The 111519-nt window shown below is 35.8% G+C and overlaps 2 protein-coding genes across 4 annotated transcripts; one reads left to right on the top strand and one right to left on the bottom strand.

The window, feature by feature from the left end:
- The first annotated feature begins 6706 nt into the window (after window positions 1–6706).
- LOC120629868 lies at window positions 6707–106966 on the top strand. 3 transcript variants are annotated; one of them, XM_039898945.1, is made up of 6 exons: window positions 6707–6877; window positions 40776–40835; window positions 73818–73877; window positions 91867–91960; window positions 104055–104785; window positions 106351–106966. In XM_039898945.1, exons 4-6 carry the CDS (start codon window positions 91903–91905, stop codon window positions 106459–106461), a joined length of 900 nt encoding a protein of 299 aa, XP_039754879.1. In that variant the 5' UTR covers window positions 6707–6877; window positions 40776–40835; window positions 73818–73877; window positions 91867–91902; the 3' UTR covers window positions 106462–106966. The 3 variants fall into 3 exon arrangements, with proteins under 3 accessions (XP_039754879.1, XP_039754894.1, XP_039754886.1); XM_039898960.1 differs by lacking the exon at window positions 40776–40835; XM_039898952.1 differs by lacking the exons at window positions 6707–6877; window positions 40776–40835 and adding an exon at window positions 47114–47284.
- LOC120630832 (uncharacterized protein C05D11.13-like) lies at window positions 37888–38238 on the bottom strand. The gene has a single exon (XM_039900130.1). The coding sequence runs from the start codon at window positions 38236–38238 to the stop codon at window positions 37888–37890; it is 351 nt and encodes a 116-aa protein (XP_039756064.1).
- Window positions 106967–111519: the final 4553 nt, after the last annotated feature.

Genomic DNA, 111519 nt, shown 5'->3' with positions numbered 1-111519 from the left:
AGGGCCGTGGGTTCGATTCCCACTACTGGAAAATGTTTGTGTGATGAGCATGAATGTTTTTCAGTGTCTGGGTGTTTATATGTACATTTTAAGTATGTATGTATATTATTCATAAAAATATTAATCAGTTGTCTTAGTACCCATAACACAAGCTACGCTTACTTTAGGGCTAGATGGCGATGTATGTATTGTTGTAGTATATTAAAAAAAAATTAAACCATTCTCAGCCCACTACAGGGCATGGGTCTCCTCCCACAATGAGAAGGGGTTAAGACCTTAGTCCACGAAAAAAACGATCATGCTTTCAAACATTATGGAGGTATTCAGGTTTCCTCGCGATGTTTTCCTTAACCGTTGAAACACTGTACATAATTTATGAATCAAGTAGACAGATAAATAGTATAAATTATACTAATCTAAGAACTCATTTCATAAACAGCTGAATTGCGAAATCCTATAAATATATTTATCAGATTTCGTTTTTAGGTTTCGCTGGGAAATGGAGGCTACGTTCACAGAGTCGCTATAGTCATATTGGTTATCTATCGTCATCTTTCGTATTACTGTATTTATGATTACGTACCCCAGTCAGGGAGCCCACGCGATGTGGTTTAGGTACGTTTGTTTACATTTGCCATCCATAATTAGTTCTTATGGTTCTGTAGCCACAGAGTAAAACCCTGTGAGTTATAGAAAAGCTTCTTGTGACAGAGTTCGTCAACGTCATGGTTTTTTTCTGACGATTGCTGTATTGCTGAAGCCTGAAGAGCGTGTTTGCCAGTGCGGTTACAGGCACGTGTGACAAGCATACGCTTCAGGTTGACGGACTGAGCTGTATGAGGGCAAATAAAACGATCGTCAGTTACAAAGACCAGTGTATTACTGAGTATACTAGTATAGTATGACTTATGAGTAATGAGATACACATCATTCCTCCACACTTAATTTTTGAAACCTGGTAACAAAAACAACATCTTTAATTAACTTACAATAATTATAAAAAGGTAAGTAACTAAGTAAATTACATAATAACGAGCATCAAAAATTTATTTCTAGATCGTTTTTGACGTTAGAGTGTGGGCGACGGGGCCTGTGGCGCGATGGCCACATTTTCAACTTGAGAAAAGTGGTCACATTTTGAGGCTGACGTCATTGGCGGTAACGTTACTGTCACACTGTAATGAGATACACATCACGGACACAGTGTGGCACTTTGTGGGACGTGTTACTTGCAAGCTCCCCAAAGTGATGCTGTGTTTTTAGACGATGGTTTTACACATATGTACCATCAGGTCATTTAACTGCTTTGTCCGACAATTATTACTACAAACACTGTCACGCTGTATCTGATTTCTTACAGTTAAAAGTATGGCGGTGTTTTACTCAAAAACTCTTGTTTCATTAAAGGTTGTCTGGAGGAGATCGCTTAAAGCGATAAGACCGCCTTTGCGCATTTTTATTGTTCTTATATTTATGTTTTCAATTTATTTTATAAATTGTGTGCAATAAAGAATTTATCTATCTATCTAACTATTAGGGGTTCGGTTTCACACATATGTCTCAGAGACGGTAAATAATGTACCTAAAGCTTGTGAAGTCATATTTGGGTTTTATTTACACATACGAATCACAGAAAATAGTGGTCGTTACCTACTAATTCTATGCAGATGCGATAGCGACGCTACGCCTGGAATTGAGCCCCAGGGCTTCACTACATTGTCATCTAAAAAGAGGACTGTGAGGCTCGGACGAGGTCTAGAGTGGATATCGTAAATGACATGTATAGACCGTCTCCTGGGACGAGCGATGTTTGAGTCGGGAGTAAGTTTTTAAACTAAATGTACGGTACTTTAAGTAGTCCCATACTTTTCTCCATATTGATTGTGGAAAAGGATAGTGCTATTTTCGGAACAGAATCAACACCAGAAAATAAATAATAAAGCGCCGTAAATACTTCGTTATTTGTAATGACTAAGTTTTTGCAGCGCTTGCGTTTGAGACTCTGGAGCCATGGTCTTCCGACACGCAAAATTTTATTAACATAGTGTCCCAAAAATTAGTCCTTACGTCTGGTGACCTAAGAGCTGGCGCTTATTTAGCCCAACGGCTAAGTCTAGCTATACAAAGGGGCAACAGCGCCAGCATTTTGGGTATAAGTGAACAGTTAGACGGCCTATATTTATTGTAAATATTAATTTTAGTTTGTAATTATTAATGCCCTACAAAAATATATTTTTCGTTGCTTTGAGATATAATAAACCCCAGAATATATTTTCAATATTAAATTAATTCATTTATTTAAAAATAATGCTTTAACTGAAATATCTACTTAGTCTACAATAGTATCCTATAAATAAAAATACATCATAAACAAATCAAATCAAATCAAATATTTTATTTCAGGTATAACCCGCGCCATTAAAGAATAGATTAAGAAGATGGTCGATGTCATATTATCTCTTTCGCACAATTTAAGCCCGCCTATATATAATGCGAATGAAATAGCAACATCGGCCGTCTTTTCCTATTTTCTTTTTATTGGCGAGGGAAAAACCTACTCGTACCTTTAAGACAGCACTGTTACCACCATAACGGTATAAAAAGCTTTCAGTTTCTCGTTGAGAGCATAAAATTACTTATCAAATGCTTCTTATCAATAGAACCAATGCACGCACGGTCTGCACGAAATACCTGTGTGGGTGAGCAACCTCTAGACTCACACGCGATGAATGACAGAGCATAAATTATTTGTGGGTAGATTCCAAAACGTGTCATGATCACATTATGAGATTCGCAATTACTGTTAGTCATCATGGGCGTGTACAGGGGGGCAGCAGTCCCTATAAACCTAGAAGCTCTCTTAAAAAAATGTATGGCAGCCAAGATAAAGACAAGTCGACAAACACAAAATAGAAAAAAACACCGTTTTGACTTCAGTGTCGATTATAGAAAAAAATCTCCAGTACGTGTTATAAAAATCTTAAGCATACTGATAAGTTTTTATATCTCGCACTGTATCTTTTCTTAATTTTATAACGTCTGCATACCCTCTATGCACGCCATTGGGTATAGGTTTAATATATATACATACAGCCTAACAGGTTAGCCCGCTACCATCTTACTGCATCATCACTTACCACTAGGTGAGAAGGCAATCAAGGGCTAACTAGTAACAAGCAGGAAGTAAACTCTAACTTAAAACGCCTGTTAAGTCAGTTCTCCTAGCTTTACAATTAGCGTTTGTAGCTTTTACAGGTGCTTAAGTTTATAAGGAGTTTTATTTTTTGCTTCATCTTTTTCATGATGCGTTCTTATTTCAAATTGTTTTTCATATTCTGTATTCAAAGTCTATGGAAAATGAATTCTAAAGTTTCCTTACTTATCGTTGTCCCATGTGCCTTGTCTCATTTATCTCCGACAATATTTATCAGATCCTTATTAAAATAACCCAATACATACTTGAAAGTATACACTTTCAAATAAAAAAGAGAATGATTAAAATCGGTTTAAATTTAACGGAGCTATGAAGTAAATTGATAAAAAATTTCATCACATTTCCAAGTGGAAACTTACTGTTTATCGGGATAGAAAGTATTCCATATGTTGTGCCGGAATATCAGCTACTACTATACTCAATTTTATTTAAATCCATTCAGTTGATTTCACGTGATACCCAGACAGACAAAAATTAAATAAAAATCTGTTTTAGACTCAGTTCAGTTTCGATTATAAAGCATCCCACGGTCAACATTTTTAAAATATATTAAATGTACAGAAATCTAAAGTTAAAGTTTAAGTTCCAGTTAAAGTTTTATTATAAGTATAGATAAATACGACATTCGGGTGAATGTTTGTTACTCAATCATGCCATAACGGCTAAACGGATCTAGATAAAATTAAGTACAGTGATAAATTGTAGTCTTGATTAGGATAAAGATCTAACCCGGCAAAACGTACGGTTGGCAAGAGGTTTTTTTTTCCCAAAGAGCAAGAGATCGGCATGTTTTTTTGCCTAGCGGTAGTTCAGGGGTTAGCGATAAACCACGCGAACGACGTCGTTGGCAACAACTAGTTAGCCATAATTGTGGCTCGCTTAACCTCAGTTTGAAGGCATTCTAGTAAATGATGTCTACTAGTAAAAAAACGGTGAGTTCGAAGATTTAAAATGTATTATAATTTATTGTAATTTAAATATTGGATAGAAGCAGACGTTATTTTGCGGAATTCCATGATAGATTATGAAAATTAAGCTTAATTTGGTATACTCCGCAAAAAGCAGGAGGATCTGTATTGTGTTATCTAAAATTTCTTCAATCGTTATACTCCACACTAAACAGATCTTCGTACGAGGAGGAGGTACATTGCCGAAGATCTGTTTGGTGTGGAGTATAGCTGAATTTTCAAAATATTATAATTTATACAACAAATAACTACTTAAGATATAATAATTGTGGCTCGCATAACCTCAGTCTGAAAGCATTCCATTTCAAGATGTATTTAAATGAGGCACTAATGAATTCGAAATTTAAAATTTAAAATAATTTAAAAGTCATAGGCATGTTTTCTTTTGCCCATGTTTCCAGCACGCAAGCTAGCTTGGTACGTATAGTTTATGGCACAACGTTACCCTACAAAAGGCTGTCTATTAATGGATTGATAGCAACAAAACTAAACTTACATAGTTATGCCCGTAGCTCCCCTATTTACACCATATACTATACATACAAGCAAACACAGCTTGTATCGCACCCCACGACGAAAACATACGTATGTAGGTAACGTAAAGTAAATTGTTGCTTGGTTACCGTTTTTGGGAGTATTGATATTTTCTACGTTCCAAACCTTAGGTCACCTTTGAGAGTTTTTCATCGATGTACCCATTACGAAGGGTTGTAAATCTACCTACGGCATTCATCGACGTCCATTTTGAATGGGTAGAAGCTATAACAATTGGATTTATCTTAAGCCAACTTATACTTATTAATATCTCTATAAATTATTTTAAAAGCTAGGTACCTAGGTTTATAAAAATAACACAGATTTTTATGGAAAGTGTATTCGTTCCAAACAGAAGAATAAATAAAAAAAATAAAAAATAATAGACAAACACATAACTGCATCCTCACCAGGCGATATTTAAATCTCTTGCCAGCACGTCTTCGTCTACTAGTGTAGTTACCACCCCACAGACAATGAACTATCGAAGTCCGAAGCATCCCACCAGACCACAGGAGGTAAAATTCGGAAATTATAAAATATCAAATTTCTTCTGCCGAGGATTGAACCCGGGAACCCGCCCTTCGAAGACCACAGCAATCACCACTGCGCCACGGAGCTGTTCATCTCTACGGTCGGTCTAACTTGCAAAATCTATTTTCTATTAATAGCATACTACGACCTGTAGAAATCAGGTAAATATATGACAAGAGCGGGCGATGGGATGCGAAAGAAAGGCGAGATGAAATAAATAAATAAAATATAAATAAATAATAATACACACATCTAGCCCCAAAGTAAGCGTAGCTTGTTATATGGGTATTAAGATGACTGAAGAATATTTTTATGAATAATATACATAAATACTTATAATATACAGATAAACATCCAGACACTGAAAAACATTCATGTTTATCACACACCCATTTTATTTTCCAGTTGTGGGTTCGAACCCACGGCCTTGGATTCAGAAAGTTCGCTGTCCACTGCGGCCGTCGATATGGTATGTATAGCAGCTTCTTAAACCTTCATGAATAATAACTTAACTGAAATTTAACTGGGACGTATAATCTGAATTTTGATTGTTGAGTTAGGAACATAATATACGCTTTCTTTCATTTAATAGCAGGGAGTGGAAAAGTCGAATGTTAAATTCTCCAAACCGCTGATGGTGTTCAATCTGGTGGTGGTGGCAATCTGGTTGTATGGTGGATCTCTCTCGGAGCTGAAGTAATACTGAGTTCGAGCCTTGGGACTTTTCTTACAAGGCTAGCCTGCCATCTGGGCTAAAGTTCGAAGTAAAACCTCGCTTTATTGTTGCTACTGTTACATAGATGTCGTTACTAGTACCCTTTATATCAACTTCTGTGATATAAGTTAAGGATATAAATATGCAAATGCTTTAAAGCACAAAAAAAAGTAAGTAACTAAGTATTAATATAACAATACGTATTTATGTGAAATCAGGTATGAATAATTCTGTACGTATTCATATTTACTAACTATTCAAAGTTTTTCTACAAAGTGAAATTTTCCATGATTTTTTTTAAATTTCCATCCACATGATCTTTCTAATATGTACTGCCATCTATGAACTTCATTGTGCACTTTAAAATAAAAGTGTTACTATTTCAAAAATTAAACTATTAGCAAAGTATCTATTTGTATTTTCTATGCCGTGAATTCGTATGAGATAATTTGAATATTATATTAATTTGCTTTAAAAGACCAAGACACAAACTTAGAATAAAGCTTGTATACAAAGATGGCTATACGGTGATTTACCATTAGGCCTTTTCCCTACGCGGATAAAGGAAAAAAAATCGTACCTAAAAAAGAATAATCATTAGGTAGTCAAGGTTAATTAAGTCTAGAAAATAAATAAATGGATTTAACAAACAGTAAATAGCAACATCTGATTTAAACATGGATGTCAATAAATTTTCTGTCAGTGTCAATGTCAATTGTCAACTAACTGTCAAATCCAAAAGCAACAATGGAGTTTTGTCGGTTTCGTTGTGAAATATGGATAAAAATATTTATTTTGGACCAATAAAATAACTCTTTGATCGATATTAAACGCAATTAAAACAGTGCTTTGTGTCGTGCAGCGGTTCATGTTAAATGTGTGAATATTGACTCTACCAGATTGATTTTTTGGGTACGTATTTTTTTTATTACAATAAGACCAAGAAACATTTCCTAAGTAGCACAACAGGACGTAACGTCGTTAGAATTTAAAATCAAACATTTGTATTTCTTTACTAGTATCTTGAGGCATTTATACTTACCTTCTTGATATTGTAGACTTATTATGAATGGCTGAAGGTTTAAGTTTGTAAACATTGCATAGGGTACATACCTAAAGATATAGCATTAATAATGTTAAATAAGCTGTGACAACTGAGATTCATTTAATAAGTAAAGTTACATGTTGGTAAGTAAAGTTCATTTTAGACTTTTCAAAACTTGTTGCACTAGCAAACTACAATCAATTGCAAATTTTCTTATAAGAATAGCAATATAGAATCTAAATTTCACTGAACAAAATATATAAAATAAAACATTGTCAATTTTTTATTTGATTTATCTCTCCAATCTCTCTAAGGCAACCTTAGGGTTAGGACTTATTGGGTGAATTATTTATTTATACTCATAAGTCATTCAATCATTCAGATTTTGTGTAGCCCTATTTTATGAGTAATAACTGTCAATTTTACTTGAAATACAAGATGTTTGGTTATAAGTTGAGTTTAATATACAAAATGTTAAAACTAGTTTCTTAGCTTATCAAACATGCTTTGTATGAAGTGTGCAGTTAGGTGATGACCAATCAGAATACAGTTGTCACCACACCTCCGCTTCTCCAGGCACTGGCAATAACCAACCAATCTGTCCAGTATGGTAATTATTGACAAACCCTCTCTTTGGCAAAGGCCTTATGTACAGCTATGGACTGTTATTAATAATTATGAACTATAACTGAATTAACATTGCGCGAGATTGGAATCTTCTGCAATAAATATTTATGTAAATGTTGCTATTATAATACATACTAACAACCAATGAAAGTCCACACAGATGTTTTTTTTATTTATTTATTCAACTAAAACTAATTATTTCCTACAGCAAGGCTAGCATGGGCAGGAGACAATTATACCTCCGGGGAAAGGATATATTACCTTCTCCCACAGCTTTATCAACTCTCAGACCAATGGCGCCCAAGTGGAAAAAGTATCCAAATAATATGTGTATTAATAAACGGGGGTAAACTTCTCCTTTTCTATGTTCCAGTGATTTAGCAGGTGGACAAGTTAATTATATCCCTTGTCAGGGGATATTATTTTTATCTCTAGGCTAGGCTCAGTTCTTTTTCTATTTTTGTATCCCACTACTATCTATCTATCTTGTAATGAGCCCCGCTTCAGCGGATGCACTTCGACCCTCCAGGATCTTTTTTGCTCCACCCACTACTAGTTCATTTTTTAATTTTTTATAATTATTCATTGATGGACCAAGTAGAAAGCCAGCATGATGGTAAGAAGTCATCGCCTCTTAACAGAGCGCCATTTCTCAGGTTATGCGAGGAACACATCCTGCAAAGTTTCTGACTGCAGACTGACTGTTTCCATCAAGCTCAGGTATAGATGTTAAGCCTCATGCGCCTGTTATTACACTTACAACGGCAACCACATCATTCCAGAACGGAACCCAAATAATTATACATCGCTACTAATATCGGCCGATTGGCGCAGCGGGCAGCGACCCTGCTTTCTGAGTGGGTTCGTGGGTTCGATTCCCACTACTGGAAAATGTTTGTGTGATGAGCATGAATGTTTTTCAGTGTGTTTATATGTATATTATACAAAAAAAATCAGTCATCTTAGTACCCATAACACAAGCTACGCTTGGGGCTAGATGGCAATGTGTGTATTGTCGTAGTATATTTATTTATTACGCTTTCACGCAAAAACTACTAAACCGATCATCACGAAACTTTGTACACATATTCCTGAAGGTATTAGAAGTAATATAGGATGCTTTTTATCCCGAAATTAAGCTCAGTTCTTTTGGGAGAGGGGACGAAAGTGTTTGACGATTTTATACCATAGCACCTAAAGAATTACACCTAAATGGAATGCCACTTGTCTTTCGAAAAACAAAAACAAACGCAGACGAAGTCGCGGGCAACAGCTAGTAGAGAATATATTATTAATGTAACCTTGAAGTTAAGTTAAAATTCATGACTAGTCAGAATTTCGTATGATCTTAGAACCTATGAGACTCTCAAAGCCCCGGGGGTGGTCTTTAATCTAAAAATATATATAATAAAATATTCCTTAGGAATCAGTGTAATAACAATAAACCATTTTGTAATCGAATTTTTCAAAGAAACCCTAATAAAAAACAATTGTTTTAATATAATATTACTACCGAGAAACCTCTCATGTACATAGCATATACCGCCATCGTTCCGTCGCGAGAAAATCTATTCAAAACGAATAAGTGAAGAATTTAAAAATCGAACGAACCGCGCGATTTTTTTGGGCATTGTACGCTTAGACACGACATAGATCTAAAGATCTATGTCGTGTCTAAGCTAGGTACTAAAAAAGCCCTAGAGCTTGTATCTACTTGAAATTGAAAACCGGCCGAACTGGTAAGCGAACCTAACGGGTTTACGGGCCTTGATCCCGAACTCGATTCTCCCGGAAGATTGTGACCACATAGTCGTCAGTATCGAATTCCCTTTCTAACCGACTTCTAACAGGAGAAAGATATAATAATAATAAATAATAAATCTTTATTTGGAACATACCCTCTATGCACGCCACTGCCAGCGGGCCTAGCATATGCAGCAGACAAAAGTTATATTCCCCCGGGGAAAGGATAAAAATTTACCTCCTCCCACGGCTTTATCAACTCTCAGAGCACTGGCGCACAAGTGGAAATAATATTCAAATAATATATATGAGTATTAATAAACGGGCGTAAACTTCTCCTATTCCATGTTCCAGTAATTTAGCAGGTGGACACGTTAATTATATCCGGTCAGCAGGGCTAGCACGGGCAGGAGATAAAAATTATATTCCCCGATATTATGAACGTGTACACCTGCTAAGGCACGGGACAACATGGTATAGAAGATGTTAGCCCCCGATTATTATTACACATATATATTATTTGGATATTATTTCCACTTTTGCGCCAGTGCTCTGAGAGTTGATTAAGCTGTGGGAGAAGATGCAATTTTATCCTTTCCCCGGGGATATAATTATCTCCTGCGCATGCTGGCCGTGCAGGGCAATATAATATAATCGGGGGATATAATTTTTATCTCCCGCCCGTGCTAGCCCTGCTGAACGGAGAACATGGAAAAGCATAGGAACATGAAATTGAAGAAGTTTACCTATCGTTTATTATTACACATTATATTATTTGTGTATTATTTCCACTTGTGCGACAATGCTCTGAGAGTTGATAAAGCTGTCCTTTCCCCGGGGAAATAATTGACTCATTCCCATGCTAGCCGTGCTGTGTGGACTTTATAAACATATGAAAATTGTTGCGAAAGCTTGCTAGTGGGCCCGGGTCTAGGGCGGTCTAGGGCGGTGAAATACTAGGGGGGCAAAAAACAAAAAATAGCTTAAAGTACCTAAATTTTTAAAGGCTGGGTCTAGGTCGTCTAAGACTGAAAATCCGCCATGTTGGGCATCAAAGTGTAATCTGGAACAAGTGATAATAAAACTCCAACTATAGTTCAGTGAATTTTTGATTTACAACTTCAATAGATTCATCATGCCATGCTATCTTTATTCCCAAACAAAACCCCCCTATTAAAACGAAGAGGGTTGATATAGCCATCAAATGCCCTTTCACAGCCTGGCCTAGTGTCATCATATACCTAATCAGTGCAGCCTTTGTTCTGAAAATAACAAGCCAACATGCCGTCTATGCTAAAACTTTGCAACAATGCCACTAATTCTGCTCTACACAATACTTTAGATATGGTGAAGCCATTCTAACATGCTACTTTTGACTGCATCATAAATAATTATAGGATTCTTTGTAGGAACGGCATCTGACTTAAGTTCTTTTCGTATGCTTACTCTGAGCATGCCATTCCACAAGACGAAGTTTTGTAAGCTTTCCTTCGCAGTGCAGGCTATCGAATTGTGGAATGCTCTCCCTTCGAACATACGACAGGCAAAATCGCTTGATATGTATAATAAAGCAGTTAAAGCTTATTATCTTGCGCAATAAGACGACTGGTTTTTATTTTTATTCCATCTATTTATTATTATAGCTTATCATAATATATATTAGTTTATTATTTTTATATTTATTTGATATATATATCTATATATATTTGATTTTATGTTTTTATTTGTGTATACTTTGTTTATGTATTTGTATGTAGTTATTTGAATGTAGGTTTATAATAATTTTACACCACCTATTTGTTCTCGCTCTTATTGGCCTAATCCTAAGGTTGCCTGGCAGAGATCGCTTTTAAGAAATAAGGCCGCCTTTTGTATTCTACTCCAGCTTTTGTGCTTCTCTCTATTCGTCCTTTATTGTCTTAACTGTGTAGTGGTGTACAAATAAAGAGTTTAAATAAATAAATAAAAATAAATTATTTTAACACTTTTATACAGGAAGACAACATATTACATTACATAACATAACATATTAAATCAATGCTTTTATACGTTTATATGTAAAATATTACATTTGTCATTTTGTTTCGTTATCTAGACACAAAAATTATAAATAAAATAAAAGCTTTTTGAAATGTAACTTGTTTAGTATCGTTGTGGTTTGAAACTCGATAAAACAAAAATGCGCTACGATAAGGAAATAAACACATAAATATATGGAATAAAATGAGATAGAATACATTATAAATTTTGTTTCCTATTTTAGTTACCATGGAAACTGAATAATATATAATAACCAGCTGAACTGCGCAATTTTGGTCTGGATTAAATCGGTTGTTACCTGTTTTAATATCTTAAAAAAATCTAGAACCAATGCAGCGCCACTATGTTATACTAACTACTAACTAGATGCTATACTACTAGTACTAATTGAACACGGCCTGGCTGGCGCGGCGGCACGCGCCATTTTTCTTGCTTTTAGCATATCTGTACCAGTCGTAACATCTAAACGGACCTATGTCCAATTTGAATAATTTAAAGAGGAATTTGCAGGTACATTTAATCTTAATTAAAAAACTATTCGTTAGGATAATAACAAAAAGCGGTTAGTGTGAAGCGGTTTTTTGTAGATAATAATGATTACAGTATATAATTTTTATGTATCATCAATGTTTTTCGCGGCGTAAAGCTCCAAGTCGGTATGACATCTTTAACAAACATCGTTATATTTAAGCCAATTCACAAAAAAAAAACTTAGAATATACACTAAGACCTTGCGCATGAGTCACGTTCATTAGTGAAAACCGTATGAAAATCCGTTCAGACAGACAGACGCGGCGAGGGACTTAGTTTTATATAATATGTAAAGAAAATATATCATATTTAAAATACTCCCTACTACACATATATCCATCTCAAAGAATATCATTAAAAAAATAATAATATTGTCTGTTAGTATGTATGCTTATTGGTGCGTGCCAGGGATAGAACTCGGTCCCCCCGCAAGTTCTAACCACAGCTTCAATTAAATACTTTGTAATTATTCTCAGTGTCACAGGAATATAATAAAAATCGAGTGTGGGAAAAGGGAAACGGCAATATTTGCCAGCGTACTTAGCCATGCAATCGACTGCATGTGGTTGTAGCAGTGTCCCTGACCGCTTTGCGATGCTCGCAACTAACTACGATGTAGGTCGTACGCGGTGACGCAGTTAAAAACTAAGCTAAACGTTGTGGCGGAAAAATGGAGTTGAATTGTTGTGATTTTCGTCAACATGGCGAACAATCCCGAACTAAATAAATAAATAAATATATATACTACGACAATACACACATCGCCATCTAGCCCCAAAGTAAGCTTAGCTTGTGTTATGGGTACTAAGATAGCTGTTGAATATTTTATGAATATAATACAAATAAATACTTATAATATACAGATAAACTACTATAAATTTAACCGATTGAAGTCCACTGCTGGACACAGGTCTTTTGTAGGGTGTTCCAAAATCCACGGTCCGGGGCCGCTTGTTTCCAGCGATTCGTTTGATGTCGTCTGTCCACCTCGATAGGGGCCGACCAACGCTGAGTTTACCTGTGCGGGGTCGCGATTCCAGCACCTATTTGCCTCGCCCATTTCCACTTCAGCTTTGCGACTCGCTGAGCTATGTCAATAACTCCGACCATCTCAACCATTAGTCTTACAACCATTGACCATCCTTATTTCTGCCGTTAAGCAGCATTGTTACAATGCTGTGTTCCGGTCTGAAGGGCGTGGGTCCCGTTGTGATAACAGGCACATAAGCTTAATCACCTCAGGTTGGCGGACGTGTTTCTTTCATGCCCTGCGAAGTGTTGTTTTGCTTATAGGCAATTGCTTTCCGCTTAAAAGGTGAGCCTTCTAACTACTTAAAATTACACCCCGTCGTTTTTGCGTTGCGTGTAAAAAAATAATCCACCATAAAAAAATTGCTGTATGTGTTATGTTATACAAAGTTTTCCAACTAGATCTGGAATAACACAGTCTCACACGACTCCTTTAGGAGTTTAACCAAGCAAAATTGAAAATCAATTGCTACGGCACGCCATCTACATGATCGGGTTATTTATTAAACACGCGAATTGGAACGTGTAGTGTGAAAACTGACGCTCAACATGGCAGCAAATGCAGCAATGCGTCTGTCTACTCTGTGCTTATATTTATTTCAAATCCAGAACTAGTCTTATTCTACCTAATAAATGATAGATCTATCATAAATTATAATACTATTTAAAGACTAGTAGTCTATGCATCAAGTTTGGTAACATTGCATTTTACAATCGAGGTGGTAAATAGGCGCATAAGCTAAAAGCGAATGCGCTTAGAAAGCCGAGAGTGTAACATGTAATGTAACATACGCGTTCCATACGACGACTTTCATTACACTTGCGAGAGTTAAAAACAGGATAAACTTTTTAATAAGCGCTTTTTTCGCGCGCCACGGTAAACTGATATGCAGCCAGCATCGTTCGCTATATACAGCTTATATTAAAAATATAAAAAAGGGAATATTTTAATTTTTAAAACATGTTTTAAATATTACTAGTTATGAATTATGAATAATTTGATAAAATTAAACGTTCATTTATCGTAATTGTGAAAGTAAAAATGTTGGTCCTTTTAACATCTTGTTAGATGTTTTCAAAGCTCCCAAACTGATAAAAACGTTAACATAACAATCGTCATTCTTATAACATTTCATAACTGTCAATTTGGACCTACTTTGAGGCGACAAAAATGTATATTGTATATAGCTTAAAAAACCATCTTTGATTCTTGGCGCAGTAATAGGGCATATTCCATCACGGCAGGGACAATTTGGAACGCTTCGGCCGGGGCTAGTTATCACCTTACCGAAAAGACGTGCCGCCAAGCGATTTAAGGCTCCGGTACGATGGCCTAGGAACCGATTAGGGGGTTAATTGTAATGTAAAACAGAGCCCGTTACCTTATTAGACTGCCTCATTACCAGTGGCGTGCATAAAGAGTATGCACAGGGTATGCATTTTATTTTAAATGAAGAAAATCACCAGTATGAGTTATAAATACTTAAGAATAGGCTATTTATAACTCTTACAATGCCTATCCTTAAGTTTTTTATAACTCTTACTCGAGATTTTCTTTATTTTATACCGTCTGCACACTCTGTGCACACCCTATATGCACGCCACTGCTCATTACGTACCACCAAGTGAGTTTATAATCAAGGGCTAACTTGTGATGGAATAAAAAAAACGGACTGATAGATGCTTAGTAACAGGGCATCCTCCGGGTACGAAACCTATATGACACAAATCGGCTAAGAAGTATTTCTGCTAAGTGTGCTTTACGTAATAGGTACTAAACAGTCAGTCTATTGAGATATTCATTAAGGAGAACTATTTTATGCTAATGGTACTTAATTAAACTTAAAAGTCATTAAGAAAGGCAAAAAAGTCTTTTGAAATAAAGTTTTAAAGCAAAAACGTTTTCACCAGCTCCTTTATAGTAAGTAAAAGCTTAACGATCGAATTTGTAAAGAAATTCCAACTTTATTTGCTCCGGTCACAGATTTTCAATAGGGCGATTCACTTCAGGTGTTAAAATTTAGGTTAACCTCAAGAAATATACCGGCATTTATATGCGGCATTTGATGAATCCAAAGAGTCGGTAAATAAGTGACCCATTTAAGTTAAAAGGGGTATTCAGACCGCTCTGTGTTTTCGTTATAATATAGGATTAAAGTCACCCGTTTGGTCACTATGGTTCTCATAAGAAGGCTCAAGGTCACTCAGCAGGCGATGGGTTTCCAGTAAGCTAATATAGCGGCATATAGCAATTAATCAGAAATAAGGAGACCCGCAGAAGTAGTACACCTTTTTGAGACAGCTCGTCCGGGAAAGTATTTTACTCATGTTTATTTCTGTCGCCAATCAGCATTGCTGTGTTGGTTGCCGGTTTAATTAAGGGCACACCATCAGCTTGATGGAAACAGGGCAGCATCATCCCTATCCCTATCCCTACTTCCCTACTAATATTATAAATGTGAATGTAAGTTTGTTTGTTACACTTTCACGCAAAAACTACTTAACCGATCATCATGAAACTAAGTACACATATTTCTGAAGGTATTAGAATTAATATAGGAATCTTTTTATCCCGAAATTAAGCTCAGTTCTTTTGGGAGAGGGGACGAAAGTTGTGACGATTTTACCTTTTTACATAACGCCGTCAAATGATAACCGATTTAAATAATTACTTTTGTACTTTAGAGGTTATAATGTCTGTTTAATTTTGCCCAAATTTCGGTTAGATCTGATGAATGTGATTGGAGATATAGGACACAACTCCTCAGCGGACGGCAGCCAACCCGTCATTTAAGGCTTAGCTATTCTAAATACATAAAGTGCGTAGAATTACACCTAAATCGAATGCCACATTTCGAAAAACAAAAACAAACGCAGACGAAGTCGCGGGCAACAGCTAGTAGTAAATATATTAAAGCAGTATGGAAACTACGAACATAAGTTCGAAACAGCACTATCGCAAAGCTAGTACCTCCGACTTAAATCCTGCGATAATAGCTTTGCGACCTCGTCGGTGCGTGTGTATCTGTGTGTGTGAGCGGTGTGTGTGCGGTCTGTGTGAGTGTGTTTCGTAGTATCCGTGTTGCTCTAATATATTAACTGTAGCAGCACTTTGTAGAATTCCTTGCATGCCCTGTAAAGTTTACCCCCGTTTATTATTACACATATATTATTTGGATATTATTTCCACTTGTGCGCCAGTGCTCTGAGAGAAGATACATTTTTATCCTTTCCCCGGTTAGATAATTGTCGGAACTCCGAAACTCCGGAACTGTAGAGTATCTTACGAAAGTGTGTTTGCCCTTCTTTTACACCTTAACCAAGCCATCAATCAACGTGATTTTTGGCGAAGAGTTGGTTAAAAGGACGGTGAAAGACAGACTTTTTATCCCAAGAAACCAAGCGGCCCCCACCGGATTTTATAGAAAAACTGAAATACGCGCAGACAAAGAATGCGGACGTGCAAGCTATAGTTTACTTGTTTTAGATAATCAAAGCCATTTGCTAGAAAAGGACGTTGACAATGGATTTAAAATTAATCTTTAAGAGAGCATATAATAAGAGTCTTAATCTACGTTAAATTGCCAGATTACAATAGAAGTTTTCATAGTCCACCATTCCCCAATCCAATTTCCAAAGCTCACAGCCTTTTCATCCCGATTGTAAATTCAATAGCTGTTTACTGCGTTCAGCGACCTGGCATAAATTATGCGCTATGAAACCTAGAGCTTCAATTTTAGATTTCCACTAAGCTGTCTGAAACCGGTTTTTATATTCAATGCTATTTTGCTCGTAGGTACATTATGAATGGCGAGGATATTTTTCACTTTCCAATTTCCACGGTCTATTGAAATTTTAATAGTTTTCTATTTGTTGTGATTTATTATTTAACTAGCGACCTGCCCCGGCTTCGAACGGGTGCAATTTACGGACATTAATAATGTTTTTCAGTGTCTCGGTGTTTATGAATGAATGAATGAATAAATGAATACACTTTTATTGTACACCACATAAACATAACAAATTATAAGTAAAAATTTAACAAAAAGAATACAATTTGGCGGCCTTATCACTACATAGCGATCTCTTCCAGGCAACCTAGGCGTTAAAAACAGCTCAAGAAGAGAGGTGTTTATCTGTTTATTATAAGTATATTTACTCGTATGTATAATATTCGTAGAAATATTCATTAGTATAGTTAGTACCTATAACATAACTACGCTTAGGTACTTTTGTGAGTATTTTTGTAATCTATGCTAATATTATAAAGAGGAACAATTTGTTTTTTTGAATTCGATAGGCTCCGAAACTAAAGATAAACAGGCTATAGATTATTTTCGATCACGTTAGGAATCTGTATGAAAATATCGATAGTGTAGCCCAAATTGTGAAAAAAATACAAAAAATAACAGCTGCGGAAACTATTGCCAAAATAGCAAAGTGATGTTGGTACCCACTACAGTTTAATAAAAGACATCACTGTCGTAGGTTGATATGATGATGATGATTATGCATCATCATATCAACCTACGACAGTGGCGTGCACAGACTTTTTTGACCAGGGTATGCATAAATAAGGAAGATGGCATAAAATGGGCAGAGCTTTTGCGCATGTATGAAGTGCACGCCACTGACCTACGAGTATCATGCAACGCACGCAATTGTCAAATTAGACGTCAATATCTACAAAAAAGTCTGCGGTAACATATGTCTAACTATTACATATATTATACCTATATATATTATTTAATAATATATATGGGTACTTTGACCATCAATTTGTTTTTAATATAAATGACATACGGAGTAGGACTCTTGAACTAATATAACAGTGGTTTAAGTAATTCGAATTTTAGTTCCTTGAAGACTTGAACGCTTCACAACTTAGCCTCAATCAATTGTAAACAAACACAATAATATTATTGTGACAAACAGCCTGTCCTGTAAAAATAGAGGTCAGTGGTAGGGACTCATAGAAAGGCTTTTGAATTGGTTCTATTTTATCGAAAACTGCCCTAGTTGTTTAAGCACGTTTTAAAAGCTTAAGCGGTCAGTATAAAAGATAAAAAAAAACATCAACTGGTGCCGTTTAAAGACTCTTGGCTATTTTATATTCGAGAATTGTGTTGAACTTTCCCAGCTTCACTTCCAGTGAAATTCAGTTATTTCGCTGTCCCCATTTTGTTCTCTTAGTAATCGGTTTTCCATTCCAAGCGTTCACGTGTCTCTGTTTGTTTATTTTGCATGACTAGTTGTGGTTAAGTCGAATCCTTCTAATATTATAGATGTGAAAGTGTGAATGTTTGTTACTCAATCACGCAAAAATGACTGACCGGATTTGGATGAAATTTTGGCATGCATGTAGCCTTTGACATGGAAAAGAAAATAGGCTACCTTTAATTCCGATTCCTTAAGTGGTTCCCGAGGGAAAATTGAAAATGGTTTACGAGTACCGCGGGTACACAGCTTTGAAATTTGGTATGTATCTCAGACATGTAGGTACTTTCCGATCTCTCAAATAGTTCCCGTGGTAAGATTAAAAATTGTTAACGAGCGAAGCTTTAGACCCAATTCTGAAGTCCACCCAGTCGCGGGCAGAAGCTAGAATATTATAAAGGTGAAAGTTTGTATGTATAGCATATAGGCTACTTTTGATCCCGGGCAATAAGAGAGTTCCCTCGGGAATAAAAAACCATAATCTCTGCGAACGAAGTCGCGGGTATCAGCTAGTATGGTTAAAAAACAACAGACACACTTTTTAAACTGAAAACTTCTTTTGGTGCATCGCACACAGATTGTGATTGTGATTGGGAGATAAGGGAGTGCACTTTCATCTAAATATTCCAAATGTCAACCTCACCTGCTCGTGGTACCACCTGCTAACTAACGAACTCTGACGAGCGACTAATGGCGGGATAACCATTAAACTAAACTAGCTAGACTTGCACAAATGACATTTGCCGATGTCGGGTAGCAGCGATATCAGCGCAATCAAGTCTAGTGCTGCGATCACCAACCCGTCTGCCCAGCGTGGTGATTAGGGCATTATCCTTACGAGCACAACAAAAAAATTGGCCCCGGCCCCACTTCTTCCGATTTTGGTAGCGGTCGAGGGGATGGCGGGTGCTAAGAATCCCCGGGGGCATCGACTGGATGAGGAAAGCCCAAAATAGGAAAAGATGGCGCTGCTTGAAAGAGGCCTATGACCAGCAGTGGACGCACAATGGCTGTTGATGATGATGATGATGACACAGATTGTTCCGTGGGTTAGGCTGAACCGTCACCGTATAAGCCATACATTCTTAAATATAAGTAATATATTCATTCATGCAACTTAGTTGGGAAGTAGGTATCTAATTTCGTGGCAAGGCTGTCCCGTTAGTGATATCCAATGCCACGACGTATTCAATGTAATGTTATCTCTAAGGGTCATTGCGATTGTCTTTGTTACGAAAGATCAATATATAAAAAAAACAAAAGCCTCTATTCCCAGGCGCTATCGTTCAATCAGCTGATATAACCGCTTGATTAGACGCTATGAAGTAGTTTACACGGAATAAAGATGTGATAGGTGAATTCCTATCTATGTTTTTTAAGATGAGTGTCAAAGTCAAAGTCAAATATCCCTTTATTCAAATAGGCACATAGATGGCACTTTTGATGCGAACATTACATGTAAAATATGACATAGAAGTGAGTTGATGGTGATAACTAAATTCGTCAACTTAAAAATAAAACTACGAGGGTTCCAAACGCGCCCTGGTCTAATAAGAAGCCCACAACAAACTTACTTACTTTGTTTTTTTTTTGTTATCACCATCTCACATTGTTATTTAAAACTATTAAAGAAGCAACCTGGTTAGAGCAATAATTTACACCCAAGCACTCTTATCGTTGACGTAGTCCTTAATACTATAATAGGACTTCTCTATAAGCTTACGTTTAATACAAAGAACAATACTGTCTAAAAAAACAATACTTCCTTTTACAATCCCATCGTTCAAATGTGCCGCCTTTATAATAATTTAGTATTAAGTATTCGTAATATTGACAATTTTAATCAAAAGATTTATATTTTTTTAAATCAACCACTATTACCACTGTTCCGCTTAGTTTTATAGTATTTTTGACGTGACAACGTCTTATAATTCGATGGAGCCGGCTACACGCATGACGACATGACGTATGCGGCGTTACCTCGCTCTGAGGCGTTCCATTCAAGGTTTGAAGTGCAAGCTAGAGCGCGGAACAAGCGACAAAGAGGCACAGTCGGCCTCCGCGTTCGACATCTGTCTCTCTCCTACTTGAGTGAGCGATGCGTCCGCGTGGACAGCTTCTATACAATAATACATTTACATGTTTTCGGCAAGGATGAAGTGCAGTGAAAAGTGAATGTGGTGTCAACTGTTTATAGCAACGAATATCTATCAAACAAATAAAATTAAAATTTTCTTTTGAAAAATGCAACTATTACATCAGTAGTTTCTTACGACGTTGTCACGTTCAACTATGGTCAGTAAGCCGACTTTACAGACAGCCGATTTTTTTAAGTGTTTATTTATTGTTTCTACTTTAATACTTACTTACTTAAGGTACTTTTTCATTAACGAGATGCCTCTTTTGCCCCTTTTGTAAAGCGTAGAGCGTACATATAGGGGTAGCGACGCGTGAAGGATGAATCTGGAGACAAAGGGATATTCCAATTTTCCAGTAGGTACCTACCTTTTGCCTGTTGTGTTTATCCAACTACAGAAGGATCATTAATTAATACATGCTCAACTTTTTGTTCAACCGTATTGGCCAGATTTTGGTAAATGGAAAGTCACTCAATTCGATTTATCACAATCTGTACTTCTATTTTAGAAGGTTTTTTTGTAGCCAATAAGCAATAGGCTCCGAAAGTACTGGACGGATTTTAACCATTTCTTCGCCAAAAGAAAGCTAAACTATCACGAATTAAAATAGGCTATAATTTATTTTCAAAAAATTTGGAGTTCTTTAAGAAAATTGCAATAAGGTAATCCAAAGTAGCAAAAATTGTCTTTAAAATTCATTACTTGGCGTGCACTGTGTAAACTTTTAATGATACATTAAAATTATGTATTACATGATTAAAGAAGATATTTCACTATCAAAGTCTAGTCGTAGTAGCAGCTTTTGTGTTTTAAAATTTTATTAGAGCGCCTGTAGAAATTTTAAATTAATAAAATTGATAAATAAGTAGAGGTACAAACACTATTAAATACATTATTATTATAAGTAGGTATTAATGTGTATTATATTCATAAAAAATTGGTTGCCTGTAAAGTCGGTATACGGGCGAAAGTTTTACGTGACAACGACTTTGAGTGGTAAAATAATTTTAATGTGAATATTCATTCGTATAGTAGGAAGAAGGATGAAATAATAGTAACAATTTAAAACATTTATTTATACAAAGAATTATATTTAAAACATTAATTTATACAAAGAATCTCGCACTGAATTTCATATTAACAATATTTTATTTTTACCTTTACACATACATACGTATTTATATACAAATATACATACAATAACTTGCAATACATTTGCGTACAATGAAACAGCGTTTACTACAAAGGGACGCGTGCCTTTCACTTTTTATGTCTGTCTCTCTCGCTCTTAGGCGGGCTAACCATGCCCGAGTGGAAGGGACGCGTGCCTCTCACTCGCTCTCATTGTGAGCGCATAACGTGAGCGGAGCGTAACGCAGTTTCTTGAAGTGTCACCCGGCAAACCAATTTATAAGACGTTGTCACGTCAAAATATTCATCAGCTATCTATCATACTTGTAGTAGCCATAACACAAGCTACGCTTACTTTGGGGCTATGCTATATGGCGATTGTCGTTGTATATTTATTTATAAAATTTATCAATTTAAAAATTTCATATATTTAATATTACTAAATTCTGATACACGACTAAGACACCGGGAGGTATCTTTGTATCGTTCCAGTCCATGTAGGACTGCGGTGAATCGATAATGCAGTCGTATTTATATCAAAATACGTACCAACTCAATGTCATGAACATAAATATCTGGCAAATATGAAATTATAGTTATCAAAAGTTTAATTATTTACCCACTGTATAAATTTACTGTAACAATTAAGTTGTTTGAACCTCGTTTTGAAATTTTGCATTTTAAATGGAAAAATGTTGAAGCGATAACAAGTTTACGTGCGTCCGTTGTCACCTCAGATAAATAATCAACTTTACTTTAATCGTTAACATTTACCATTACTTCAATTGTTAGACGCAACGTTTTTCCCACATTAGTATGAAAATGTACTAAGCATTGTGTGTCAATAACTATTGCATTGCATTCGCACTAGATATCTAGTTACTCTAAGTTATCTGTTTGACGAGCTTGCTGATGTAGGTCCTACTGCAATAGCATATAAACTATTATTATTATTCATTTAATTAATTAATTACATATTGTACACATAGCAACTACAAAATACAAATTTGTTAAAACTTCACAAGTTATTTAGATGTATAATATTTATAGGTTACTAGCGTACCTAGCCCGCTTCGCCGGGCTAGATTTTGCTTTATTTTATTTAAACAATAAACTTACATCATTAAATTTTTAATTTAAGTCTCATAATATATTAAATCATTTATTTCTCTCCGTATTCATTCTCTTCTCGAGCGGGTGAAGATCATTATCTACACCCATGTACACCCAACAATAGAATATCATCAATAGTAAATAAAAGCTATATTTGACAGTTTGACACTTCTAAAATAGGAGTGCTCCGATCGTCACAAAACTTTACAGGATTACTCGCCAGGTCAATCCAGAGATTCATTGAAGGTTTCATTTAAATCGGTCAAGCCGTTTCGGAGCCTATACGGAACATACCCACCCACTTTCTCTTTTATATACATAGATAGGTATTAGGTATAAATGTACCTCATTTACATCGCAAAATACCAATGTGTAATTGTAAAACAATCCAATTGTTCATTGACTAGGTACTGAACTAGTATAAACTGTACCGAAAGACACGTCTGATCTAGTGGTTAAAAAGCGGTGATAGCCCAGTAGTTAAGACTTAGAATTAACTTAGAATTGACTTAAAGACACCGAGTTCAAATCCCAGCACGTACCTCTTAAATTGTCTAAGTTATCTTATAAAATTTTCTTCAACGGCAAAGGAAATCATCATGAGAGTTCTCCATAATGTTCTCAAAGGTGTGTGGAGTCCACCAATAAGCACTGGGCCAGCACAGTGGACTACCCCTTCTCATTGTCGGAGGAGACCCGGGCCGTTACCTAATGGTTTGATGATGAGGACAAACCTTTTATGGGTATGTCAGATGTACATACTCCTAATCGGTTTCAACGCGCAACGTCCATGTCAGTACTCTGTAGGAGGGTGACTTATCTCGGCCGATGCCTTGTACCAGAAAAAAAATGTATTAAATGTTAGGTTGGCGTTGCGTTTATATCATGCTGTATAACAACATAATTATTATGTGGTTTATGATATAATATGTTGTATATTAGATGTGAAAATGAACTCATTACAGCAATATTATATGTTGGTAACAATATTGTTTTTTTTTAACAGCGGCTATCCAGTTAGTTTGTTATAAGTATATATTAACTGCAATTTAATGGTGCAAAATGAAAAAAAATTATATCAAATAGATATAAATTTATAGCGGAGCATAAGAAATACCCTATAGCTATTGCGAGCGCCTAATTAAAATTTTTCTATTGGAATTTATATTTCTAATAGGCACTTTTCAGATTTAACATAATAGCATTAGTTATAATACACTCGTTTTATACTATCGATCATTGATATTTATATGTTAAATATTATCTGCTTTTAATAAAGATGAAATTAAATCGATAAAAAGTCGTTGTGTATTATTTTTTGTTTTTTTTTAGTTCGATTGTTCAATACAAGTAGAACCTAGGCATTACATACAATACACAGACTTAAGAACATTTAGGACCCTCATTCAGGCATTATTGCAAGCAGTGCATTGTGTCTAAAAACAGTGAGGACGTCACGCACACGTTTTACTTCACAACCGCGGAATATTGCTAGCTCACAAACTTTCCCATTTCCCCCATTTCATGGTAAAGTTTTAGAACATTAGAGGTAAAATAATCACTGTCAACTGCTGAATAGAAAGAAGTGACTAACCACCTGTTCGAGAAACAATACTAAAGTGGAGTGGTTTTTGATGCTTCAATATTAGTCGTGTACACAGTTTCTGTTTGGTCTTGATTCTATAACAATACATATTACGTGTTCGAAAATCTAGCCTCGTGAAAGAGCTTTCAGCGCCCTCAACAAATATAAAGGCTTACAATCTTATTATTATTATTTAACTCTTTATTTGTACACAACTATGAAGTTAGGAAATAAAAAAAAACAATAGAAATACAAAGACAGAAGTAGAATACAAAAGGCGGCCTTATCGCTTATTAGCGATCTCTGCCAGGCAACCTTTGGATTAGGACAAGATGAGCGAGAGCGGACAGGTAGTGTAAAATTTGCTAAACACAAATACATAAACAAAATTGCACAAATAAGAAAAATATAATGAAACAATTTAAAATAATAAAGTAATATATACTCAATTACACATAAATATTTAAGATAATAAAAATAAACATAAACAAGATACTAAAAGTCGTCATTAATATTAGTGGTCGAATTGAAAGGCTCTGGTATGATTATGCGTTCAGGCAGAAATAAACATGCCTTTGACTTTGAGACGACACCGATATATATAAACATAATACAATATTCCCAAGACGTGATCCAATTACGTTAAAGCGATTATGTTCGTCGTTAGCATGGGGTATCAATTACCGCGGCTTAACCTTCGAGCTTCGTCTATTATTATGGCGAAAAACCTTTGAATATTCAAGATCATGCTCCTCGTAACGGCTTCCGGGGATTCTTATCTATATTGTGCATACAAAAAAATCGTCGTTATAAATGAATGCGAGCAAATTTCTTACACTAATTCGACCCACAAATAAATCAGCGCCATCTCTCTTAATACTCATGAACTACTATGGAACTAAATAAAGTATTTGTCATGAAGTAAATACGGAATTAACTTGTCTAGAACGGCTTTACGAAAATACCAACTGACAGGTCATTTAGTTAGCCGCTTGTGAAATAGCCTTCTACTTCTAAGTTCGATCCCTGGTAGGGAAATTTATGATTTAGGCTTTTAGGCAGGCCTATTTGTTTTCTGAATATTTATTAATTTCTGTTTTAAATATTTTATGACAGTTTTATTTTTACAATATAATAACACTTCAATATTATAAAGGAATGGTACGTTACTCGCTTTTTGATACGAGTACGTTGAGCATCCCGTCCTCCCATTTTCAAAATTAATGTGAACATTAATTTAGTGTAAAGAACGTAAAAAGAAATGTATTTCCACACCGAAATTAGTACATACCGAAATTACAATATAATACCAACAAGTAGCTGTTTACCACCCTACGGACAAGACTTTACGTTAAACGATTAAGCGTTCCTACTCCCGTTATTACTGCCATATTCCTAACAGGTCAGCCAATGGCGTGCATAGAGGGTATGCACAGGGTATGCAGATGATATAAAATTAAGAAAATCCCTAGTACGAACTATAAATACTTAAGGGTAGGCTTTCTATAACTCTTACAATGCCTATCCTTACGTGTTTTATAACTCTTATCGGAGATTTTCTTCATTTTATATCATCTGCATACCCTGTGCATACCCTCTATGCACGCCACTGAGGTCAGCCTGCTACAGTCTTAGACAAAAACAGTCAAGTCAAAAATAAAAGGTACACCGAATCAGTGGTGGTAAAAGTTAAAATAGCACTATATTAGTTTGTTTAATTATAGGTACCTAATTGATCATTCTTACTCAGTAATATAATAAGTCAACATAATTTATGAACACAATCGACCAATTTATGAATCAATTTCTCGGTAACTTGTCAGGTTCTGCTTAAACCCAATATTTGTCAGAATTAATAAGTACTACTACCTACTATAATGGTGTTTTTAGTAATGAAAACTTTTCCCGGTAACCTGGGAAAGTTCTGCTCAAATCGGTTGGCCATACCAAAAGATTAGCCTATACAAACAGACAGACATACGAACCAAAACTCTTACCACCTGTGTTTGGGAAAACAGGATATGTAGATATTTGTTCAATTGCTTTTAATGAAACTCATTGTTCAATTAATCTATCGGGCAATTTTATTTTTGCCAGAACGTGGTATACGGAACATGTTTACATAGGTGTTCGTTCATCGAGACGATTATTTGAACGAAAGATAGGAACTTTTCCAATACGATATGTGTCGAGAAAAAACTGATATATCATCAAATGGAAGAAAACTTTCCTTAATAGGGTATACAAACACGTAAGGGTAGGCAGTGCTTTTCTGCATGTATGACATGCATGCCACTGGGTTTGCATGAATATAGTACAAATGACCTATTCTGAGGACATGGCCATTGGAACTTTGCAGAACTATATACCTACTTAGCTGTTCTCATACATCATCATATTAACCGGCCCAGAGCACAGGTCTCCTCCCATAATGAGGAGGCGTTAAGGCCGTAGTCCACCGCGCTGGCCCAGTGCGGATTTGTGGACTCCACAGACCTTTATATACTTATGTACTACGACAACGCACACATCGCCATCTAGCCCCAAAGTAAGCGTAGTTTGTGTAATGGGTACTGAGATGACTGATGAATATTTTTATGAATAATATACATAAATACTTATAATATACATATAAACACCCAGACACTGAAAAGGATTCATGCTCATCACACAAACATTTTCCAGTTGTGGGAATCGAACCCACGGCCTTGGACTCAGAAAGCAGGGTCGCTGCAAACTGCGCCAATCGTCCGTCTAGACCTTTGATAACAGTATGGAGAACTTTCAGGCATGCAGGTTTCCTCAAGATGTTTTCCTTCACCGTTGAAGCAAGTGATCTGATGTTAGATTTCCTCATTAGTTCTGACAAACTTGTTCAGTTTTAAGTTTTAATTGAAGTACTTAGATTCTGTTGACCTTTCCATTTCACATGATGACGAGGATCCGATGAAAGTATAGTTTGAAAAGCAAAAAACACATAATATGAAGGAATCATATCATGAATTTGGCAATAAGTCCATTTTATTTGAGCAATAGATGATACCGTAGAGCCTTCCATTAAGGAAGGTTTATTTACCTTCCCGTAAAGTGTAGGTGTTAAAAGCATTCCTAAGTGATGAATTGCCCATATTTTACATCCTAAGCATTTTTTTATATCTACGTTATTTATTATAGTTAGTATCGGATGTAGATTTGTGTGGAAAGGAAAAAAACGCGTGGAAAATCTCAATATTTCTGAAATCCCTACTATCCCTATCCCTATCCTTACTAATATTATAAATGTCAATGTAAGTTTGTTTGTTTCGCTTTCACGCAAAAACTACTTAACTGATTCTCATGAAACTTTGTACCAAGGCCGTGGGTTCGATTCCCACTACTGGAAAATGTTTGTGTGATGAGCATTAATGTTTTTCAGCGTCTGGATGTTTATATTTATATTCAAAGTATTTATGTATTTTATTAATAAGAATCTTCATCAGTCATCTTAGTACCCATAACACAAGCTAAGCTTACTTTGAGGCTCGATGGCGATGTATGTATTGTCGTAGTATATTTATTTATTTATACATGCCACTTGTTTTAATACTTAAGTACTAGCCACCATCTTGCCCTTGCTACAATGTCACGCCAACCGTAGGCGGAAGGCTTGCGATTGCTAATTAACGAGTGTTTGCTACGGTTCACCCTACTGGGATCAACCCTTAATTGTATTAGCAGTTCTAACTGGGAAAACGATTTTGAAATGAAAAGTACTCTAATTTCTATTTATGAACCCTAAACTCTTGTTCTTTCTGCTTTTACTTGTAGTTATTTGTCTTATATGAGTCTAGACGTGTTGTAAAATAGCCTAAAACCTTCCTCAGAAGTAAGGCTATGGACGATTTTAAAAAATCTGAAGATTGACGCGTTCAAACTTCTTCTTTATTTTTTTATCATCGTCAGCCTTCTCCCTCCGCACTGCTCCAATGCGGATTTGTGTGCTTTATCGTTATCACACTAATTAAATTACCCGGGACCGACGATGGTTTTGCTTGTTCTCCAAGGCACGGGGGTGGACACCGCCTAGTTTTTAACTCCGGGTTGTTCCTGATAACTTTAACCCAATACCACAATACTTACCCATGGACATCCTAGGTCCGTGTTGGCACCGATATAACGAAGACGGCCGACGCAACGATATAAAAAGTCTCATAAATAGAAATTATATTGTGTTTAAAACATTTTAAATTAATCCATCGATTGCTTTTCCAGTTTCGCGAACATACGGAAGCTGAATTTTTATATAACTTATATTGGGGAAGGTGTATTTCAAAACTGAATTGCCTAATACATAGCCTGACCGTATACTCTGTATAATATTCCAATCCGCCACAAATGCGTAAATGTCAACGATCTTTTCAAGATTTGAACATGGCTTAGTGATAGCTAGGATTCTAGAGACACTGGAACTGGAGAACTTTTCATTCTAAAAAGCATGTAAAAACCTTATTCGTTGTATCAAAGAAATAAAATCTTTTACCAAATTACCGCTTAAAATCTTGGAAGAAACGAAAAGTTAACTTGAAGTGACAGATAACATTATCTTACGCTCTTAAGACCATACGTTCGTGGGTGTTGATTTTTAAAGTCAATGATTTATTTTCACCTATAATCAGTAAATTCACGTGCTAAAGAAAAAGACAATACATTGCGTAACTGTACAACCGTTTTACAACGTTTATTCAAAAGGTCTAAATCCTACGTAAACTTCGTTCTTGATATAACGCCAAAGTTTTAATCCTGTTTTTGGATCGCTGTGATTGAAATAAACTAACGGCGACGGAGTTGCGACAAAGTTTTGTATATCTAAAGGATATCTACATTTCAGAGGATGATCTGTTTTATCCCCAACCCATCTTATTATAAGAGGATTGGAGCTCAAAGTTTTCATTGAACACACTTAGGGCTGCTTTAGCTTTATGTCTCTAAAGTTTGTGGAGACAAAAATAATTGGAATGGAAAAGGACATAAATTCGTACCAAAAGTTGGTTACAGTCACAGTTTGGCAAACCCATCAAATATAACTGCCCCGTTGAATAGTCGAATGCGAGTGGCGAACTCTTTAACTGTTTTGCTTGCTGGATCATAAGACGCTCGTGATAATTATATAACTAGCGACATCGTTAAAATTCAAACCCTCAGTGGAGCAGACAGAGTGTCTTAGCTCTTAATCCCTTTTTCTTAGTAAGAGAGAGGCCTTAACTAGTGATCCTGTCCAACAATGACTTCCAGAAGATGCAGTATTCGACTTTTGCGACACGTAAAGCTTCTTGCTGGAATGGCAGCCCCGAACTGGTAAGCGCAGCGTTGGTCGGCCCCCAACGAGGTGGACAGACGACATTAAGCGCGTCGCAGGTAGCCGCTGGATCCAAGCGGCTCAGAACCGTGGAACTTGGAACTCCCTACAAAAGACCTATGTCCAGCAGTGGACGTCTATCGGTTGATGTGATGATGATGATGATAATGAAAGCTTCTTGCACTTTTGTGTCCAAAGTAGTAATGGATCCGACCAATCATCGAGCTACATCTTCGAGGTTTCACTTGCTATTGTGATTTTTGAAGGGCTATAACTCATTACGTCTTCAAGCTAAAGATCCGGGACAAAGTTAAAGTCAAATATTTCTTAATTCAAATAGGCTTGATGAGATAATGATTTTGATACATACATTACATAAAAATGTGAACATGGTATTGATATAATCGTAATTTTTAACCACGAATAGACTGAGAAACTGAGAGCACATTTACGTTAATAGTGTTCTTTCTTAGGAATGAAACCCTTGAAGACGCACGTCAGAAGTGAGATCTTCCAGTTTTGTTTAATAGTCGGTCAAAAAAGTGAATAATCCAAAGCGGAAAAATAAAATTGTAAATTGTACACGTATCAATGATAATTAAACAACACCCGCAACGTTATTTGGTAATAGCTACCTGGTTCATTTTCGACGCTCCAATGAGTATTAATTAGCATTTAATCGTTATAATACGTTTGTTTTTTAAGTCTGTACTTACCGATGATTATAGTAAATACTACTGGTGCGGGATTTTAATTTTTTTATTTATTTGCATCATTATTGAATGCACTCCATGCAATAATGGCTGACTGATGGTTTATAGTTCTATGGTATCCAGAAAACGTCAAATTATCAGGTTCAAGTCATGAAAACTAGTTTAATGTCACACGACTTTAGTCGATTCGTGAGAATGATTCGGCGTTCAGCAAAAAGTGCTGCAGGAATGTTTTTAGATTAACTGTTACGTATTTCCTTTACTTTTTATCGTTTTAAGTAATAAATACTCTGATGTAATGGAAAACATCCCTGGTATTTTGTTGGACTGAGAAATGGAAACAATTTGTTTCCAACTCTGATTGAAGTGTGTTTGTGAATACTTCACACCACGAAAAGTTATAAGAGAACTGTTATGACTGCATTATCACATCATGTCAGATTGAAACCAAGAGCTATCTTGAAGTGGAGTAAAAGCAACTCTCGACCAGGGCTTCATTGTAATTTTTTTTGCGTAGCGTGTTATAAGTGTGCCGGGACTTTAACCTTGTCGCATTTTAGGTCATATTACGGCAGCAATGTCCATTGAAATCATGCGTGTTGAAACCCTAACTAAATTTGACGTAACGCCTGAACACAATGGTTCCCACAGCACGCTTTCTATGTAGTACTGTAGGTGTATTATAAAGATGGATTGGGGAATACACAATCAAGAATACATTAACTAAACGGTTGCTTAAACTTGAAAACACTATAGGGAGTTACGTAAAGGACTATTGTACATAGGTAGATAGATAGATACTTTAATGCACACAAATAAATTAAAAGCAACACACATACCGCGAAATAAAACTTACAGAAACATTGGTATGCAAAGGCGATCTTATTGCTAAACATCGATCAAATTATTAGTGATCGATGTTGCTAAAGTAATCTCTTCCAGTGAAAGTAAATCTCATAATAATAAATAAAGCCGAAGAGTTTGTTTACTTGAAAGCGAAGGTCTCAGAAACTACTGGTCCGATTGAAAAAAATATTTCAGTGTTGGATAGCCCATTTATCGAGGATGGCTATAAGCCTAAGGCTAAAACCAAAAGGAGCATAGCCCCAATGGTAAATTTTCATATTTTTTTCCCTTTTAAGAGCTTCCGTTCACAAAGTTGTTCCCTTTAAAAGTTAACAGTTTCTTCTTCTTCTTTTTGGTGGCCGGTCTCCATTCTTAGTTAGCCGGAACCATCAGTTGAACGTAGTGCCGCCGGTACGGCTCGTCCCAGGGACGAGCCGTACCGGGTCACTCCAGAAACTTAGCAGGGCGCCCAGGTCGCCAAGTGTTTTAGGCAGTGATGCTAAGGAAGGTATGCGCGCGTTGTTCTGCTATAACTCTGTTGCATCGGAGCATTACGTGTCTCGATGTTTCACCTGCCTCCACGCATACCTCGGTTACCGTCCTACCCACAGAGGCGTACGATTTAGCGATTAAGCGTTACATTATGACGTCGCGTAGATAACGATTAGAGGTATGAGTTAAATATAACTGTCATACTCCGTAACAAATTAGCCCGCTACTATCTTAGACTGAGATTGTGAGATTGCAGTTAAGGACAATTAAAAAAAAACGTGTGTATACTTATGTACACGCGTTAGAAGTTGTACTTCTTTGGAGTAACAAGATAAAACTCTTTTCAAAAATTTTATCTTTCGCCTTATTCTACGTTTGTAGAAGAAAGACGCTAACTATAGAAAAAAGTTATTTAATACATTGAAATTATTATTATAAAGCATTATCTAGTTGAATAAAGTTTATTTAATATCACAAAAAATATCTACATAATTAAAAGCAATGGACATAATAAACATAATGAAATTTGGAATACTAATAGACTCATTATCGGACAACCAAGTTACACTCAACATTAAAAAATTGGGATTTTTGTACCATGAATGAAATCACCGGAATGGGCCCGCAGACTTTGACAATTGGAAGTGTACACTGTCAAACCTTATAGCTAACTTCACGGTGTCGGTGGTTTTTTTTGACGGTGTTCGCGCGCGAATTTTAAAATTTACTCTCATCATTTTTCCCTAACGCGCCAAAAGAAGTATAACTTCAAAAAAATAGGCTCTGCACAGATAACTGTTGGTTATACCTAGAAAGAAAAGGTGTTTGTTTAGTGGGCAGTGCCTCGTTATGGTTCCTACAACTGTCCTTAGTTTGACCCGGTCTAGTTGTAGTAGTCTGGTTGTTAGACGTGGGTTGAGGTTTAGAATTGCCTCCTTTGTGTGTTTTCACTCGCTGGCACGTGTCCATAGCTTTGAGTGTGTGGATTTCTTAGAGTTATAGATCGGATAGATTTCAGGGGATGTCGATGCTCGATGATAAATAATCACTTGTATAGTTTCCTCTTCTTAATTACTGCAATAATATGGACTAGGTTAGAACGCGCTTGCCTAGAGAATTAGAAAATGCATGTTAACTCTTTCTTCGATTTAATCAGGTACCGAAATAACCACAAGTAGCTTTAGTAAAAAATATTTTTTCGCCCGCAATCGAAGTCCTTTTTTGCATATCAAACTTATTATCGTCAAAGTAAAATGGAACTTATGTAACACGTGTTAAAGTCGCAAATCCTATACATCTGATTTCCATGTTACAAACGCTCTAGTTACCAAATTTGAGCTTTAAAATTGTGTACATAAGATCCATTTTACTACGATGTTCAAATATTTGTAAACACGAAAACGACTCGTCAATTGCGAGCGAGCGAATCATGTTCTGGGTTTCTAGCTATTAATTGATACATAATTACAATCAAACGAATGTCGAAACACTAATGTTGTGTAAATAGGAAACAGAACAGTGTGCTACCGACTAACACAGAAATATATAAACAGTTATGACGACATTATGCAAGCGTGTCAGTGATACTAATTCCGTTTCCAATCAAAATCTGTCGGACTTCGTATTTATAGATAAGATCTTGTTCTATAAAATTCCCAATTCACAATTAATTATTTCAAGTAAGCTTATTCTATAAGCACTTCTGTAATGGCAATGCTTATGAGCAACCTCGGACTTTCGAAGTTATACTTCTTTTAGCGCGTTAGGAAAAATGGTGAGAGTATTTTTTTTCGATGCGCGCGCAGACCGTCACAAAAAACCGACACCATGAAGTTACGACACATTTTGTTTACAATACCTTTTTTCTATTGTTAGTGTAGTTTTTTCTACAAACTTAGTAGAATAAGGCGAAAGATAAAAATTTTTGAAAATATTTTTATCTTGTTACGCCAAAGAAGTATAACTTCTATCGTGTGTACATAAGTACACACACGTTTTTTTATTTTCATTTGAAACATTGGCCAAACGTCAAATTATTTGTTTAAAACAGAATATAGTAATACAGTGGACCCCCGGTAGTCCGGCCCCTGTCTAATCCGGCGCCCCCTGTAATCCGACATGGTCTATTTTTTATTATTGAATACGTATTCGCTAAGCATGATTGAACAAGTTACAACTTGTACGCACCATCACTATTGTGGTCGGATTACAAGGTACTCTTTTGTAAAAAAATCCGGACTATAGGGGGTCTTTGTTTTTGCTTTTGGCTTTGATAGCTTTGGGAGTTGCGTCTGCCCTGTTACTAAAGAGATCGTCGACCTAAAAGCGCCTCCCAGGCAAAGGAATGAGACCATGTCCGTAAGGGATAAGGCAAGTTTTGATCGTGGAATTTTTTTTAGTATCACGGCTATACAGTAAACCACGCATGTACGTCAGAGGCTATAATAGGTTTAAATTTTTTTTTTCTTTTATTTCACTAAAGTTGGACCTTGACTGCAATCTCACCTGGTGGTTTATACACATATGGCAGTTATATTTAATTTAGGGTGGTCACTAGCCAGGGCCAAAGCCCCATACCAGACCAGACCAGATAAGACTAAATTATAATTTCCGAAGTTTCCCCGCCTGGCACTGAACCAGGGACCTCTCAGTTATAAAACCACAGCGCTCACCAAACGACAGCGGTCGTCAAACTTCCTAAATAAACGTTATAAATAATAAATAAATATACTACGACAATGCAAACATCGCCACCTAGCCCCAAAGTAAGCGTAGCTTGTGTTATGGATACTAAGATGACTGATAATTATGTTTATGAATAATATACATAAATACTTATAATAATATACAGATAAACACTTAGACACTGAAAAACATTCACGTTCATCACACAAACATTTTCAACTTGTGGGAATCGAACCCACGGCCTTGGACTCAGAAAGCAGGGTCGCTACGCACTGCGCCAATTGACGGTCAAACGTTGTTTTTTTACGACAGTTATGTCTAACAAAATGTGCATTAGTTAAAAATGTTAAAATATAGGTAAATCGCTATTCATTTATGCAAATAGATTTGTTATGCGGCGATGCTCAGGAAGTTGATTATAGTCGAGTACTTATATGGACGTACACAACGTCCGTTTTAATATTTTTTATTTGACAGATTGGTTGTAGTGACGTCCTAAGTGCATCACACCGATTAACGATTCGATTGCTATCAATGCAAATCGAACTTAATTTGCATACACTTTTCGATGTGTTCAATGCGTGCGTGGGATCATCCTGACTGATATTATAAGTTGGTTGGATTTCTTAAACCAATCAACTTGGTTTCTAGCATACAGTCAGTTGAAAAACCGGAGAGTAAAATTGGCGGTTTTTTATCCTCGGTAAATGAACTGTTTCCACGGGCTTTCTAAAAAATCTTTGTAAACGCAGACGAAGAAAACGACAGGGGCAATTTGGAAATTTATAATTTTGAAATTTTTACTGGTCTGGTCTGGTGGGAGGCTGTGGCCGTGGCTAGTTACCACCCAACCGAAAGGATGTACCGCTCAGTGATTTAGTGTTCCGGTGCGATTTCGCGTAGAAACCGATTTTGGGTATAACTACCATACTTCCTAAAAGGTTTGCCCGCTACCATCTTAGACTGCATCATCACTAACAACCAGATGAGATTGCAGACAAGGGCTTATTTGTAGTGGAATAAAAAAAACAATATCTATCTAATAGTAATTCAGCTTTCATATTTACCAACTAAAGCCATTGTACTAAAACTATTTAGGTACTTTTTTACGTACTAAATGCATTAGCTTAAGCGTGCTTCAGCTGAAAAAGCTGCTACTGAGATGATGCTGCAGTATTTACCTACTGCAGTGATTTTCAGGTTTGCGTCAGGGAGCCACTGGGAAATAGTTTATCAGATAAAATGTGAGTAAACTTGACAAGCGCATTTGGTAGGAGCTCGACTTCACTTTCGGGGGCCGGGGAGTTCCAATCCCAGCACGCACCTCTAACTTTTCTAAGTTATGCGCGTTTTTAGTAACTACAATATCACTTGCTTCATCGGTGAAGGAATACATAGTGAGGAAACCTGCATGCTTGAGAAGTCTACATTCTCAAAGGTGTGTAGTATGTCTAGCGTGGTGGACTGAGAACAGTTATGGTGGTGGCGTCAGAACAGCTATGCTGTGTTTTTTCACACTCCGCCATTACAAAGACGCAACAGTTGAATTGTGACAACACATTGCTTAACCATTAGGTACTATAGTAAACTATGTTTTTTACCTATTATATATATATATCTTAATATATATAAATCTCCTGTCACGATGTTTGTGCGCGATGGACTCCTAAACTACTGAACCGATTTTAAATTAAATTGGCACACCGTGAGCAGTCTGGACAACTTAAGAGATAGGAAAGCTTAGATCTTTAAGTAAAGTCACAATTTTATTTTATTGCAAATTATTTGTCTATAATTAATTGACAGTCACATGTTATATGTATATACAACTATACTCATTTAAGGCTTAGCGATACTGAATACTTTAAAAAAAAAATCAAACGCAGACGAAGTCGCGGGCAACAGCTAGTATATATATATATATATATATATATATATATATATATATATAATACGGAATCTTACAAGAACGTGTTCTAGCAAACTGTCAAATTTAGGAAATATATTAAATGAACGCTGACCTCTTCACTTTATAGATATACGGTACTTGGTTATCGGTAGACACGAAATAAATAAATATATATATTACGAAAATACACACATCGCCATCTAGCCACAAAGTAAGCGTAGCTTTTGTAATGGGCTTTAAGATAACTAATGAAACATGTATGAATTATTCATACATATTTCATACATAATAATACATACATAAATTCTTAAAATATATAAACGTCCGGAACTGAAAAACATGAATGTTCATCACTCAAACATTTTTTAGTTAAGGGGATTGAACTCACGCCCTTGGACCCAGAAAGCAGTTTCACTATCCACTGCGCCAATCGGCAGTCAAAAAAAAGCGCACGCATTGTGAACGGAGTATACCTAATACGTATGCTCTGGATGTTTAAGTACCGCACACAACAAGTCTTTCACTTTTGTGAATTAATTTCCTATATAACGGAGAAAGTCATTGTATCGGCTAATAAACACTATCGGACCCATTGGACTTATTGTATTGAGAACCATTATCTAGACAGAATTCCAACGGCAACTGACTTGAAAAAAATAGGTAAAAAAACTTTTTAAGTTAAACGGTTTTATGTTAAACATACATTGCAATCAATGTTTAAGATAAATGTACTAAAAACCGAAAATAATAAAATAGATACAGTCGTGGGAATTATAAACATATGCATAGACTAGACTAAAATAAAACCGTGGGGCACGTCAATTGTCTACAAATTATCGACTTAATGTGCGATAGAAGAATCGTTTAATTCGTCGTTAAAATAGGCAGTTGGCCCGCAGACGGTGAGGAAATTACTTACTATTTTCTTGCTCATGGAAATTCCAATAGTTATACACTCCATGTAAATAAAAGAGATGTTTCAACTAGTTTATCGTTGGACATTCACACTGCTGGCTGGCGAGGAATCGTTTCACTGCTCGTAGTTTGTCTTTAATCGACAAAACATATGATAAAAGTACTACTCGCTCACCACTATGAAACCCTAAAACTCGCTTATAATCGAGCCTGCTAGCTTGTTTCCACATTCTAGCCCTACTTATCACACGTCCATCGTTGTCGGTTGAACAACTGCCTAATTATAGTGTAACATTACAAAACAAACATTTTAATCAACGATTGTAGACAATTGATGTGCCACGGTTTTATTTTAGTCTAGTCTATGCATATGTTTATAATTCCCACGACTGTATCTATTTTATTATTTTTGGTTTTTAGTACATTTATCTTAAACATTGCAATGTATGTTTAACATAAAACCGTTTAACTTAAAAAGTTTTTTTACCTATTTTTATTTTCTAGTTTTTAGTTTTTATTTCGCATTCTGTTTAATTCATTTAGTGCTTCATTATTGCAAGGTTTCTTGCCCGTTAGTTTATTGCAGTCCAACTCCTCTATACGTAGTCCCTGCAAAGATCTTACTCTACTAAGAGCCACGTAGGCTTGACCTTCTTCAAACAGTTTCGCACCTAAGTATACGACTGCGTGATCCACAGTGCTGGGTACGCTCTCGTTGTTTATTTAACCTCGTATCGCGATGTTCAGGCGTTTCTGAACCCAACTGCTGTCTTTGTCTTTCACGGCTTTGTATTAATCTAACTTCATATTCTTCAGGCGTTTCTGACGCTACCATCTGTGTATATCGCTCCCGTTGTTTGTTAACCTGGCTTCATATTCTTCAGGCGTTTCTGACGCTATCATCTGTGTGTATCGCTCCCGTTGTTTTGTTGACCTGGCTTCATATTCTTCAGGCGTGTCTGACGCTATCATCGGTGTGTATCGCTCACGTTGCTTTGTTAACCTGGCTTCATATTCTTCAGGCGTTTCTGACGCTATCATCTGTGTGTATCGCTCCCGTTGTTTTGTTGACCTGGCTTCATATTCTTCAGGCGTGTCTGACGCTATCATCGGTGTGTATCGCTCACGTTGCTTTGTTAACCTGGCTTCATATTCTTCAGGCGTTTCTGACGGCGTCATTTGTGTATATCGCTAACGTTGCTTTTTTAACCTGGCCTCATATTGCTTAGGTGTTTTTGACGCTAATTGTTCCCGTCGTTTCTGTAATCGACTATTTCTATCACCTTCACTTTCTTTAGCTCGTTTTGCTTTATACTTTTCTTTCGCTTTTTGAAGCCTTCGTTTACGTTGTGTTGCAGTTTCTGTTTTATTTGTTTGTATTTTTTATATTTTTTTTTACCATTTTGTTCCCACGAGTAATGGACATTTAAACGGTCGACCCCCCCAGAGGTCCAATAAAGGGGCAAGGCTATGTACAACAAGATGTGCCTGAGTCTTGAGGGGAAAACCCTAACGACATATCATTTTTAAACGGTTTTATTTAGCTCACCCCGTTTGTAAATTTAAATCTTATTATTATACGCCATTTGGTGGCTGCGCCCATCTTAAATATTGAGGTTGTATAGTGCACTGTATTCTTCTTGTTAAGCCCTTTTATTTGATACCCATATTGGTGGGATTGATAAAAAATTGTTATCAGCCATTTGGTAGCGGCGGCCATCTTAGATTTCAATTTTGCATAATAAATTGTATTCTACTTGTTGAGACCTTTCATTTGATACCCATGTTGATGGTATTGATAAAACCTAAGTTATCCGCCATTTTGTAGAGGCCGCCATCTTGGATTTTAATTTTATATAGTACATTGTATTATACTGGTTGAGCACTTTCATTTGATACCCATATTGATGGGATCGATAAAACCTACGTTATCCGCCATTTTGTAGCGGCCGCCATCTTGTATTTCAATTTTTTATAGTATATTGTATTCTGCTTGTTGAGCCCTTTCATTTGATACCCATATTGATGGGATTGATAAAACCTACGTTATCCGCCATTTTGTAGCGGCCGCCATCTTGTATTTCAATTTTTTATAGTATATTGTATTCTGCTTGTTGAGCCCTTTCATTTGATACCCATATTGGTGGGATTGATAAAAAATTGTTATCAGCCATTTGGTAGCGGCGGCCATCTTAGATTTCAATTTTGCATAGTAAATTGTATTCTACTTGTTGAGACCTTTCATTTGATACCCATGTTGATGGGATTGATAAAACCTAAGTTATCCGCCATTTTGTAGAGGCCGCCATCTTGGATTTTAATTTTATATAGTACATTGTATTATACTGGTTGAGCACTTTCATTTGATACCCATATTGATGGGATCGATAAAACCTACGTTATCCGCCATTTTGTAGCGGCCGCCATCTTGTATTTCAATTTTTTATAGTATATTGTATTCTGCTTGTTGAGCCCTTTCATTTGATACCCATATTGGTGGTATTGATAAAAAATTGTTATCAGCCATTTGGTAGCGGCGGCCATCTTAGATTTCAATTTTGCATAGTAAATTGTATTCTACTTGTTGAGACCTTTCATTTGATACCCATGTTGATAAAACCTAAGTTATCCGCCATTTTGTAGAGGCCGCCATCTTGGATTTTAATTTTATATAGTACATTGTATTATACTGGTTGAGCACTTTCATTTGATACCCATATTGATGGGATCGATAAACCCTACGTTATCCGCCATTTTGTAGCGGCCGCCATCTTGTATTTCAATTTTTTATAGTATATTGTATTCTGCTTGTTGAGCCCTTTCATTTGATACCCATATTGATGGGATTGATAAAACCTACGTTATCCGCCATTTTGTAGCGGCCGCCATCTTGGATTTATAATGATATTGAATAAACATAATTGTATTGTCACCAAAATCCAAAGTGTATACAAAATTTCAGATTAATCGGTTGACAGGAAGAGGGTGAAATTTGAGTTACTAAATTTGACCCAAGAATAATAAATAAAACAAACGGGGTGAGCTAAATAAAACCGTTTAAAAATAAAATATACATAGTAAATGTATGTCATCATCAACGGCCTGTGACAGCCCAAAGCTGGAATAACACGTTGGATTTTGAATTCTTGTCGGACGAAATCGAATTCTCCTGTCAGATGGATGAACAAACATTTATTTACAAAGTTTTACGATTTACGAATATTACGACTAAAATTAAAACTTAGATTATAATTGAAATACGAGCAGCTGATTTTACGACATGTCAGCTTGACAGCGACCACAGACTGCAACTATTTAGTGTACTTACAATGGTTTATCCATAGTCACAATGCTGGGCAGAAGGGTCGGTGATCTCCCGTTCTCTGCACACTATAATGGCTGAATGACCATTCTGTATATTCTTAATTCTGTGGTTTTTACATTTAAGGTTAAATTATTATTTTGTATTGTATTAATTGTACATATTATTTAGTATTTGTATCAATCGATGTTGATATTAATTTCCCTCATTTGAAATTGATCAATTGACTTGTATGATGCTACATTCACAACATTCGATTGACTATCCAACTTCCACAACAACTTACAACAACAATAACTTTCATTGTCGTTGGGTTCTTTTTCATTGAGTGTATTTTTTGCAAGACTGAAGGCCGCTGCAGTAACTTTTTTTTAATTTTGTTTTGTTTTGACAGATGCGTGCGCCGTGAAAGCATCTCGGGTTACCTGTACTTCTAACTGAGCTTTGAAACGAGGTATGCTATAATTTTCATTTAAAAATCGTCCTTTTGTATCATCATCATCATATCAAAACATTACCTACCGGCCCACTACAGGGTGCGGGTCTCCTCCCACAATGAGAAGGATTCAAGGCCGTAGTCCACCAAGCTGGCCCAGTGGGGAGTGGTGGACTTCACACACCTTAAGGCGAACTGCAAGTTTCCTCACGCTGTTTTCCTTCACCGTTGAAGCAAGTGATATTTTAATTGCTTAAAACGCACATAGCTAAGAAAGTTAGTAATATTATAAAAAGGACCACTAGAGAGCGCTGCGTAAAAAGGTTGCTTGGAAGCATCCGGCTCCGCTTTCATCTCTCACAAGATAGAAAAATGAATGTTAAAATATAAAATGTTAATTTTTGATGTTGGAAAAGAGCAACTGCTGAGTTTCTTGCCGGCTTCTTCTCGGTAGAATCTGCCTTCCGAACCGGTGGTAGAGTCACTACACACGGACAGACTTGACGTTTCAAAAGTGCTTGTATTAGGCCTACTTGAAATAAATGAATTTTGAATTTTTTGAATTTTGAATAATGTCATCAACATCATAACAACAGGTCTCCTCACACAATGAGAAGGGTTAAAGCCGTAGTCCACCATGCTGGCCCAGTGCGGTTTGGTCGGTTGCGGCATGTAGGTAAAATAAACAAAATGAAACTTTTCGATTCAGTAATAGTGTCATTTATAAAATGGCCTAGAAATTTCCAAACTGACAACCACTCACGATTATTATCACCCGCCAAACTAATTAATTGCGCCGATATAGCCACCATGCACCTACCACTTTATATGAAGGTATGTATTTCGTAATTTCCTGTTAGCGAAATCAAATGAGTCCACTATCTATACAACGTGTAAATAAAAACCGTAATAATACGTCAGAGGCTTTTGAGGTATATTATTTACTGTATATGAGACTTATCTGTGAAACCGAAACGGTAATAGTTTTTGAGTAAACCACTGGCATCGTTAATACTGAAAGAAATCACATGTACACAGCAAGACACTATAAATAAATAAATGTCGTAAATGAAAAAGAGCCTTATTACGTTTTTTTTATTGCGTCACTTGTCCAAAGCTCTTTTACTTTTAAAGCACTACCTTACATTAGAAAATATCCAAGGGCATGCGGTCAAGGTCGCAGCATAATACGCCAAAAACTCAGCACACCCTGCCAGTACGCCCGCATAATAAATAATGAACTGAACAATGGTGTTCAATTTATGACTTCCTTAGAACTTTGCCTCACGAACTTTATTAGTTTTAAGAACTAGGAAATGATTGTTATAAATTTTCGTTTATGGAATTGTATTATTGCCGTTGGCAGGTGTAAAGATGATAGTATAATAATAAACGTAGGATGACTTGGGATCACGACTTTAATGAATTAAGACAAGATCAGTTATCAGTGAGACAAGTTATGAAATAAGTAATGATATTCACATTTCACTTATAAAATGACATTTGACATATGACATTGTCATTGACTACAGACTGTACACTCGTAATAGGAATAACGATGGGGTTGCCATACTTACTGTAATGTAAATGTCCAAATTAAATTTAGCAATAGACATAGATATTTTGTAGTTTCTATATACCGCGGCATTTGTGCCACTGCCGTCCATGTCCAGCGGCTCTCACCGCCATGATTTTAAGCCTATTAAAGCTTCAATGCACAGACCTCTTTGATAGCAGAGAGGGATTTAAAGATTATACTCCGGTTAAAATGGTTCATTTATTTTAAAGTAGGCGGCTTAACTTGTTTGTATAAAGCGCCAGATTTCCTACCTCCAGTGTGGTAATAACAATTTTATGAGAGGAAAACAAAATGGTACTCATTCTGTTGTTCTATATATCTCTAAACTAAACTAAATGAACATATTATTGTCTAAAAATAGTGCATTTTCTACGGGATACGTGAAAAGCACAGCACTATTTGAAAATAGTGCTGTGCTTTTCACGTACTTTTCACGTTTTTTTAACTAGTTTAATAAGTTTAGTGTAAAAAAGAATTAGCACCCACTCTCTTGATTCGGATTTCGTAAAAGAGATTTGCACACGAAAAAGTTAATGAAAATAATGTCATGGAACTGACATTACGCCGCGCCATTCTGTAATTTATATCCCAAATAATAATTTAGGCTCGAGCTCGACCTCTTAATCGAATCCGCGACTCGGGGTCTGTAGTCCAACGTCGTAAGGACTGAACCTATGAGACAGTAGGTAGGTAATACTCGGATAATAAATAATTAAATGAACCATTGTTCAATTTATTGCTGCTTCGGAACTATTTCTTATGTACTTTAGTCTTATCATGCAAAGTCCATTGTCCTGTACACTGCTGTACATCAATGCGTAATTTTGGTGCAGTTATGGAGGTCGCCAAACAATCTCAGTGGCCTTATTCTATCGACTCAGTTTACAGTTTGAGACTAAACAAACACTTATTCTTTCTTTTTTTCCTTATTCCACATTATGTTGGTTAACACAAAATGTATTCTTCAAACTGGAAGAGTTGTTGTTATCGTTTTGGCTTTTTTTTTTTCGAACGACCTGTGCGTCGTCCAACCTTCTTGGTAATGTTATATTTTGCGGTATAACCGCCACTTTTTGGTTTGCAGGAGAACGCAGTCGTAGGCTTAATTGTGTAGTACAAATCAAGCGGAGCTATCCGTCCGTATATCATTCATACACCGTAATTTTTTTTATCGTTGAACATCGACAGCCTCTTAAATCTATTCTATTTAAATACACTCTAAGCTATACCTACTTATTTAAAAAAAATTGAGTTAACTGAATTAATGTTTAATTATTTTGTAACGTAAAATAATTAAACCTTAATTTCCGCATTTAGTAATTGGGAAGCAGCTCAACGTGTTTATATTTTTACCTATTTGCCTATTTTATGTATTTTTACCTATTTAACTACGATTTTTATGGAATTGGAAAAAAAACTCCATCTAGTTTCTTCCATTATTGTCACTAGATCGCGTCTCTTCTCTTTCCGTTCCACGCATGACGCAGTTAACTTGCAAGCGATCGTATATCATTGGCACTCTCTACGTATATTAACGTACTAACGTGGAAATACTAACTATACAGTTGAAGCTAATAAAAACGTGCTAAGTAAATAGGTACAGCATGCAGCGAAGGTTTAACGTAAAACTAGAAAGATAAACAACTCGCTGTTAAAATAAGCTTTTGTCCAACAAAATGAAGCCCAACATTATATGCAAGCGTAATGAGCTGCGTACGATAATCCATTATGGCTCAGTAAATTAAATAAGTTTCCAGCGTAAAGTGCTTTTAACCTGCGAGATTTCATATATACATTTTTGTCTACTTCCCTGTCACAGCGGTTAGCGCTGTAAATTTAAGTAGGAGGTCCTGCAGGGGCAATTCAGGAATTTATCATTTCTGTATTTTCTCTGGTCTTGCCTGCTGCGGGCTTTCGCCGTGGCTAGTTACAACCCTACAAAGACGTGCCGCTTAGCGATTTAATGTTCCGGTGCGATATCGCGTACACTACCGTACTCCCGAACAGGTTAGCCCGCTACCATCTTAGACTGCATCATCACTTACCACCAGGTGAAATTGCAGTCAAGGGCTAACTTGTAGGGAAAAGTGGAAAAAAAACTTAGTAGGTAATATAACGACCCCGAACCGCAGTCTAAGCGTAACAAAACACAAAGAACAACGGTGAAATCTTTTAAGAATTAAATTTAAGAAATTAAATGTTAAATTTAATGTTATTAAATGTGATGTTTGGGAGGCTCGCAATTTTTTTCTTACATATAAATATGCTATTAAATTTAAATTAAAAATATTATCGTAAAATAGCGATTTAATATCACATTCTGGTTGGGAAAAAACAAAAAAAAAATTTTACGTAGCAAGTTTTAACGTAGCTTGTTTTTAAGCAAGAATTTATTTGTGGTTCAAAACCAAAATGAAAGAAAAAAAATTGTCACTTGCTTTAACGGCGAAGAAAAACATGGCGAGAAAATCATCCTTCATGCCTTCGAGTACTCCATAATGTTTTCAAAGGTGTGTGAAGTCCAACAATCCGCACTTGTTCAGCGTGGTGGATTAACACCGAAACCCAGAAACTCTGAGAGGATACCATGTAGTGGGTACATCGATATAACCATGATGATGATTGTTAAGAGATTATATGTAATTAAGGTTATCTATAATAATTTATATGTAATTTATTATCTATCTTTATATATATAATTCTTGTGTGCGTGTGTATGTCACTGAACTCCTCCTAAACGGCTGGACAGATTTGAATGAATTTTTTGGTATTTGGGTGGCACCCTGGATGGTTTAGATTAACAAATCAGCCCGACAGATGGCGCTGGGGTCCACTTGTATTATGTACAGATCTGGCATAATCTCCAAGAGATTCACGAACAAGCACAGGCACAAGTTTCAGTTTTCCAAAACTTAATTATCTTATGTATCTGGGCGAAGTTATAATTAAGCGTAGGTTGACCGTAATTGTTTATTTGTTACTTCGCCGAAATGCGAACCCCCGACTTTGCAAGTATTCTCGTTAGTCCGTCTTCGTTGTTCATTAAGTCTAGAATGTACGAAATTAAACTTTAAGTACACCCTTAAAAGTGTAATCGTACGTCGACCCTTCTCGGCTTCTGACCGAAACGATTTGTGCGGCTTCCACTCGTACTTCATGTAGCTACGTACCTTGTCGCTTCCGGCTTATTTAATTCCGTATCTTCCCAGAATTTTAATTATGTTTAATGCATGTTTAAATTTCACTATGCATGAATAATTTGTGCTACTGTGTGGGGTGGGGTGGCATATCAGAATACAGGTTGTCACCACCCCTCCACTTTCATCGTCACGTTACTACTAGCAACTACTGCACATCAGTTGGATATAGTAGTAGTAGCACAGAGACCACTGTCCGGTCTACATTATACCGGTCTCAGTCGCCTTATGGTCGCGAGAAGAGTATACAGTTCAGAATAGGAGATCGGTGGCAACTGTATTCTATTGATCTGTCGTCACCACACGTCAAAATTAGGAAGTATAATGGTATTATTTAAGAGACACGTATTTAAACGCAGTACAATGGCCTGGCCTTATCTTTTATTCGATTGAGAAGATAACTAGATACTGTACTTCACTTGACTCACTTGTCACTTTATCAATGTCATTTTTATCTCATTAATCCTCGCTACTATTAAAAGCTAAAGCTTTTGTCATAATCATTATCAGATGTCGATAAAATTGGCGATATTATAACTATATAAAACTTTAAAACAAAATTACCATTAGCAGCATTATAGAAACTCAAAAATACGCTATATTGATCCAAATTTTTCAGTTTTTCCATTTTCGCAGGATCACGTTTCAAATCGTTATTCTATGATCGAATGAATCGTTCTATAAAGGATCCGTTCTTACGTCGCTGCGTAAAAGGACACACTTTAGCATTTAGAAACATTATGTATTTCATGTGTTTATTAAAAATCTGCTTTTTATCCTAGGTCTATATCAATGCCCAATGACTGGCTTCTTATAATTTTATATGCATTAAGAGGCAATGCTTTGGACGATTCAATAGCACACAACACAAACCGAGAACTAACAGTGGACTGGTAATAATCTTTGGCATTTAAATCTTCAACTGCGCACAAAATTCTAATAAGAAGACCGTAGTTTAAATGTAGTGAGAACCTTTTCTGAATGCTATCTTTTGAAAAGTGTGCCCTAATCAATCAATAATCTTTATGAGTTTGTTGGACTAAAGGCCTTACCGAATGGGAGAGTGTGCTCATAATCAACACTTCCGGGAGAAGGTCTGGTGATCGCAGTAGATGTTACTAGTAGCACATGGCCACATGCACATTCACATGCACATGCTTCTAGTAGTAGTGCTCCGTTTCCCTTAGGTACCTCGCGACACCCGCGAGGAGAAGAGAGAGACTGACAAATGTATTCTGATCAGCTGTCACACCGCAATACCCTCGAACAGGCCAGATATTATACTGATGTACCGAGTCCGAGATGTTTGGTTATACCAAAAGACATGTATAACATAAAAGATATAATACTGACTCCTTCTGATAAGCTACTGAGCAATGAAAGTGTAAATTATAACGTGTTCAGATCCTCACTCATTGATGAAAGCAAACCTGCCGAGTGCTCTGACGCGCCGCGCCGGCCGCCGGCCATTCCGAAATCTAACCACGACCTGCAGCCAGTCGCCGTTTGGCGCGCCGAGGGGACATACGCGCCCTTGTTATTGCGCTGTAAATTTTCTCGGGTTGTTATGAATTGAGTTTAAAAACCGTGAAATAAACATTTGTGTGTGGATTATTACGCGTTCGATTGAACTGTGATTTGGACGTTGCTCCGTTTGCCACTTACTTGGTTGGTTGTTGATATTTCTCAAGGTACGTTCGTTTTGTTTGATTTACCTGTAGGAACTGACGTTTTAACTGCAAAAGTCGGTTCCATCTACAAACAATCGAAGCCTTCTCGACGTATTTTATGGAAACTTGTATGTTCAAGTCCATCTTTGAGTTTATTTTTCTCTTTTGATGTTTATTCTGTTCTTATTGTTTTTACTGAGTGAGTTTCTACTCGTGTGTTTGTTGTCCATAAGAAAATTCCGTCGTTGAGTTGTGTCTGGTCTCCAAATTGACTCGAGAATCCCAGAAGACAGCCCAAATTGTAAAAGACTTCCAGTAATGAGAGTATGCAGAGTATACCATTTTCAATGTGTAATTGTGATGAAGCTTAGATTTTGTAACGAATCGTAATTTTAGTAAATTCGCATTTATGTTATCGGCATTCAATTATTTTTAATAGCCCGCCCTCATACCATGTCTGGAAGTAGGAAGGTACTACGTAGGCGGAATTTCTTCGGTATCGTATTTCGCACATTTATCTTTATTTTTATGTGAAACGAATGTATAACTGCGCGTATGGGAAAAGTTTCTTTTCGCTTTATTGTTTTGTAGCAGATCTAATTTGGCGGAACATTTCGAACCATCAATCTTCAAAATTGGCAAAGCAGGTAGTAGTGCTTATTGTTTTTAAAATCGTCTGTTCATATTCACACTAAGAACAATTACCTAGGTACCTTCTATTTCCTAGACAATAAATTCTCACTAATCATCAAGCATCGCAGTTCGCTAAGCTTTTCTATTACTGAAATTATTTTAAGGTTTTGGATAAACTTCATGGCTATCGCCGTAGCGTCTTGGATGGTTCTAATTTCTTATGAGAAACATAGGAATCGAACACTTTTAAGAAATGCGTTGGGAGAAACTCCACGATGGTTGCGATTTATTATTACAGTCATAGGGATTTCTATGTTCAACAGATGCGTGAGTGCCAATACACTCGTAATTATCGTATGACACGCGATTTGCAAAACGCCACAAAATAGTGAAATTTCATCCAATAGACGCTGGTACCTACTATGTCCGACATTCGAAGTATCTTATATCTTTAAACGAGCAATTCTTGTATATATATATATATATATATATATATATATATAATTGGAATCTCGGAATCGGCTCCCAACGATTTTCATGAAATTTAGTATACAGGGGGGTTTCGGGGGCGATAAATCGATCTAGCTAGGATTCATTTTTAGAAAATGTCATTTTATTCGTGTTTTATCGATAAATATATATATATAATTGGAATCACGTATTCGGCTCCAACGATTTCTTGAAATTTAGTATACAGGGTTTCGGGGGCGATAAATCGATCTAGCTAGGATTCATTTTTAGAAAATGTCATTTTATTCGTGTTTTATCGATAAATATATATATATAATTGGAATCACGTATTCGGCTCCAACGATTTCTTGAAATTTAGTATACAGGGAGTTTCGGGGGCATAAAATATCCTTTTTGAGAGATTCTGATGCGTGCGATGCGTGAACTGTAAACGTTACGCCAAACAACGGAAGTATGTAGTAAGTATATCAGAATTGCCGGAGTTGTTTTTTCTTTAAAGTTTTATAACATACGACACAACATACGAATATTTATAACAGTCCGCGACAACATACGAATATGTTTTTAAGTCGGCTCGTTCGCGGACGAAGTCGCGCAGGTCCGTTAGTGACTTCATTATTACTAACGTTTTACTACTATTGTTTTGTCATAAAACATCATCTGATGATCATCATTGTAGTATCATAAACCTGATGATCTAATTGATCATCTTTAAAAACGTTAAAAATTTAAATTAGTCCAACCAAAAGTTTGGAACGTAGCTTTCGTGAGATTCACACTTTTACTAGCGTCCGTTGCACAAAGCATATAAAAACGTATTGGAATAATCCTAACCCTTCTTAGTCAGGTATGCTCGATTACCGGTAGACCCTATCCGATTTAGCATAACAGAAAAAAGAAAGGAACGAAATAGACCTTGACTTCGTTCACAAAGCAAACTTACAAAAAATCTAACCCTTCGCCTTACTTTAAAAGACTTTGTCAACGCGGTGTGTTTTGTAATCGCAGCTACCTACGTAAAATTGAAGGTTTTTATAATGCCTTTTTTGTCAGTGCACAAAAAGATCATGACTGTTCGAGTATTACTCAGGCACGAAACTAATAACTTCCATCTTTTCTCAAAGTGTTCAGGATACAGTATGCAGCACAAGAAAATAATTGCTCGCAGAAACAAAATTGTAGGTATCCCGGTCTTTAGGAAAAGAAAAACTTAAGCTTATTTAAAATTAAAAATACTTTATATTCGACTTGTGCAGGACTTTCGATTAAATGCAGTAGGACTATGAGCATTTAGCAATTTCACGGGTTCTTTGATTTTAGTGTGATGTACCTACTACCAAACAAATAAACTGACACGGTCAAAAAATCTCGTCCCACAATGAGAAGTGGTTAAGGCCGTAAGGTCCACCACGCTGTCCCTATTTGGATTAGTAATTTGCGTACATAGTATGCACCCAAAATAACAAACTCCACATCGTAATGGCAACAGTGATAGGACGAACAGAACTCATTCAAACTTGCTTTGTTCTTTCCGGAATAATGAATTCCATCTTGCACTACCTAAAACGTGTTTTATCATCTAGCGAGATCGCAATCAAGACGCAGACCTATCGAAGATAAAAAACTGTAATGTCACTATAAATGCCAATTGTTTATCTTGATGCATTTTTAATACACGTAAACGACTTCTGCCGAGTGAACCGACGCGATAACTAGTAACTAGTGGGTTTTTTATATAATTTTTCAGGAATTATTGACTTGTTATAGTGATCTTTATATTTGGGGTCCTGTAATAAAAGGGTAGAACAGACCCTATTTATTACTTGTAACGTTGTAGGGCCTAAAGTTATATTGCTATATATCCTATTATTTCACTAACGCGAATAAAAGACGTTGGTCATGTTGAGGGCGTCGACAAGAAGGGTTTAATAAACTCAAGTGCAAATTTCTAAAGCTTAGTTTAGACTGCAAGTTAAGTATAGACAATCCAACATTATTAAGACTCCGCTGTCAATCTGTCACCAGGCTTTATCTCTTGAACCGTGATAGTTAGTTGAAATTTTCACAGATACTGTATTTCTGTTGCCGCTATAACGACAAATACTAGAAAACAAAACAAAATAAAATTATTATAAAGGCGCTTCCATACAAAAGTCATGATTTGAGATAATAAATAAATAAATAAACATAAATATACTACGACAATACACACATCGCTATCTAGCCCCAAAGTAAGCGTAGCTTGTGTTATAATATACATAAATAACATACATAAATACTTATAATATACATATAAACACCCAGACACTGAAAAACATTCATGTTCATCACGCATACATTTTCCAGTTGTGGGAATCGAACCAACGGCCTTGGACTCAGAAAGCAGGGTCGCTGCCCACTGCGCCAATCGGCCGTCAAATAAATAACGTAATAATGGTACGGAACACTTCGCACGCGAGTCCGACTTGCACTCGGCAGGTTTTTTACTATTGCAGTAGTCCTCGGGTGTACCGCATTAATGGAAACTACTTCAACAACTCCACATTTGAGGGCTTAATATATGGTAAATTGCGTTCTATAATGTTTGACCTTGGCAGTTATTTATAAGAGCGACCAGTTGCTGTTCTCAACTTTTTTGCTACTTCCACTGTTAACTAAAGAAACATGATAATGGCTAGCTAATAGGCTAATTTGATTTTTTTCTAACGACGTACGTTTATGGTTTTTTGAGTTCCATCACCTATTTATTAGAATTATTCGGCAGCACATATAAATCGCGGTCCCAACAAATTTGAATAGAGTACTCGTTCGGGCAATCATCAAATAATTAGCGCAGGGCATGGGTCTCCTCTTAAAATAAGAAGTGAGGGTGGGATGTGTTTTGACGGCGTGAGGTTCGGTCAGCGAAAAGGGAAGGTGGTTAATGCAAACAGCTCCTGAGAACATACTTACATTATGAAGTCCATAGAACATACAAAGGCAGCTAATATCGATTTCATTACATTATGTACAAGAATGGAGAAGTTGTGGCTCATGTTGCTTTCAGAATTATTGTCATTCGCATCAACCCATTTCCGACCCTCTACAAGGCTCGGGTCTCCTCTGACAATGAGGAAAGGTCGTAGTCCACCACGCTGGCCATGTAAGGATTGTTAGTCTTTGCAGGCTTTTGAGAATGTTATGGAGAACTCTTTGGCATACCGATTTTCTCACGATGTTTTCTTTCCCCGTTAAAGCAAGTTATATTTTAATTGCTTCCGGGTATCCACAGTGTGTCCCATTATGTATATATTACAATACTCTTGGCTCTATACCGTTCTCTTGCTGTAAGGCCTGTCTGCAAAAGTTGCCTGTAAGGGATGGCTTGCAGCAATAAGGCCGCCTTTGCATGTCTACATTGTCTTCTGTATACTACTTACTGTTTCCTTTCCTGTATGTTGTACGTGCAATAAAGTGTGCTTCTTCTTCTTACTTCACAGGGGTGCAAACAGGTGATTTGTTAACTAATTGTTTTGCGTAGATGTCAACGAACTCAAAATTGAGTTTTTGAGTTCGTTGGTGGATGTGGTAACGAGTTCACATAGTGAGTCAGATAGAGTTACGAATAGTTTGGTCACTTGTGTGGGCGCATTCACTTAAGGTACTTCCTCCCACATTTTTTGTTCAAAATTATTTAAATATTATATTATCACTTAGCACCGCGATTTTTGTTCGAATCTTCAAAGGAGGTTAGGCAATTCGATTTTATAATGGTACACTAACGAAAATATTTATCTGAATAAAGGTAATAATACCATAGCTAAAACTGAAACTTTGCGATCAACCGTAAAGCTAATTGTATTGACCAACTATCAGAACCCATTAAGAAAACTTATGACTGCATACGAAATAAAACAACAGGTGTTATAACAGAAAATACTTACTTTCTGTACACATATTAACTTAGGAATACGAATGGTGATTGGATTTTTAGCGGATCAACCTTACGTCACGTAAAATCGCACTATTATCAAAACAAGAGCAAGAAACTAACTTGATCAATAAAGGTTTTTTGGTACAGCCTACGATATGTAATATATTTTTAAAAGTAAGTACTTTTATTGAATCATTGAAAACCATACATTATCTTAAAGCAATTCTAAAGTAAGAAGAGTGATCCAATCCTCTTTTTTTCGGGTTTCCTATTAATTGTAAATTAAATAACCATAACAGTTTTTTTTGTAACAGATTTCTCGCAAAATATGTTATTTGACTATTCTAGGTAATAATTTAATGCCAAACTATTTGAAGTAGGTACTTCAGTACGCAGGTTTTAAAGTGCAAAGTATAGGTACCTATTGATGAAAAGTACATTTTATATTTATATCAACAAAATTTAACTGAATTAATTTACAAACTCTCATAACCGGTTATGTCGCTATATTCTACTGTTTTATTATTGATATCCGTCTTTACGTCGTAGCTTTAAATGTCGATTATTTTTTGCCACATATAAATAGTTATCCCGTTTTTTGTTTGAAGTTTTAATAGTATTGTGTCAAGGACAAGTCTTTTTATTAATATCCACTAGTAGTATACTTACTCTACATTCATTTAGACGGCCGAGTGGCGCAGTGGGCAGCGACCCTGCTTTCTGAGTCCAAGGCCGTGGGTTCGATTCCCACAACTGGAAAATGTTTGTATGATGAACATGAATGTTTTTCAGTGTGCGGGTGTTTATCTGTATATTATAAGTATTTATGTATATTATTCATAAAAGTATTCATCAGTCATCTTAGTACCCACAACACAAGCTACGCTTACTTTGGGGCTAGATGGCGATGTGTGTATTGTCGTAGTATATTTATTTATTTATTGTTATCAACCAATTACTTCAAGTCAGGGCACGGATCTCCTCTTGAAGTGAGAAGGGTTTTGGCCTTGGTGTACCACGCTGGCCAATGTTATAAAGAACTCTAAGACACGCAGGACCTTTCATGATGTTTCCCCTTAACGTTATAACAAGTGATATTTTCATTGCTTTAATAAATTAAGACTTAACTTAACTTAAATAATATTAAAAACGCAACTATACAACGTGTTACAGAATTACGAAATAATATTGAAGGATGCATATGTATATTTCATAAGGAATCGCCCAGTTAAAATATTAAATCAAAAGGACCATACCTATTTATTTTTCGATACAAACTAATTCAAAACATTAGAAGTGATTACTTTTGACAACCCTATCGAAGGTAAAAGACCGAAACGCTCATAGAACCTACGCTACGCGGCACGTACCTAATAAAGTGACAGAAGTCATATGATTATAATTTTTCATTTGATGTTAGGGCTGTATTTGATTTATTTTAGTAAAAATTATGGCAGTGGTTTACTCAAAAACTATAAGGTTTTCGGTTTCACAAAGAAGTCTCAGAGACAGTACATAGTGCACCTCTAAAGCCTGTAAAGTATTATTTTGGTTTTCATTTACACGTTGTATACGATAATAAAAAGTGCGTATCTACCGGGATCGAACTCAGTCCCCCGAAAGGGATGCCGAATCTCTATCCACTAACCTATAACCGCTACTACGTTATTATATAAATATTCCTATTTCGCTTATGACTTAGATATGTTTTGATTTACGATCGCAAATGCCATATGAATAATTTGTTATATTCCACCGAAAACACAGTAGCGTTCGAGTATATTATTACCCAGGGCGGGAAGGACGTGAGATATGGTTTTTGCAATGAAGGTTGTATATGTGTCTGTCTAGTAAGCGCTTTATTTATTACCATTATCATGAAATAGTATATCTTGTTTCATCTTGTTTCACGGAGAAGGGAAACAGCACGTTTACGCAACATAATGTTCTCAATGTCGCGTCGTGTGAAGTCTACCAATCCGCACTTGGCCAGCATGGTAGACTACGGCCTGAACCCTTCTCATTCTGAGAGAAGACCCGTGCCCTGTAGTAGGCCGGTAACGGGTTGACGAAGATGATGTTGCATACCAGTAACTGGTTAGCCAATTTCAAATAATAAATAAATAAACATACTACGACATACTAGGAAATACCAAGAGTATGTAAAGTTTGCACTTAGTTATATAAATAGTCCGTTGTCTTTTAATATCTTAAATGTCAGGATCACGGAAGTACCTTAACTCGTAAATGGCATTGCCCTCTGGAATAACTGGTATCTGCAGTGTGAGAGGCCTACTAGGAATAATAATAATGTTATACTACGAAAACACACACATCGCCATCTAGCCCCAAAGTTATGGGTACCTACTAAGATGACTGATGAATATTTTTATGTATAATGTATAGCTAGCTGACCCGTGCAACTTCGTCTGCACGAAATCGGTTATTACCGGAGATCACAAATAAAATGACATTTTCTAAAAATGAATCCTAGCTAGATCGATTTATCGCCCCCGAAACCCCCTGTATACTAATTTTCATGAAAATCGTTGGAGCCGATTCCGAGATTCCAATTATATATATACAAGAATTGCTCGTTTAAAGATATAAGATATACATAAATAAGTACTTATAATATTCATATAAACACCCAGACACATTTTCCAGCTGTGGGAATCGAACCCGCGGCCTTGTACTCACAAAGCAGGGTTTCTGTCGGCGAATTGTTATTATCGCCTTTCAGCTTCTTGAATAGTCCATACCTCGGAACCATATAGGAAGATTAAAAAGACTAATGTTCCGACCAGTCTCTTCTTGATGGTTTCGGAGACTTTACTATAGTATGAGTAACTTCAAAACACTTATTATTAATTTTGCGTGAAAAACGTTACGGTTCAATACTTGCGAAAAACAGTAAAGATTCTAAGCTTGCGAGCGTTAAAATCTTACTCTAAGGGCACTGAAAACAAGTTACTAGGAAAGGCATTCACCTAGAGCGAAATAGACAGGTTTGCAGGTACTTAGGTACCAAGCCGACCCCGCTACAAATCTCTGCCATTGAAAACTAAGTTCTAATATCTATCGAGCGTACATGTTGTCATCATCATCATCAGATAAACCCATTACCGGCCCACTATGGGGCACTAGTCCACCACGCTGGCCCAGTGCGGAATGGTGGACTCCACACGCCTTTGAGAACGTTATAGGCAACTCTCAGGCATGCAGGTTTCATGTTTTCATTCACCGTTAAAGCAAGTGATATTTTTATAACTAAGAAAAGTAAGTGTTGGCATTTCTCATTCTGGGAGCTGGAAGCTGGTTTTTTTTTTCTATATAGCGGGCAAACGAGCAAGTGGGTCACCTGATGATAAGTGATCACCGCCGCCCATAAACATCTGCAGCACCGGAGGAGCCACCGATGCGTTGCCGGCTTTTAAGGAATTTCTCCTGCTTTTCGCGGAGTATAGCAAATTAAGCTTACTTTTTGCTAATATATCATGGAATTCCACAAAGTAACGCCGGCTTCTATCCATTATGTAAAGTATTATTTCTTAGCTTAGTTTTATTATTGCTTGTGTTTTATGAAGCAAATAAGCAAGAAATTTCAACGAAAGCAACTTAATTAAGGTCCTCTGCTTATTTTGGAAGCATGTTAAATAGAGGGGAAGTAGAAACGTTTCACATGCATGCACTTGTAACAAATGTCACGAATCAATTTGCATTCGTCGGGGATAGAGGATGGCGCGAAGTAGGCGGCCTTCCGCAAGGGTCGAGGTGGAAGGAAGTTTCAATAACGTATAGTTGTTTCAACTGCTCATTTTAACCGATATACAAATACAAGAAACCGATTGTCGGTTTTTAGGATGGAAGGAATTCGCCCAGCTGTGAGATTAATGCCCGTTTGTCCGTGACATCACGAGTGAGGTGTTTTTTTCTTAAATATAATTAGCAATTTACATCAAGAAGTTTTGTGTACCGCGTTCGGGTAGTCGCCTGCAAAATCGGAAACCGTTTCATTTACCTTTTTGTCGGACCAAGGCAGGACAACATGCGCCTGTCTTTCGAATTTGCTCACTTTTAAATGCTTACAGAAATAACTGTGACATTTTTAGTACTTCTTTGACCTCATTCAAAAAACATGTCAAACATTCACTTACATAACTTAAATTAATTTATTTTCCGTTTTAATTTTATATCATCACTATTCATTGTATAGTATTGCAGGTATTCAGTTTAAATTTTGTTTTATTTGATTAGCTTTTAGATTATCTAAATTAAGCATGCTGTGGTCATTTCTAGAAGGTTTCAATCTATATATCTATTTATGTTATTCTCATGATAACGTCATTGGTTGTTACCAGTTTAATGATCCAATAATAAAAAAAAAAAACAAACCTTTAATTTATGCAAAACTGTATTATATACTTATACTGTACATACTGTATATACTGTATTTACTGTATTTGACGGCCGATCGCAGTGGGCAGCGACCCTGCTTTCTGAGTCCAAGGCCGTGGGTTCGATTCCCACAACTGGAAAATGTTTGTGTGATGAACATGATTGTTTTTCAGTGTCTGGGTATTTATCTGTATATTATAAGTATTTATATGTATACTATTCATAAAGATATTCAACAGCTATCTACACAACCCATAACACAAGCTACGCTTACTTTGGGGCTAGATGGTGATGTGTTGTCGTAGTATATTTATTTATTTATTTATTTATTATATATAAGTATATAATACAGTTTATATTCTTTGGATATGGTAGATCCTTCCGAGCATTATACGCTGGTGCGTGCTATACCAGTGAAAAAGGTTTCGAAATCGTTTTTTTTTTTTTACATTTTGAGAGCTTCCGCTGCATGCGCTGAGTAAACGGTTAAAGTTTCGATAAAATCATGTTTTACAAGGTTTTCCCCCTTTAAATGTTCTGGCCGCGACAGCATATGTATTTCTTTTAAGGTTGACTTATATGCGGACTAAGTCGCAAGGAACCGCTTAAAGACGAATCACTTTATTAATCTTCAAATCAAATCAAATCCTTTTATTTGCATAAAACATGTTTAGTCATAATATATGACATGCAAATCTTAATTTAAACAAATTCATTTATGTAATAATTAAAAAAACATCAAAATAAACATAATCAAAATAATCGGCTGAATATAATAAAATTTGATTAATTTTACTGTATGGAATAATAAACATGGAATGTCAATTAAAAAATAACTAACCTAATAATTATATATCTTAAACTACTAGTTCAATGATCAATCCCGCTGGAATTATTGTAATGTTAAAACTCTGTCCAGTGGGTAGGACTTCGTCTTCACTTTCAGAGGAACGAGTTCGAAGCGTTAAGTTATGCGCGTTTTTAGCATATAAAATATCACTTGCTTCTGAGCAATGCTGTATGCCTGAGACTCCTCCATAATTTTCTGTAAGGCGTGTGAAGTCCACCAGTCCGCACTGGGCCAGCCTCGTGGACTGCGGCCGCTTCACCCCATCTCATTGAAGGAGGAGACCCGCGCCCTGTAGTGGACCGGTTATAGATTGATTATTGGTGACGATGATGATGAACGTAAAAACTCAGAAAGCGAAGTTTAATTTTTATCTAACCGAGCTCATTCTAATCTTAGCTCGCACCGCATCTCAGATTTTCTCTCTTTATACATATTTGTTATACGTCTCATATACATACTACGACCCACTGACATCATTACTTGTAGCGTCTATATTGAAAAGTTTTTTTTTCAGAAAATAGGTCAAGAATTTTCGACATATTGGCATTTCATGCCGGCGGGATTTGTTATCGTCCTTGAAAATCTACATATTGAAAGTCATTCTATTTTTTCATTTATTATTTTATTCGACTTTAAGCTAACCCTTTGTCACGAAAAGCTTTGATATTACCAAATAAGCATGGCGATGGTACTAAAGTATCTGTAATGATTGCTGTGCCACTCTTCTTTGAAAATACAGTGCCCTGCCGTGGGATGTTGTTAGGCGTTTGTCGCCCCCTCTGACGCAGTGGTGAGCGTCGTGTTATTAGTGGTGGTCCTGGGTTCGATTCCAGGCAGGGGCAATTTTTTTTTAATTTACTATTTTAGTCTAGTCGACAAGTTGAAAATGGTACAAAATAGAGATACTGCTCTTAAAATTATGTGCAATAGCTCATTGGGTCCGGAATGACGTCTAGAAAAATGTGCCAAAAGCGTGTATAATAAGCACATAAAAAATGCAAAAGTTATAAACAATTAAAGATGAAAAGAAAATGGCATTTAGTTTTTTGCCAATATTTAATAAACTATTAATATTTAAGAAATTTCAAAAAAAGATTCTGTAAGAGGAGGAAATTTCCAATAAAAAACTTCTGACTCCCGGAACTCTATCTCCATTATTTATAATTATAATTTAACGCTGAAAATAGGTCTGCGAGTTATTTAAACATTTTTTTTCACTTACAATTAAGACGGTAGTTCGAGAAAATTTCGTTAGTTAACAATTGTTTAACTTAAAGTAAATTAATTATAGTGTTCAGAACACACCATAATTTTTTCAAATTAAAAAAAATATATTCAATACCTTAAATAAATTAATTAATGTGCCGTACCAGCTTTTGACGCCACGCGCGCATCCTAAAAATGTCACGCGCAGACCTATTTTCAGCGTTAAATTAAAATTATAAATAATGGAGATAGAGTTGCGGAAGTCAGGAGTTTTTTATTGGAAATTTCCTCCTCTTTCAGAATCTTTTTTTGAAATTTCTTAAATATTAATAGTTTATTAAATATTGGCAAAAAACTAAATGCCATTTTCTTTTCATCTTTAATTGTTTATAACTTTTGCTTTTTTTTATGTGCTAATACACGCTTTTGGCACATTTTTCTAGACGTCATTCCGGATCCAATGAGCTATCGCACATAATTTTAAGAGCAGTATCTCTATTTTGTACCATTTTCAACTTGTCGACTAGACTATTTGGTTTGTTTTAGTTGAAGGGTTTCGGGTGTGGCTACCAACCAGACGGCCGACTGGCGCAGTGGGCGGCGACCCTGCTTTCTGAGTCGTGGCCGTGGGTTTGTGCGATGTCTGGGTGTTTATCTGTATATTGGCAGTATTTATGTGTATTATTGTTATTATATGTAAAACCACCCTAATTTTTTTCTCATACGGATGTTAAGTTAGATCTATTAATCCGTTACAGCTAAGCTGTTAGTAATGGGATTAGCTCACCGGTTACACTATTGTTGAGCGAGTGTGTGCAGTTGTGTCTTAATCACATTTACATAATTCAGTAAACGCAATGTCTTAGATGAATTGCTCGAGTAGTGACTGCCTAAGTGCCTATAACAGGCTACACTGTAATTGATACACCGCGGTATAGAGAATATATTCAGTTGGTGACGCCTATCATCTCGTGGTAAAATGCCGACTGTCCAGGGGTTACCAACTTTTTTAAACCACCGCACTTACAAGTTAAGACATTTGTTACGTCGCCCGCGCCCTAATCTACTTAAAATAGGTACTTGTCAGTTGGCGAGATAGGCGCAAAAAATTAAAAAATCTTCTTTTTGAAAAGCATAAAACCATAGTAATTTTAAATTGTAACAAAGAATCTAGAAAAATAATACTACCCCAATGGGATTCCTGATCTTTGTGATCTCCACACAATTTTTCAAAGTGTGCAACAGGCCGTGACACCGCTGCACATGTTGTTTCTGAAGAAGCGACTCGCGGTGCACCTATGTACTTTCAAAAATAGCTAGGGTTGCCTCCTATCGGATGTGGGACCGCTGGAGAGCGAGCCTAGCGGATTTCCTCTATGGCAAACGCACCATAGAGGCCATCCGCTCGGTCATGGACCAGTAGTCCGGGCGAAGGCGTGAAAAAAAAGGCTTGCCTCCTGTCTGGAGGAATTCGATTTCTACTAAGTTACATTCGTACGAACTAAACCTTGACTAACAAACCAAAACTTCCCCCACTAACTTGAATAAGACTTACATACGGATGCCGTCGACGATTTACATTTAAAAAAAAAGTCGAAAGCAATCAAAGTTTGCTTTTGAAAACACGTTTGAAGAGAAAGAACGTATGAACTGCGTTACCTCGTAGTCTTTCGAATTGAACGCTTTTTCGATTATAGCGAATGTCACGGCCTATTACATGTGCGTAACAATGGAACTCTTGTATTTGACCCACAACTAAACAATGGCAGCTTTTCTTTTTACCTTGTTTCTGTGTTGTTTTATAAAAAAAAGAAAAAAATCAAATCTTCTTACCGGTTTTGTTTTGATAAATCTATCAAAATGTTACAATGTACCTCAACCCTATTTTTCCGTTCAAAATTGTGCCGTTAACAAAGGCTTCTTCGTCCCCGTCACATAGTCTAAAGTTTGTGAACCCGTCTGTATGAATCGCATGTTAGTTGGTTCAGTTTTAGTGCTCTAATATGAATTGTGCGCCGTTATTTAGTGTCATTGACTTGACGTCTTGTCATTGAATCTCCTCGTAATCAAACTAAATGAGTTACAAAAAATTACGAAAAGACTACCAAGATCAACAGCGCTTCCCCAGCGTCTCCTGAGGGCTCAAGACATATTTAAGAACTTTAATTAAATACCTGTGTAATCTGATCAAAAAACGCCTTTGTAGTTTTTAGAAAAAGGAAATTATAAATTAAGTACCTTTAATGTTCTCTTTGTGTATTTCCCTTCAGTGTTGCAATAAAGTTTTTTCTATTCTTTTCTACGAGTATTTATATTCTGTTCTTAAAAACACGATTATATCTCCCCTGTTCAATTGCCATTTCGCATATATCAAAATTTCTCCAAATAAGGAAATTACGTAATTTTACAAGCCAAAAAATATTGTAAGGTACACTTTTTAAGTTGAGTTGAGTTTGTTTCAAGCCTTATTTCACATTTTTGTTCAATCAGAACATACCTGTTAGTTTGCCCGATTTAAGTATAGTTTTAGTGCACTAGAATTAATTGCACGCGTTTTCAAGTGTCGTTGACTTCGCGAATAACGAGTGCTTTGAACTGAAGCCAAACATAGACGACGTCGAACGTCGACGAAGTCTCTCAAATGTTTTTTTTTTGTTTTTACATCAAAATGCCTATTTCATCGTTCGACACGCTAGCTGTGTTTAAAACTATTATCAATAAATCATTTATTTCAATAATTACAAGACATAAAATTAATATTTTTTTGGTTACTTACGTGTATAGATGAGATTTCTTCAGAACATAAAAAAAACTCATCGATGATCACATAATTTCAGATTAACAGATTAATATTATGAAATTGTTTGTTTTTAAATCGCCTCATCGGTGGGTATACTTATTAAATTTTTCAATTTAGATAACTTTAGTGAGAGGCTAAAACTGTATGCCATAGTAGTTATATGATTCAATAAGACTGTATTATGATTTGATATATTTTTAATTGTACAACATTGGGGTTTTCGGAAGGAACACAGTTAAGATTATGCCTATACCAGGGAAAGGGGGACACGGGGCCTAAACGATATACATATTTGACATATTTCGCTGACAAGACCTGTCAAACAGTGAAATTTATTTCACACATAAAAACCGGCCTTGAAAGTAATAAACTTACGTCCATTGCTATTAAAATTAATTAGCTGTTCATTATTTAGGTTTTTGTTTATTTTATCAAAGCAGCATCCCGAAAAGTCGTCAAGGCTTAAGGGTGCCAAGGAATCCGTGAATTATCTCTTGTTTGTAAATGAATAAAGTGAAATTTCTTTCGCAAGACCTATACATTATTGTGTATTTGTCGACCATTTTTATTTATTTATTTATTAATTAAGTTAAAATGTTTGCAGTTTGAAAGCAATAAGTTTAATAAAAATACGGCTTCAGTCATCATCATCTCAATAGATGGACGTCCACTTCTGGACGTGGGTATTTTGTAGGTTCAAAATTCCATGTCCTTGTGCAACTAGCGTCCAGCCACTCCCTGTGACTAGTGTACTTCCAACGCTGCGTTTACCAGAGCCGGTGTTGCAATACTAGTTCTTGGGGACTCCACCGTCTATCGGTTCTTCGAGCTATGGGTCTTGAACATCCATACTTGACGTTTCAAAAGTGCTTATATTAGGAACTACTTAAAATAAATGCATTTTGAATGTGAAAATATGCCGTCTCCGTAAACAAAGTAGACTCTTCCAAGTTTGCTCCGAATAAGTCAACCAAAACACAACGAACAAAAGCTAATAGAATAAGAGCATTAGAATTAAAATGGAACTTCTATTATCCATCGTGACCATAAAGCAATAGGAACTAATTGGTTTTCGGGTACGCAACCAGTGCTCGGTATATCCAAAGTCACAAGTTCGTTCACTAACGACACCGTTGGTTCACACAACAAATATTTATTCCGGTGTAATGGACGCTTGTCAGTTATGCCCATTGCGTGCTGTTGATTGTACTAATTTGCACTTGTTCCATTCATTTTCATGTATTACTTCTAACCATTTCCATATATTAACAGCTACGAATTCTTTAGCACTTTTTTCTAGTTTCAAATGTGATTCATACTTTCTTTGCACAATTCTTATGGATGGATTACCAAGCAAAGCACCAGATTAATGACCTTGTTATTTCTTCTAACTAGAATTATTAAGTAGATTAGGTACCTATTTTCAGGTTTTATATACGACAAGCTGACCCGCGCAACTTCGTCTGCACCAAATCGGTTATTAGAGGTTTTAATATCTTAAAAAAACCTACCAGGTCCAGTTTTATTTCCAAACTATGTTATTCGCGGCCGGGCGGCCCGCTGCATTTAGCTTTTTGCGTTTCTATACCCGTCGCAACTTCTAAGCGATAGGTGCAATTTGAATAATTTAAAAAGGAATTTGCAGGCATATAATCAATATTAATAGTTATAAAACTATTTATAAGTGTTTTGAAAGAAAAATTATAAAAAATTAGTTATTGTGACTTAACCATAACAGTTAGACATATAGCCTCGCGGATTTTTTTGTAGATAATCACGTTTACTTTAAACATGTAGTACATTATATTTATGTATCATCAATCATTTTTGCAGCGTACGCTAGTAAAACTCTAAGTCAGTATTTCAGCCAATTTACAGAAAACCATAGTAAAATATACACTAAAACCATCCATCCATACTTAGATCCATCCATCCATACATCAATCCTCACAAACTTTCACATTTATAATATCAGTAGGATGGTACAAATGCATTCGATCGTTGTACCATATGCCTTGCGACTTGCTAGTGTCTGTGAAGAGTTATGTCCTTTATCTCCGACAATATTTATCAGATCTTCGTTAAAATTAGACAATACTTGCTTGTTAGTATACCCTTTCAAATAAGAAAAGAATTAATAAAATCGGTTAAAATTAAATTTAACGGAGCTATGAAGTAAAATTGATAAAAACTTTTATCCCATTTCCCGGAGGAAACTTTTTATTGATCGGGATAAAAAGTAGCCTATATGTTGACCCGGATTATCAGCTAACACTATACCAAATTGTGTTTAAATCCGTTCAGTAGTTTTCACGTGATGCCCGGACAGACAGACAGACAGACAGACAAAAATTAAACAAAAATCTCTTATGGAGTCGGTATCGATTATAAAGCATCCCCCGATCAAAATTTTCAAAATATATTAAATATCTTCCAGTTACAGTTTTATTATAAGTAAAGATAACTAGTATAACTTTATGAGAACAAGAAACATAACTCAAAACTATTTTTACGACATAATTTTAAAAATTTTCTACTAAATTGCAACTTTCTCTTTTAGTTATACATAATGTTTATTATTGATATCGTATATTTGATAGCAAACGCACGAAGTTGATCATATGAATCGCCTTTTCGTTTTAACTAATTATCCAGGTAGCACCTTGTATAATTTTTACAGAGTGTTTTAAATAAAAAAGCTGGGTATATATTTGATAAAAATAAGTTTCGTTCACGAATTTATACTAACAAGGATATTATACTTTTCCTTCCTTCTTTTGATTAATGAATATGTTAGTTTATTCTTCGCGGTTATCACTGCTATCCCATATCAAGGTTAGGATAATTATTTAAGCCTTCCAAATTAAACACCGGAAATTCTTAAGGCAAGGCTGTTTAGGATCATGAATTTTTATTTCCTTAATATTGGGATTTTTCTTGTCTTTTCATTCGCCTTCTGTTATTTTTATCTTTATAGTATCACTAAACTATAAAGCAAGAATATTTAAAGATCAGAATTAAGTCTAGCATCTTTCAATCTTACATCAATTCATTTTAAGCGCTTTTGTTTCAATTTTTTACGTGAACAAATGTAACTTGTATAAAAAGTGAGAAATAACTACCTTTAGTGCTACGTTTCAGCCTCGTTAGTTCCAAAAATAAAATAAATACATGACTATTTTTTTTTAACTGGACTGTTAGTTTCAAATGTCAGCGAGTTCAAACCTACAAACTCTTCAGCTTTATAATATAGACTCATTGAAATTGTACTGATGTAGATGGCATGATAAATATAAACAAATACGTAAATAAATTAATGTAACTATTTGCTGAAGCGGTGATAGCCTAGTTGTGAGATCCTGAGGCCGAGCTCGAAGCCCAGCACGCACCTCGAGCTTTTCTAAGTTCTGCTTCAGCGGTGAAGTAAAACATCGTGAGGAAACCTGTATTGCTGAGAGTTCTCCATAATTTTCTTAAAGGCGTGTGGAGTCCACCAATCTGCACTGGGTCAGCGTGGTGAACTACGGCCTAAGCCCTTCTCAATGTGGGGCGTGCCCTGTAGTGGGCCGGTAGTTGGTTGATACGAACTATTTGCTAATTTTATCAACTCATTTACCTCACTTCGTTAACCGTAGTAAAATGTATAATTCTGTTAATTGTTGTAAAATAACTTTGACTGGAACGCGATAAAGCTTATTTTTCCCAATTCTTTATTGTAAGTCAAATTACAATGTTTTTATTTCAAGGTTATCTGATGTCTGCAGTCACTTTGGTCAATGTCAGCAATTGTACTACTCTCGTAAAAGTTCTTATTTACCTTGACTTGTTTTGAACGCCGCTTTACTTACGATCTTGGAAGAGTATATCAGCCTATCACGTTTAAGTATTCAAATGCTACCACTGAGTTATTAAAGTTATTAAATAAAAAACAACTGCTATTTCTTAAATAATGTAGGGCTTTAAAGAGATATAATCATCACTTCAAACGATTCACGTCCACTGCTCGAAAAATAGGCTTTTTTGTGGGGAGTTTTAAAATCCAGGGTCCTTGGCCGCTTGTTTCCAGCAGTGCGGTTCACAGCGACTCGTTTGATGTCATATCTCCACCTTGTTGGGGGCCGTTCAAAGCTGCGTTTTCCGGTGCGGGGTCGCCATTCCAACGTCCAACTGAGCTATGTGCTAAGTTTAATAGGTTAGTTGAAATTTTTTTCTGGACCAATGATGCAGTTATCTAACTTCCTATAAATACAAAAGTTATTGAAGTATCGACGTTTGTTACTCTTTCATGCAAGCAGTAGGTACTAAACAAGGTCAGGTTTGACTGAAATTGGGAACGGAGATAGATTTAGCCCTGAATAATCACATAGGCTACACTTTTTCTCTTTTCTCGTGGGATTTACGAAAACCAAAAACACTAAAAAATAACCGCGGGCAAAATCATCATCATCATCATTTTAAACGATTAACGTGCTGGACATAGGTTTTTTGTACGGAGTTAAACAACATCATTAATAACATACTTTGTGTATACGCCAAGATGCTGTTACGAAAATTAATTGTTGTTGTGAAGTTCCAAACGGCTCTTATATATCGAGGGAAATTTTATGTCGCCATTCCCAAAATGTCTTGCCTGATTAAAGCAATAGCATATATAAATCGTAAAAATTATATTCTGTTACAAATAGTGGATAGAAAAAGTATTTCTAGATATAATAGTTATTTGTTAATTATGTTTATTTCACATAATTTTAGTCAATACATACATGAATTTAATGCAATTGGGTTAAAGAAAAACATATACTATAACTCAAATGACAATGCATTTTAAAATCTAAATGTTTTTAATACAGTCTCCGTTATAATATGATTAATTAATAATAAGGGATTATGAAGTATCCTAAAGAAATTTCACATTAATCAAGATTCTTCAAATTTAATCTATTTCAAGCCCTAAAATGTAAGCACTTTTAAAACGTCAAGTTTGTAATCATATTTATTAAATTTCTTTGTATTTTCAAATAATAACAAAAAGAGATGACTCGAAGCACATTTCGTATTTTTTTTTTCATTCTTTCAGATAACGCGACATCCCAATGGGACTTGTCATCAGAAGTGGAATAAAAATAACTCGAATTCCCTTTTGTTATGTTCGGAAAACGGTTTTCAATTTTCTAGCGAAGAAACCCTGAGTGCCTCTTGTTTTTAAAGATTCAGATCTTAGTTTAGAAAATGACGTCTATAAAGTTTTAGTTTTCAATTCCTATGACAGCAAATTCTATTTTTAAATTTGGTTTTTTGCTATACTTTTTTGCTTTGCCAGTTCTTCCTCTGAAGAAGAGAATTTTTTGTGTCACGTCGACCAAGATGAAATGAAATTTTTGATGAATTGTTTTTTTTTTAACAAAACGGTACTTCTTCAAATTTATTCTTTAAAGCAGTGTCATTTTCATTATCATCATCATCCAACTCCTTCAGCAGCACAATAATATATAACAAGTATTCTTTAATAACTTAACGCTCTCTGATACACGCGGACACACAACGCCAAATACATCTCCTGGTTTCTGGTACTGACTTTTTGAAAGAAAAGAATTACTTTTGAACTGCTCTAGGAATCAAACTCGGGATTTTATGATCCGTTGTCAAAAGTCTGGGCTACTAGAGTTAACGTAATGACATCAAATTTTGACATTTTAGAGCAAATTAACTTGCTTTAAGGTCGCACTTGTCTAGTCGCACTATTAAAGCTACCGGAAGCGGATTGCATAAAAAAAGACTGAAACCATCTAATTTCATGTCACTCTATACGACACACAATACACGGCCTTAATCTGTCATGCACACCGCTCGCTGATGACAGCTTATGGGACGCCACAGACTATAGACGTTTGATCGATTAATCTTCCGTTTGTCTGAGTTACGATTGGTTTTTAACCTATTTATTGCTCATCATAAAGAAACTTGACTAAAATTAAAGGTTCACCTTTAGTACCTGCTCTATTGTCTATGAGCTTTAGCTACGCCTGAAAGTGATAATCTATATTAGATCCAAAATCTTAAGATAGCTGAGTCGAATATAGTAATGCTATCCTTTTCTACTCTTCCATTTAAATAGGGAAAGGAATACTAAAATCAATCTGTCGTCTAAAGATCTAGCCTAATAGTAGATCTTCAGATTTTTTAGGCGTTGTAGAACATGATTACCGGTTTGCTTTGATTGATGTGATATTCATGTTTTCAAACCACAATTCACTTTTAGGTCTTAATTGAATGGATGGAGGATACACAGATGTAGACCCTTCTCATTGTGGAAGGAGACCCTTACCCTGTAGTGGGCCAGTAATGAGTGGATATGATGCTGATGATGGTATTCATTATGGATGCAAACAAAAAATTCTTCTTCTTCAAAATTCTTTATTCATTAACTCCTATCAGGCACCTATAAAACATTCATACAGATATATTCCCATTATTGTGAGGTAACCACATTCATTCTTTAAATCTAAAGCTAGATGGGCTTAAAACGCGCCTATAACGCTTATGACGCCTATTTATTTATTTATATTTAAATATATCACCTGTAACGTATCTATGACAAGCATATAAAAGTCGTCACGATATCTACCGAACGGATATATTTGAGACATCTCCACTAAACTGTCTTCTATTAAATTAAAGTCTGTTGTCTGCGATGCTCTTATCATAAAATCATACATCCTGATCTCTGTTATAACGTCATAAAGTTCATTTTCGAATAATATAAAAAAATCATACGCGGAATAATAACTTTGCGCTCATTAGTATTGTTATACCGGTGATACTGGCGTGCAATAGTGTAGCAATATCGCTGGCATACGACATTGTACTACATATCGGTTACACTCCTATTAAACGGCCCCACAAGACCTCAATAGGTGGTGTATAGAGTTACTAAACCAACGCCGCGTCTCCCGTCTAGACTAGTCTACTGTCTAGGCTTTAAAGAGTGTTGAAGAAAGCGGAGATGGTCTTGAAATATACTTATATTTAACTGCCCTAAAAAAAGAGGAGGATATCGATTTGGATTTTTTAGTATTTTCGTGAATAATTCTGTCAACATTTGCAAATTTTTATTTTGTTCGCGTAGTCCTATTTAAATCTCATATAGATCTGATGATGAATTTCGGAGATAGACAACGAAACTCTTCAAAGAATGACAGCAAATCAACCGCGACTGCAGCTATGGCATAAATATCTTTAGGCAATCACATCACGCCTGTTCACTCGAAAGGGTAACGCAGATTTTATAACGAATGATATAACGCAAAACATCGCTATTTAAGCACAACTTGAAGTAAGAACAGCCTACCGTAAAGCTTTTGTGTAATCTAATTTCTAAATTCTAAACCTAATCTTTTTACCCGGCACCTATATAAGACCTACTATAAGACCCATGTTCATAAATTACTGTGATGATGTGAATTTTAAGATTGAGTGTTAATCGAAATAGTTCCGTAGTATATCCATTCCTAATTTTAAGTTGCTATTAGTTTATTCAAAATTATAACTAATACCTATCCACATAAACGTTCCCATTGACTGAACGGACCCTTGGTGATGATGGGAGTATAATAAATAGAACGCAATTTGTTTTTATATAGTTAGGTACCACTGATGATACAAACTTTACCTAGTGCCCTCTGTTGACCGAAATAATATCTAAGGATATGTCATCGAGAGTTAAGTTATATCTGCCTAAAGAATTAAATGAAAATCGGCCCTGCATGAACTGCCCTGTAAAAACTGAAACATATCTGCCAAACTGCCATTGCCATTCCAAACCCACGAACACATCACACTTAAAAGCCAAAATAACGTGAAAAGCGATAAAGATATCAATGCGTCAATCACATGTTTAGTAACGCATTAAATTTCGCAGGGCAGGAAAATCAGTTAATTTTTCGTAACGGTTCAAATGTAACCTATATTTCGTAAACAAAATTATTAATAGTGTTTTTAGTCGTAAATGAGTCTGCTTTAACTGGTTTATTTGTTTTGAAAACGGTATCAGAACGAAATCTTTTACTACTTACTTAACGAGTCATTGTGGGAACGTTAACTGGGTTCATCGGCCGCTCGTGTTGATTTCTCACTGAACAAAGAGACGTTGATTTTTAGTAGGACTTTATGTGTTAGAGTTTTCCCAGGAAAGAACTATCGCTAAGCTGCATTATTACGATCCTGTATGCCGGTCTGAAGAGCGTGCTGCGTGTTGACGGCCGATCAGAATACATTTGTCACCACCCCTCCTTTTTCCGCGGATGTCGTACGAGGCGGCTAAGGGAATATAACGGAAAACCGACAGCTACGTCCACTATGTTACTACTAACATCTTCTTCGATCACTAACCCCCCCTGCCTTGGGATAGGCATTTAGTCCAGCAGTGAACTATTATAAGCTAATGATGGTGATGGTACGAAAACATGCCACAAACCGTGGTACTCAATGCACGTATGTCGCTTGCTATTACCTGTCAGTGAGCCAGTTTTATAGATATTTATAGCTAGGGTCGATGTAGCGATTACCGAAAATATCGCATCATCATAATATCGTGACTCAACATTAAATAAATATCTATAAATCATGTATCTCTAACGCACAAGTACAAAGAGAACCGTCGAGCTGAGATTAATCGGGTAGTAAACTGGTGACTCAGGTAATTAATAAAGTGGGGGCCTGTTGTTTTTGTATAAATACATAAGTTTTTAAGTTTGTATTTTGCCCATGCTCGGCTCTGCCATTGCGAGGTTCAAGGAGTCTAGGGATTCAAAAAATTGGAAAACACACTGACAAAATCGTTGACAAGAGCTCTTGTCCATGTCTTGATTCAAAATATTATACCTATCTATAGATACCAAATATAAAACAACGATCCATCGATGTATTTTACACCAAGTCTTCTTGAATTTCAATACAATATAATATAAGTGCAACCATTATTGCGTAAAGTTATCGACGTCGAGCGTAGTGGAAAGGGGGCCTGATAACGAAGTCATGAACTAAATAAACGAAGGCTGTTAGATGTGTATTGAAGCAGGTGTCAGGTTGCGGAATCGACCTCCTTTGAAGGATACTTAGTCTATACCTACTACTTTAATACTAGAAGCGGTTAGATCAGGAGCGGTGATAGCCCAGTGGGTAGGACTTCAACTTCACTTTCGGGAAGGCCGAGTTCGGATCCCGGCACGCACTCTTAACTTTTCTTAAGTTACGTGGGTTTTAAGGAATTAAATAAATATATATATATATATATATATATATATATATATATATCGTGGGTCTATGTTCTAAAACCTGAGGCCTCTGTAACCAGCAGTAGGACTTTAACAGACTATTGATGAGATTCGTCACAGCTGCATGAAAACTTACAACCAGACGTCATTACAGAGAATTGCGTTTCTTAAAGTAGCTCGATAGTTCCTAAGTCTGCTGAAAGATAAAAAAAAATCGCACACAAAGTAGACCTGCTTTCAAAAGTTGGTGAAAGGGAAAATTAGTATTATTTTTTAAACAATGAAATAAAAATACTTCTTCATGTAGAATGCAGGTTTTAATCTTTGAATAATAAACTCAGAAGTATAAAGTATGTGTAAAAAAACATTGTTCTGAAATTGCTAAAATTTACATGCCTGCAATTATAGAATGTCAACCCTTTCCTTAAAGGGCCGACTCATGGAGCAATCATCTATTTCATTTAGTTTTCAATACAGTCTACTATTCTACAACTTCTGAATTATTCACAGGACTAACGTATTCTTTTAAAGCTCTTGTTTACACCTATGGTGATCTGCTTCACATCCTTAGTCTACCGAATAAGAAAACAAAATGTCACATTTAACAATTCTTGCGTAAGCAATAAAATACGTGTGTGTACTCTTGTACACGCGTTAGAAGTTATACTTATTTGGGGTAACAAGATAAAAATCTTTCGCCTTATTCTACGTTTGTAGAAAAAACGACACTAACAATAGAAAAAAGGTATTGTTTGAATTATTGAAAGTCAACTGTCAAACCTTTTCTAGAAAAACTAAAATGTGGACTAAAGCTTACTTCATGTGTCGGTTTTTTGTGACGGTGTGCGTGCGCATCGTAAAAATTTACTCTCACCATTTTTCCGTAACGCGTCAAAAGAAGTATAACTTCAACAATACAATGGGTATTATATTACGAGTTTTTATTTGTAATAAGTAATACCTTTCTAAACACAAGGCCGTCCTGGATAGCTAATGAAGGGTATAATGACGCAGGCAAGCTGAAAAAACATTAAAAATTTGTCTCGCTATATCAGTAATTGAGTGCGATAGTAACTTAAACAGTGGTTGTGTAAAATTGGTTTACCCAACAGTTTCACCGTGTCCGCCAGATCTTAACTATACTTACTCCATTTTATTATAACTTGTCTTTTAATGAATCCCTCCGTGAAAAATTTAAAGAAATAGGTATTCTTACGGTAGCCTCACAATATTTTTATAACAATACTAGCTGACCCCAGCGCCATCTGTCGGGCTGATTTATGAATCTAAACCATCCAGGGTGGCACCCAAACGCATATCGAAAAATTCATTCAAATCGGTCCAGCCGTCTAGGAGGAGTTTAGTGACATACACACGCACACAAAAAAAATATATATAAAGATAGTATTTCTAAAACATTTCTCTTTATAGACGAAAAGTGGATATAAACAGTCGCTTTACTCGAAATGGACATAAGTTAGTGACATCTGCATATCGTTTGCGAAAGGCGCAGAAGTAATTTGTGGGCTTGAGTATATACTTTTATAATAAGATTCCCGAGGTAATTTGGACCTGCCGATGCATAGCTTTAAATAATGTGTTAAAACACATTAAATAATTAGTTTACTATACGATTGATGAATTTCTTAACCACAAGGCTGCTTGAAAGCAAGCTCCACTCTCATCTCTCAGAAGATAGAATTTTTTTTATATACTAGCTGTTGCCCGCGACTTCGTCTGCGTTTGATTTTGTTTTTTGATGTGGCATTCAATTTAGTTGTAGTTCTAATAAAAATTATAGTATTCAGTAAAGCTAAGCCACTTTGCTGCTGTCCCCTGAAGAGTTCTGTCCTCTATCTCCAACCACATTCATCAGATCTACACAAAGTTTGAGCAAAATTAAACACATATTATAACCAATATAGTACAAAAATAATTATTTAAATCGGTTACAATTTGTCGGAGTTATGGTATAAAATCGTCAAACACTTTCATCCCCTCTCCCAAAGGAACCGAGCTTAATGTCGGGATAAAAAGTATTCTATATTACTTCTAACACTTCCAAGAATATGTGTACAAAGTTTCATGAGGATCGGTTAAGTAGTTTTTGCGGGAAAGCGTAACAAACAAACTTACATTGACATTTATAATATTAGTAGGGGTAGTAGGATTATGGTTTTACAAGTTTCATAATAAGGATGCTTTATATTTACGCCTATTTCCCTAACTTCCAAGTAACAAGAACCTATCTATTTTAAGGGATATATATATTTTTTCATTGTAAAATGAAAAAAAGAGCAATCTGCTGAGATATAGAATCGCCTGAATCCACTTGTGTTATGAAAGTAGACCTATCTGTATCTTGTACTCCATAGTTGTTCTCGTTGTTCCATTATATCTTTTTCTCTAGCATCATCATTGTCCTCATTATTTAAATCTCCAAATGCTGGGCACAGGCGTTCTCGAAGAAGAAGAGTTAATAATAGAAGAGAGTAGAGTTAGAGTATAGAAGAGTTTTTTTGGACGTTTTATACCACCAACAGAAAAAGGATTAGTGTAAAAAAGTTTTATTGGGAACACTGAATATGACAATGAATTTAATAAAATATTGAAAAAATACCTCCCAGAGCAATGCTTTTGTAAATTTGAGCATCTCCATTAAAATCGGTTGCCCTACTATACAATGTCTTATGTTTTCAAAATTCATAAAATTATTTAATTTGAAAAAATGGCTGCGCCCCAACTGGGTGTACGTACGTTACATTATATGATTAGGTGTATTTTAAATATTGTATTATAAATGTAACCTTATGTAGTGTGCTGAATAAATTGAATTTAGAATTGAAATTGAAGTCAAAGTCCTCCGTTATGAATAGACCTGAATCCAGCTATGAGGAATACGATCTCTTACGATACTTCACAAAAATATACTGGGGTCAATTGCATCACAATTTCCAATACATCGTAAAAGATCAAAACCGACAATTTATTCTGAAATGTTTTATTCACAGATCTGACAATCTCGGTGTTCAACTTATGAGTCGACGGTGAATCACCCTCTGACGTAAACGGTATGTATATCCGTTATGGGTTTTATGTCTTTATTTCACGCCTGCGGGCCGTAACTGGACGGGTGAACTACGTTGAGTTCAAGCAACCGAGGTTGAGATGTATACAGCATATTTAGCCTTACCTTATACTTAAGAAACAGAAAAGTTATGTGTCCTTTTGTATATCTGCCTTGTTTTGTCACTAGCTTTGACTGAGTTGAAGTCAGAGTACGCTCTATAGATCTTAGCCTATAGGCGAAAGGCAAGGCAAAATCGCTGCGTCGAACCTGCGTTCTAAGCGGCGGTTTAAGATTGCGCCCAGCGAAAGTTCAATCACAAGCAGTTAATACTGTTTCGGCTTTTTGTGACACAGCTCGTCAGGGGAAATGCAGTGCTTATTTCTGCCGCCACTGTAGCGGCAGAAATAAGCTCTGCTGTGTTCCGGTCTGAATGGCGTAGTCCATAAAAACCTCAAGTCGTATTTCAGATCCTGGGTGCGATTCTTGAGAATAGCTAATTATTAAAAAAAACAAAGTACTATTATATAAAAGAGTTAGGAACTAACCAATAATCACTAAGGAAATGTTATAATAGTTTTAAGTTCGTTTGCTCTAATCTCTGGTAGGTATGAAATAAATTCTAATCCCACTCTCAATAAAGTGGGCGAGATCTAAGTCAAGCCGTGGCACATTAAGGGCAGAAGACATAGGAAAGGTCGCCCCCTTATGTTTATTACGTTAACCTTACAAGAATATCACATGAGGATAGCCTCACGCGATATTCCTATACAGTTAGTCACGCGTCATCTAGTCCCATGCGCAAGGTCAAGTTCGCTAAACGAGTTATGGATAGTAATGTGTTTCATAATAATTGCTATGTATGACTAGTTTGCAACCTCGTAAGATGCTTGTAAAATGACAATGTCATCTCGTAAAAAATATGTTGCCAGTTGTATTCTATGACAATGTCATCTCGTAAAAAATATGTTGCCAGTTGTATACCAAAATTCATAAAAAAAGTACACAACTCCACAAATCAATTACAAATAAAAATGCTATTATAAAGTGCTTGATTGATATATCTTGGGATGAGCTATATACAATAACTGACGTCAATTCCACAACGGAAACATTTATTGGTACTTTGCAAGAACTGATCCAGAATAATAAAGTCACTAGGAAAGTCCCTAGTAATAAGCTGCCCCTCAAACCTTGGATAACAGTCAGTGTTGTGCGGTGCATACGGAAACGAAACAAGATGCATAGGCAACATAAGTCTTTACCCAACAATTTCGAGCTCAAAACGAAGTACTTAAAGTACAGAAACATATGTAATAGAATTATAAAATCACTAAAAATAAATTATTATAAATCGAAATTATCATGTAGTAACGGCAACATGTTAAAAACATGGAACATTATTAAAGAACTGTGTTATAGTAATAATAGAATTTCCTCCGATCCTCTACTTAAAACTAAACCGACATGTGCAGAGTCGCTTAACGAAGTGAATAACTACTTTACATCTGTAGGAGGTGAGGTAGCTGGAAATATAATTAATAATCTAAAAATGTCAGAATCTGATCTAGCAAACAGGGCTGCTAACCTTTCAGTCTCCCCATGTTACTCATTCTCACTATACTTAACAGATTATTTAGAAATTAAAAACATAATATCTGGTCTTAAGAGTAACAGTGCACCAGGTTGGGATAGTATCACTGCTGACATCATCAAGCTATGTGGCAACTCACTAGCGCATCCCATTGCTTATTTATGCAACCAAAGTCTAGTACCGGCATCTTTCCCAAACCATTTAAAAAGGCAATCGTAACTCCAATTTTTAAAACAGGTGATAAAAACGTACCATCTAATTATAGACCTATCTCCCTTCTGCCAGTTGTGGCAAAGATTCTAGAAAAATTAATAAACAAAAGGTTAATGCTGTATCTCGAAAAGAACCAACTGCTTTCAATAAATCAATACGGATTTCGAACAAATAAATCAACCGAAGATGCTGTGTTAAAATTAACTTCTTCCATCACGCAACATTTAGATCGAAACAAAAAGGTAGTAGGCGTATTCCTGGATATACAGAAAGCCTTTGATACTGTTTCTATTTCAATTTTGCTGTCTCGTTTGGAGAACTGTGGAATAAGAGGTTTGTCACATAATTGGTTTTCAGACTACTTAACCAATAGAACTCAACAAGTGAGAGTTGAAGGATCCATAAGCGATACATATTATTGCTCCTATGGAGTCCCACAGGGTAGCACCTTAGGACCTACACTGTTTCTAATTTACATTAACGAACTGTGTAATAAACAAATTAGTAATTGTGATATTATAATGTTCGCTGATGATACAGTTCTCTTGTTTCATGGCTCTACGTGGGAAGAGGTTAATAGACATGCTGATGCGGGTCTTAGAATTATTATTTCATGGTTAGAACATAGTCTCCTTGCACTCAACACTGGTAAAACTAAATATCTATGCTTCAGCAAAACAAAAAGTGGAAGACCCCCAACTGACTTTGGAATACGAGCACATTGCTACCCATGTAATCAGACTCTGAACGTTCCTTGTGATTGCAGTTCATTAATGCAAGCGAACACAGTTAAATACCTTGGCGTAACAATTGACGAAAACATGACATGGGCTTCACATATATCTAACACCAGTATGCGTATTAGGAGACTCATATACATATTTAAAACCTTACGTACCGTTTGCAATACTGATATGCTAATTAAACTTTATAAAACCCTCGGTGAATGTATTCTTAGTTACTGTATCTGCGCATGGGGTTGTGCCTCTAAAACTTTAATGCTGGAGGTTGAGCGGGCTCAACGCGCTTTACTTAAAGTTATTATGTGCTATCCATTTACCTTTCCCACGACTCGCTTATATGAAAAATGTGATGTGCTGTCAGTAAGGAAATTGTATATATTTCAAACATTGCGAAGATACCATAGCAAAACGGTTCCCTTTCTACACACCTGTTCAAAGAGAATTGATAGATGCCCAATTCCTATTATAAAAAGTAGTTTTGCACGTAAGCACTATAATTTCCTTGCACCCTGCCTATACAACCTTTTAAAAAAAGGTACCTTAAAAGACATGACCAATAGAGAAATTAAGACATACATTAAATCTTGGCTAAAAGATTACGACTATGAGGGTACAGAGAAAATATTTCATAAGAATATCTAATTTAAATAAAACAAATTACAAATTAAACACAAACACACACGCACACACACGCATATAAACACGCACACACACAGGCATACAAACACGCTCAGACACACGCATACAAACACGCGCACACCCACAAACAAATCAAATGTACCTACCTAAGCACCCGCCTCAAAAATTTACATAATTCTCTTTTATTTTTATTTTTTTTCATTTATTTATTTCTTTTCTTTCCTTTATATAATTTTCCCTGTAAATTGTCAAACGTTTGTTAATAAGACCATAGATATAGGGAAGACACTGTCTCCTGTAACACAGTTTTAACTACCGCAGGAGACAGGGCTTCACACTCATGAAATGTATACGTTTATTTTGATAAAATAAAGATATTATTATTATTATTATTATTATTATTCTTATGGGATAGAAGCAGGCGTTTCTTTGCGGAAGTTCATGATGTACAATGAACCAGCCTAATTTGCTATGATGATTATATCAAACCATAAACTGCCCACTGCAGGGTACGGGTCTTCTCCCGTTTAGGGTTTAGGTCTACGCTGATCCAGTGTGGATTCCACACGCCTTTAAGAACGTTATGGGAAACTCTGGTTTCTTCGCGATGTTTTCCTTCACCATTCAAGCAAGTGATATTTTAATGACTTAAAACGCACATAAATTAGAAAAGTTAGGGGTTCTGGGAACCCCAAGAAACGTCAAAATAGGATGCTACTGTGGCACAAGCCTCGAGTTAATAAAGATTTTTTTGGAGTGGGAACTTTTGGAGTGTCGGTCCCTTATTTTCTTAACGTATGTTTCGGTACGGAGTCTTTAACCTAGAAAATAAGGAACCGACAATCTTCGCTTCCTGGGCTTACTTAACTGTATCAAATGTGATAAAATGTGAATTGTTTCTTAGTTTCTAATTATATGCTCCTCTGCAATAGTCCAAGGCCTTTCACAGAGATTCGATTAGTACAAATCCAACTATCCTTTATCGACCTTCCCTGGCGCAACGGTTTGCGCTGTGAGTTTGAGTAGGAGGTCCCACGTTCCTTTCCCTGCACAGGCAATTTGGAAACTTATAATTTCTGAATTTTCTCTGGTCTGGTCCGGTGGGAGGCTTTGGCCGAGGTTAGTTACCACCCTACCGACGAAGATGTGCCGCTTAGCGATTTAGTGTTCCGGTGCGATGCCGCGTAAAAACCTATTAGTGTTATGACTACCATACTCCATAACATGTTAGCCCGCTACCATCTTAGACTGCATCATCACTTAACACCAGATGAGATTGCAGTCAAGGGTTAACTGTGTTTATAAAAATAAAAAGAGGAAGTTATACTGTACTGCAAAGCCTGGCTCTATCTAAAATGTAATTATTACATTTACACGTAAGCTGGGTCGCATTGTTCATTTAGGAGTAGGTTTCAGGAATTACTTCGGACCGCTATTAATTACGACCGCTGTCGTCTCAGCATCCTGTCTCCGTGAAGCGTGATGTGAATACTCTTAAATTTAGAATGGAAGGGGTCGTTAAAGTATAACATTTTTACTTAACATATCGGGGTATAATAATTTTTAATTTTACACTGTTTGTGTTATGCTGCATATTGAAGTTGTTTTTATGTTGCAGTGTTGGTCACCCTTGTAATTTTCTATCATTTATTAATTTTAGTTTTTTTTAATTCTATAACAATGGTGTCCACTTAACAATTATTCATTGTAGAGTCTCCTGAAGATGCTCCGGTTTCGGAGTGAAACGTGCGTAGAGGGGACATTGCCAAAGATCGGTTTGGTGTGGAGTATAAGGATTGAAGAAATTATAAACTACACCATACAGATTCACCTGCTTTTCGCGGACTATAGCAAATTAAGCTTAATTTTCAAAATATACCATGGATTTACGCAAAGTTACGGCTGCTTCTATCCAATACATTCAACATTCATTTTCATTCATTTAGCATTCAACGTTATAGAGAATGTATTAGCACAGTACTCCCAAGTCTCGGTTACTTTCAAAGTTCGCCTTCAAAACGTTTGCTCAACCATCTAGGCCAACCGCCTCGCTGTGCATTGAATCCTTTGAGAATTCGCCGTAATACGAGACTGTTTTACTTTGCCTCACTCAAAATTATCTATTCACTTGCAACTCAGAGATGGTTATCGCTATTTTACAACTGAATAGATAATTTATATATATATTTTATTCTACTACTAGCGGACCCGAGCGACTTCGTCCGCGAATGGGTCGACTTAAAAAAATAGTCGCGAACTGTTTTATAGAACTTTGGAGAAACAACAATTCCGACAATTCCAATATACTTACTACATACTTCAAAAATTTAAATAGCTTATAATATATTTCAACTTTGCCTATCCAAAAAACCACGTCCATCTGAAACTCCGTTGGGCCGATTTTGAAAGACAATTGCGGAAAATATAGTAATGCTGTCCTGTAGCAGCTGTTTGCTTTTCCTGGATAAAAAGAAGCCTGTGAGATATTCCAAACTATATTGTAGGTCTCTCAAAATTTCAACCTAATCGGTTCAATCGTTGTGGCGTTAAAGCGTAACAAATGTCCATACATACATCCATCCATCCATGCATCTATCCTCACAAACTTTCGCATTTATAATATTAGTAGGATGGTACGCATGCATTCGATCGTTGTCCCATATGCCTTGCGACTTGCTGTTATCTGTGAAGAATTATGTCCTTGATCTCCGACACTTTTTATCAGATCTTCATTAAAATACAAGCTTAGTAGTGTACACTGTCAAATAAAAAAAGAATTAATAAAATCGGTGCAAATTTAACGGATATATGAAGTAAAATTGATAAATAAATTCATCCCATTTCTATTTTCGGATAATAAACTATAATGTAAAATGATTAATAATAATACAGTGTATCGTTGGTATATCTAATGAAATAAATAAATAAACAAACATACACACTATCACTTCTATAACATAGACTTCACCAGTAGATATTGTAAAGAACGTTCCAAGATATATCCGTTCCTTTGTGCAAAAGGCTGTCGCCCAAACCCTTTAAGGCTTCTGAACGTTTTTCAATAGACACGGGACTGTCTCGCCATTGATAAGAAACCTTTGGAAATATTCCTATTGAGAGCGAAATAGTAATGTGAAATTGAAGCTGGTCTTTTGATGCAACAAAACGAATGCCATGTACCTAAAGTCTATTTTGTCCTACCTGTCTTATAATTTAAACAAACTTTTCATTACTTTTTAGTGTAAAGTTTATTTTTACATAGTTAATAAAATATATATTTTTTTATTAGCATAAAGAAAACCTCGTTTTATTTATACTTTTATTGCACACTACAAGAAATACAAAAAAAAATAAAAGTATAAGAAAACAACGTATACAATGTGTGTGTTATATTTATAAATACATATATTCATTAGCTATCTTAGTATCAATAACGCAAGCTACAGCTCACTTTGGGGCTACATGGCGCGATATGTGTATTTTCGTCGTATATTTATTCTTATTATTATACTCTTGGTCGGAAAATAGAATAGCTCGTGTACAGGGCCCTTTATGCCTGCAACAATGCTTGATATGGCTTGTCAAGGAAAGGCGTCGTCCTTACTCACAATAGGCCATTGTGTAAAATGCCCTCTTTCGGAGATGCACGAACATTTGTTCTTTCCCATTATTATGTCTTCTGCTTCTGAGTGTTGAGTATGTGTTTAAAAAAAACAAATGCGTATAAATAAATAAATACGATGAAATATGTACACAGTGTTACAATAATTATATGAAGTGAAATAATTAAATTTGAGATAACTAACAATTCATATTGGCCAGATATTTTGTCAAATTAATTAGGTTTTTTACAAATACTTACGCTTATAATTATTATTTAATTAATAAATAGTTTTAAAGAAATGTTCATGACATTGAGGTGGTGGGTATTTCGATATACGACTGCATTATCGATACACTTCATTCCTCCGTGGACTCGAACGATGCAAAGATACCTCCCGGTGTCTTCGTCGTTTATATAAACAAAGTAGCTCGAACTGTTTGTACGCTTTTAGATATTTAAAACTACGCAACGGATTTCAAATGCAGTTTTCAGCATTTAGATAGATTCAATAGTCCTATTGTTTGTTTTGGTTTATATGTGGGGCAGTTAGGACTTTAGAGTAATTAATAATAAATTTGATAAGCGGTGATAGCACAGTGGGTAGGACTTCAACTTTTGGGGTGGCGAGTTCGAATCTCAGCACGCAACTCTAACTTTTCTAAGTTACGTGCGTTTTAAGCAATCAAAATATCACTTGCTTCAACTGTGAAGGAAAACATTCTCGATGGTGTGTGAAGTCCACCAATCCACACTGGGCCAGCGTGGTGGCCTTAACCCCTCTTATTGTGGAAGGAGACCACAATGAGAAGGGGTAATGGGGGGCAATGGGTTTATATGATGAATAATAAAATTCCATGGTTCATTAATTTTATCTATCTCGTAAGGTTAAGGCAGCGTTTGCAATGTTAGCGCACAAAAATAAATCTACGCCTTTTCAATCATCTATCCATTGCTGAAAACCGCAATAAAATCTTAGTTCAAAAGATCTAAACGTACCAAGGGCGGAGAAGAAGATCAATATACAGTAGATTACTTACCACCAATACGGGTTAACAACAATAATTATATCGTACTTTCCCTTTTAACGATAAGTTTTAGAAAACAGAAACCGATTTTTTAACGAACATTTGTACGGAACTGTTCAACGGCCAGGGTTGTCAGTTAGAATGACCAACTGATATCTAAGTTTTTACTCGCAACTGTTAAAGAGTTAAAGATATTAATTCTGTGGACGGCAGATCTAAGGTAAAAAACCTCATCATAAATTCATCGTGTTATAATACAATTGACTTTAAACATGCACTGATGACAACAAACTAGCCGCAGAGAAGATTTTGGACGGTACCGCTAAGGTCATGATAAAAATCCAACCGAATTTGTGTTCCTTCAAAAAAATAAGTTCAGCTTTCTAAGTAATGGTAATTTTATATAAGTTCAGCTTTCTAAGTAATGGTAATTTTATTTTGTTACTCTTTAAAGTTATTTTTCTATTTTTTAACAATAAGTATTCTGCATTGTTTAATGAGAAAATTGGTATACTATTATATTGTTATTGTATGTGTAATAAATACTAGATCTACCATTACCTAAGTTTAAACAATGTATTAAAACACATTTAGCCAATCGTGATTACTACACGATTGATTAATTCATTAAAGACAAGACTTGCAAGCAGGCCCTTCCGCTGTCATCTCTCACAAAAAAGAAAAATTCTAAAGATTGTTAAACTATAAAATGATGTGGGAAAAGAGCAATCTGCTGAGTTTCTTGCCGGCTCTTCTCAGTGGAATCTGGCTTCCGTACCAGTGGAAGAGTCACAACAAACAGACTGACTTGTCGTTTCAAAAGTGCTTATAAACCTACTTGAAATAAATGAATTTTGAATTTGAATTTTTATGTGCACCAATCCGCACTTGGCCAACGCTGTAAACTACGGCCTAAACACTTCTCATTCTGAAATCCGTGCCCTGTTACAATGTGTCGAAAAAAATAAAGATTGGTTTATAATGATATCTTGTGAGTCTAACACTGGGGCGTTGATGAGTCAGTCAGTTAGTTTATTAGAACCGCTTTTCAAATGATAATTTCATTACACAATTAATTCCATTGTATCATTGATACGTGTAGGTGCAGTACTAACAATTGATAACCCTATTGCAACGGTAGTGCCCCGCCTCATGTGGATCAGACCGAATCACGCGCACCCAAAAAACACAAAACTGCTACGAACAACGCGCGCTATTTTAGTTCCTACATCCACGTAACAAGGACATTTATCGCCTGCACACAGTTGAAGGTAATTAAATTGGTATAGAGAAATTTATCGCCTTGATTCCATGAATCTCTGCCTACGAAAATAAGAGTGCTTTTGCTTTTCTCATTGGCGCCGGTAACCTGAACAAATGCATGATAAATTCTCAATTAACTACGTTAATTGGAAACAGCCTGCATGGCATACATTTGCTAAAGTAATTTCTTTATCACACTATATGTCACTTTCATCTATGCTTATAATAAAACTGTAACTGGAAGATTTCTGTATATTTAATTTATTTCGAAATTTTGACCGGGGCATGCTTTATAATCGATTTTTATTTCATTTTTCTGTCTGTTTGTCTGTCCGGGCATTACGTGCAAAGTTCTGAACGGATTTAAATAAAATTTGGTATAGTGGTAGCTTATATTCCGGGTTAACTTAAAGGTTACTTTTTATTCCGGAAAAACAAGCAGCACAAGCAGCCGCAGCGTGCGTGTATTTGTGTCTGTTTGTTTGTGTGGGTGTCTATTGTGTGGTGACATTCCTATCATGGTCCTTAATCCTAACACGTAATCCTTATCCAAATAAATAGTTTTATAATTAAAATTGATCATGTACCTCTCCAAATTCAAATTCCTCTTTAAATTATTCAAATTGGATCGTTTAGAAGTTACGACGGGCTAAAAGCAAAAAAAAATGCCGAAGGGCCGCGTATTATATTGTTTGGAAATAAAACTGGACCCGGTAGATGGCGCTGCAATTAGGTTCTAGGTTTTTTAATATATTAAAACCGATAATAACCGAGTTGATGCAGACGAATTTGCGCGGGTCAGCTAGTATTAAATATGTAGACAGCCGATTGGCGTAGTGGCAGCGACCCTGCTTTCTGAGTGCGTGGTGGATCCGATCTTAACCCCTTCTCATTGTGGGAGGAAACCTCTGCCCTGTAGTGGGCCGGTAATGGGTTGATATTATGACGATGATGTAGATGAATTAAACATATATATTATATATTATACTTGTGCTCGTTACATAGTAAATACATATCGCAAGTTAAAGTACATAACCTACTTGAAAGTAAAATATGTTACTAAAATTAATGTGTACGCGAGACGTGTTGCTCAATTAGAGGTAGGGTGAATTCCTCCCAAATGCGACATAAGTTAGGGAGAAATAATATAATCAAGGCGTCAGATAGGGAAAATAATTTGCGTGTATCAACAGTGTCATTAAGACTCGAGACGTTAAGCGTTCATTTACCAGCGTAGGATCGCGAAATTTATCTATAGATTGTTGTTGTTGAAAAATAATTGTTGTTCGCTAGTCTCACTAAAACTCGAGAACGGCTGGATCGATTTGGCTCATTTAGGTCTTGAAATATTAGTGGAAGTATAGGGAAGGATTAAACGTTGTTAAAATAGTAATATGTTTTAAATTATACCGTACGTGTGTTTGTATGTTCCAATGGATTACATGTTGGTTTAAAAACACAAAACGCGGTGGAAAAAAAGCCAAGACGACGTCTACCGGATCCACTAGTATCTATATATATTATATATGCTATACAACTAGCTTGGTTTTAAACTGCAATAACCATGAATTGTAACAAAATATGTCTGTAAGCATAGGTAAGATGAGCCGCGATACACCCCCTACCACCCCTATCTTACTCTTTCCCCTAGGGGAGAGCCCCTATCTTATAAACTGCATATTATTTTTATAATAAAGAAATACGTACCTTGTTTATATATTTTCGCAGTAACGTAACAGTGATGTGAGGTGAAAACTTGATTAAATAAATTTATACCCAAGCTAGAGGTAAATTAGAGGAAAAGCAAATTTCTCCCAGGCGAGGCATAAGTTAGTAGGAAATAATTAAGACGAAAGGTAAGACTTGACATTAGCAGCGACGGATTGCGTGCTTTCTCTCTATTTAGGAGGACAATTACTCTCGCGTAATATTGCCTTATTGTGATTAAGATTTGTTGTAAAGAAAACCGCTAAGAATAAATCCTTACGAAGGTGCGATCCAACGTTGATGTTTCCTGGGAACCGTCGCAACTAAGCAATTATTTTCCAATTACAACCTCATGCTTATGTATTTATACATATACATATATATACTATATTATACATATAAATATACATACTCATATATATGATTTATCTATATATAATATATAGTATTAGTATGTAAAGTACATCCCTACTTCCCTACTAATATTATAAATGTGAATGTAAGTTTGTTTGTTACGCTTTCACGCAAAAACTACTAAACTGATCATCACGAAACTTTGTACACATATTTCTGAAGGTATTAGAATTAATATAGGATGCTTTTTATCCCGAAATTAAGCTCAGTTATTTTGTGAGAGGGGTAGAAGTTGTTTGATGATTTTACACCATAAAGCCGTCAAACGATAACCGATTTAAATAATTAGTTTTGTACTTTAGAGGTTATAATGTCTGTTTAAATTTGCCCAAATTTCGTGTAGACCTGATGAATGTGATTGGAGATAGAGGACACAACTCCTCAGCGGACGGCAGCCAACCCGTCATTTAAGGCTTCCTAAATACACAAAGTGCGTAGAATAAAACCTAAATCGAATGCCACATGTCTTTTGAAAAACAAAAACAAACGCAGACGAAGTCGCGGGCGACAGCTAGTGTAATATATATAAATTATTTAATTTAGATTGAATGTTGCACTATCCCGTTTTCCGTACCATGCTTCATCAATCAAAGGTTGTCTTTAGGAGATCGCTTCAAGCGATAAGGCCGCCTTTGCGCAAGTATATTTATTAACTTTTTTTTTGTTTCATTTGTAATAAAGACTTTCTAGCTATCTACCTAACTAATGTCTATCTATCTATCTATCTCATGACTCTTTGTTTGGCTAACCCTTTTGACATGCTATCACACAATCAATAGCCATCTAATCCAGTGCTGTACTAATGGACAAAAGTCTTCTCCCAACGCGAGGGTTTTCACATAAACACCACGAGTCAGAGTGGTTGGCGATCGCAGTATATGATAGTAGTAGAACAGAGGACGCTGCTGCCCGCTCTCCGTTATATTCCCTTAGTCGCGTCGTACGACACCCGCGCGAAATACATTACGTACTTACGTAGTGTATCCTCAATGGAAACTTGCGCGAGTAGATGGGCAACGCTATGAAAACTAAACACGTTAAAAACTCATTTGCCAGCGACAGCTAGTGTGCATGAGCGAGCAGTCTGTTGATTAGAGGGTAAACTGCGTAAAATTGATGGCTTATCGCGCTATGGGATCACGGATTACGTAGCTATGTAGGATTAACTAAGCGTTATAACCTTGATCTGGTTTTATACAAGTTCTATTATGGATCACGAGGATCCTGGCTCCAATTCGTCAGAGGCAAATACTTCATTATATGAACCCACTACAGGGAACGGGTCTCCTCCCACAATGAGAAAGGGTTAAGACCCGGAACCCACCACGCTTGCCCAGTGCGGATTGGTGGACTTCACATACCTTTGAGAACATTATGTAGAACTCAGGCATGCCGGTTTTCTCACGATGTTTTCCTTCGCCGTTGAAGCAAGTGATATTTAATTACTTACAATGCACATAACTTAGAAAATTTAGAGGTCGGAGAAAGGGAAAGAGTTGGGATTCGAACTGAACTGTGTTGATATGATGATGATGATGATGATGATGATGATGATGAATATTTATCACTATAAATTATAAATCTTAAGTGACTTATGTATACTCTATGAACTCTTTATATTTTTATTTTTATTTAAAGTTAATTCTAGGAAGCGTTCTTAGCTATGCTTGATGAATATCTGCTCAATATAGCTGACACCACAATATGGCGGAATATATATTCTTTCAAAACTCCCTCAATATGGGTACCACTTTATTTCTCGTTTCAGCTATTTACTTCAGTCTGTTGAACTCTACGTTCTACAGTCGCTATTCACGCACTAATGAGTCCAATCTTAGCAAACGGAATTATTAACCTTCTCTCTTTGTTGTTCAGCCTACACGTGCCACACAACGCCTAGGATAGTGCAAAATGTACAATAGAAAGAAAAGATTTTCAACACCTTTGTTCCAAACGTACGTAAACAGGTTTTAATTAAAGATGGACATAAACTTATGAAAGCCTGCCAAGTACCTACTGTAAAGAGTTCCTGAAACTAATATCTTTGGCTTTTTAAAGTAGTGCTATTTGCAAGTGAACACAATTTGCGTGGATGCTCAAGTTCGAAATAAAATATATTTGTATAGGTTTAAGTTATATTTCGGCTTTTTATTTGGTAACACTATATCAAACCACTCTTTAACCATTTCCTTCCTGGTGCTACTAACTGTAAGACAGAACAGTAGCGGTCATTCAACCCAGTCTACGCTCACACAAAGAAACCGCTGTTTCCCTTGTATACCGGTTTCTTATATTAACCACATTCACTTTAAAGTGAACTTATTATATGAATATTAACTGATTTCCAAGACCCACTATGGCGCATACAAGACTTAAACTTCATTATCATACACCGACGGACGGACTGGACATTTGTAGGGAAGTTTTAGTAGTAGTATTCTGTGACAGAGTTTGTCCAGCGAAGTACTACCTTCATGTCTTTTTCTGCCGCCAAGCAGCATTGCTGTGGCTGCAGTGCTAGCACGGGCGGGAGATAAAAATTATATCCCCCGATTATATCCCCTTATTATTAATGTGCCCACCTGCTAAATGACTGGAACATGGAATAGGAGATACCCCCGTTTATTAATACACATATATTATTTGGATATTATTTCCACTTGTGAGTTAGTGCTCTGAGAGTTGATAAAGCTGTGGGAGAATATAATTTTATATCCTTTCCCTAGGGATATAATTTTCTCCTGCCCATGCTAGCCGTGCTGAAATCCGTTGTTGCTGGTGGAATTACAGGCATACGATTCTTAACACTGTGTACAACGTTTTCTACTTAGCATTAGGGGGGCATCGTCTGGGTCTGTCAATTAGAACTATTATGTGATATACATAGTTTTTTATGATATGAAGTATAAGATTAATATATTATGGTAGGTAGGTTTTTTATGAAGGCTATCTTAATAAAAACGCATCGCAAATTCAAAATCAAATTACAAAATTCATTTATTTCATGTAATCCTAATATAAGCATTTTTAAAAAGGTCGCTAAACTAAAAGTCGGTGGAAAAGGTTTTGTTCTTTGTACCACCAACACTTTGTACCACGTTGGCGTGGTTCATAATTCAATTTGTGTGTATGTATGGAAAATTTCGTTTCGGAACCTCTCTCGGAATGTATATGCAAAACTCATAATGTATTACAATTATATTAATACCCTGTTAATTGAAACTGGTCTGCTTCGTACACAAGGTCACTTTCATTAAGACGCCACTGAGATTTCATTAGTAAGTTAGCATTAGATTAGTGCCCACAGACAGCAGTACCTATTAGTACTCCATAAATTTAAAGTCGCTAAATGACGTATCATCATCGTCCTCAGCCAAGCAGTGGGATGCTAATCATCCTTTCTCTTATAGAAGAGAGCTTTTCTTGCTGATCTGGAAATGGAGCCCAAAACCTCGCAGTCCTAGGATAGTTGAACAAGCTAACCTCTAGACCTACGATGCAATCTAAAATCTCACCTGGCGTTGTAAGTGATGATGCAGTTTAAAATAGTCGTGGGATTATATTCTGAAAATTAAGCTTAAATTTGCTACACTCCGCGAAATGCAGGAGAATCTGTGTGATGTAATTTATAATTTCTTCAATCCTTATACTCCACACCAAACAGATCTTCGACAATGTATCCTGGACGCACGTTTTGCTCCGAAACCGGAGCATCCTCAGGAGATGTTGACTATACAATGAATAATTGTTAAGATCACTTAAATATAAATAAATATATGTATACTACGACAATAAACACATCGCCATCTAGCCCCAAAGTAAGCGTAGCTTGTGTACTTAGATGCCTGATGAATATTTTTATGAATTATATACATTAATACTTAGAATATATATAATTATATATACAAACTCCCAAACACTGAAACACATTCATACTCATCACACAAACATTTTCCAGTAGTGGGAATCGAACCCACGGCCTTGGGTTCAGAAAGCAGGGTCGCTGCAAACTGCGCCAATCGGCCGTCCAACAATTATTCATTTTAAAGTCATGGATTCTCGCAAAGTAACGCCTGCTTCGATCCAATAGTCGTGGGATTACTTATTTAGGGTATGGCAGTCATGTTGAACTCATTCGATCAATTCTTTTACTACAAAAGAGATATCAATTCTACTAATATTATAAATGCGAGTGTGTTTGTTTGTCCATCAATAATGCAGCAACAGAGCAACGGATTTACGTGAATTTTTGCATAGAGGTAGTTTATAGGCTCGAGCAGTGTCGTGCATAGAGGGCACAGATTATGCAGATGATATAAAATGAAGAAAATCCCCAGTATGAGTAATAAATACTTGAGGGTAGGCTTTTTATAACTCTTGCATTGTCTACCCTTAAGTTTTTATAACTCGTACTGGAGATTTTCTTCATTTTCAGATGATAATCTGCATACCCTGTGCATACCCTCTATGAACGCCACAGGGTCCGAAAGTGACATTGGCTACTTTTTATCCTGGAAAAAAGTAAAGCTCGTATGGGAAGGTACGCTTACGCTTAACGCTCACGCTCTCGCTCGCGCTTGCTTGCTTGCTTGCAGGCTTGCTCGCGTGCTTGCATTTTTCCGGGATAAAAAGTAGCCCATATAGCTTATAATTTATCTCTATGGCTTTATATTGCTGCTTGAATGAAGGACAAAACGTAAGCGTAAATATTCGTACCTGTGTTATGATTATAATATTTAACACAACACAAGGCCAGAGACACTAGTGCTAGCCGGGGTACACTTCGAACACCCGTGCTTCTCACATGGGCAGCTAAACGTGGCATGTTCGCCTGTGTCGAATGCTCTAAATATAAATATCTTAGCGGTAAATGGAAAGACACACAGCATTGTTTACACAAGCGGCCTGAAATAGTTCACTGTTCTGTATATATATTTCAAATTACCACGCGAGCCACAGGTAAATGCTAGTCTGTATATAATAAACATTGTATATTAAACATCACAACAAAAGCAATATGGGTTTTATAATTTCTGAATTTTATCTAGTCTTGTTACGATCCTACCGATAGACGTGCGGCTAAGCGACTTAGCGTTGAGAATCCAATTCGGGGTGCTTATGTTAACTGTCATACCCCTAACTTGTTAGCCCGTTACCATCTTGGACTGTCACATTTACCATCAAGTGAGTTTGCATTCAAGGGCGAATTGTGGAGGATTAACAAAATATATTTTTATACTTTTAACTGATTTATTTTTATTATATCTTCACTTGGTGTAAATATCAAATGTTTAATTTTAAAATGAATATAAAAATAGTAGCTAAATGCATCATCAGCTTTAAAAGGCATTTAATAATTTCAGCATCGCGTCGGCGCGACGATACTTGGACTGTGGCTTAATGGCCAAGCAATCAGGCTGGATATATTGCGGGTTCTGAAACTTTTATATGCCTCTTAAAATTATATATTTGATCATTTGATTTATCTATATATATAAAAGAGAAAGTGTGTGGGTATGTTCCGGTAGTATAGGCTCCAAAACGGCTGGACCGATTTCAATGAAACTTTCAGTGAATCTCCAGATTGACCTGGCGAGTAATCCTGTAAAGTTTGGTGACGATCGGAGCACTCCTATTTTTGAACTGTCAAACTGTCATATACAGCTTTTATTTACTATGATGATATTCTATTGTTGGGTGTACATGGCTGTAGATAATGATCTTCACCCGCTCGAGAAGAGAATAGAAGAGAATGAATACGGAGAGAAATAAATGATTTAATATATTATGAGATTTAAATTAAAAATTTAATGATGTAAGTTTATTGTTTAAATAAAATAAAGCAAAATCTAGCCCGGCGAAGTGGGCTGGGTACGCTAGTATCCTTTTAAGAGAATGAATGATAAATATCAATAGTCCAATGCTCATAATTTAGCTAGTAACATTATACAGCTCGTAAATAATGTATTAATCTTCAATTGGCCAAATTGTATACCTTTTGTTAAATTTTTACTGTTAATTTGTTATGTTTATGTGGTGTACAATAAAAGTGTATTCATTCATTCATTCATTCATTCATTCATTCATTCATTCATTCATTCATTCATTCATTCATTCATTCATTGGGATATACAACACCTTATTCATCATTCACCTATTATCGGCCCACTACAGGGCACGAGTCTTCTCCCACAATAAGAAGAGTTAAGCCTTAGTACACCATTCGGCATGCAGGTTTCCTCACGATGTATCCCTTCACCGTTAAAGCAAGTAATATTTTAATAACTTAAAACGCACATAACACAGAAAAGTTGGATCCTGCGTGCTGGGATTCAAACTCAGCCCCCTTTAAGGGAAGTATATGTCCTGCCCATTGGATCAGCTTTTAAAAAACCCTAGGGTGACCAAGTTAACCTTGTTTTTTTTAGTTTCACATTTTTTTTAACTTAAATCAGTTTTTATAAAGTAACATTTGTAGCTGAAATTAATAACATTTAAATTATTTAAATCTAATTCTTGTTAAATATCACTGATTAGTAGACATTTGTACTATGAAAACCATTTTATTAAACAATGTTTTAATTGTTTCAAAAAATAAGAACGCATCAAACTTTTTTTTCTTAAGATAAAAAATACCCAAATTAAAAACGGCAAAAAAAAAATTATGACACCGTATTTTTAAAAACTTATGTACATATAAAGGTTTGCAAACAATCTTTTCCCTTTATCATTTAGGTATAGATTAAGCTTTAATATGATTATTTTATTGAAATACTGTCAATTTGTTGCAGGTCGGAGACCGGAGCAGACGTCACCACGCTACCATCATGACGCTGCACTGGTGGATGCACTGGTTCTGGGTGACAATGCTCCTCATCGTTATAGGTAATAAACGAATTTTCTCAATGTGCTAGAGTGTCGACATTTTGAAAACGCAGCTGAAGACCCCTTTTTTATATAAGGAAAGTGCCTGACATATACCACTGCAAACATATAAAACTGAAAACGGAGAGGTTATGTGGGACTTGCACACTAAACACACCACTAAAAAGAATTGGGTGTATTGCAACTACGGTAAAAGTGAAACGTTTTTCCACATTAAAGACATTTAATGAAAAATTTTCGGAATAATTTTCCATTAAGGGTATAAAAATCGCTTCATCAATCTTTATTTTATACTTGGAAAATGGGATGAATGACTAATATTTTTATTGAACTCCTCTGTGTTTTAAAGTACGACTTAGATAATACTTAACAATTATTTAGATGATATACACATATTAAAAAACTGAAAACAATATTACATAATCATTTTGATACGTTTTTCAATTATTTTCAATCATTCTATTAACAATTCCACCTTCATCATGTGTTTCACAGTTTACAAATGTTAACAATATTTTATGGAGCACTGGCAGAAATGAGTGATAGTCTATTCACTACACGGTCAGCTGATCCGAACTATAGGCGGCCGACCGTCACGCGACATGCAACACACAGTCGAAAAAGTCTGAGACGATGTAATGAGACCAGAGAAAAAAACTCTCTGTGTCTCTCGACGGATCTAGAGGCGAGGGTACGAGCGATGTGTAGTCACCGTACTCTCGCCAAGGTTCTGACTCTCCAATTTTTGGTGGATCTCACCGTAGTCTGCTCCCTGACCGATCTACCAGGAAGGCACGCGAGGATCACGGCACATTTTCGCAGGTCTGCCATTCGTTGGGTGGCAAAATTTAGCTTTGGTAGATTATGTGGACAGACGTCATAAAACAAAAAGCAGGGAATAACAGGATACAGAGGGAGAGCGGGATAGCTTAAAGTCGAAGCATAATCGAATTATTATTTTCATTTTAGGGACTTATACGTATATCCGTAAAAGCGGTAGTGGCCTTGGTTGGATGGTTAAGACCTTCCTTCCAGGGAGAGTTTGGCACGCCCCTCTAGTTTTCGGAGTTATGTGCTTTAAGCAATAAAATAAATATCATTTGTTTCAACGGTCAAACAAAACATGAGTAAAACAAAACAAAATGAAATTATAGTGGAGTATTTCTTTAATTACACTACAAGTTAAGCCATGAAGATGGTAGCGTGCTAACCTGTTGAGGAGTATGGCAGTTATTTTAAACCCATGGCCCTAATCGTTTCCTAAAGATGTTTTCCTTGAATGACCGAGTCATCCGGATGTCATCTTTGTACCCAATTCCGCCAATATATTAACGAACACTTTTACTTTTATCTTTATATATATATTTCTTGTGTGCATATATATGTCACTGAACTCCTCCTACACGGCTGGATCGATTTTAATGAATTTTTTGGTATGCGTTTGGGTGGCACCGTGGATGGTTTAGATTCACAAACCAGCCCGACCCCACATTATATTATTCATCATATAATGTAGGTATACTTAAACCATTTCACTCTTGTTTGTTTCGAGCAACAACTGTTACTGATAAACACTCATGTTTGTTTCGAGCGACAAACTTAATAAACAGTTTACGTCGTTAGACATTTACGTAACTTCGACATATTTGCTGTTCCCATAAACTGACATTCAAGTTAAAGGTCAGACGCGGAACGTGACTAGCTACAACTAATACATAAAACATAAAGCGTCCGTATTATTAAATTAGGAAATAACTTATAATACTTTGATAACGCAACCAAACGTGACACTACCACGCTGTATCTTTAAGTCGATGATAAAATTGCCAATTTTTTTTATTTTATAATAAAAATGGCAGCAATCAATGTCATGTCATGGAATAACAAAAGTAAAAGAGAAAACTTTTAAAAATGACCACGGCACGTAAATAATTTAAAAGCTAACAAAAAAAATATTTAAAAACCTAGTAAAAAGACTGTACCAAAAAAAGGTGATAAATAAGTACACAAGTAAAGTAAATAAAAAAAAGTTAGTTCATGTTTGATATGCTTATTGAAAGAGGTTAAAGAATTACTAAAAATGTCACAGTCAGCTTCTGTAAGCATTTAAAAACTGACAAATCCGAAAGGCTCAAGTCTGCAAGCCTTAATTTTGCTGCTGCATCGCCAGTTCCTTTTTCTGAACTTGTTTTGACATGCTGCCGCTTGTCTAGATTTTTAACGCACACAGATATTCTGAGAATATTTGGACAGCCAGTTGGCGCAGTGAGCAGCGACCCTGCTTTCTGCGTCGTGGCCGTGGGTTCGATTCCCACAACTGGAAAAAAATGTTTGTGTAATGAACATAAATGTTTTCAGTGTCTGGGTGTTTATCTGTGTATTATATTCATAAAAATATTCGTCAGCTATCTTAGTACCCATAACACAAGCTACGCTTACTTTGGGGCTAGATGGCGATGTGTGTATTGTCGTAGTATTTATATTATATATTTATATTTATTTGTCGTAGTTATATATTATATTTATATTATGTATTTATATTATATATTTATTAGTATATTTATATTAAAAAAAAAAAATCCCCAATTCTCCTGACTATCTGGCAACCCTATGATTAGTGTCCATTTGTGTAGGCGTAAAAGGCCAACAGGGGTGAGCGCGGGGTGAAGCAAAGCGCCTTACGGGGCTTCCGGAGAAGGATTCCACGTGTAAGGCGATTAGCGTGATTCGAAACGTGCCGGCCGCTGCAGGCGGGATTCGCAGACAGGATTACAAATAATTGAATACCTACTAAAAACAGATGCTAAAATTAGCTTTATAAGTCTAGTTTCACCCCTATCGTAATTGCAAGGGACGTCGCCGTCGTGATTGCTGAGAAACCTTCCCGTTAGGAAAGGCCCTTAGTCCAGCAGTGGACCGTTATAGGCGATTTATTTATTGAAAACCTACTGACAGAAGTTAATATTTTTTGCCATATTCTCTTTGATCCTCATCAAAATTCAAAATTGCAGCAGTGGACTGTTAAGGAATAAAAAAATATTCTGCGCTAGAGAACTTGCGGTCACCTAGGTGCTCATAAATATTATAGAAAAAACGGATGTATTTGATATTGGTAGGTAAGCCGTAGAAGCAAGGGTATTTAGTTATTATTTATACATTATTATTGAATAATGGAAATAAACCGAAACTTCATTAAGGTTCCGGGGATACTGAATGGGCTACTAATAGGGTTGTCGACATCTGGTTGATTTCGGTATAAAGACATTTAATTTTTTTTTTTTACGTTTTTTATTTTTTTATTTATTTGATCATAAACTGCTACTCTATTTTGCTTCCCATTTTATTTTTCCATTATTTACCTATTGTTAACATTCGAAACGAAATTAATAGTATCGCTGCGAAGCTAACATTAATTTGATCTCGCACAGTTTTATTGCGTTTACAGAATATTGAAAGGTGAAATTTGTTGACGTATTTATTAACCGCTATAACTTCACCTGTGTTGAAGTGTAACAAACATTCGGAGTAATTAATTTAAACTTGAAATTTAAAAAAAAATGCTGTAAATAAAAGCTAAGCACCCAGCTTTGAAATTGAAATTTAAGTAAATGATAATTTATATATAGCGTTCTCTTTACTTTTGTACGATGTGGAGTACTATTAAAACTAAAAACACTAAAATGGAAACCACTATAATACTTTCAAAATTTTAAAGTTTAGTGAAACTTGTTGATCCGATAATTAGATAATGCGTTATAATAAATCTTTCAACGTATTAAATATCTTTTTTCTATTGTTTGTGTCGTTTTCTCTACAAACGTAAAATAAGGCGTCGTAATCTTGTTACGCCAATAAAGTATAACACACACGTTTTTTTTTTTTCGTAACCTGATCTAACCTAACATCTAAACCTATGTCTTTCGCCCGTATCTTTCTGTTCTTTGGTGCCTGTGACAGGGCCAATTTAATTAATAGCTCATTGATGTAATTCAAAAGAATCTTTACTTACCATCACAAATGCTACTGCATAATGTCTGTTTGTTCGCTTGTTTGTTTGTCCTTCCTTCACACCGTAACAAAGCAAACAAATATACTTGGTTTTTTGGCACAAAGTTAGTGGAAAGGACGGCTACTTTTTAATCTAGAAAACAAACGGATCCCACGGAATTTGTAACAAACTGTTATAAACGCGAACGAAGAACTACAGAAAGGGAAAATAGTCCAAATAAAAAAAAAAATGGTGTAAAATAGGTATATATAATATGTTTGACGAACTCCGTGGCGCAACGGTTAGCGCTGTAGATTTAAATGGGAGGCCCGGGTTCGATTCCTGGCAGGGGCAAATTGGAAATTTATAATTTCTAAATTTTCTCTGGTCTGGTCTGGTGGGAGGCTGTGACCGTGACTAGTTTTCCGGTGCGATGATGACAGGTGAGCCCACTACCATCTTAGACTGCATCATCACTTACCACCAGCCAGGTGAGTTTGCAGTCATAGGCTAGCTTGTAGTAGAATAAAAAAAATAAATATATAAGATTCCCAACCCTATTTCGCATCCAACGTAATTATTCGCACGCAAACTAATTGCGCGACCTTGGGCGTGTTCCGATTGGATATTTACTCTGGCTCTTTGTTGTATACCAGTTGTGTGGACACAGTGGAATTGATCATTGTCACTCAGTGTATATACACATATATAGCACCGATAGAGATTAACATTTCTACTTGTTTTCTCGTCTTAGCTCATAGAAAGAGGACGAGAAAATGGTCGACATAATTATCTATCTATAAATATTTTTTTTCATAGGTATTGCGCTTTTACGATGTTGTTTGTTTGTAACTATTAATCTGAGCGTGCTGAGTGAGTGTGTGACCATACTTTTTTTAGTAACTAACTTTTACTAAAGTCATATATACTGAGAGTTCTACATAATGTTCTCAAAGATATGTAGAGTCCACCGACTGGGCCAGCGTGGTGGACTATGGCCTTAACCCCTTCTCATTGTGGGAAAAAAAAAATTGAAATTGCAAATAGAATATTTTAACAAGATATTATTATATATACTAAAGTTCTGATCTCGATGCTAAGTTGTGGGACGCTTATTAGAGAATATTCATAAGTATTTAAGTATTCCGCTAGAGATGTCAGCTGTACTATGCTTTGTTGAAACCGTAAAAGCCAACAAACCAACCACTTTGGAAAAGTTCATTACAAGACCGGTTTCTGGATCGTTTTGCCAGTTGACCAACAACAAAGGGTACACAAACAAAAACAAAGAACCGTTGACATACGCCTGTCCATTGGTTAGAATGTTTTCGAAGAGTGGAATGAATAACACCAAAAGTCCCGTGTGCATTGTGGGAGGAGTCCCGTGCCCTATAGTGAACCGGTAATCGATCGATATGATGAAGGGCATATAAGTAATGTAAGTTAGGTGAGAATCAATAACATACACTGATAACTGCAAGTGATTGTAAGATTTTATCAATATTATAGTCGGTTGATTTTCAATTGAAAATTCAGTTAGTTAGAAAGTCTTTATGGCACATACAGAAAATAAAACAAATTGAACAAGGCAAAATATAAATAAATATGTATGCGCAAAGGCGGCCTTATCGCTTGAAGCGATCTCCTCCAGACAACCTTTGGTTGATGAAGCATGTTTAGTACGGAAAAAGGGATTTACTTGTAACATTTGAATTTTAAATTCACATTATGGGGCCACGGATTAATATGACCACAGAAAAAAGTTTAATGTGCTATACCACATTCAATCTTATATTTTATTCTATGTATAACGAAAATCTTTTTACACACGCATGAAAATGTGATATCATTTCAATTAGTCAGAGCTGCCAACTTTATTTTACATTTATGTGAATACTGAATTCGTAGTACGTTATTTGAAATTAATGATTTTATTATGATACTATGTAACTACCTAAGGAGTATACACTTTATCTTTATGGTGTCCCAGTACCCATAAAACTACGTGGATACGTATACTAAATTTTTTTTAAATTTGTTATTATGTAAACAATCTAATCGCTCCTTTAAATGGAAAAATACAATAAACACGTGTGTTAAAAAGTGTGCAAGATAGATTAAAAAATATATTTTCATTGGTAATTTTATTATTTTCTAATATTCTTAAATCATATTATACAGCAAAAAGTATATAAAAATTTATTTACATAGTTGGACCAGCTAAGAAACTTGATAAATATCTCTACATAAACACAGTCTGTTCAATCAAACATCCTTTACTACATCTCCTTTAGTACCTACTGTAGATTGAGTACAAAATTTGCTCGCTGACTAGCGAAGAGTCTTTTTCGCATACCGAACTCAGTGTCGTCAAATAAAAAAGGAACTAATGTCAGTCGTTCTAGAGTCGCAAGCCCTGTATTTCTGAATTTTGAATCTCCTCGATTGCCACCGAGTAAATTGTACTAAAGCTACTGATGTGTAGGTACATATTTCTGCTCACATATCCACTACTTCTGAACAGATTTCTTGCGAGTAAATTGTTATTATGTACACGCAAACCAATTGTCCGACCTTGGGCGTGGTCCGATTGGCTGTTTGCTTTGGCAGTAGGCTTTGTGTAAACGCAGTTAAATTATCCATTTACTTCGCAAATGTCTGTACAGTGCCAGTTGAACAACGATATACATAAAATCCATAAATAGGTACGTGAAAGGTTTCTATGTTTGCGTAACTGCCTCGCTGGTCTAGTGGTAAGCATTCTTGACTACAGACTATGAGGTGCAGCGTTCGATAACCAGTGCTACGATTTTGTATTAAGGAATTATGGTTCTGGAGTTAGTAAATTGGCTTTGTCCACGCCAGTCCCTGCGGTTAGTGGTAACATTGACTTAATGGTAACAATTGACGGACCAAGAAGAAGTTAGAAAACCTAATTCAAATTTCACGATGTTACTAACGCCCTAGTAACAAGTTTTCTGAAAAGTCCATGGGGTCTTATATAATACCACAAGCGGCGAAACCCAATGTGGCGAATCGTATATCATTAATTTATTCCATTGCCTCTTTCTTTCATTATCATCATATAAACCCATTATCACTACAGGTAGTGGGCCGATAATGGGTTTATATGTCCCCTTCTTCATTGTGGGAGGAGATCCGTGCCCTGGCACGGGTCTCCTCCCACAATGAGAAGGGGTTAAGGCCGTAGTCCACCACGCTGGCCCAGTGCGGATTGGTGGACTCTACATACATTTGAGAACATTATGTAGAACTCTGAGGCATGCCGGTTTCCTCACGATGTTTTCGTTCACCGTTGAAGCAAGCGATATTTTAATTACTTAAAACGCACATAACTTAGAAAATACTTTGTTTCGCCTCTTCCTTTGGCAAGCAATAAATAAGTCCTAAATGTTGCGGAAAAAATAACCGTTATGATACTTTTAACGGTTCTGGCTTGCCCGGATTTGGCTCTTTCGAAATAGTTCTAGCTTTACCCTGAGGCTATATTCAGGGCGGCATTTTATTGGTTGATAACTCTAATACGCCTCATTCGGGTAATCCCCGCGGACGGGGTAATGACCAATGATCGATTTTATGTTTTAAACACAAGCTGCTGCCCGCGACTTCGTCAGTGCTTTAATCGGTGTTTATTGTTAAAATTCCACGGAAACCTGGGCCAAAAACAAGTATCCTAAGTGCGCGTCAACTAGGGCTAGCATGCGCGCCACGAGAGAGTTATGTCTACCCATCATCTCGTCTGTCTATATAGAAAATATACAAGTAACCAGTGGCGTGCATAGAGGGTATGCTCAGGATATGCAGATGATATAAAATGAAAAAAATCTCCAGTACAAGTTATAAATAGTTAAGGGTAGGCTTTTAATAACTCTTACAATGCTAATTCCTTATGCTAGTTCTTAAGTTTTTTATAACTCTTACTGGAGATTTTCTTCATTTTATATCATCTACATACCCTGTGCATACCCTCTAAGCACGCCACTGCCTGAGGCTATATTCAGGGCGGAATTTTATTGGTTGATAACTCTAATAAACCTCATTCGGGTAATCCCCGCGAACGTAACGACCAATGATCGCTTGTATGTTTAAAACACGAGCTGTTGCCCGCGACTTCGTCAATGTTTTAATCGGTTTTTATCCTGTTAAAATTTCACTTAAACCTGGCCTAAAAACAAGTATACTAAGTGCTAGCATGCGCGCCACGAGGGAGTTTTGTCTACCCATCATCTCGTCTAATTATCTAGAAAATATACTAGTCACGGGTAGAGATAATTATGGCTAGCAATACAGGATGCATTAACTCTTTATCATTTATTTTTTTCGACTGCCAGTTTGCAGCGACCATGCTTTCTTAGTCCAAGGCCGTGGGTTCGATTCCCACAACTGGAAAATGTTTGTGTGATGAGCATGAATATTATTCATATAATATTCAGCAGTCATTTCAGTACCTATAACACAAGCTACGCTTACTTTGGGGCTAGATGGCGATGTGTGCGTTGCCGTAGTATATATGTATATACATATAAAATAAATGACATAGCTTAATATATTATTAATACTATATATATATATATTTATATATATATATATATATATATATACACATATATATATACACATATATATAGTAATACATAGTATATTAAGCTATGTAATTTATTTTTATCGTCAAAATTGACGTAGCAATCACATGGCCCACTCGATGTCAAACTGAAAACCGTCGCCTCTAAACAGCATAACTTCGTAGGACATGCGCGGAACACCTCCTGCAACACCCTGGAACAACCTGGAACAACCTGGAATAACCTGAGGCGTCGCTTTGGTGTTAAGCCTCATGCGCCTATAATTACACATTCAACCACCCCTTTATGAACGGCACACGGCACTGCTGCTCAGCGGCAGGAATAAGAATGGCGGTTGCGCTTCCCCTGAAAAGCTCGGTCACAAAAAGTTTTACTTCTACTGTATATAAATAACTAGCTGTTGCTCGCGACTTCGTCTGCGTTTGATTTTGTTTTTTGATGTGGCATTAAATTCAATTGTAGTTCTAAAAAAATTAAAGTATTCAGTATCGCTAAGCCTTAAATCAGGGGTCTGCTGCTGTCCGCTGAGGAGTTCTGTCCTCTATCTGCAACCAAATTCATCAGATCTACACAAAGTTTGGGCAAAATTAAACAATTATTATAATCTCTATAGCACAAAAATAATTGTATAAATCGGTTATAACTTGTCGGAGTATGGTAAAATCGTCAAACACTTTCATCCCCTCTCCCAAAGGAACCTAGCTTAATGTCGGGATATAAAGTATCCTATATTACTTGTAACACTTCCAAGAATATGTGTACAAAGTTTCATGGGGATCGGTTAAGTAGTTTTTGCGTGAAAGTGTAACAAACAAACTTACATTGACATTTATAATATAAGTAGGGATAAGTAGGGAAGTAGGGATATAATTAAATAATTGGCTTATACTATCTGCGAGAAAAAAGCTATATAAATGTAAATCCCACGCTTTCCATTAATATTTTGTGGCTGACTGGCGTTAAGTATTTTTTTTTGCTTTTATTCAGTTTAGCTCTTACAAATAGGTACTTTCACCATTACCGCCCGAAATATAAGCATTTTATAGGGTGAGTTTTGGAGAAAGACATATTATCTAGAATGCCAGCTACCTATATATTGTTTGTGAGAAGCTTTTTTTGTTTTTATCTCTGTGTACAAAATTTCATTAAGATTATGTTTTCAATAAATTTAATGGATGAATTATGATTTTTGTTTACATTATCATATTAAGTTATTTGTTTAAAAATTTATATTTTATAAGCTTATTCAGTACTTCATCAGACGTGCGTTATTAAAGCGCGGTTTATTACAACTAACATACCCTCTAACAGATTATCCCTTTACCATATTAGACTGCATCATCACTGCAGGTGAGATTGCAGACAAGGGTTAACTTGTAGTGGAATAAATAAAACATCTTTATCCTATTAATGTTTCCCAACTGGAACATGTATCACTCTCATTCGAGAATGATTAGAGCTTGGACGCTTTACGCTGCCCCAATGCTCCAGAAAGTTGGCGTGCTTAAAGTATTTTACGATCTTATTCAGGCTCAATCTCCTCGAATTTTAGTCGTATTAGAGGTTCTTGTGACAGAGCTCGTCCGGGAAAGTACTATCGCCATGTTTATTTCTGCCGCTAAGCAGTATTTTTGCAACGTTGTTGTCTGAAGGGCATGGTTGCCGGTGTAGTTATAAAACCTAAGCATCAAATTGATGGACACAGAGCGGCATGTTGCAGGACTTGCTGCTGCTTGCATTCCCTGTGAAGTGTTGCTCTGTTTATAGGCGATGTACACTTACCATCAGGTGCGCCATCTGCTTGGCGCATAAATTCGCTTTTCTTTATTCTCATTTTTTCTTTACGATACGAACATACACATTTATGTCTTTACGGTTAAAGTATGCCATACATTGCCCGTCCTCAAAACTCACCCTGTAACAGGCAGAGAGACTTTAAGAGCTTTTATATTACTTGCTTTACGGACGTAATTTATTCACGTCCTCTAAGTACCAGTGGTGCACGTAAATAAAACAAAAGATTCTCATAATTATTAGTATTCGGTGCGGGCTTCCAGGTCCAGCAGAGCTAAGATGCGGACCATGGGAGTGTACCCATTATGTCTCGTTTTATCTCACAGAAATGTGACGAGTAAATGGTAGGCATATTGATCAAGTGTCTCATCATTCATAGCCCATTACTGATCAACTTCAGGACCCGGGACTCGCTCAGCACGGTTAGCATGGGCAGGAGACAATTATTTCCCCGGGGAAAAAAATTATCTTCTCCTACAGCTGTAACAACTCTCAGGACTCCGCACAGGTGGAAATAATATCCAAATAATATATGTGTAATAATAAACGGGGGTAAACTTCTCATATTCTATGCTCCCGTACTTTAGCAGGTGGACACGTTAATTATATCTCATATCAGGGGATATAATTTTTGCCTCCTGCCTGCTGAAGAAGAAGCTTCAGGCCGAAGTCCACCACGCTGGCCAATTACCACCCTAAATATTATTTTTACCGCCAAGCAGCATTTTTGTGCGGCTGAAGGGCGTGCCCTGCGAAGTGTTGCTATGTTATGTTCATGGTTCGCAAATCTTAATTAAAAAAAAATGCGCATTGGTAAACATCAACAAACTACTTGATATTAAATTGCCTGTAATGCACATAATTCTGAATTGGAGGTTTCGTATCGAACTCTGTCCCTCCGAAAGGCATGCCGAGGTTCTACCCACTAGTATATCAAAGTGTTACAGAAGTTCTGGGTAACCCAAGCACCTTTTGGTCACTTTTGTCTCGTAGACCTACGAGACCTAAACAAGGGTCAACCCACTTTTCCACTTTAGAATTTCATCTAGTTGAGTTAAGTCGATAGCTAATTCTTACAGAAATCATCTCATAAGATATACTCTCTCTCTCTCTCTCTCTCTCTCTCTCTCTCTCTCTCTCTCTCTCTCTCTCTCTCTCTCTCTCTCTCTCTCTCTCTCTCTCTCTCTCTCTCTCTCTCTCTCTCTCTCTCTCTCTCTCTCTATGTGTGTGTGTGTGAAGGGACCCCAGACCACGAGCTTTCTTATGAGGCCAACAGTAAAAGCCATAAGTTATCACTATACACAAACTGTTCGAAGACTTTCTTAAGGATGGAATAACAAACAAGAAAACGATTAAAAACGGTCCAGTAGTTTCGGAGGTAATAAAAAAACCAAACGCATATACATTGCGTTTCGTCATGGATAATAGAAGTTAATAGTTACGAGTTCTACCGGAACTTCAATCTATTAGATAATCTGCAATTACATAGACCTAGAAAAACACAACTGTTAACAGAGACAAGTACCTACTACACTTCACATTACCGGGTAAAGTTATCTCTTTAATTAACTCAGTTAAAATTCATTATTCAGCACCACGACACACATTTCAGTACACCGAACACACATTTATATTCTCTGGGCAGGCTTAAGTGTAGTTAATTTATGCAAATTGGCGTGTAAACTGTAATTTCCTTTTATCTTTTCAGCGAGCACCGGAAGAAACCTCGCCGCCCCACAGTCTGAAGAATTGCCACACTACGCTGACTTCGAAATTGAACCCCACGTCGCCGAAAGACAAGCGAGGGCTATGTACTTCACAAAAACCCCACAGATCACTAATATTAACAAAACAACCCCAACGACACAGAGAAACAACACAGAGAAAGACTCCCCAAAAACTAACACAACTATCACAAACATGACTTTATCATTCACAAATACAACTCAAATACAAACAATAAAATGGACTCCAGTCAACATAACAGATAGTAACGTATCCATTGTATCACTACCGGAGAACGCAACGAACCTAAATCTAACCATAGATTTCACAAACTTTACCGAATCTCAGAACTCCAGCTTTACTAAAAAGCGCAATTTAACAACACCCGATTTTGTCAAAGAAGACCTAACTTTGGAAGGGGCTTCTGAAAGTCGAATAGTCACTGAAAAACCGTTATCTTTGGAGACGGCGTTTTTACAAACTAGAATTCCACCGAACATAGAAAGTTCTAGGAGGATAATAGATTCTGGTGATGGTGGCATGGACACTGGAGCGATAGCTGGGATATCGTTTGCGGCGTTGGTGTTGGCAGCGTTGGCTGGGAGCACAGCATTCGTTCTATACCGCAGAAGGTATCTGAATAAACCGCAGACTTTGAACGATAAATGCTCGAATCCTGATTCGAGTGGATATTTGGACGACAGTACAATCCGGGTATGTTATATTTGATGTTATAATAATATATAATAATAATAACGTCCACCAATCAGCACTGGGCCGGGGTGGAGGACTACTGCCTTAACCCCTTCCATTGTGGACCCCTGCCCTGGGCCGGTAATGGGTTGATTTGATGAAGATGATCATGATGAATAATAGCGTTTATTTCGGATAAAATTCCATTGCTTGCGATAACAGTAAGATTAAAAAAAATTAATAAGTTGATAATTGAATTATACCTTACTTTTAAACTCTCCATTTTGAATTTACTTTTTTATGTAGAAGTACCTAACTTAAGACCGCAATGGTGCCAACTTTGTCATGTATAAATCTCTAAACTTAAATAATCTGACAAGTGACAGGTCTAAAAATAGTGGCATCCTTCTTCACAGCGAGCATTTTGAGCGGGACAACACCACTCAATACCTATCATTTAAGTTTTTACACCAATATCAGTTTAAAACTACTATTATAATATATCCAGTGTAGCCTTAATGATACTAATACAAAAGTACTAGATGGCCCGGTGAACCTAGTAAAGCCAGAACACAACCTATTAAACGTAATCCGATATAAAAGATTATCTCGAATAACCGAACGTGCCTTTTAGGTTATGGTTTTTAAAAAGCTACCATAAACAGGTGACAAAATTGTTATAGCTAATCATAGCCACTGAAAGACAAAACAGCATTAGGAATAGGTCGATGATTGCGATGACGCCTTAATGTTTCATACGCGATCTTTAGGACTTTAGCCCAAGGCATCGTGTCCTGTCACTATAGAGAATAAATAAATCCCTTCTTTGGTTTATGTATTTTTTGTTTTATATTTTTATGTAATGTATTTTTTCTTTTCTGTCTTATAATGTAACATTCTTTTCGTTACTTTTTTGTGTAAGATAAATTAAAAGAAAATATTAAAAAAACACTTTCATAAAGAAAGTCTTTATTTATTGTTTGTTTTTATTTATTTTTACGCATGTTTTTTTTTATATTTTTAAAACATACTTTTGTCTAAAAAGTAATGAAAAGATTGTTTATAAGGCAAGTTAAGGAAAATGGAGTATAGCCTATATTTAATATTATTATGCAGTGTCAACATTGTCTTCAATGATCTTTTGTATTTTTATAGTCATTTTTTTTTAAATATTTCTTTATTCAAATAGGCACATAGATGGCACTTTTGATGCGTACATTACATGTAAAATATGACATAGGAGTGTGTTGATGGCGATAAATAAATTCGTCAACTTAGAACTAAAACTACGAGGGTTCCAAACTCGCCCTGCGCTAAGAAGAAGCACACAACAAACTTAGCCGGTTGTTATTTTTTTTTATCACCATCTCACATTGTCCTTTAAAAACTATTAAAGAAGCAATCTGGTTAGAGCAATAATTTACACCCAAGCATTTTTATCGTTGACGTAGTCCTTAATACTATAATAGGACTTTTCTATAAGCTTACGTTTAAATTGTTTTTTAATATGCTTTTGTTATGTGTTTTTTTGGACTTGTTGTCTAATGCATATGAAAAAATTAAGAATTCGTCTTTTTTCTTTTCAGGATAACTCAGAGGAGATGTACAGCCTTGACAACGATTCTTTCCTGAACTCGTTAGAGGCTATGACGATCCAGAACTATTGGACGGACACCGTGAAGCACACCAAGCTTTAATATGACGTTCAATTAACTAAAGTTAGTGACTTCTAAACTTAAATTAGTGACATTAGTGGATAATTTAATGTTGTGAAAACAATTTCGGTGAATTCCATAATATCTCTTATATTGACTAAAATTAGTGACATTTTGACTAAAATTTGTATAATCTGTGACATATTAAATTATATCAAAACACTTAGTGGTATTGACAAATTCTGTATAGACAATATAAGTGTATCTCAAGTGTACTAAGTAAGTAAGCCTACAAACTAGTAACTAAAATGCCAGGTTTTCTGATTATACTAATTGTTACTGTAGAAAAGATACATCAATATATTTTCTGAAGTACACTGAGCGGTTACTTAAATAAAAGAGAAGGATCAGCCCGATAATCTTTGTGAACATGGATAGCTAAATAATTAGTTTTTTAGTTAATTAATGTTAAAGTTTAGTTTACAACAATTAGTATTACTAATGTAAAAAAACAATAATGCATGGCATCTAATTTATATACATTACTTTTGTATCCCCAGTTATCTTATTTTTTTCTATACTTTATGTAATTTAATTTATTTATTGTTACGTTGTTTTTTGAAGATCTGAGTTAAATTTTCATTAAATATATGTACATATATATGCTTAATCTATGACAAAGAATCTTACAAATTCTGTAAAAGAAAACTATTATAAATGCAAAGGTATAATATCAATAATTCAATGTGTACAAACTTTTTAAATTTCTGGTTATCATAACGATAATCGAAATTTATTTAGTTCTTGTACACACACACACACACACACCACACACACTACTTTTCAATCCACATAACCTTTTATATAGATTATAGAAACCTTTTACCTTCCTTTCGTGTAGTTACTTATTAATTCCTCCCAGTTTTTGACATTACTAATTTGAACTAAACTAAATTGCACAAAACATTGTTTTCTGTTTAATTTAGTTGTAGTTAATTTGTGTTAGTACAACAACACTATATTGGCTTCAATGTATAGAAACGGTCGTGTAGTACAGTAGTGTGCTGTATTAATATCATTAAATGTATCAGAGTATTATTTTGACAATTGATGTGAATTGTTAAAACTGGTTTAATCGTAGTTAATTTATAATAGATCCTTTTATATTATTAGAAAAACTTTCGTGTAAGTAATTTTTAGTATGATTGTGATAATATATTTGTTGTATCGTTAATTGAAATTACTTATAATCTGTATACATTTTAATTATTTAAGGTAGCTAAGCATATTTTACGTTTAATGTAAATGTTATAGAAGGATATAAAATTATACGTCAGAAAATAATATACTTAATATTTAACTGTACCAATAATGTTTTCGTATTATTTTTATTTTCTGTAATACAAAAGTGACCATATTATCACTCGATTTTTAAAATAAACATGTGTAGTTAATCTATCTAGTAGTAAGTACGATCTCAATATTTCATTTTAAGTCACGATACTTAGTTTAAAACAATTAGGTTTAAAAACCGGCAGCCCAAGTTTAAAAATAATCTTATTATTTAATGATTTATGTAAATCAACAGAATTCCTTGGCAATTTTAAACCTTTGATAGATTATTACCACAATATCTTTTTTTTGTAAATTTAAACAATTGAAGATCAGTAATTGATTTAACGGTGAAGGAAAACATCGTGAGGAAACCTGCTCGCCTGATATTTCTCCATAGTGTTCTTCATAGTGAGTTATCAAAGGCGTGTAAAGTCCACCAATAAGCATTAGGCCAGCGTGCTGGTGGACTATGGCCTAAAACCTTTTCACTGTGGGAGGAGACCCGTGCCCTGTTGTGCACAATTTCAACAAAAATAAACGACATTTCTATATAAACACACCTAAAATAAAGAAAATACTTAAACCAGAGCATCAACAATATTTTCGTGTCTGTTCTCTTAGACTTTCTCTTGGACTCCCGTCTTGAGCGAAGCAGCCATGTCATGGTGGAATTTAAAACGTTATCTATATTAAAGCCAGTGTTTGTTTGTTAATTTTGTTAAAATATTGTATGAGACTAATGAAGTTAAAAAAATCGCTCACTATAGGCCTTGTTTGATTACTTATATATAAAAAACAACTCTCGTATTGGTTCAGGTCAGGATGCTTAGTGTGAGATTTACTACCTACATTTACTTATGCGATGGCGTGAAAGTTAATTTTGATTAGTATAGGATCGAAAGAGCGCCATCTATAGTGCGACCAATGTTGACTAAAATGTTGTTTACCCCTTCACTAGGCGAACGACTAGTGAAGGGGTAAACAACATTTTAGTCTTCTGTAAAAATTAAAAAAAAAACACGTTAAATACCCCTAATATTCTAAAATAACCTTTTTTTTTACGTGTGGAAATCCTCATGGATACCACCGCGCCACGGGGAGGCACGGTGGTTATGTCGGACTCGTACCGATTAAAACCCCACGCCTGGTGGCTGGGCCACGGGAACGCTTTCGCACACATCCGCGACACTAAAATAACCTAACCGAACCTAAAATGTTAACGAAACGAACTGTCATATGTTTGTTTACACACATACTTGGTCACAGTTTCTTGGAAACAGTATTGTCACTAGAAGGCGCTTTTTCATATAAATCGTATTTAACGCGATCGAATAAGTAAACTTAGGCAGAAAACTCATCTCATCTCAATAATTATTAGGCTTATAAAGAAGAGATTGATCTATAGTAAAATATAATTATAAGTAACGTTAATTGCTAAGGAACATCAAATTTAATTTACTAACAATTCTTAAAATTAATATTATTGAAATTTGGCGGAACGAAAAATCCATAGATACTTAATTCGTATAAATAAAAGTCAAATCATAACATACTATCATAACAAAAGTATTTAAGTCCATAAATCTTTCGTATGGAACCAGTAACTTTTATAGTATAATATTTACAACCACTAAGTGGGAAACTAGCTTCATAGAATAATTATTTTTTTCAAAACCTTGTATTATATACTTGGATCATTTTCAAGAAAGAAATTAATTTGGTAAGAAACCTAGATCCCTAAAAAGTTCATTATATTTCAAGGGTTGTTCAGGGGAAACCATAAAAAAAAAAAAATTCAATGGATGTTACTATATTTTACCTAGTTCTACAATTTCTGGGCCGGCCGATATTTTATAAATGAAATCGGACTAATCGGTTGATTGGTCAGAAATTCGGTCGTGAACTCTTTGCCAATGAATATGTCTCACTTATCAAACCGGATGAATCGGTTGATTGGTAATAAGATCGGTTAATGATAAGGTCATGTACCAGATAACTCATCCGATAAAAACATTATTGTTGGCATATTATATTGTTGTATTAGTTCTTTTTAATTTATGGCGCATTGATTACTAGTGTGTTATTTATAGTCATATTTTGTCATTTCGATTTCCGTCCAGTAAGCGTTAATTTGAAATTTTGTTGCATTTATTTTTTTCGCAACCTTGGTTTTTTTTTCAGTTATTGGTTGTATATTTTTTAATGTTTTCTACTTAATGTTGTTTTCCAATAAGTCTTCTTCAGTATAGGCAGAGATAGTTGACTGTACAGGCCTTTTCTACAGAAAATTTTATGTTACAAACCCTATTCCATTTCCTTTTTATTGTGTCAAAAAATTGCATTGTTAATATAATAAATGTAATAAAATTATTTGCATATCGCTAATACCGATTAAGCTCCATTAAATGATATCAAAATCGTACGGATCTTTTAAAAAATCTGGAATTAATCTTGGTGTGTTAAATGAAATTTAAAAGTTTTATTTTAATCTTTTAGTTTTAACGAACTGTAGAATGTATTTTTGATAGCATTAATAAAACCCCAATCTATGTGTCTGTATTGTAATTTAGTTGAAAGCGTGTAACATTCGTAGAATAATGTATTAAATTTATTTTTACTTGCAATATGACTTTTATTATATCCTCATAGTTCAGTCAAGTAAAAAGTAAACCTTGGGATGAAATATAATTAATAAATGTATTATTTTGTTTTATTCCACTGCATTTTAGCCCTTCGCTACATTCTCACCTGGTGGCAACGTAATGGTGATGTTACGAATGGGAGTTATTTTCTCTAGGTCCAAATTCAAATTCTAAAATTTTTATTCATGTAGGCCTATCACAGGCACTTATGAAGCATTCATAGATATATGTTTACATAAGGGCAACGTAAGGGGACGGTCATAGCTTCGTTCGCCAACTTATACGTACAGCAAACGCCCTGGTCTAAGAAGAGCCCACATCAAACCTAGCCGGGTAATTTTTTTGTAAAACATGTTAAATAACGCTAACAATAGGTATTTAAAAAAAATGCATTCCTTTAGTTTTGACGGAAATAGGGACATCACAATACAAATACAATATGCAAAGTATTTAATAATCATTTTGAACATCCATTAAACAATATTACAGCAGCAATAAGCCATCCGTGTGTATTGTTTGCAGACAGTAGGTACAACAATACTACTAAAAATATAAGGACATTTGAACAAGAAAAAAACTACGCTGATAGGTGGGTTACATCTACAATATGTCGTTTACGCCGTGGCCATCCATGCCTGCACACCTATTCACCTGAATAAGTTAAGAATAAGAGATCACTCCATGTGTGATCGTACGTTGGCTATGTGGCTGTCTCCTACATCCTCTTCTCTTGCCCTAAATTCCTTCATCCCCTCTAAGAAGTTCTCCCAGTCCAAATTACTAGCCTTCTAAATGTTGAATATTGGTTCATGTCTGTTAAATCCATAAATACTATTTAGTAACTTTCTAACTATTTATTATTTTAGTTTTTTTGGGTTAGAAAGTACCTTAAAAATTAGATGCAAAAAAATCTGTTAGGTATTTATAAATATGCATCAAAATTTAAATTTGGTTTTCCTCATCTTTCACCAATCATTCTTAAAAGCATGTCTCCACTCTCCACCATACCACGTGATATTGGCGAAGTAAATTGTACCCAATTGATACAAACGCGAGCCATAAAAAAACAATAACGCACATATGTTTAAATTACGTCGTTGTTGTTTTTTAATCTGTCCTCTTC

Source organism: Pararge aegeria, chromosome 2 (assembly GCF_905163445.1).
Source record: "Pararge aegeria chromosome 2, ilParAegt1.1, whole genome shotgun sequence".
Taxonomy (NCBI): Eukaryota; Metazoa; Arthropoda; class Insecta; order Lepidoptera; family Nymphalidae; genus Pararge; species Pararge aegeria.
Note: the sequence above shows the minus strand (reverse complement) of the source record. Positions and strands in the feature narration are given on the sequence as shown.

What these genes read in the sequence shown, in the direction of transcription:
- LOC120630832 (XM_039900130.1), bottom strand. Translation starts at nt 38,238, where the DNA reads ATGACGCCGTCAGAAACGCCTGAAGAATATGAAGCCAGGTTAACAAAG.
- LOC120629868 (XM_039898960.1), top strand. Translation starts at nt 91,903, where the DNA reads ATGACGCTGCACTGGTGGATGCACTGGTTCTGGGTGACAATGCTCCTC. An exon ending in AATGCTCCTCATCGTTATAG is followed by an intron (nt 91,961 to 104,054) that starts GTAATAAACGAA and finishes TTATCTTTTCAG; the next exon opens with CGAGCACCGGAAGAAACCTC. An exon ending in TGGACGACAGTACAATCCGG is followed by an intron (nt 104,786 to 106,350) that starts GTATGTTATATT and finishes TTTTCTTTTCAG; the next exon opens with GATAACTCAGAGGAGATGTA.